At 35.2% G+C, this 119710-nt stretch overlaps 11 protein-coding genes across 21 annotated transcripts; 7 read left to right on the top strand and 4 right to left on the bottom strand.

Annotated features, from left to right (window-relative positions):
• The first annotated feature begins 2805 nt into the window (after window positions 1-2805).
• On the top strand, window positions 2806-5875 carry LOC122303234 (transcription factor LAF1-like). The gene is made up of 3 exons (XM_043114899.1): window positions 2806-3091; window positions 4607-4736; window positions 4943-5875. Exons 1-3 carry the CDS (start codon window positions 2953-2955, stop codon window positions 5562-5564), a joined length of 891 nt encoding a protein of 296 aa, XP_042970833.1. The 5' UTR covers window positions 2806-2952; the 3' UTR covers window positions 5565-5875.
• A 4424-nt stretch (window positions 5876-10299) lies between these two features.
• LOC122303235 (transcription factor MYB17-like) lies at window positions 10300-13047 on the top strand. The gene is made up of 3 exons (XM_043114900.1): window positions 10300-10745; window positions 11320-11449; window positions 12124-13047. The coding sequence occupies exons 1-3, from the start codon at window positions 10613-10615 to the stop codon at window positions 12716-12718; spliced, it is 858 nt and encodes a 285-aa protein (XP_042970834.1). The 5' UTR covers window positions 10300-10612; the 3' UTR covers window positions 12719-13047.
• A 279-nt stretch (window positions 13048-13326) lies between these two features.
• LOC122303236 (remorin-like) lies at window positions 13327-16602 on the bottom strand. The gene is made up of 5 exons (XM_043114902.1): window positions 16292-16602; window positions 15227-15277; window positions 15046-15133; window positions 14236-14317; window positions 13327-13729 (listed from the first exon to the last, which is right to left on the bottom strand). Exons 1-5 carry the CDS (start codon window positions 16491-16493, stop codon window positions 13529-13531), a joined length of 624 nt encoding a protein of 207 aa, XP_042970836.1. The 5' UTR covers window positions 16494-16602; the 3' UTR covers window positions 13327-13528.
• Window positions 16603-22761: 6159 nt separating this feature from the next.
• LOC122304470 (E3 ubiquitin-protein ligase RDUF1-like) lies at window positions 22762-27559 on the top strand (the record flags this gene model as incomplete). The annotated part of the gene is made up of 4 exons (XM_043116743.1): window positions 22762-24431; window positions 26081-26290; window positions 26496-26589; window positions 26948-27559. A coding segment is annotated over one exon (765 nt), but the record flags the coding sequence as incomplete, so codon positions are not given.
• Window positions 27560-30211: 2652 nt separating this feature from the next.
• Window positions 30212-33592, bottom strand: LOC122303237 (transmembrane ascorbate ferrireductase 1). The gene is made up of 4 exons (XM_043114903.1): window positions 33316-33592; window positions 31612-31660; window positions 31287-31486; window positions 30212-30656 (listed from the first exon to the last, which is right to left on the bottom strand). Exons 1-4 carry the CDS (start codon window positions 33457-33459, stop codon window positions 30357-30359), a joined length of 693 nt encoding a protein of 230 aa, XP_042970837.1. The 5' UTR covers window positions 33460-33592; the 3' UTR covers window positions 30212-30356.
• Window positions 33593-38681: 5089 nt separating this feature from the next.
• LOC122303238 (interaptin-like) lies at window positions 38682-43320 on the top strand. Of its 2 annotated transcripts, none has more exons than XM_043114904.1 (7): window positions 38682-39167; window positions 39383-39583; window positions 39661-39783; window positions 39907-39944; window positions 40093-40195; window positions 40369-42521; window positions 42683-43320. In XM_043114904.1, the coding sequence occupies exons 1-7, from the start codon at window positions 39099-39101 to the stop codon at window positions 42924-42926; spliced, it is 2931 nt and encodes a 976-aa protein (XP_042970838.1). In that variant the 5' UTR covers window positions 38682-39098; the 3' UTR covers window positions 42927-43320. The 2 variants fall into 2 exon arrangements, with proteins under 2 accessions (XP_042970838.1, XP_042970839.1); XM_043114905.1 differs by having other exon boundaries at window positions 38683-39167; window positions 40399-42521.
• Window positions 43321-44201: 881 nt separating this feature from the next.
• On the top strand, window positions 44202-48559 carry LOC122303239 (low-temperature-induced 65 kDa protein). Of its 3 annotated transcripts, XM_043114906.1 has the most exons (9): window positions 44203-44379; window positions 44471-44689; window positions 45071-45517; window positions 45708-45947; window positions 46142-46381; window positions 46577-46816; window positions 47006-47245; window positions 47441-48103; window positions 48316-48559. In XM_043114906.1, exons 1-9 carry the CDS (start codon window positions 44307-44309, stop codon window positions 48402-48404), a joined length of 2451 nt encoding a protein of 816 aa, XP_042970840.1. In that variant the 5' UTR covers window positions 44203-44306; the 3' UTR covers window positions 48405-48559. The 3 variants fall into 3 exon arrangements, with proteins under 3 accessions (XP_042970842.1, XP_042970841.1, XP_042970840.1); XM_043114908.1 differs by lacking the exon at window positions 46142-46381 and having other exon boundaries at window positions 44202-44379; XM_043114907.1 differs by lacking the exon at window positions 45708-45947 and having other exon boundaries at window positions 44202-44379.
• Window positions 48560-49613: 1054 nt separating this feature from the next.
• LOC122303240 (pentatricopeptide repeat-containing protein At1g55630-like) lies at window positions 49614-54396 on the top strand. Of its 7 annotated transcripts, none has more exons than XM_043114916.1 (4): window positions 49614-50848; window positions 51008-51662; window positions 52669-52774; window positions 53392-54396. In XM_043114916.1, the coding sequence occupies exons 1-2, from the start codon at window positions 50074-50076 to the stop codon at window positions 51532-51534; spliced, it is 1302 nt and encodes a 433-aa protein (XP_042970850.1). In that variant the 5' UTR covers window positions 49614-50073; the 3' UTR covers window positions 51535-51662; window positions 52669-52774; window positions 53392-54396. The 7 variants fall into 7 exon arrangements, with proteins under 7 accessions (XP_042970850.1, XP_042970849.1, XP_042970846.1 ...); XM_043114915.1 differs by having other exon boundaries at window positions 49615-51662; window positions 52669-52853; window positions 53392-53460; window positions 53984-54396; XM_043114912.1 differs by having other exon boundaries at window positions 49615-51662; window positions 52669-52853; window positions 53392-53460; window positions 54010-54396.
• Window positions 54397-55812: 1416 nt separating this feature from the next.
• On the bottom strand, window positions 55813-56969 carry LOC122303242 (heavy metal-associated isoprenylated plant protein 39-like). 2 transcript variants are annotated; one of them, XM_043114918.1, is made up of 3 exons: window positions 56827-56969; window positions 56622-56700; window positions 55813-56288 (listed from the first exon to the last, which is right to left on the bottom strand). In XM_043114918.1, the coding sequence occupies exons 1-3, from the start codon at window positions 56833-56835 to the stop codon at window positions 56047-56049; spliced, it is 330 nt and encodes a 109-aa protein (XP_042970852.1). In that variant the 5' UTR covers window positions 56836-56969; the 3' UTR covers window positions 55813-56046. The 2 variants fall into 2 exon arrangements, with proteins under 2 accessions (XP_042970852.1, XP_042970851.1); XM_043114917.1 differs by having other exon boundaries at window positions 56622-56703; window positions 56827-56914.
• A 7246-nt stretch (window positions 56970-64215) lies between these two features.
• On the bottom strand, window positions 64216-65960 carry LOC122305548 (heavy metal-associated isoprenylated plant protein 31). Its single transcript, XM_043118144.1, has 3 exons — window positions 65801-65960; window positions 65630-65708; window positions 64216-64850 (listed from the first exon to the last, which is right to left on the bottom strand). The coding sequence occupies exons 1-3, from the start codon at window positions 65804-65806 to the stop codon at window positions 64522-64524; spliced, it is 414 nt and encodes a 137-aa protein (XP_042974078.1). The 5' UTR covers window positions 65807-65960; the 3' UTR covers window positions 64216-64521.
• A 9044-nt stretch (window positions 65961-75004) lies between these two features.
• Window positions 75005-80643, top strand: LOC122305567 (O-glucosyltransferase rumi homolog). The gene is made up of 6 exons (XM_043118161.1): window positions 75005-75617; window positions 76572-77170; window positions 78523-78715; window positions 79147-79211; window positions 79578-79788; window positions 80105-80643. Exons 1-6 carry the CDS (start codon window positions 75438-75440, stop codon window positions 80465-80467), a joined length of 1611 nt encoding a protein of 536 aa, XP_042974095.1. The 5' UTR covers window positions 75005-75437; the 3' UTR covers window positions 80468-80643.
• Window positions 80644-119710: the final 39067 nt, after the last annotated feature.

Below are 119710 nucleotides of genomic sequence, written 5' to 3' on the forward strand. Positions count from 1 at the left end.
TTTATAGAATTTATAATTTGTTGCTGTAACACTTCTCAAAATATGAATGCCATACTATTCCTAACCCAAATAAAAATATCTAGTAGCTTTTCATAACTTTGGCTGTTATGAGATTTCATTTTGTTCCGAGCTTTGGCTCGACTACTTTGGAAAGGTATATAATTCATTTATTTGGTCACTCCATTTAGAGGGCAAAGAAGAAGACCCCGGCCAGCTTCATTATTCTTCATAGATAAATGAGAGATAGGGTTGAAAAAATAAGGATTTGGTAGTGAGTTGAGATGATGAATGAAAGTTGAAAGTTAATTAAAATATTGTTAGAATATAATTTTTTAATATAATTTTTGTTTTAAGATTTGAAAAAAGTTGAATTATTTATTATATTTCATAGTGTGTGAGTTTGAGAAAATTATAATGATGGGATAAGATTAATGAAAAAGTTCTCTCAATCCAAACAATGCCAGAAAATATATTTTATTGACGGAGAAGTTTCCTTCGTATGATCCCTACTCTTTTGGATGATCCATGCCCAGAATTTTTTTATTTTTATTTTGTCAAGGAATAATAATCTGCCAATCGAGACTATTTTGTCAAGGAATAATAATCTGCCAATCGAGACAGTCTGTCAAAGAACTTTAAAACGCATATGATATCTTGTTTGTCATACCTCTTTATTAATCCAATACTTAATGAATTAGCGAACCAAAACGCTGATTCCCTTTAATGATTGAAGATGATTACTTGCAGGTATACACATCGCATAAGATCAATATTGATCACAATCAGAATAAGGGGATTTGTTTTTTTTTTTTTAAGTCGATATTAACACGACTTTGCAGCTAGCATGTTCCACTTTGAATTTCCCACGTTCCATCATCGCAAGCCATTAATTCGAAATATAAACTAAAAGAAAAACTGTAGTCAAATTTTGGGTGGTTGGAATAATTGCGAATAGAATAGGAATCGAGCTGATGCATTTGCTTGGGACATCAACTCGTCGGTGGGGCGGGAATAAGATGACGCCAACAACTAGCGCGAGCTAGCTAGCTAGGTTTTTCTTGGATTTCTAGGTTTTCAAGAAAAGTTAGACAGACAATCAGAGATCGATCGTACGTCCATCCGAATTCTACATACATTTTAAAGAGATTATAATACCCCATGGTAAATATATACATCATGAATTTAATGATGGAGATTGTAATACAGGCCGGTAAATGCTGTAGGATATGTCACTTTTAAAAAAATAAAATAAAATAAAATCATGGTTCTAAATTAACCCCAACGGGTGGAATAGTGGTTGATGAGGGACAAGGTGTATAAATCAGACATGCTGGGTTTGAGACTCTGCATTCATACTCTTGTACGTACCATCTCATGACTAGGGAAATTGTTTCTTGGAGGTGCTACTTGAGGTACTTAGTTGATTACAACACCAGCCAATCACAACTTCTTAAAAAAGAGCAACGCCAGTACTACTCTAATTTATGTCATGACACATAATGTATATGTCATGAATTTATTAATGATGGAGATTGTAATACCCTAGCGGGTAAAAGTTGTAGGATATGTCAATTTTTATTTTTATTTTTTATTTTTTAAATCTTAGTTCTAAATTAACCCCAACGGGTGGAATAGTGTTTCTGGGACAAGCTGGTGTATAAATCAGAGAGACTGCAAAATTCACACTCTTGTACGTAAGTACCAGCGGCCTTAACAAGCTTTTCCATCTTTCACCCTCTTCTTGATGGTAAGACAGGATTGGAGGTTCTTCGGGTTGGTCTGGCATTGCTGGAGCTAGCATATGATGCTTGCCAGGCATATCCGATCAAAATCATACTCTATATCTAACATTGATCAAAACGTGAATTTACAGATAATTATTGAGTATCCCAAACAAGTTGACAGAACTAAATTCTAATTGTATTTATGTGGCATGCGGGCAATTGTATTGTCAAAGTTGCATTTGTGTTTATGGTACCATTATATCCCATTTAAACAATAAAAGACAAGATACTTTCAAACTTTTTCAAAATTTAGTGTCATACCCAAGAGAATTACAATTTTTAAAGAAAATATTTTCTATTGAAGCCTAAATAAACAGCCCATAAATTCCCAAAACTTTAAGGCACTACAAGAGAAGCGGACTTTTGTGATCAAAATTTAGTGACCAAAATGACTATTTCCTACAAAAACCGTTGGAAATAATCTTTTTGGTCACTAAATTTGAGTTACAAAAGCCCACTTATCTTGTAGTAAGGACAGCTAGTCTAAAAAAATTAGTCCTAAAGTGGTACAGAAAAGTCTTGCTACCCAATCTAATAGAGTGATCCCATTGTACATAAGAGTAATGATATCTATACAATATATTTCAATACGCATGTTATAAAATAAAGATATTTTTATAAAATGATGTTAGTTTTATAGGGTATTTTGTAAAAATATCCCTCATTTTAAAATATTATTGTATAAAGTGTTGTAAAAAGTGACGTGTATTTATTACTTTTCTAAACGTTTACGTATGATTGCGTAGAATTTTTTTTTCAAAAAGAAAAAAAAAAAAAAACTTAGAACTTTTTATATGTAGGTTAAAGTTAAACAGAGAAGAACAAAACAAAAACAATTCAAGATTCTTTAACGCTTTGTTAATTCCTATGATTTTTGGAAAGAAGTAGACTTCAACTAATCATTGCTTTAAATGCCAAAGTCTTTCTGGTCAGCTGGCCAATACTGTTCTGCTACCAATCAGCCCATCACATATAGAATCTCTCTCTCTCTCTCTCTCTCTCTCTCTCTCTCTCTCTGTCTGTCTCTCTCTCTGTGAGACACATGATACAAACAGATCATGTGTCATAGATCAGGCACATATCATATATAGAACAGATACAGATACAGATCATAGATCAGGCACATATCATACAGCTAGCTAGCCGTTGTTAAAACTCAATTTGGAAAATGGGGTGCAAGTCATCAGAGAAGCCAATAAAGCCGAAACACAGAAGGGGCCTGTGGTCACCCGAAGAAGATCAAAGGCTTCGAAACTACGTTCTCAAACATGGGCATGGCTGCTGGAGCTCCGTCCCCATAAACGCTGGTGAGTTCGCTATACTCCTTACAAAGTCGTGATCTATTAATGCATTGCGATCCATGGTACGTACCGTATGTCTTGCTTATGGGTGCTAATTAAACTTCTTAATGTGTATTGTAATTTCCTTCTTCTTTTTTAAAATATTCTCCCAGCTTTATCATCCTTTTACAGAAATATATCGACGAATGATTGTTTCAAACTTGTCAATAGGCCTATAATTACTGTTACATTGTTTGGTAGGAATCTGTCATGGGTTTTTGCTTGATAAAAGGGCCGACTGGAATTCGTTGACTTCATTAGGATCTAGCCTCATTGATCCACCCCAACTAAGCAATAATTTAGATCTTTAAACTCGAATTAGTGCCTACTTTTAACATCGATATATAAATATAAATCCATCCGAAAAATAAACTCAGCCAGTGCTAGTTAATAAATATTCGATCAACGTGGGTATCATGTATAATTTGACGTGGGCTACTGCATGATGAAAAAGGAATTCATGTCTGCGGCTTAATTGGGTTAGAATAATTAAAACAGAATTGTTAAGTGGTGAGGAAAATATCAAAGGAATAAATAACGATGAATCAATATATAGCATAAACTCATTTATAAGTTTTTTTCTTTATTGGAAAAGTAATAGGAAAATGATATATAGAAGAGTACTTAAGTGTAGGAAATTCAAAAAGACAAATAATGGGAGATCAATAACCACTCTAACATCAAAGTCATTTTTTTTCCTCTCTATTGAATTGGTAATCATGTATGGTAGGAAACCTGTCGTCTTCAAACATCTATTTAATGATCTTAATGTCAAAAAATCGAATGACTTTATTGGGGAAAACAATGCAATGAAATGTCTTTTTAGTGCGAATTAAGGTTTGGGTTATACATATAGGTTAATATATAAGCTAAAAAGAAAAATAAGATAATTATAAAATAAAATGATGAGGTGTCTGATCTATACATATAGGTTACAAAGGGAATGTTTCCGAAATTGTACAGATAATATAAGATTACAAATTCTTTTTTCTCTCATGGAGGAGACACCGATCGAAACGTAGCTTGTTTGTTTAAACTACTTGTTTTACTATTTTGTGAAAGTGATTCTAGTTCATGATATGTATACACATACACATGACATACATACATACATATATATATATATATATATAAAATAAGAGACACGCTTGCTATTTTTGGGTGTTTTACTACTAGAACTTGTACGTTTACTTTACGAATTTTACAGTACTGTCATTAGTTGATAATTTATTTATTTATTTTTAGGGAGATAATAGGATAGATCTCAAGCCAACAGCCAGAAATTAAATTCGTGGTAAATGTGAAACTAATATTGTTGGCTCTAGAAAGATTGATGATGACTGCTAGTTTTTTTCACCTTTCTGAAAAGACAAAAGAAAACTCAACTTTTTGCTTGAGCCGACCAAAATTATGTTGGATACATCCTCATCAATTGACCTTTTTTTTTTTTTTTATCCCTCATCCTACAAATTTTACACTCAGGCTTGCAGAGGAACGGAAAGAGCTGCAGATTAAGGTGGATTAACTACTTAAGGCCAGGACTGAAGCGAGGTATGTTTTGCGAGGAAGAGGAGGACACAATCTTAACCTTGCATCGCATGTTAGGCAACAAGTAAGCAATTACGAAGGGTGCATGCGGTACTTCCCTTATGTTTTAAAATTATGTTTTTAATTAGTGCCTCAAATTCTAGTACATTAATGTTCTCAATTCCATGGTCAAAGGTGAAAACAAAGGAAGTAATTTTGGTCCATGATGCAAATACGTACTTAAAAGCTCTCCAAAAACCAATCACGTACGTACTGTTGTTCAATGAGCAGGTGGTCTCAGATAGCGCAGCATTTACCTGGAAGAACAGATAACGAGATAAAGAACTACTGGCATTCTTATCTGAAGAAGAAAGTGGCCAAGGCTGAAGAAATGAAAGCTCACATCAAAACTCAGTATACAAGTTCAAGCTCAGACATTAATATGGATTCTTCATCCTCTCCCAAAAGGTCGGCAATCGGAGTTCCAATTTACGATTCAGTACTTGGACATGTGGGAAAATCACTAAAGTGTACTGATCAGGAATCCGTTCCACAGACTTCATGTGACTTCCCTGGGGATCAGGCTAACTGTAGCAGCTTCTTACCAAAGGTTTTATTTGCTGAGTGGCTTTCCCTAGATCATGTCCATGGTTGGAACAATATTGCAGATTCAGGTGAGGGACTAATCTCCAGATCAGATGCTCCTAATTCTCATAATCCAAACTTCCAGTTCACTCCCATGCATGGCTTTTCATCAAATGATGGAGCATATGGTGGCCAGTTTCACAACATGCAAAGCCATGCTTCGGCCACTGAGATGTTTAATTCACAGTTTAAGTTTGAGGATCAATTTATCTCCGGGGATGATGTATGTCGTGATCTCAACATGAACAATGATGTGATGTATATATAACTAGGGAAGGTTTCAAAGGCGACATCATGCATGGAAGAATAACCACTAATTATTCTTTAATAATAATAATAATATATATCGGCACTGATAAAGAAACGTACCTCTAAAAATTATTGAAAGTAATTTACTCCTTTGACTATGAAACTAGCCGTTGGAGATGAGATAAGTTTAATTAGAAGCTATTCTTCTATTGGAGTGCTTTTGGAGAAACCCTTGTCATTTATTTCATAAAATCAAAGTGCCCAATACTTTTTGTCCTCTATCTTCTCTTCATGTGCTGCTCTTGATGTGGTCCTTGATGTGATGATCTTTCTGTAATATTACGGTTTGTTAAAGCTTGATCAGCATGGATCTAGAACTGAAATTCAAAGAAGAATGACTGTATATATGACTCCACAGATTTTCATAATTCCCATTAGCTTAAATATTATATATGTTCACCAATATTAGTGCAAAGTTTTTTAAAGCTAGCTTATACGTACTGCGATGATTCTTGCAAGAGGTTAGGGTACGTCCACCTATATATAAGGTGGAAGAGAAATATATAATAGCATTACAACTTGGGTTTCCTTTCACCATGATGATCTTAACCAGTCCTCGAAGGCCCTCAAATTATACAAACCAATTACAAATAGGTTTTAAGGCTAATTTAGTAATTGACTCTCACTTACAAAAAAAAAAAAGCATTTATAATGAGTTATTTGTGACAAGAACGATTATTTGTGATGAGAATTGACTTGTTTAGATAGAAAATAATCATTTTTGCAGCAAATAATTAACCATAAATAAACATTTTTCTTGTAGTTGTGTCTCAAGCTAGGTCACGTAGTACTATGGCTAGCTGATTATGCAACAATCAGCTTGTAATATTCATTTTGGGAGACACACTACAAGAAAATTGGTTGTTAATAGTCTTTTCGCCGCTATAAATTGGCCGCAAAATGCCGTTTTCCTTGTAGTGACATTAGAAGCCATTCACTTGCAACCCAAAAAATAGAAAGCAGAAACTATATATAGGCAAATTAATCAGTATATATGTGGGAATCTCGAGTACGTTTACCCCTCTTCTCTCTGTTCAACATCAATCATGAGTCTATGACTATTGCCTTAACGTACATGACTCAGTACTGGACACAAGAATATCTCGAGAGATATATTGATCTAGTTTGATTGAGTTTCTAATACTAGCATAATTATCGTTTTGACCATATCACATGTAAATCTTGCCAATCTTCTCTAACTCCGGCCTGTTGCGAGTCTTGTAGATGATGAAAAGCTAGCTTTCTTAGATACGAAGAATCGTACAATGTGATGGAGAACATACCATTCTCCACCAAGTATCTTAACAGCAAAAGATAAATTGAGTAAAATAGAGAAATACCATCATCGATCACTGCTTGCTTATGATATTTGGTGATTAATGCAGTATGCTATGGCTTATGGTGATCAGCTTCTTTAGTTTTTGGTTACATTGTTAGATATTAGTTTCTGCAAAATGCCAATCCAAACTCTAACACCTCCTTCCTCTAAGAGCACATTAACCAGATTGTGCACAATTAATAAATTGAAATACTACCAATATTAACAAAAACATGACTGCATGTGATCATGGCTTTCTAGAAATCCATAAAGATGATATTATTGCAATATGGTGCTTATTAACCAGGCCGCAAATGCCTAGATATGGGGAGGAACAATTATGAATATTAAATGCAGATGAAAAATTCTACCCAGCATATGTGGTGTAAGGTTGTGGTAAATGAGTATTAAACTCTACACCACACATTTATTTTCATTTTTTATCCTTTTCATTTTCTTCCCTCAACAAACGTGTGGTGTAACTGTGTAGGACCTACGTGGCCCCCTCGAAATTTTTTTAAAAATTCAAAATATACCCTATATTTTATTTATAATTATATAAGTATATTATATAATTACCCCCCCCCCCCCAAAAAAAATCTACAATCCCCACATGTTCTCTAACTTTTTTTAAAATTTCAATATATCTAGAAATTTCTTTCTCCAATTTCTTTTTTCTATAGTTTCGGAATTCTGTATAATTTCTATATATTATTTATTTTTAAAGATGTGGCCTCATCAAAATTAAATTAAAACTAAGTTTAGAAAAAATAATAAACTTATTAATCTGGATCTCAAAATTTTTTGTTATACTATATTAGACTTCTTAATATGGAATCTAAAGTAAAAATAAATTAAAAAATCATTTAAGGTTAAAGATTTACATGAAAAATAATTGAGAGATTTTATCCACTAGACTTCATTGAATAAAAAAAAAATATGTAAGATGTCAATTATAGTACGTTATATACTTAATATGACATGAAAATATCTAGATTTTTTGTAAAACTTGATAAACTAACTTACGTATATATTAGAATGAAAGATAACCTTCTAAAAGACCACTTGATAGTTTCTATGAAGAAAATAAATTTTAAATATTTCATTACAAAAATAATAATGAATTAATATTATTCCATTAAACATTATCGTAAGAAATTTGAAACATTTATTAATTTGTGTTTTTTATAATTTTATTTATATGTATAGGTAGCAAATTATTGAGATTTAGTTTTATATATAATCATATTTTTATAATTTTTGAGTTTCTTTTTATTTTATATAAATGTGTCGCACAGTAGAAAAGTTGAATCCCTCATAAAATTAGTTCATAGTTCTGTCACTGGGTGTATGACTGGAAGTAGAAGAACTATTTGCAATACTTTGGAGAACTTTTAACTAAAAGAAATGATTTGTACAAGTTTCAAATAGGCAAATTTCATATGAGCCTTTATAAAAAAGTAAAGACCACTTAAAAATGTATAAAAAAATTATTTTTTATTAGTATGATTCACTTTTTTACAAATAATTTATATAAAAATTATCGACTTAAATTTGTACATAATATTACTAAAAAAAAAACAACTGAAAAGAAAGAGGGATACTAATTAAAGCAGTGATAATCAACGAGGATGGTCATCTTGAAAGGTATCAAGGCTCCTCTAGCTGGAGATTTCTCTGAGTAGTCTGCCTGCTGCTCAAAATATGATCAGAAGTTGTAATTTTCTTCACTCATATACCTGCATGGGTCCTAGCCTGTGGGAGAGGCAACCCTTGCATCCCTCACCCTTCCAACTATGGTTAGCTTAACCATAATCCGAAGAGATTATGGATTGGATCTCCTAAATTAAAGTTATAGGGTTGGTAAATGTTCCGAGACAAAAAGCTCTGAGTACGTACGGTAAGAACATTCATTTCCTTGTTTCTTCCGCAGATTTTTTCTCCCTTTTTTATCTTTCGCGAGCTCCTGTACTTTCCCTTTCACATACATGTTTTTCTACGCTAAACTATCTAGTTGGCAAATTCATAACATCATCAGATTTATACCATTTGAGTTGCATTCAATGTAGATGAGTTGGGATTTGGCTGAAAGTTTACGTTGAAACATTTTGAGATTGTAAAGTTTATGGGAAAGAAGCTGACACTTCCCGTTTGTAATTGGAATATAAAAAATGAACAGAAGCGGTATTATTCAATGCAAGCTAATGAAGTTCACGGTAAGTCAGCGGAGAAGCATTAATGCCGTACGTACAAGTCGGTTCCAAAATCTGGCGAAAAAGTTTGAACTGAACTCAATGAACAGATCGATACAGAGTGTCTGTCTAGTCGTAATTCATTATTTTATTTACGAACTCCGATGAATGAATTGCTCTCAGTCACACTTTATTTCATGCACCCCGATCCTTCTGAACTTTGTTTTTGGTTTAATTAATCAATGTAGATTCGCTTTCAACTGCAATGCTTGCAAATGCTGAGTCGAAGCCACGTACATTGACAATTATTTGACAGACGCACTCTGAACCACAAAATTTCTTCTGCGGTTCTGCCCGGCCTACTCGATCCATCTCGGTCGTTACTTTCCAGAAAAAGGACATTAATGCATGCAAGTTGAATGATCACCTGATCAACAAGACAAAACAATTTCATTTCAAGAAGCTGAGTTTGGGCGTGATTTAGCTAGAAATATTGCATCAGGACATGATCAGCAACCTTTATTTACACAACGTATGTTTTCATCTACAGTATCATGACCTCTCTGGTACTATTTTTTTTTTCCTAACCATCTCTCTGCTAGTATAAAGAACATCTAGCAAGTGGTCGAACGTCGATCACAACTTTCATATTAACTCAATTTCAATTTCAACAGTAGTACAGCTCTCGTGGATAAATCTGCCATCATTGCTCCAGCCTGTCATGGTACCAATAATTGCCTAACAGAAACTGATGTAGGACAAGTTAGATTGAGAAGATTTTTTTTTTTTTTCCTCGGCAAGCAAGATATATGTTAATTACAACACATAGAGGGGTGGGAATTCTCAATAATTTTTCATCGTTAAATTCTATCAAGTTATAAAAAAGGAAAATAACTTTTGAAAATAGAAAATAAAATTTCTATCAATTTCATTTTCTTTTTCAAATGGCATGGTCTGCATGAAACTATAAACCATACACTTGCACAAATCATTTTTCATGTATGAGTGACATGAGATCCCTAAATCTTTTGGTGTCCCATGTATTTATTATGTCAATATACCGTCATTAATAGGCCTGCCGGCCCCTTTGATGTGTGGTCCTTTGATTAAATTTAAAGTTTTTTTCATTTAGATACGGTACTCACTATTCACTGGACACTGGTGCGTTCTGCTTCTTTTGGGCCCTGGTAATAAACTTCAATATTTTCTATGAAAATGGCTCATCAACCAAGCAGTTCATGCTGGGAAAGTACAAATAAATGCAACGCTGGGTCCAGAAAGCCTGCCGATTTTCCACCACATAGGATCAACATAATACACCAGCATTTATGGCCGTCAGGTCCAGGTGAAAAATCCCGTCACCCCGATTCTGTCTCCCGGCCTTGCTCTTAAACATGGGAGTAACATCTCTCTGTGGGCTAAAAGTATATCAAAGTCGCAAAGGGAGGTTCGACATTGTGTAAATGAGCTAGGTAGCTAGCTAGCTAGGTGGTAAGGATGGGAAGGGCACCGTGTTGTGACAAGGAGGGAGTAAAGAAAGGGGCCTGGACTCCTGAAGAGGACCAAATCTTGGTGCAGTACATCAACAACCACGGCCATGGTAGCTGGCGTTCCCTCCCCAAGCATGCTGGTAATTCTTCTTCTTCTTTTTTATTTTTTTTTTCTTCTGGAATTGCGTTGCTAAGCGCAATTGGAAGTAAAAGCTCTCTTTTTTATTTTTTTTGTTGGGCTGCTAATATATCTGATGATTTAAGGCGGTCGTCTTAGCATCTATAAGATGCCGTTACCTGTTGTTGGAAGACATATTTTGCTGGGTAAAAGGTGACGCGCATTCTTCTTCATGATCATGACTTTTCTTTCCTTTACTCTTTAACGTGTGGAGAGAGAGAGAGAGAGAGAGAGAGAGAGAGAGAGAGAGAGAGAGAGATTTCTAGATTATTATCTTTTTTTTCCTGTTGAGTAGCATACGGTTGGATATTCTGCCATTTTGACACGTTTAAGATGATTCATAATATTTCCATTGTTTTATATTTTCATGGTGCATCTTCGACTTCAAGCACATGCAAGCACATAATGTGGCTGTCCACTTTTGGATTACGAGTAGATTGTGCTTCACCGAGCTAGCTTTGAATGCCTGCGTTAATTAACCCTCTCAATTGTCAGAATTTTTAAGTAATGAACTAATTAATATGGCTTTGACTTAGGTCTCCTTCGATGTGGAAAGAGTTGTCGGCTTAGGTGGATAAACTATCTTCGTCCTGACATAAAACGTGGTCCCTTTTCTCCAGAGGAAGAGGATGCTGTCATTCAGCTCCATGGAATGCTCGGTAACAGGTACGAGTTAGCGGTCATTCTTTGCTTCTCTTGCTAGCTCTCGCTTGGGGGTTTAGTGTATATTTGTAGAATAACGTTATGCTCTCCTCAAACTCCTAGGCAATTATATTTCTGCACTCTCTCCGTCTCAGATATGAGTGATGTTACCTTGATGCATAAATCACCTTGTAGATTTGATAGCTTGTTCCTTGTATGTATATAAAGGTGGATTCGGCAATGTACTCAACTTGAGCTTCGAATTTGTGATAAATCAAGTTTTGATACATTTGGAGGGTTAATTCAGACATGCATTTTACCAAACAATGGCACAATGCTCGTGGGTCTACATTGGATTACCTTATATGCAAAGCACCTGGACATTATTATTACTAGGCGGTATTGTATTAGATGGCAATATAAAATAATTCAATTATTTGGGCTCTCCTGATTTTCCAAATATAATTGTCTCAAACAGACATCAGAACCAGGTTGCCCTGGCTTGCAATACTTCTGTATAAATTTTGATATCTTCCACCTTATCTTTGGAATATTAAAGAAAAATCAATTGACTTTAATTCCAGGCTTGTAAATCTTGAAATCAGTATTGATAAGAATGTTTCTGTTTATTTGTTCTAAATTTTTTCCATGGATTGTGTTACCAATAAATGGACCTTGTGTTTTTAATTTCCCTGTAGGTGGGCTGCCATAGCATCACAAATGCCCGGAAGAACAGACAATGAGATTAAGAACTTTTGGAACACTCATTTGAAGAAGCGTCAGCTTTGCACCGTCCAGAGACCATGGATGCACAAGCCCTCATCCAAACTGGAGCTAAGCAACGTCGAATCTGAATCTCCTTCCACCCGCCACATAGTACAATGGGAGAGTGCCAGAGTCGAGGCAGAGGCTCGCTTGTCAATGGAAACGTTACTGCACAAGCCATCATCGATGGGCAGGACAGATTCTGATTACTTCCTCCGTCTATGGAATACTGAAGTTGGAGAATCATTTCGGAAGATGAATGGGAAAGATGGGGAAGCTTGCCAAAGCCCCGTCTCTCAAGCATCTTCACCTGTAAAATGTGGTTCAGGTTCTCAAGCAAAAAACACCAGGACCTGGGGCGCCACGAACATGACTCCAGAACAAGAAGACAGCTATAGACCAATGATAGAAGACGCAATGGCCAGCCCGAATTCTCTCAGCTCTAACAATCACATCGATTCTTCCAATACTGCAGCATTCAACTTACTGCTAGATTTCCCAGATGGTGATGATGTCTTCCAAGTATAGACAATTTGGCTCGACACTAAAATGTGAACACAAGATGCCTCTTTCCGGTCTTGCATTGCGCGAGTTTTTAGCTAGGCAGATGGTCTGGCACCTTCTGTTTTGCCATATGTGTATCTTCTTTTGAGTCCAATTGGTTTCCTAAATTTTCTCGCCAAATGTTCCTCTTGATTACAGCTTCATTGTAATCAATCATATGGGCCTAGAAGTACAGTAGAAGTTTTTGGTATATTCACTTTCAGGTTCCACCACAGGAAGTGTGTGAATTTGTGGGGAAAGGTGTATTTTGACGCCGGCAACATTTTAGAGTGAATGTCTCTTTATTTCTATTAGGAGAATTTTTAAGGGCACGATACCAAAATTAGTTTTTTATGATTTGAAACGAGTGACCATGTTTAGGGGCGACAGCGACTTTCAATTACTCAGTCTACCTAAAAATATATGATGGATTATTCCAGAGATAAATATAGCTGGAAAAACGTCGTGTCGAAGTCGATGGTAAACTTTCAACGTCCAATTTGTATTTATTTCCCTCTATCCTTCGTATATATAAAAGGTATTGACTCAAATTTATTTTAAAAAAATAAATGCAAACAAATCTTACAACATGGTTTCAGAAAACTCCCTGATTCCATCCAATACTATACATGTTTTTTTTTTTTTTTTTACAAACTAATAAGTTAGGTTTTCTTCAAAATTCAGATGCAATATACACACACATAAATCACTGTGACACACAACAGCAACGTATTGATCTCCAAACGAATAATGACTACAAATAATTCAAACACATTTCAACCAGACCTGAAATTTCTAGGCTGAAAAACAACCAAGGAGCTTCTTTGGACCAGTTCCAGTGGCCCGGTATTTTGCAGCCATTTCCTCTGCCTTGAGAATATCTTCCCCACGTCTAGCTTCAGTCATTGCCCTCTTTTCTTCTGCCGCCTTGTGTATCATAGCTACTTTGTTTTTCATTTTTTCCACATATTCAGCCTTCTGCTTCTCCAACCTTTCCTGCTCACAATAGAAATGTGTTATGTCATTACAACATGAAGCAAGTTCATAATCATTGTTGTCTCCTATGCTGGAGATTCTGATTTTACCTAGACTCCTTTTCTTTGGCAGAGAATAATCAGTACTTAAGCCACCAACTCAGTTTGGAGGTAACACATGATTTGCTTTCACTTTCTTATTTAGTTTTAATCAATTTATAAAACCTAAATCATAGAATTACAATGTAGTTCTAGCTTACAGGATCCAATTGACAGCATGGTAGTGGTAAATTAAAATACCTTACTAGGTTGATCAAATAGCACGTGGAACAAGTACACTTTGAAGTAGTTTTTCTTTTTCCTTTGGGTGGGGGGGATGGAGATTGGCTCGAAGTAATAGAGTAGGACTTTTGGTACAATACCCCTGATGCCTCCTATGGTTTGATGCAATTCTATTGGCATCCTCGGGTTTCCACTTAATTGCAGCACATTATGTTCTAAGAACACCTTGAAAGGAAGACTCGTTACCTCAATCTTTTTCAACTCAGCCTCTATAGATGCTTTCCTGCTGTTCTCCCACGCTCCAATGGCAGATAACTTTTTATGAGCCCTTTTCAATAATTTCAACATAGTTTTAGTATGCAAAATTTAGATCGAAATATGTCAAAAACGGAAGTTATTAACTGCAATCTCATGTTATTTTCTAACATAGAAGTAACGAGCCATGATAACCAATCAGCAGAAAAACAAAAACAATTCGATACAACTCCAAATCAGTTGTGCAATTATCTGATTTGTTTTTGGTTAAACTTCGTGTTATGTAAATATTAACAAAGTAGCTTTCAGATTTCATAAATTGTACCCGTTTGTACCTAGGTAACAAATATTGGACGGGCACTGAATCTTCTGAAACATGAATGATGAATTTTCTGAAAACGATATTATTAAGATATAGGCACATTACACACACTTTTTTAGCTGAACCGAGAATTAGGTTAGATGAATGCAGTAAGAGACAAACTCTTGAGAAGTGAGAATTTCCATTCAATTGGTTCATTAAAACAACTCACCAATTTCATTCTAATTCTTTTTCTATGGTGTAAATCTATTTTTGAAAAGTATTCACAAGATCAATATCTTCACAAAAAATGGCACCATAGCACAGTAGACTCGAATAACTATGCTAAAACACAGGGTCAAGTTTGCTGGTGTGCTAGGTTTTGGTCAAAGCTTGTTTCTCATGTTCTTTGCTTAGCTCCTCAGTAACAATTAGACAGTAATACAGATAGGACCTTCCCATAAATACTCAAAAGAGCAAGTGCTCAAGAAAGTGCATACTTGTTCTCTGCTTTGGATTTTTCACTTTCTTCCCATGCCTTGATTAGTGATATCTTCTTCTCTGTTGCAACTCTTGCAAGCACAGTGTCTGAGATAATTTTGAGTTAATTAGCTAATCCTAGTATAATATATACATTGGAGGTACAAGGACAAGGAAGGTAACATTAAGATTTGAGATTACCTCGGTTGATAGAACCCTCAGTACTTTTCTGTTCGGCATGCTCTGGAGCCTCTGGCAAAATTGATTCGTTTTAGAAAAATAGGCAAATTACAAACATTGCTAAAGCCTAAGAGCTTCATCCACACACTGATAATAGTCTAATAGAGAAACTGCAGATAAAGAGTGAATAACCTATATATGAGAAGACAATCGGAACACCGTGAACACCATGGATTATGATTTTACAAAGGGATGTGCTGGGTCTACATAACGATCTTGCAAAGGAAATTTACAAATTGTTATGGCTTAAGGCGATACATCAGATCTACTTTTGAATTAAAACAACTTTATAATTTGACGTATCACACCTCGTCAATTTGTAAACTTATTTTTGTAAGATGTCTTGTAAACCAAGCATTTCTCTTTCACATAATAGCATCGGTTATACTAGGGATTTGATATAGTATTTGATTATAAAGGTTACAATTATTGTTTGTACTGATAAAATAAAGGTGAAAATTATTGTTTATATAAATGGATGAGGAAGACACCATCTGAAGCTGATAAAGTAGTTGTTTGGATCCAAATAACAAAAGATTTTCCATCTCAAAGTTTTTACAAATCAGAGAAATTGAAACAACGAAGAATCCATATAAACACAAAGACGTGCTCCATTTGGCTGTCTAGAAAGAGTAGGACACCGAAAGATTCAAATTCAAAATTATCAGATTAAGATTCCAGGGTATTAAAAACACACTCTCAAAACAAATTAAGACAATAAGATACGTATAAATAAAAAAAAGATACGTATCAACCTCAGTTCGAATAAAAAGAAACGACATAAAAAGATGAGCCCGTACTTTTACTTTTTTTCATCAACCAAACACATGTCAAGGTCCAGCTAAAAGCAGTCGTCAAAAAGTAGGCAGAGACATAACGCTCAAATAAGATCAAAGAGACATGAACTTTTATCTTATTTTCTCATCAACCTAACGGACGTTGAAGTTTAAGCTAACCTTTTTTTTTTTTTTTTTTGGGGGGGGGAGAGAAAAATTGGTAAAACGAGAGAGAGAGAGAGAGAGTTACTTTCAACGACGGCAATTGCTTTGTTGTCATCGGGCTTGTGTTCAGGAGGAGGAGCTGGAATTACGGATTTCTCCTCGGTGACATCTTTGGGAGGTTGTTCGAGGTGTTCTGTTGCCGGAGGGGGAGGCGCAGGCGCAGGCTCAGGCTCAGGATCCAAGGGGGCTTCGGGCTCGACCTTGACGGCGGGTTCTTGCTCTGCCATGTCTCTGCTAAAATCGGTAACGAAGACAAGACAGGGAAAGAGAGAGGGAGAGAGCTAGAGTGAATTTGAGAGAGTGAATAACAGGTTGGTTGGGCTAATAAAATAATAAGAATAAAGTTGGAGGAGTTTTGGGTGGGATGTCATTATAAGGTACAGATGTCCTATTATGAGTTGGCAAAATGGCACTCCGGTTCTGCCTCCCAACCCCCAAAGTCTCAGATAAAAGTTCTATTTTAATGGGATCGGATTCTACCAAGAGAATTCTTTTCTTATCATTTTTTTAATATTTTTTTAACATTCTTAACCATTAAAAACAATTTTAAAAATATATAATTTTACTAATATTCACTTTATTAACTATTAAATAAAATTAAAAATTAAAAAAAATAAATACAAAATTAATAATAAATAAATAATAAAATAATAATAATTCTATCATTTTCCTTTTATCAACCCACAGATATGACGAATTTTTTAAAATATAAAAAATATGCCGAATTTTCTTTTATCTATATTTACATGTCCGTTATTTAAGTACAAATCCGTTGTCAACTTCTTGTTCTCTGTACGTATAATACTTCTTAAAAATCTATATTCTTTCCATTAATATTTTTAAAAAAAATTATTATAATTATAAAAAAATATATACTTTTACTTTTTGAGAAGAATATATATATATATATATGTTAAAAGGGTACGAACGTTAATAATTATAGTTTTTTCAGTTTTTCTCAAATTATTAATAAGTATCATTTAGTACCTTTTCATCATAATAATAAATTATCTTAATTGGAAGTGTAAATGAAAACATATTGAAAATTTAATATTTTTTGATCAGTTAGAAAGGACGTTAATATTCAAGTTATTCGTCGCATGCTGAGGAGCTTTCAACATGTTCAGATTTTACATGTCAGCAGGCTAGGCAACGTGGCAGCATCAGTTAACAAGGAATGCATGGAATGTTAAGGGTATTGATATGTGGTGGGAATGTTGTCCAATTCTTTTGTATCACAAGCTGTATGGCTTGATAGAAACAATATCTTGTAATGATTTTTATTATTAAAATGAATGATTCATTGGCTATACTTATAAAAATATATATAAAAAAAAAGGAGGTTATTAATTTCGATTTCTCACAAATTAAGAAAATGAAAAATCCGAAGAATGGCGACCCATTGGGCGCTGCGTACGTACCATTTTCTCCGAACGATCAGCGTCGACCGTGAATCATCTCGCTAGCTTTTATACGAAAATGATGGTGTTGTAATTTTACGAATACGAGGAGTACGCTATAGAAGACACTCCCTATATACCTATTTTCACATTAACTGGAAAAACAAAATATTGTCTTCATGCGTGCGTGGTTGAGATATATATGTGCAAGTAACATCGGCGCCCATGTGGCTGCCGCCGGCCCCCGATACCGATGGATTCAATAATTAATAGCACAGTACAATATATAAAAAATTCTTTAATTCCGTGTCTTGTTAATGACGGAATCTTTGTGGGCCATGTCGTAAAGTGGCCCTATTCCTCTTTTATCGTTATCAATCCAGATCCACCATATCGATCGGCCTGTTCAACGGCTGCTAAACCCCACTTTCCTTTTATTATTAATAGAGTTTTATTACCTATAAATACAGTTGCGTATTAATTTATATATTAATATTAATTTATTTATATTTAAAATTTAAATTAATATTATTTTTAATAAAATTTATTTTTTATCAATCACATCATATTAGTGCACAGATTAATACACAATTATGCTTGTAATTATATTTTTCCTTATTAATATTTTTTGATCTCTCTTTCTTCAAGTCAAGGACAGGATGGGGCGAGGAGTTGAAATTAGATGAAATAAAAATTAAAAATAAAATAAAATATAAATTTTTAATATTATTTTTATTTTAAAATTTTAAAAAATTAAATTATTTATTATAATCATTAGATGAAATGAATTGAAATAAGTTTCGTATCCAAACAAATCAAAATTCTTCTTCAAACTTTGTGCATTTCGTTTTCGCTAAATGAGATTACATTAAGATCATGATTATTATATTAGACGAATGATTTGGGCATTCTTTTTTAGGAACATTCATGCATGGATCATGGTTATACATAGATACATACATACAAACATGATCAGCTGACGTGTCCGTGTGGACCATGTCTTTCATTATAAGTAAAGAGGAGGCAAATAATGTATCATGATTCATGATCCTATAAATTACAAGTACTGGTATTAATAAGACATATTTTGAAAGCGATCATGTAAATATTGTGGAGGAACAATCCTGTTCCAATCGAGTAACAGATGAAAATATTGGAAAAGCAGTAAACCGAATTAGATTTCCACACGCATGACATCATGCTTGCGTTATAGACTTATAGTACTGTACATGTTGCACTTATCTCTTACTGTTACTGTCTCTCTCTCGTAGGCTGGGCCTCACAAAGTAAACACTAGATGTTATGTGCCGCATTTTCTTGGCCACCAACCAATCTACCACTGCCGCCATGTGTAATGTGTATGTGGTCACGACCTCTCACAATCTCAATTCCGAGGACTGGATATTTATAATTTTAAAATGGATAAATATAATGTATTCTTTTTTATAAAATTAAGTAAATTTAAGAATCACGTAAAAGTAAAAAAAATTTAAATAGTAGGTCTCATATATTTTTTTTAAATAGAATATGCAAGTTTTGAAATTAAGAAAAAAAAAAGTTTCACTTCATACATCTTCTTGCAATATTAATTTTTAAAAAAATATATATTTACAATCATAAAATATATATATATATATATATATATATTAAAAAGTGAATATATATAAAATTTATATTAAAAATTAAAATTTTAATAATAAATTCTACTCTTCTTTAAACGAAATAGGCAGTACTTGCCCAACCAACATCTATCTAACGTTACTCTAATCTTAATCCTTAGGATCTATCAGGCCTCTTGCACACTCTTGGCGCGTGCACATAGTAGATTCAGGACTACAAATTAGAGGTATCAATTGTGTTAATGAGTCGTATTCGTATCGTATCAAAATATATATTATATTATATAAGTCAACTCTAACCTAATCCGTTAAATTTATCGTGTCAAAATCTCAAATCTTAATACGAACCATTAGCATAACGAATCGTGTCGTGTTAATCTATTTTGACCTATTAGTAAATATAATGAAATAGGTTAATACGATATAATACGATCCGTTTCAAACTGTTTATGTGAATGTGTTGAATATACTCAAAATTAACCCGTTTGACTTGATTAAATTTAGTAAAATTTTATATATATATTAAAATCACAATATCTATAAAAATTATAAAACTAATTACCAATTTAAAATTATAATCTAAATAATAAAAATATCAAAATTAAAATTCTAACAATTTTACTTTTATATATAAGAGTATAATTATGATTTTTATTTTGTTAACGTGTTATAACGGGTTATAACGTGTTTATAACGGGTTATAATGTGTTAAAATGAATTGACTTATTATTAATCTATTAAATAATTATGTCTTAATAAGTCAGTCTATTTTAATTTAAATCCGTTAAAATTAAATTATATTTTATTATTATTATATCATATTTATATTAAATTAACGAATCGTGTAACACGTTATTACCTTAATACATGCTCATTTCTTATACATACGTAGGAGTAAAACTCGGCCGACAAGGACGTGGAGCAGTGTCGGCGGTTGTAGGATGTTAAGCAGCAGCTGCCACGTTGTGGCCCTCGGATACTTCCAGATTTAGTATGCGAAATATGACGTGTCATTATGCAAGTTTTGAAACGTGGTCCACTCATACGATTTGATTGCTGCCTTCATTATCTTGTTTTCTTTCAATTTTCATTCCAACGTTATTTCAACTCCTAAAAAACGTTGCACACATATATGATTTTTATTATTAATGGACCGTACAAAGTATCTTTATAGTTATCTAATCCCTGTATAAATATATTTATGCACATTCTGTAAAAATAAATAAATAAATTTGAATATAAATTTTCCAAATATTTTCTTATATATATATATATAGATATTTAACGAATGGCTGATAATTGAATCTTTTTTAATAATAACTTGGCTTGTTAATCTGACAAAACCATTTATAAAAAGAGATTCACATGAAGCTTTAGATATTAGGGTACTAAGCAAATTAAAGTGTTTAGTTTAATAATAGAGAGTCAATACTTTCTTTGTTTGCACACTAACATCATTTTCTTTCACTTTCGCCTTCTTATCAAGTAAGCTTAATTTCTTTGGAAACTCTTGCACCAACAGTCCAAAATTAAGAAAAGTATGACTAAAAAAATATAGGGCCGGCCATTCATGATGATATCATTAAATTAATTGAATCTGTATTAATGGATCAATTCGGATGGTTTCAAACAAAAATCTGAAAGATTTATGTGGCTATATATGCATGCTTTGCTTAACGAGGCGGACGTCGTTAAATATGTGATAATCTTGAGATAGCTAATTAGAAAAAAGGGCCTAAAATTATATGTTAAGCATTCATAAGATAAACTAACTATTAAGTCTATATATAATATTTATAACTTTAAAAAAATATATAAAACCAAGAGCGATCAAACGAATTTAAATTAAAATTAAACGTGGCCCTTCATGATCACTTCAAAAGTCATGTCATGTCACTTGTGTAATGGAGCGATTCGTGTATTATATTTTTTTAACGGATTTTATATTAATAAATTTTTTATCACCTTCATCGACCACTCATCACAATGGTGATGAAGGCCACATTAATAATTTAGCAGAAATTGACCTCATGAAAACATACATGCATGTTTATATATTTATCGAAAAAGATATCGATCATTAATTGACATTGATTTTGGTGTCCAATTCAGCGATGGAGATGGCCGGTTACCTCAAGATGCTGCTTCTTGAATCTAGATCTAGTCCATGACTTCTAGATCAGATGCTTTCATCTTCTTCGATCTGCATTGCCTCAGCCATGCATGGTTAGCTCTTTCTCAGCTCGGGGCAATGAAATATTATTCATGTCAATCTTAAGAAACGCAAAAAGTTATACACACGATGATCATGAGTAGGAGGTATAATATATATATATATATATATGTACAATCTTTACAAAGTTTCTAATCAGGATTTTAGGTCTAGTAAGATTTAAGATTTGATGTAATTTCGAATATATATTCTGGTCAGTACTTAAACCCAGATCGAACTACCATTTGATTTTGGATACAAGTCATTTATGGCAAGAAAGCAAACTGCTTTTTCCCCACCTTCATGGACCTGCCTTATAATATATAGTCCTTATCATGTTCCAGGGCAGCCATGCACTCCTTCTCCCTTCCGGCATTTACATTTTGGATCTGGATACAATGCATTTATGGCAAGAAATCGAGTTGCCTTTCACCCCTTTATGCAGAATCCCTTAGTCCTTGTCATCTTCCCAACCGATATTTTTCTCCCTTCCCTTTCCCTTCAAGAATAAAAGGTTACTTTTAACCAATTTCAAAAGTTGAAGCAAACAAATAAAGAAAATCCAAATGAAACCTCTATAAATATATTGCATGTCATGAACTCAACAATTTCTTTTTTATTTTTTATAAAAAGAACAAGGTTTGATTAAACATCAAATAAGGGACGAAAGACCTTCAAAAATTTACCTGACGGATCTCGTAGAAGTGGGGTCGTAAGATTTTAGCCTCGCACTCATACTAGAATGCTTCAAGACCATGCATATTGCATGATCACGATAAACCTAAAACACTACTACAAATTGTCTTCTTAAATTAATTTTACACAAATTAAAATATGTTTCACATGGAAAACAAAGCAAAACATCAAATTCAAGATGATATACCTTTAGAGTTTAGACACTACAACAAATACCATCTTTTGCTGCGATTTTTTTTTTTTTTTTATTTGTCTTGCGATGGCCTTCAATCGGTAAGAACCAGCTATTTGCCTTCCATTAGAGTATTCCCATCCGGTTCCCTATCTCATCCCCATCCCTATATTTTGAAGAAAATTTTAGGGTTTTATGTAAAAAGTGACCTCCATCCGGATCTCCAAATTGCGGTGTAATTTTTTGGGCGCTACAGTAGATCCCCATATATGGGGATCCACTGTACATCCCATCCCAGAATCGCCCCAACGATTTTGTTGCTCCACCCGCGATATCTTCTCCCTCCCCTCCCCGCAACGCAGCACCTGCACCTCTTTTCGCCTAAATCGAAGGTGAATTGTTGATGGAAATTCGACATTATTTTCTTTCTGCATATGGATCTTTGGTGCTGGGTCCGGGCTTCATCCACTGCCGGCGACCATGTCGGAGTTCTTGATGGGCTCGGGCTTCGATCGTTTGCTGGAGCAGCTTGCCCAGATCGAAGTAACCGGATTCGGGCGTCCCAAGAATCCGCCTGCATCGAAGGCAGCGATAGAGTCTTTACCCACGATCGATCTTGGCGTGGAGGCTCGCGAGATGCCGTGCAAGCACATATACCACTCAGATTGTATCCTTCACTGGGTTTCTCTAAGAAACACGTGCCCGGTTTGCCGGCACGAGTTGCCGAGTGAGCGTAACGAGGGTGATAACTCGGAGGAGAAGACGGTGGGGTTAACCATATGGAGGCTACCGGGAGGTGGGTTTGCGCTGGGGAGGTTTTCTGGGGGAAGAAGAGCAGCCGTGAAGAGAGAACTACCGGTTGTGTACACGGAAATGGATGGTGGCTTCGGGGCAAGTGGGGCTCCGAGAAGGGTTTCGTGGGTTTCGAGACGGAGTAGAGGAAGAGAGAGTGGTGGATTTCGCAGGGCTTTCCGCAATTTCTTCTCCTTCCTGAGGTTTAGACCTAATTCTTCATCTTCGAACTCTGGGTCTGAATCTCGGTCTATGAGCAGAAGCCATAGTCATTCGGGTTCGGTGTTCAGTAGGTATTTGAAAAAAAAGGATAATAAGAAAGAAGAGTTAGTAATTAAGATTGTAAATAGAAGAGAGAGAAAAAAGTAATAAAAAGATTTTTAGAAATAGGGATAAAGAAAGGAATGTAGGAAGTTTTTAAAAGATAAATAAATTTTAAGGAATAATTTGATAAAATGAGTATTTAAGTTAAATTATAAGGATGGAGATGAAGAACCGAATGAGATGCTCTTATAATGCTTTGCGTCAGTTAATTCCATTGCAGTCAATAACTTACCTTTTGCTGCGAACTTAGGTCGCAGCAAAGGAAAACGCAGGAAAGATCTATGTTCACTGCGGTGCTTAATGGAACCGCAATGCTTAGATGTATTTGCTATGGCACGGGCTCGCCACAATATTGATCATCACCCCTTCGAGCGATTGAGTCCATTAAAACCGCAGTAACTATATGATTTCTGCGATTGTTTTTACGGCAAGTGCAAACTGTCGTTACATATTCAGGAAACAGCTTCGGCCGGGGTGGAATGCGGGGACACTTTGTAGCAGCGACTTAAACCCCCCGCAATATATCAATGGAGTGTCGTGATTTTGGATTACAACTTGTAGGGTCGAGTGACGGACGCCGTTTTAACTCTTGGTATATAATGGATTTGATTTTGATACCTGCGTTTTGAAGTTCTTTTGCTCTGTGCCTCACTGCTCTGTTCCCCGATCTCTCCCTTCCTTGAGCATATGGTTGTCGCCGCTGCTGTCACCGCAATCTTGCATGCCCTGCCGTCGCGTCGTTGCCGGTTAATCAACAAATCATGGCCGCATTTCTCTAGATCCATAATTCTCACCAAGGCCCTCTCTCTCTCTCTCTCTCTCTCTCTCTCTCTCTCTCTCTCTCTCTCTCGGGTTGCCCTAGCCTCTCCCTGCGAGAGCTCCCTCAATAGATTTTTTCCTCCGTCTTGCCGTGCCAACCCAGCATTTCACCGCGCCGACCACCTCCTACAGTAAGATCTCTCCCTTTTTAGAAAAGAATCTCTGCTTAGTTAGATATAAGCATATATAAATATATATATATATAATTTGTACCTAGGAGGCAACCAAATTCTGGAATATGTTGTGTATGTAATTAGACTACAATCCAAATTGAAACTGTTGTAATTCTCTACGAAATTACAACAAATAGCTAGGTACGTATAGACCGAATTGTTCCTTCTCAATTGTTGTCCAATATGTTCCTATAGTCCAATTTTATGAATTAGAAAAAAAAAAACCATTGGAATAACCGTAGTGCTCTTACTTTATAAACAATGGTTTTAAAGCAATTTCCCTTACTTTAATTTTGAGTCTCTGTGTTTGAAAGTTATGATGTAACTTACAAAGTGGGATATTGCATCTGAACATTTACAATTATTACCACCAATTTTCCAACTTGTAGTTAGCTTCACAGCTAGGAAAACATATTACATCACTAGACTGACAATTATGGCTCCCATTAGCAAGAGCCAATGACTGAAAATAAGTAAACACTGCAGTCCTTCCCCTTTTCTTTTCATGAAAATGCTCTTTTGCCAAGTGTACGTTTGATTCTCATCCATATTTTATATATTTTGAAGGGCCCATATTATATATGATTTATATGTTTGATAAAAGGATTCTAAAAGAATATTGTCAAATCAGTTTCTCAAAAGTGATTTGCACCAGGATTTATTCTACATTCAAATATTATTCTAAATTTAGCATGTATAGTAAGTATCTAAATTTATTTTTACCCTAGGTAAGATACTTAAAATTTAGTAAGTATCTTTGAATGGATGCATGCATAGCACGTCGATTAATTGGTGGTTTTTGAAGGCTTGATCCAATCCCAGACCTCTATTATATTATATATTAAATAACCTTATAATATATAATAGATTTTGAGTATTATATATTAAATAACCTTATAATATATAATAGATTTTGAGTATGTAAATTACTCTGTGTGTGTATCTGTAAATTTGTTATGCATTGCATGCTATACTGCTTGCATTCTTTCAGTATATGTATAGGCATGCAATGAGCATTCTTTGAGTATTGAGATCTGTAAGACTTGGCCGTAACATAGTGGGCCATCCCACGACGTTAGTTTTAGAAGCTTCCATATCAAGCTCTGCTTATTCAAGTGCCACGAAATTAATAAGTAGATTTCAAACTGCTCTATAGGAAAATGCTGAGTTGTAAAGACAAATCGGATTTTAACACAAACTTAGGAGGTGATGGATTATGGTTTCTTAGTGAATGTTCCAGGTGCATGTTAGAGTACTAATAGATTTTCCAGAACCAGCTATTTCACTCCAATTTAGCAAGAGTCAAGCTGATATTTTTAAAGGCTGACACAGTTAAGTTTGAATTTGTTGCATTTGAAGCATACTGACAAATTATATTTGTACGTGGATGTGACACTAAAGTTAGAGACATTGTATGCATTTTACATGCATTAGTTATTTCTGATAATCTATGGGATGGATAATTCAATACTCAAGGCTGAGATGTTAAGCTTAATGTTGTGCATGTTGAGTTTTAGTACATGCATTGGATTTCTATCAGCACTATCTTAGGAAATACTGGATGTTTTATAATGGGCCATGAGTTTTTAACACAATGGCATTGATAGGCTAACTTTGTCTTGGATTAGACAAAGAAAAATCATCGTCGGACAGTCACAAGTCAGCTATCTCGTGCATATAACGCGTTTCATTACAAGCTACATCTTAAATACAAGAGTTATGGATCTCATCAGGAGGCCCTAGCTAATGGAGGTGGGTTAGTAGAGAAGCCAGTTTGGGAGTGGTTGTACAATCGGTGGACAAGTGATGATTTCAAGGTAAGCATATGTCAGTGTTTTTTTTTTTCTATGAATTCACATGTCAAACAGCTAAATTAAAGGTTGTACATCCAGATATTATATAAACTATTTTGTATAATTTTGTACCACATCCTTATCACTGCCCCTTGGTTAAACTTCTACATGCTATTACCAATTATCCCTATGGTTGAATATGAGCTAAAAAATTTATGTTTTGTTGCAGAAAATGTCCAGCCAAAACAAAGAAAATAGGCGTAAACAAAAAGATCAACCACACAAGCAGAAGGAATTGGTTTGTTGTACTAATGGAAATAAAGGTATAACTAATTATTTGGACATGCTGGAAGTTGCGGTTGAATATATATAATTTTAATTAGTAATTATTCTGAAGTGATTGGTGTGCCTATATGTTCATGTAGAAGAAGAAGAATCTAATTGATTTCTACAAAGATGTGCATTGGTCGAATAAAAAAGAGAGATTTATCACACCAACCACATAAGATAATTATGTGAGCAGACACTTGTTTATACAAATCTCGTTGGTGGTTGTAACTGTCATATTTGTTTACAATTGACATTTGGCAAGTTCACTATTTAGCATTAGCACATAAGTGTGAAACTTAGTGACTATGCAGCTGGTTGTATTTATTAATGTTTAAGTTGTTTTGGCCACAGAATTAGATGGTTCAATTGATGAATTCCAAAGAGCCAAAGGCTTGCACTGATGAAGCAGGAGCAAGGATATTTAGAGAGGTATTGGGGCATAGGTCAGGGTATTCCAGAGGGATGGGCCACTCTGTTATGCCTGAGTCTACTAAAGTGTCTGGAGTATCTTGTGAGGAGTATGAACGGCTTGTAGAAGAAAATGAAGCAAATAGGAAAAATGCAGCATATTACCAAGGATGGCTTGAGGATATTGAAGGTGCTTTTGCTGCTATGAGGGAGCATATGCGGGATTATGAGGAACATGTAAGCATGCGAATGTCAGAAGTGGAGACCAATCAATTAGAGTCTCAAAGAGAAACTGAAACTGCAATTCCTTAGGAATTTTTGTGCGTGCCAACAGTTTTATTACATTTTTTTATACTTAATTATGACCTACACCTTAGTAGTACTTTTGATGAAGGTGTGTTGGGGCAGCTGATTTACTAGTAAGAATTTTGAAATGGATCTAGTACATTTTGAAAATGCATAGAAAGGGTCAAGGATCATGGGAGGTAAATTGGTTTCTGGACTGATGTATTGACTGCATGCTATATTTTGATGCTTTTGGGCAAAGTTCATCTATGATAGATTCAATGACCTTTTCATATTATTTTAATTAATATGACATGTGAAGATAATATGAGGCTTTTGGGGTGGTTCAATATAGAGTTTACGAACAAAGCATGATTTACCTACTGCTTGCCTATTCATAAATGAGTCAATTGCTTAGAATAAGTTGGTGTTTAATCATATTCTGGTGATAGTTTTAATTGGGTTAGGGGGAAATTTCAGTTATACCCTACTGCCCTGTGAAGAGGTTTTTAGGCATTATACATGCTTTCATTTGTAGAGTAGATGAAAAACAAAAGCACAACTGTTATAGTGCTCTAGAGATACTTATAATTCCATAGCTACAACTAATTATGTTTAATCACTTATTTACTAACCAGGGTATTTGTTGTTGTATATACATGACAGGATTATTGTAAAGGAAAGCTTCACAGTTTAGATTCTTCCTGCCCTAGTAAGGTACCAAAAATACAAATCCATCAAATTCCATAAAAAAAAAAAAAAAAGGATTATGAAAAACGTGTCTCAGTTTAACATGCTTCTATATGATACACATGCATGCAGTATATGAATTGCAAAACTATCTTAAAGGTTGTACCACATTCAAATGAGCTATGCTTATTCGTGGTGATGGAGCAGTCATTTTGTAGAGTAATGTTTTAGGGTGCCCAACACACAAGTGTGCAGATTATTCCTACTTGTTTATTACATATTGAAAGTACTGCTAACTAATGAAGGTGTGATTTTAATAACGGTATAGTTATAACTGAAAGCATTTTCCATTCAGTGATTTTTCTGCATTGTTGTGTACTAGAATAGGTCAATATTTTTCCAAGATCAGTGTAGTGATCTAGATGTGCTACCCAAGACCCCAAAGAACTATAATCAGTTTGAGTTATCCTCAGTACGTGGGGTATGTACTTGTACTGCTGGCATGCATGTTGAAATTCTTTTGTAAGGATGAGAATGTTGAGATCATTGCTAAACTAAGTTATGGACAAAGTTGAATGAAAAAGTAATCTCTAGTTGAGATATTTGACATACTGCTTTCAGTAATAGTGTATTGGATATCTTCAAAGGCATCAGGAGGTAAGAGTTATAATTGCATGGTTGATGAATTTAGATATATATATATATATATATACCCTCTGTGTAACATATATACACACTGATATATATATATATATAGGCCTATATGTGCTGATTTCAATCCCTGTGCAAAATCAGATTCAAGTTTATAAATATATATACACATGAAAATCCAATAAATTCATGTGATATAAAACAGTTTGTGTGTGAAAATTAACCCTATATTGTGCAAACCCAATGTGAGAAAACAGAGTTGATCAGTTCCAGAGTGGTCAAAGCTTCAATATAGCTACAGTTTTAATATGGTGCGCTCAAAAAGTATCAAAATTTGTAAAACTCCATCCAGCCCTAGCTCTGGTAATGTTTCAAACAACAGCCTCTAATTTGCAGCTGTCGATTGGGAGGACCAATATCTCATCCAATCCCAGCAATTTAATTATTGACAAATTAGGTCCATTAATTTTTGAGTTCTGAGAACTTTCAAAATTTAAATGATTGTCCTATACTATTATTGAGAAGGTAAATTTACACCCACATTTGATGAGGCCGGGTATGCGAGAAAATAAATTTTGGGAAAAAATGGATTGCCAGAAACATCATACATAGCCCCGAATAAACTGCATGCATGGAAATCGTCCATGATTCATACCGCGGCGAGAAGTGGAGTGCCATAAATTGAATTGATTGGCTGTCGAATACCAAATTCTTCTATGGCGAGTATTTTGCTACAGAATAGTTGGGTGGAGCTAAAGATGCGGCGATATGGTAAGCCGCCGTATATAGGCGTCTTGAATTCCGTGGCAAAAGACTAGAAGGTCGGCAAGAATTGTAGTGCCGCTAAATATTTAGGTGGATCTGGAATCGCCGAACAGACAATCACTTCCCGACGAACAAACACTCGCAGGCAGTAAGTAAGACCTTATTGGCGGAGAAATCGGATTGGATGGAAAGTAACAGCGGCGGGTTTGTGAAAGCTTTTCTCGTCAGGTAGATCGCCGGGAGGAGCTGCAATTTCATCGGCGGTAGACTTGTGGTGACAAACAGAGCAGATGTCACGCTTAAATTATGGCATTTTATCTGCAATATATAAACCGTGGCTTCTTGATGTTTGCCATGGTTTTGTGACTTACAACGGCGATGGTTATCCGCCGCAAAAAGTGGTTAATGTTGTAGTGAGACCACCTTTTAATTGATATATATCCTTCGAGGAAGATCGAAACCAGTGGCTTAAGTTTTTCTTCTCTTTCCACTACCCAAGCAACCATTAGCCTGAGTAATAGTACGCGAAAAAAGGTGAAATAGCGATCTATTTATTGACACCTCCCTAAACAAAAGTCATAATTAAAATAGCTTATCACTCTCTTCCGGCTTGATGCTTGTAATTACGCTAAATATATATTTATCAATGCACACCTTAAACATTTTATGTGTATTTATTTCAAGGGCGCATGGAAAGGTTGAGATTGTATTACTGGGCTTATGATCGTGACACATGTGCATTGCACAGTTTTAAAATTGACGATTCTGTATGTTGCCAAGGGTCAATGCATTAATCTACAATCCACAAGACAATCATGAACAATAATCACTTTATTTATTAGAGGTCGCAAGTTATGTCCAGAGAATACAGATAGTACACATCATTTTAGCGAATAATCAAACCACATAGAAAATCCATGCATCCATCGGTCAAGACTAAAAAACATGACACATGCACTAATTAAATAGCCGAATAGCTATGGTCTTCTTCTGCTGGAGCGTGAGAAAGCACAGATAACACAACAAACGCACCAAACAATACCGTGATAACGGCGGTGAAGTTGACAAGGAAGGCCTCGGAGCCATACTTGGCGAGCCCAGAATTTTCCAGGAAAGTAAGCTTCTCCAATAACCCTAATGAAGCATTGCCGACGGCCAACACGTACACGAAAAGTCCAAATACGACATGCCAAGGCATAGAGAAGCTCCTAAGCTCACCAGGTCCTCCTGGGTAGAAGAAGATCAGGAACCCATATATCCACTGCAATTTACATATCCAAGTGAGTTCAGCCCGGTAGGTGTACTCATGATAAAAATCCATGATATTCACAAGAAACGTACAGACTATTTGAATGAGTTCTTACTTCAGTTCACAACAAAAACTGTCCAGGCCCATGACTAAAACGTGGCCCAGTGGTTTGAGAATGGAGTCCACACTATTAGGCCCAATTAGCAATCCAGAAAGCTACTTGTGCAAGTTACATTAGAGCTCCGTTCCATTTTATAATTTGATTTGGATTTTCATAATTATCAAATTAAAAATTTTGATTTTTATAATGGTTAAGACATTTATCTTATATTATCTTCATATAATTTCGTATAAAAAAAGACTCATATAATTCCTTTCAATCGTTCTCTCTCTCACTCATTTCCTTCTTTCAATTTCTATTTTATTTTATATTTTCTATCATTCCCCATTTCCAAATCCATAACAAAACACTCAGGCCCACCAAAAAGTATCACATGCAATATGATTATGCCAATTGTATTGAGCACTACAAGAAACGGCCTGGCCCAGCACCTTTGCATGATCAGCCGGCGCTATCTTTTGAAGAAGAAAAGTAATAAAAGATAAACGAGAGTAAGGATTGAGCAGTAGTAGTTTAATTACCTGAAGGGCGTAGAGGACAATAATACCAATTCCAAGCCAGGAATGCAAGCTGTAAAGATTAGCGATGCCGCTCTCGTTATGATATTTGAAAGCAGTATAAACTCCGATGATACCGAGTATCAGAGCAATAGCATGGAGCACCAGATGTACCAACTTCTTCACATCTTTACTGAAAGGAAGTGATTTATAACTGACTATGGCTGCAATTAATCATGTTTACATGAAAAATTAGTTAATTTTGTGTTTACATACGTAGCAAATATATTATTGGTCAGAAATTAAGGAACCTCCATTTTATTAATATTGCCATAATTTAATTAATTACCTTCACCCCCTATGATGATTAAGCCTACCAACATAAGCACAGGATGGATCTGTAAAAAGAAATGGACATGTGATCAGACCTTTTTCTATTCATGTTAGGTATAAATAAATAAAATCTTATTTTTAGTGACACTTTTTCTACCTCCAAACTTATGTTATTATTTTAAATAAAATAATGTAAACCGAAGATTTATATAATGCTTTCAAAAATATTGAAGAATGTGAAAAAAAATACTCTAGGCATAAAAAAAAAAATTCTCATACAAATAAAATAAATAATTCAACTTTTTCAAATTTCAATACAACTTTTTCAAATTCCAATACAAAAATAATATATTCTAATAATATTTTATTCAATTTATTTTATCTCATCTCATCTATGAAAACAAATGAAGTAGACATACTAGCATTTTTCATATATATATAACATATCGACAAGGAAAAAATGATAATCTATTTTATAACTGCATAAAATAGTGTAGTTTTATCATATTAAAATTTATTTTTAATGGAAGGATTTCATGAAATATTTGAAGATGAATTATAAAATAATTATAGAAATAGAAGCTGTATCATTCCTATATGGAAAAGCATTATCCAAAGGCTAACATGGTTGATAGTACCACCATCTGGTCAATCGTGAAGAAATCTGACACCTCGTTAATTAACGTCCATGCATGAATAAGAAGGTTAGGTTGCAACGTGCTCCAACAATTTAACAACACGTACAATTATAAAGACAAGAAACTCTATCTTAAAAGTCTAACTATTATTTGACCGGTAGCTAGATTTTTGTTTGAAGGTTAGGAGGGATGACGGGGAATTTTGCGAGTAATTGCAAACAGAACAGAGTGGACGATGACTCGTGTTGCCTCGAACAGGTAAATATTACCCTGGCAAATTAAACATTTAATTTAATTTAATTTTTTTTTAAGTTTTAACATAAAGAAAAAGAAAAATGCTACCGACTTTAAAACAAAAAAAATTCTTTTTAAGCAGGTACTAGTGTTAGGTTAAGAATCAGCGAATGATAATTTGTTTAAGTGCGAACCACTTTAAGCCTAAATTTCCAAATCTTTGACATTAAGGGAAATGAAAATTAATAGCTAGAAGGCCGGACGCACGTTGATCTCCAACAAAAGAATATATGCGATTCAAAGTTTGAAACAGTACAAGCCAGTTAGAGCACTGCTATCCATTAAAATACCATTCTCAACAATGAGAGAGAATCCATTAAAATTCCATTAAGGATGGGGAATAAAACCTACGGCACCCAAACGGCAGATAGAAAAAGGCCAAAATTCTCCTTCATGGGCCATTTCTATAAAGTAAAAGTGAATATTACTTATTAGGGCGATTTCTTGTGTTCGTTCTACAGAAAGGTCCAAATGATTGAAGTAAGGGGTACCCAAAGCCCTGAACCAAAAACCATTACGATCCCAATCTCTACACGCAAACTGCAAACAAACAGATAAACACCAAACCTACTCGATAGAGATGACCTACCTCTCGGGAAAACGCCCAAAATTCCAACAAAATTTACAACACCGGCACCCGCCCACACAAACACTCACACACAGACCTTCTACCAAACACAAGATACTGGAAACCAGAACAAGAAAGATAAGAACCATTTCCGAGAGTATATACTTTAGAAATCAGACAGCCATGAAGCGCAGAGAGAGAGAGAGAGAGTTGGACTTACATTGAATATGAGGCTCTTGTTGGTAGATTCCCATGCTAAACCGCCTCTGAAATCTATGGTCCAAACCAACACTAAAATCAGACCTGCAATTCCCAGCACGTGTACCACAAAGGTGAATGGAAGAGCCTTCACACCCAGTGCCATCGTTTCTCTTCCCAAAACTCTTCTCTGTCACTCTCTCTCTCTCTCGTCTTCTCCTCCAATATTGAAAGAAATAAATATGGATGGCACTCAAAACTGATACCAATATAAATTTGAAGCCTTTAGTGCAGTCTGTCGTTTATCCGGCCAGTTACTGCAACTGATTTGACCTTAAGATCAAAATCTTTATCACTAACAGGTGCCACGTTCGTCACTCTGATTGGAGATTTTCGGGACCCACGTGTTTCCCTTCTTCGTCTCTTTTCGTCTACCCTTCGTTATCTACTTACCAGTTAGAGCATTGGTAACAGATTGTTTATTTTCCGTATAATTATATTTTTTGAAAATTGATTTTGAATATAAAGAAAAGTTTTTATATTAAATTATGTATTTTTTTATTAAATAATAATAAAATAATTAAAAAAAAATAAAAAAAATAAAAAAGAGAAAGTTGAAAGGAAAGAGAAAAAATAATAAAATATAATTTTAAAAAGAAAATGAAGGTTTTTATTTTTAAATAAGAACTATATATAATTATTATGAATAAATTAATACAAACCATTTTAAGAGTATATTTTTTAAATTTAAAAATAAAAATAAAGATAAATAATCTATTATTAATACTTCATTGCATTTCAAATTTTAACGTCTAATAAATATATTTTTGTGGATTAATAATAATAATAATAATAATAATAAAATATACGACACGTTAACTAATTTTATAATTAATTAATTAGATTTTTATGCTAATTAATTAGATTATTTTTTTCGTTAAAATGTTAAATTTTTTTTATTTTAAATCTTCTAATTATGCATAATTAATTTTGCTTTTTATTATCTCTTAAAATATTGCACAATTTGAACTTTCTAAGTTGTTGGAATCGCATCTGAATAAATAATATAAATCGTTCAGTAAAAATAAACAAATAATATAGTTTTGTTTATATATATCGAACAAATAAATAAAATTATCGAATTTAACTCCATTTTATCATTTTTTTTTTGTATGTCCTAAGATTCGACACCAGGTGAATGATTATGAACCTGGACAACTTGACCGCAAAGAGGACTGCGGCTTTGGTCATCTATGACGTTACGAGCTTTATTTGGTGAGTTGGGGCCTTATCAAATCCCAAGTGACAGACATCCTGCGGTCCTTAGCATCGCTGTGAGGACGATGATGCGTGCGACCTTTATCCACAAATTGTTTGGGCTTTCTCATGTTCTGGGTCAATATTGAGGAAAAATCTAATTTTAAGAATAACTGTGTATTAATACATATATTAATTTAATATGATAGGTTAAAAGATTAATTTAAAAAAATATATTATTAATTTAAATTTTAAATATAAAAAAATTAATATTGATATATAAATTAGTAGCAACTTTATTTATATGTAATAAAACTTCAATATTAATTGATAAATTTAGCCCCTCATCTCTTTTGTGCATTTGGACATGAATTGATAGGATAGTTAAATAAAATATTATTTTTTAATATTATTATATTATAAAAATTATATTTTATGTAAAAATTTAAAAAAAATTATAAATAATATGATAAGATGAGATAAAATAAAACATTTTTATTATCTAAATAGGCTTAGATTCTCCTTTCCAATCTATTCCAAGCTTTCAAGTGTTGATACTAATCATTCTCATATATTATATACTATATTTATTTTTATTTTATATCATTTTATTATTTTTAAATTAATTAAATTATTCTACTTATTATTTATATACCACATATTTAATATGAAAAAATAATTAAAAAATTAAAATGATTAAAAATTAAAAAATTATGTGTAATATGTGATGTTAAGATGATGAAAAAAAATTTTCCTAATAAAAAGAGAGATTTTTTTTCCTAAGCAAATGATATTATATATATAAAACTATGCGGTTACAAGATACATAATTTCAGAGAGTTGGGAGTCCCCAACAATTATTTCAAAATAAATAAAAGTAACATCAAATAAAAAAAAAAAAGGGTTTTAGAGTCAAAAACTTGGCTTCCACCCAATCCCACTAAGGATATTATTTTAATAGAATAGTAATAGAGAAATATTATTTTAATAGAATAGATAAATTATAAGGAATGAGATGTAAATTTTTTTTTAAAAGATGAGCAAAATTTAAGAAATTTGTTTAAAAAATGTCAATTATAACTAAATTATAAATTGTTTTTTATGAAAAACCCAATATTAATGCTTTTACACAGGATGGCCTTGTTTCTGACTGCATGGCTTTTTCTTCCGTGAATTCTTTTAATTTTAAAGCTTTAACCCATCCCATGAGACAGGATGGCCTTGTTTCTAATTTGAAATTCAGGTTAAAATATGTTTTTATTTTTTAATTTTTTTTTCCTCTTATATGTTTATTTAAGGCTGATTTAAAAAAAAAAAAAAAAAGCCTCAGCAAAATATGTTACATTTTTTTTTCTTTAAAAATAAAGAAACATTGGTTGTAGTATTCTAATAGAAGGTCTAAGCGATATGACTTATGTTCCAAAAAGATTAATTAATAATATGATTGGAATCCAATTAGAACATTATAAATAGCACAAACTTTTCATTTTTAAATAATGTGCAATCTCATATACTTCATAGAGTTTTCATTTTTAAATAATGTGCAATCTCATATACTTCATAGAGTTTTGCTACATACAAGAAAGTCGCGTATTAATCTACGTACCAATACTGATTCTTTCATACTTAAAATTTAAATTAATACTGTTTTCAATAAAATCTACTTTTTGACCAATTACAATAAATTAGTATATATATTAGTACACAAGTGTGCTTGTAACTAGACTTTTCCTACTTCATAACCCTATCACTTATCAGAATGGGTATCACAATCTTTCCTTTTATATTTCTTGCATCCTCTTTAGGCCAATTCATCGTAAATAGTACAGTTCAAGTTCTACATTTTTAATTGGGATAAGTTTTGATACCATTTGTAACATCTAAATAGAAAGCCCTAACTTCATGACCTATATTTTAAAAAAATTTTGCTACGTACAAGCAAACTTGGGTACTAATTTGCGTACTAATACTGATTCCTTCATACTCAAAATTTAAATTAGTATTATTTTCGATAAAATCTACTTTTTAATGAATTACATTACATTGGTGTATATATTAGTACATAATTATATTTGCAACTAAATTTTTCCATTCTAAAAGAGTATTCAATGATACAATTTGAAACTTATTGAAACATTATAAAGAAAGAAATGATATTTACAATCGTGAAATGTACAAACACCGTATAATTCATTTGAAAAAAGTAAATAAATACGGATTCACATAAAAAAAATTAATTTTTTAATAATAGACTCACTATTTTAAAAAGAGATTATATGACATTTATACACTTCATAATTATATATGATATTATTCTTATAAAGAATAAGAATATATTATTTCTAAATAATATAGGATCTTATATATAGTCTATTCTTACCACTAATGAAATAAGGTATCACAGTGACTGTTGTTCTAACATAGATGACTAAGGCCAGCCAAGAAAACTTTGATTCATTATTTTTTGTATTTATTTTTTGGAGGGATTTTGCTATCACTCATGGTTAGTTCACAATTTTATCTGACAGCGATGTAGTGTTCTTTCTCTGACCACATTTTATTAATTTTACTTTTCTGAGTGACAGCTGTCTCTGTGGAGGGGAGGTTGTCGATGAAGGAATCCCTATTAATATTTTAGAGAAATGATATTTATAATTGTAATTGTATAAGCAGCGTATAATTATTTTAAAAAAAATAAATTAATTTAAGACTCACATGAAAAAAAATTAATTTTTTAATTATAAACTTTATTTTTTTTTAATTGTACAATATTTATAATTTTATGACTATATGTAATATTATTCAATATTTTATAGTCACTTGGGATGAATTGATCGCTGAACTGAGATGCAATTAAAAGGTCAAACTAATCAGCTGTGCTCTACCCTTACTCATTAATTACACGACGTTGATTCTTATGTTAGTTTGTGGTTTTTCGCTTTAAGAGGACTTCTAATCTCTAATTAAGACAACTAGTAGCTTAAATACTCCGAACATGTTTTTTTTTCCTCCTTACAATATGTTCGGTAACAAGAGGGGAAAAGAAGACAGGATTTTGCTCACAATTTATACTAGAAGATTTTCTTGTTTTTATGACTTTCCTTTTATTCTTTTTCTTCTTCTTCTTCTTCTTCCTTTTTTTTTTTTTTTTTTTTTTTGGTGGGGAGGGGGAAGGGTGACGATTGAGTGGAGGTTGTTGGCAGGCCCGGGAAAATATACGAAGCTAATGAATCGAAAAGGTTGCTCTCAAACAAACCACAGATTTGGCTTTCCAATAATAATAAGAATGGACCTCACTCCCTCTGAAAGCCCCAAATACAGCCACAGAAAGCACCAAACAAAAACGTTTATGACGAGCCGGAAAAGCACTAACCACCGTTCATGACCCATCCATGGTACCAATAAGTTTTAGTGATGGTAATCAAGGTGTGGTCCAACATTGCACCGACACTGATAAAAGGGAAGCACAAGCTACATATATATATATATATATATATTTATGTCACATACGCTGCAGAGAATTTTCTTACAAGAAGGTTGTGTATATGTTTTCAAAAATCAAAGGCATTCTGGTTCTTTATGTACCTGAAGAAAGGAACAAGGTTATCTTTTGGGTACTTCCGATTGAAGTCAAGAATGGATCCCAGATCAAAGATATGCTTTCATGCTTGTTTACTCAAGTCAACTTAAAGCACAGATCAGTAAAGGTTAAAAGACTGACAAGGATGCGTGTAAAACATGTAGCTGGTAGATTATATATGAATTTAATCTCACTATATACGAATTTTAAGTGAAAAACGAATTTCAGCAAAAAAAAAAAAAAAAAAAAAGGAATCTTGTCCAGTTGTAGAGGAAGAGAGGGTGAAAGACACAGCACATGTTCCCCAAATGAGAGTGAGACAGAGCACATGTTGTCATGTTCACACTCATTACAGAGCAATTTGAAGTGGTGGTTGACCCCCAAATGAAGCACCAAATAATATTACATAAAAGAGTTATTCTACATATATACAGTCCCCATTTGGGCATTAACACCCTAACTAACAGCTGTAACAAGATGGCTTTCTTAGCAAGTGATGATGACGCGCCATCGAAATACAGGGTTATTTATGCAAATTAATATCTCCCAAGACTTGCTGCTTTCCTATGCAGGAAATAAAGTAAACCATGAAGTAATTCAGTCATGTCCCCTTTACCTTAGAAATTTGAAATAATGGTTTGATTGACATATTATAACGAGAAGTCTCCTACTCCATTCCCTTATTGCAACGCTATATTGCCACCATTTCATTTTCCAGACCATCTTCATCTTCTCACTTTCAGACATTCTGACTAAATCTTGTACTGTTTTGGGCTGCAAATAGGCTTTAACAGGACCACCGCCTTTTGTTTGCTTTCATGATATTCTTGTATTGCGCAGGAGGAGAAGACCAGACATTCTTTGGTTATAACCTTAGCAAAGCATATTTCCCTAAATCCCACAGAGGTGAGGGAGATTTGCGGTAAATATTTTCTGAGATCTGAGTGTACTTTTTTATAACCAAAAACATGTTCAAGTCATGGAGCAAGAAGAAGAAGGTCAAAGTTGTGTTCAAATTGGAGTTTCAGGCAACTCAGGTATCAATTTCAGGAAGTAAAAAGAAAACAATGTTTCTTCCTGCTACCATATGTTCGGATGGGTTTTTTTAAGGTTGCATTTTGATTGGTTTTACTTGATCCCTGATATATATGCCTAAATGTGGAAAACGTATATAGTGTAGAGAATTTGATGGAGCAATTAGCAATATTATGTTGGGACAGCATCTTACCTTGTTTTGTATCTCCATTTTCAGGTGCCAAAGTTGAAAAAATCTACATTGATGATTTCTTTGGTGCCAGAGGATGTTGGAAAACCGACGGTGAGACTAGAGAAAGCTGCAGTTCTGGACGGAACGTGTTCGTGGGAGAATCCTATCTACGAGAAAGTGAAGCTCATCAGGGATACCAAAACAGGAAAACTCCACGAGAAGATTTACCATTTCATTGTTTCAACAGTATGGAGTGGACGCAGCTTTTCTGTTTTTCTATAATTTCTCTGCGAGTTTTCATAGAAATTCATGTGTTATTGCAGGGATCATCGAAATCTGGTTATCTCGGAGAAAGCTCCATTGATTTCTCAGATTTTGCTGCAGAGTCCACACCATCGACTGTTTCTCTGCCCCTTAAGTTCGCGAACTCTGGCGCTGTTCTCCATGTAACTCTCTCTCTCTCTCTCTCTCTCTCTCTCTCTCTCTCTCTCTCTCTCTCTCTCGTATGAACTCTGATATGAAAATCAAAATTATGCGGCTCCTCCAATTTGAATTTATCGTTGACGCAGGTGACAATTCAGAAGATGGAGGAACCTACTGATCAAAAGTAAGTAGGAAATAACATCAACATTCAACAGAGAACTTAATTTAGTGAACGTAACTTTCTTTTTCTGCTTCCCTTCTTTTGTTGTTTGCTTGCCGTTCCCCTACTCTAGGAAGGAAAATTTACATAAATTTTACACTTCCAAACTCAGAGATGGTGATGAGTATGGAGCTGCATCGCTTTTCCACGATGAAAACTTGAAGAACCAACCGGACGATTGCAGTGCAGACGAAAACAATTACAATTTTGCCGAGGTAAGGTTTCATACCGTATATATATCCTTAGTATTTTCCTTGTTAACATAGTTCAGGGGTAGAAAGAACAATTTCAATAAGCTTAAATATCACAATATCAAAATAGTATAAATGAATGGCATCACCGGAATGGCCACTATTGAATTGTCATTTTGTTGATAATTGCTGTACAGCATAAGCATCTGACTGAAACCACATCTCAGATTGCTGAACAAAATGGCATTTTCCGAGCATCTACTGGCTCTAGTGCTACATTAGCATCATGCTGGGATATCAGCCCTATACAAAGTACGCAACAAGATCTTGCATTCAGAAGTAATCGCGTCCATAAGGAGCCTGCCTCACATTTCAGACAAAATTCGATGCATCAGAAGGGAATTATTGATTCAATCACCACTAAAGACCATGCACATCGAAGATGGAACACGTATTGTTCAGTGGATTCAGCTTCAGATGGAAGTTTAGTCGACTCAATAAACAGCCTTGAGGACAACCTTCCAAGAGAAAAGTTGCAGGAGGCTTCAGATCATGATTCCATAAAAAAACTCGAAGATGAAATTGCAACTCTGATGAGGCAAGCAGAATTATCTGAAATTGAAGTGCAATCGCTTCGGAGACAAGTTGTGAAAGAGAGGAAGCAAGGAGAGAATCTATCAAGAAACATGATTAGTCTTAAAGAGGAGAAAGATGCTCTCAAAATAGAATGTGAACAACTCAAGTCAGTGCAGAAACGTAGTAATGAGGCAGAAGCTCCAAAAGCATCAGAGTCGATAATAAATGCAAGAGCTCGATTGGAAGTAATGAGACAAGAGCTTAATCATGAAAAGAACATAAGCAAGGATCTTCAGTTACAGCTGCAGAAGACACAAGACTCGAACTCTCAGTTAATTCAAGCAGTGAGAGATCTCGAAGAAATGCTGGAGAGCAAAAATAGGGAAATTACTGATATTTCCACTTCCAAATTGAATGGGGATAAAAATCCAACACTGGAAGAAGTGGCTAAAGAGTACAATAACTCGGAGGAAGTAGACCTGTTGAAGCAGAATATCACGGACCTGAATGGTGAAATAGACTTCTACAAGAAACACAAGGAAGAGCTAGACATGCACATGAAACAGCTCATCTGGGACTATGAGCTTTTGGAGCAGGAAAACCATGACATCTCATTGAATTTAGAGCAGACCCAAATAAAACAACAGATGACGCAGAGTGAATGTGCGGTGTCTTTGGCTACAATAAAAGAACTTGAATCCAAGATAGCGAGATTAGAAGGAAAAATCAAGCAGCAGGAAGAGGAATTCTCAGAATCTTTGATCTCCATAAATGAACTCGAAGGTCAGGTTGAGAGTTTAGAGAAAGAACTGGAGAAGCAGGCTCAGAGATTCGAAGAAGATCTAAATGCCATGACATGTGCCAAAACTGAGCAGGAACACAGAGCCATCCGAGCAGAGGAGGCCTCGAGCAAGACAAGGTGGAACAGTGCTGTTATGGTTGAGCGTCTCCAGGAGGAGTTGAGAAGTATTTCTGTGGAAATGGCATCTAAGCTTGATGAGCAAGAGAAGCAGGCCATGAAAGCATTGAAAGAAACCAATGAGTTGCGTCTGCAGAAAAGAACTCTGGAAGAAATGCTCCAGAAGGCTAATGAAGAGCTTGAACTGATCAAAGATCAGAATGAAGCAAAACAGCAAAAGCTTCTGAACCAAATACATCTAAATGAAAAGGAAATAGAGAAGAAATCATTGGAACTAGACCAAAAGTGCATGCAACTTGAATTTGCACAACATCATGAGAGAGAAAACCATGAGGCTATCTCGTTGGAGAACCAAATGCTTAGAGCAGAAGTTGAAAGGCTCACCAAAGAAAAGTATAACTTCTCCGATCAGCCACCTGATGACAAAGAGATGCACATGCAAATTTGGAACAAACAAAAGGATAATTTGGAGAAAAAAATAGCTTTAGCAAAGAAGGATGCAGAAAAAATGCATGAAGAATTAATTACCATGAGGTCCTCAAAAGATGAGAAGGAAGCGGTGAATAATAATTTGCTGTCAGAAGTGGAAAAGCTGAAAGCCCGACATGATGAGTTAAAACATGGCCTGGACACAGAAGAATTGGAGAAAGAAAACTTAAGGAAACAGATAGTTCAACTGAAGTATCAGCTACAGAAGAAGGAAGAAGAAATCGCCAGTATCGAGAAGAAGCTTATGAATTGCAATGGACAGTCTGAAGAAAAGGAAAATGTCAAAGAAAAGTTACTGCTTTCTAAAATGAGCACTACAGAAGGCATGTCATTGCAGAAAGGGATAAATGTAGCATCACATGAAAGGTACAAGCACTGAAACTGTTACCAATATCTTCAGCCTTTAAGCGCTCGCACATTAAACTTGTACTAGGTGCCCCTTTGTCATAGGTGACAAAGTTGTGTCTGTAGATTATTTTCCTGTAATTATTTTTTTCATTTTTTTGTTTTTAATTGTGTTGCAACAGGATTATAGAAATTCACCCTGAGAAAGAGCTGAAAGTCTGCACCTATACCAAGGATGACTGTAACTCTGCCACCATGTTTTCTGAAATGGCATTACTGAAGAAAAGGAACAAATATATGGAAAAAGAGCTGAAAGAAATGGAAGAGAGATATTCAGAAATAAGTCTTAAATTTGCAGAGGTAGAGGGTGAAAGGCAACAACTAGTGATGACTGTACGCAACCTCAAGAATGGTACGAGGAATTAGCATTCTATTCTATAATGGATATCAGGGCCATGCACGGAGCTAATCATTGGTGAAGCAGCAGGACATGGTCAAGAAAACAATAATATCAAGTACATAAAGTAACATTTCCTCGTGCATCTATTGCGCATCCCACCGTTCAGGGACAGGACAAGATTACCAGGAATTCAATGAATTGTCATGATATGCTCAGCAGAGGATCAAGGATCCGTAATCCAGTTGATGTGGTCAAAGAGAAATATATTTAGTCTATATTATTATCAACAAATTGCTTGCATTGCACAGCCTCTACTCACTCATTTGTGATAACCATTTAGCGAAGGGGACACACTAAAATTTTGGGAATTTGAGACTGGAAAATGTTTATATAGCTGAAATATCATTGATGCGCATAAAATCCTGCTATTCGAACACAAACTCTAAATTGATTATCACTTCATCTGCCATCATATCCTCGTTAAGGCGTTATGTACTTTGAAATTAATCTCTTGTGAAAAGATATTTTTGCCGACATTATCACGAAGTCTCGTCTCCTTGGTAGTTGGTCGACTTGGTAATTTTGTTTCTGAATTTCAAGTTGGCTTAGAATTTAATTATTGGAATATTATAATAACATTCTTAGAACAGAGTATTTAATAATTAAGTATAAATTGTATTTTCTTATTACAATCATGTTCAACAATAAATAAGCATTTTCCTTGTTATGTAAATTTTAAAGTCACTTTTGAAAATATTTATTTACCCTCACAAATATTATTATTCTCTTCCTACAATAATTAAAGAGATATATTATACAGTAACTTTACATTATCAAAATTTTTAAAATGTAAAATAAAAGATGATAAAAGAATAAAATCATATATTTAAATAGTAAAAAAGCGTAGGGCTTACGTTCAGAATTTTTCATAATTAAAATTTAAACCAACAAATACCGACAGTTGACGAAGTGATAATATCTACTGATTGGCGTATGATTCGTTGACGCTTGGTCCACTCAGAAGCCTAAACGTACAACTCCGTATGGGACCCATTGATTGCCAATTCGCGGCCTAATCGCTCGACTGTCTTAAGGTATCCGATGCGATTTTATAAGATCATCCAAAAAAAAAAATTCCCCCACAACTTTCTGACACGTTTACTAATATTCATGTCATACGTGTCACAGACGTGTCGGTGGTAACACGTGTCATCACATGTAAAGCGCCACATCCATGCGAAGGTGGCAAGCTGCTGTGTCTTGGCTCCCTTCTATAAACCTTCCGACCTTATTTTTTTTTGAAATATCTCCTTACTTGCGCTCTCTGTTTCTTGTGACGTTCAGCATAACGACCAAGCATTTCATCTTCTCTAGATATTGCAGTTTTTTTTATTCTTTTTTGCATTATGGATTCACGAATAGAACATCCTCAAGGCACCATGCACGCCGATGACTCCCAAAATGCCGGCCTGCTTCCCCGTAAGTTCTTTCTTTTCTGGGAAGTAAACATGCATGTAACATCTGTGTGCTAGGTTTTTGTGCGCGTGACTGTGTGTGTTCGGTTTTGCAGTGGCGGAAGGTCGTGAAGATGAGCAGTCCAATGAGAAGACGTCGGTGTTGACGAAGGTAAAGGCAAAGGCGAAGAAAATAAAGGATACGCTCAAGAAGTATGGCCATGGTCACGACCATGATGATGAACATCATCCTGACGAGCGCTATATTCCTGATGATCATGATCTAGATGAGGAAAAGAAAATGGTTGAGGATCCCGAAGTTCATGCCGGAACAGGTATATTTCTTTTGCATACTTAATTAGATGCAATTAACTTACCAGTTGATCGACTTGATTTGTCTTGTGGTTTCTTGCCGATCTTTGTTATAGATCGTTTCATTTGATATATGGAATTTGGATGGTATAAATATAGGATTTTGTATGAACCTTGCATGAATTGACGCAACTAGTCTTCTCAATTCTCATCATCATGATTATCGGAGTGATCCTTGGTGTCTGATATATAGTATCCCATTTTTGTGATCTGCATGACCTTTTTTTTCGAAAAAAAATAAAAATAAATAAAAAACAGCTTGAAGAATAGGCTTTCAAGTGTTTTTTTGCTGCGTCAATTTGAGTTTTTCAGAATCTGAGTAATTTTCTTTTGAATATTTGCAGAATCTAAGTTTGTTCCTGTTAGGAGTGCTTTCCCTGTAGAGACTGAGAATGCAGGGAAATCCAAGCTCGATTTTGGGAGGTCAGCAGCCACGAGGGAAGACGCTCCATCCCCAGGAGAGAGACACGAGAGCAAAATAATCAAGCCAATTAAGGGCATTGAGCCAAATACAGGTCAACCCATGTTCAAATTTGGAAACCCAATGGTCAGTGGGGAAAATCCTCACGCGCCGCAAAATACACCTATATCACCTCCACTTGGAGATTATGGGACTAAAGCCACTGACCCAACTAAAACCCTTCTTCCCGGCGAAGAAGGTACGGGACAACCTAAAGTCAATTTGGAAAGACCAATGGGCTTGGAGGAGGATCCTCACATGTCTAAGGATAGATCTGAACCCCACACTCCTTCAATTTATCAGACCAAAGTCATTGATTCCACGGGTACAGGTTAGGCCACTTTTTCTATATTTCAATAGTTGCATTAACAGGTTTGCATGTTTATTTGATTGAATATGATATGGTGGGAGTGTTCTCTCTACAAATTTGTCTTAAAATTTCATAAGTATTTATGTACTATAGTCTTAGGAACTCGATCGAGTTTAGTTCTCATCTCAATGAATTATGCAAAATGCACCAGGTGGTGAAGAGGTAGGAATTGCCCCAAATTTTCAGTCATTTGACAAAATGAAAGTACATGATGAATCGAAGCCAAAACAAACTAAAACCCTTCTTCCAGATGAAGAAGGCACTAGACAACCTAAAGTCAATTTGGAAAGACCAACGAGCTTGGAGGAGGATCCTCCCGAGCCTAAGGATAGTTCTAAACCCCACAATCCTGCAATTTATCAGACCAAAGTCACTGATCCCACGGGCACAGGTCAGTCCACTTTTTCTATACTGCAATAGTTGCATTAACAGGTTTGTACATTTATTTGATTGATATGATATGATATGGTGGGAGTGTTCTCTCCACATATTTGTCTTAGAATTTTGAAAGTATTTATGTTCTATAGTCTTAGGAACTCGATCGAGTTTAATTCTCATCTCATAGAATTATGCAAAATGCAACAGGCGGTGAAGAGGCAAGAATCGCCCCAATTCTTCAGTCGTTTGACAAAATGAAAATACATGATGAACCGAAGCCAAAACCAACTAAAACCTTTGTTCCTGGCGAAGAAGGTATTGGACAACCTAAAGTCAATTTGGAAAGACCAATGAGCTTGGAGGAGGATCCTCCCGAGCCTAAGGATAGATCTGAACCCCACAATCCTGAAATTTATCAGACACCAGTAACTGATCCCACGGGCACAGGTCAGGCCACTTTTTCTATATTGCAATAGTTGCATTAACAGGTTTGCACGTTTATTTGATTGAATATGATATGATATGGTGGGAGTGTTCTCTCCACATATTTGTCTTAAAATTTTGAAATTATTTATATTCTATAGTCTTAGGAACTCGATCGAGTTTAATTCGTATCTCATAGCATTATGCAAAATGCAATAGGCGGTGAAGAGGCAGGAATCGCCCCAATTCTTCAATCGTTTGACAAAATGAAAATACATGATGAACCGAAGCCGAAACCAACTAAAACTTTTGTTCCTGGCGAAGAAGGTACTGAACAACCTAAAGTCAATTTGGAAAGACCGATGGGCATGGAAGAGGATTCTCCCGCGCCTAAGGATAGATCAGAACCCCACACACCTGCAATTTATCAAAAAAAAGTCATGGATCCCTTGGGCACAGGTCAGGTCACTTTCTCTATACTGCAATAGTTACGTTAACAGATTTGCACGTTTATTCGATTGATATGATATGTTGGGAGTGTTTTCTCCATAGATTTGTCTTAAAATTTTTAAAGTATTTATATTCTATAGTTTTAGGAACTCGATCGAGTTTATTTCTCATCTCACTAAGTTATGAAAAACGCAACAGGAGGTGAGGAGGCAGGAATCGCCCCAATTCTTCAATCGTTTGACAAAATGAAAGTACATGATGAACCGAAGCCAAAACCAACTAAAGCCTTTGTTCCTAGCGAAGAAGGTACGGGAAAACCTAAAGTCAATTTGGAAAAACCGATGGGCTTAGAAGAGGATCCTCGCTCGCGTAAGGACATATCTGAACTCCACACGCATGCAATTTATCAGACAAAAGTCACTGATCCCACGGGCACAGGTTAGGTCACTTTTTTTATACAGCAATAATTACATTAACAGGTTTGCACGTTTATTTGATTGATATGATATGGTGGGAGTGTTCTCTCCACAGATTTGTTTTAAAATTTCGAAAGTATTTATGTTCTATATCTATAGTCTTAGGAACTCCATCGAGTTTAGTTTTCATCTCACTGAATTATGCAAAATGCACCAGGTAGTGAGGAGGCAGGAATCGCCCCAATTCCTCAATCGTTTGACAAAATGGAAGTACATGATGAATTGAAGCCAAAACCAACTGGAGCAGATGATAACTCACCTACTTCAATAAGAAAGCAGTTTCCCAAATCACCTACCGGGAGACATGACCAGTTCTCTCCAGAGCCAGTTCCTTCGGAGGCCAAAATTGTCCGAGATAAATCTAAACACTCAGAAAGCTTTGATGCCACCAAACTGCCGGATGACACTCATGATATATCTGAGGAGCCAATGAACGAGAAGAGTTCCACTGAGAAAACCTCATATGCCACATCTGCCATTGCTGACAAAGCAATCTCTGTGAAGAATGCTGTTGCTTCAAAGCTAGGATATGGAGAGAAGGATATGACATCCGAGACTGAAGTCCGCCAGAGATTGGATACGAACGAAAAGCCAGAGAAAGGAGAGATGCAGCCTACGGGCAAGGGGACCGAAGCGGAGGTGGCAAGGCAGTTGGGCACTAAGGAAGACAATTATAACCAAGGAATGCAATCGAGCGATGTAAATAATAGCCCCGGGAAGGGTATGGTGAATACGCTTAAAGGTGCTGTTGGTTCATGGTTTGGACTAGGGGGAGAGTCTCAGCCCCAAGTTTCTGCACAACCCCATGGTTCCTCGTATGGTAATTTTCTAAGCTTTCTTTTATGGTTATTTTAGGCTTGGTAACAAAGTACTGCATCTGCAGTCGTGAAGATTTAGCCCATCGAAGTCTTAATGCCTTTTGTGTCTTGTCAAAATTGAAGTCATAAAACAGAAAAATTTCAAGCGTTTAGTAACATTCTGAGTGTGTCCAATCTAGGAATAATTAGATTTTCTCGTCCTGTGTCTTTACAGGCAATGAGGGTATTTCCCCTTCTGCCAATGAAGATGGAGGAAACAGTAGCCGCACAACAGATGAGGGAAGAAGACTTCAAGAGAAGTGAGAAAGAGTTAAATTGTTTTTCAAGTCTCTTTTAGATTCAAATGCGTGGTTTGATATTGTGTGAATAAAACAGTAAGCATGACACTTTCAGCTGCTGGTGTGTGTAATATGGAGTACTTCAGTTCATGGAAGATGCAATAAATTGGTCATTTTATATATCAAATCTCCAAGCAAAATTAGCCCTTCCACACAATTTAGAATCGTAGAGAAACCAGTCTCAAGAGTCCATTTCAGAGAAGCCTAATGTAACCTTTTCAACTTTGACAGAGAAATAAAAAATTAACATGCAAATTACTAGTTGTCAATCTCATTACTTGCAACTATATTTCCACATCTATGCAAATATAAATTGATCTAAGGTACTTTGTGTAATTCTAAATCAAGTTCCTCGTCAGCTAGTTATTGGTTTATTCAGTTTAGGCAAGTATGAATTCTCAAGACGCTAGTTCCTCACTTTTGTTCATTCTCGACACTTGTTATACTGATATTACCATTTTTAATAGCAAGTTTGTCTTGATACTACTATTTATAAAATTATTTTTATTAAAATTTACATCTAATTGATCGTAGGAAATGATATCAAACTACAGTTTGTGAATTTATTTTTATATAAATTCTTTATATATGTAAGCACTGCACGATAATAAAACTTAATACATAGCCTATTATATCTTTGATCGAGAAAAAAACAAAGCATTCAATAAAACTATTTTTATTCTATTAAATCTCATAAACGTTCACAACCATCATGTATAATAATGAAAATTACTATATAATACACCTGACGACCTCCTTAATGCATATATACCGGAGGTTAAAGAGTTTTATTATTTATAGTCATTTTTACGTATTTTTTATATGTGATTGATTAAATTAATTATTTTATATTTTTTAAAAAATGATATAACAAATTATATTAATAGAATATAAAAAATATATAAAAGTGACTGTATATTAAATTTTTAATTTTTTTTAAAATTTATTTTTCTATAGATTCAACTTGGATTTGTTGTGTTTAAATATTGAGCTGAGTTGAATTAAAGATGAAAGTTAAAAGTTGAATAAAATATTATTAAAATATATTTTTAATATTATTATTATTTTAAAATTTAAAAAAAATTAAATTATTTATAATATTTTATGTTAAAATTAAAAAAATTATTATGATTAAATAGAATGAAAGGAGATAAAGTTAATATTTTTAACGACATGACTTGCCCCGATTGCGAACTCCTCCTGCTGGAAATACCAAAATGTCCTTCCCGTTTACCCTCGCACGGAGGGCAGCTGCTCTCTCTCTCTCCCAAATAGCGGCCTCCGCTTCCTCTTTTACAGCAGCCGAACCTCACGCGGTACTAGCTCAGAAAGACTGATATCGCCCTACCAACCAGCTCAATCGCAGGTAAATTCCTTGTTTCCTTCACTAGCTCCAATCCTTTTCCCCGATCGGACTCTAGTCTATACTTCACAAGCGAGTTCCTTGCTCAATGAGCATTTCTTGTTCGGGTCAACCCATTTTATGTATCTGGGCCTTTTCGTTTTTAATTGGTATCCCGAAATTTGATTGTACAAACCTTTTGGATCTGTATATGCTAAGAATTCTCGATCTTTTAGTGGGCTTCTTCAGTTTGGTGGGTACTGTAGAGTTCCAGATATAATGGGTATTAGAAATGAACTCTATTTATCTATTCGGTCCCAGAGTTTTTCGCAAAATATCCTACTTTTTGTTCATTTCTCGAGAGTTCTGCGACCGCAGCTTTTATGGTGATAAGGTTGATAATGGGTTTCGAGTAATTGAGGAACCCTTGAAAAGAGCGTGGAGATATTCAGATTTTGATCCTATTTCGGAAGAAAAACCGAGCACCAATGTAGATGAAACGCATGTCCGGGGACTCTCAGCGAGGCGGGTTTTCTTTGATAATGTCAAGATTGATGCTAGAAGGGTTCTTGATGTTCTCGAGCAAGATGGCCCAGGATTTGATACGAAATTGGCTCTAGACGAGTTGTATGTAAGGCTTTCGGGGCTTCTCGTCAGGGAAGTTCTATTGGGGATTTTGCGGAATGTAAATCATTCTAATAAGTTGCGGTGTGCGAAATTAGCGTATAAGTTTTTCGTGTGGTCTGATCAGCAGGAGAATTACAGGCACACGTTGAATTCTTACCATTTAATAATGAAGATATTTGCAGATTGTGAGGAGTTTAGGGCAATGTGGAGGCTAGTTGATGAGATGACTGAAAATGGGTTTCCAACTACCGCACGAACATTTAACATATTGATATGTACTTGTGGTGGGGCAGGATTGGCAAGGAAAGTTGTGGAGAGGTTCATCAAATCAAAGACATTTAATTATCGGCCGTTCAAACATTCATACAATGCAATTCTAGTTTCCCTTCTCACGGTAAACCAATACAAGTTGATTGACTGGGTGTATCAACATATGTTAGGTGAGGGTCATTCTCCAGATATCCTAACTTATAATGTTGTCATGTGTGCGAAGTATAGGTTGGGGAAGTTGGATCAGTTCCATAGACTGCTTGATGAAATGGGTAGAAGTGGATATTCTCCAGACTTTCATACGTATAATATTCTTCTTCATGTTCTAGGTAAAGGAGACAAACCGCTTGCAGCACTTAATCTTTTGAATCACATGAAGGAAGTGGGTTTTGACCCAAGCGTTCTTCACTTCACTACATTGATAGACGGACTTAGCCGGGCTGGAAATTTGGATGCCTGCATCTATTTTTTCACTGAAATGATAAAGAATGGTTGTACACCAGATGTGGTTTGTTACACTGTGATGATCACGGGATATATTGTGGCTGGGGAGTTTGAAAAAGCTCAGGAAATGTTTGATGGGATGATAATCCAGGGACATCTTCCCAATGTATTCACATACAATTCCATGATTCGTGGGTTTTGTATGGTGGGAAAATTTGAGGAGGCATGTTCAATGCTTAAGGAAATGGAATCTAGAGGTTGTAATCCAAATTTCCTTGTGTACAGCACACTAGTGAGTAATTTGAGAAATGCTGGAAAACTTTCTGAAGCTCATGATGTAATAAGACATATGGTGGAAAAGGGGCAGTATGTTCATCTTCTCTCGAAGTTCAAGAAATATAGGAGATGCTGAAGCAGCAGAATATTTATTGGGAGATTATTCTCTTGTAACCTCATAGGATCATGACTTGTTCAATTCATCCAGCTCAGTTGACACGATGTACTCTCAGCTGTTGTTATCATAGAAGTAAAAAGAGTAAAGTATGCACAACCTCTTGAAATATAGAAAAGAGCCAGTTTGTCCATTTTTTTTAATGAGTTTTTCTTTTTGGTTTCACTTATAAAAAAAAAAAAAGGTTTTTCTTTTTGGTTTCATATGGTGTATTGGATCAATTCGGTTGAGTTTTCATTCTTCTTATGCTTCATTGTTTTTGAAAATCTGCAATTGCCTCAAGCTCCGTACATACTGTAGATGTACTTTCATTTGTTACCATTCCTTGTCACTTACCTTTTCTGATATTACCAATGACAATGCAATTCTTATGTATTGATATCTATTCATGTATCTATCCATCTATCTGAGAAACTACACACAAGAAAAACTATGTAACCAAAAATAAAAAATAAAAAGGAACTACATACTTGTCTTAAGTCTGCTCTCCTGAAAAAGGTGAAAATGCCCTCATGAGAACTATTTCATCTTCAATTTGGCTGCAGGGGTTACTCATAAACTACACGAGTGTATATATATGTCTGTTTTTGTTGAATTCAGTAATTGTTTAATTTGCTTATAGTTGTGCTGGTGATGTTGTAAGCATTGCTAACTCTAGTTTGTGAACCTTGTCTGTCTTTTTCGTTACGATTACTTAATAGGGTCACATCCCAACAATCATCTAGTCTCCAATACTTATCTAGTAGTTAGCAAGAAATATTGCCCTTTTTTTACAGTGTTAAAAGTCTCGTTTCACAAAGATGCTGGTAATGGAAACTGCATTACTCATGCAACACAATTTACATTATGACCTTGGGTAAGTAATACTGTTTATTAAGAAAAAGTTTCCAGCCTTAGCAGAGAGAAAGGGAGAACCAACTAATTGCTGAGGTTTATGTGTATGGCATTGAAAATTTCTGAAGATTTCTCTCTTACATTAGCATGGAGTTTATTTCAAGATCTGATACATTCATTTGTTTAATTGCTCTAGTTTATATGACCATAATAAAACTTGGATATTATTAAATGAGCTGAGATTCCATTTCTTGCATGCAGTTATCCCATGTATTCCGCTTGAAGTGACAGCAATAATTTCCAGGCAATGCTGAATTAGCCATTGGCATCAACCCAGTCATCATCGGTTGACTCCTGCAATCCTGAAGTGAGCATCTGTCTGCAATGAATTTTAAAATTTATGTCTGGAAGTTTGGGAAGGAGTTACCTTTTGGCTATTGCTTTGCGTAAGCATTTTTACTAACATTTTACCCAATCATTGCGTATATTCCAAATGATCACTTAACTGCTACCACTCTTCAGTCAATTGCCTGATTGAGTTCTCATAGAATGTTCTGTTATTTGAATGGTATCTCTAGTCCAAAGATACTAAATGGCTACACAGTGTGGGGTGGCCCTCCCCTTACCCCTAAAGCATCTGTGAGGTTGATATATCTTCCTATGAGCATTGTCCCGATATCATTTGAATCATAATTGGTCTTATAGAGCCGGACCCTGACTCCTTCCTTGAAAAGCATAGGATATTGTATTCAATTAAAAAGAAAACTCCCTCTGCAATATGCATCTTTTCTCACTTTTTAGTTTGTAGACATGTAATAAACACTCATGACTGATTTCCCGACTAGTTTTTAACTTCCAATGTTGAGATCTCTTTGTTCATTCACACAATAACCCAATGGAGTAGACTATGAACGTACATGCGTATCTATGTGCGATCTTACTGCTTACCTATGTAGTGTCTAACCATTGCTTACCCACATATAGGAGCTTGGAGCAAAACGCCCAGGCAGCTACCTGTGGAGCATCATGTCAGAGCCATATTGTGGTTTCAAGGTCAGGATTTAGTTGTCTTATAAAACCGCGTGGGTTTAGTAACTAAGAATCAGGATTGATTTGGAAGACGCCGAAGAGTTAGATGGCATCATTTTAAGAGAGCATATTTACATTCATTTTACATATATTTTAGTCGAAAAAGAGGACAACAGCTTGAATCAGTCCTGAAGAGCATTAATTACAATAAGTTATGGTCGTTGCTTCCCTGCCACTCTTTCAACTTAAACTGCTTAAAGCGAGAAGATGTTTAGTGGGAAATTCTTTTCGATGGGGAATGCAGAAGTAAACCATCACTTTAATGATGTGAGATAATAATATTTGAAAAGGAGCATTGGAAGAAGGTTGACGTGTAATTTAAGTTCAACATCGTTATTAAATGGCTCTAGAAATTTGTTGAGTTTTGGCTGTAGGGGCTGCTGATGATGACACCAGGGTAAGGAATTAGTATAGGAATTATTGGTCAACTTATAGGGATATGCACTGGATAATCCTTGTCTTTGAAAATGCACTTATTGGATAGCAGAAATTTTACACGGGCATATGTGGCAGCTTCTCGCACATAGCCTTGAAAGTTGAACTTGGGTTCGCCTGGATGTGCAACAACCGCTTCACTGAGAACTTGGGTTGGCCGAGGCTATCTTTCCTGCTCCAACAGCCACGATGACGGTGAGTTTCAGCCGGCTTCCCTTCTACTCAGTGTGCCGAGAAGGGTTACTGTTCCATGACTTTTGGGTCATTTTCTGTCTATGGGCCGTTCGTCCATAGTTATCTCATTTAAATTGGGTAGTATGTATGCCTAACCCCATGTGCTACTTGTGGCCTTATATATTAAATTTTTTGTAAAAATAAAAACCCTAATTGTTTAACGTTTGCTCTAAATGCTAATAATGGTATATACTATATTTTTACTCTTGAAGGACCAAGTTATTTGATAAACTCCAAGCTTTGTTTTTGCTGCTTTTTTAATTTTTTCTTTAGTTGATGTTGAGTGTGTTGTGACATAGCAAAGGCGGTGGCGGTTATTATTATTACGAGTGAGATTGTTATTTTGTTTGGTTTTTAAATTTGATTATGATTAGATGGGGAATCTAAAGCGTGCATGCTTTGTCCGGTCAGAAACCATGCTGGCCAAGAGCTGTGGTCTTTGGAAGAGGCTGTATTACATAACTCATCACATTACGCATTTCTATTTTGAGTCGTTCCCAGCTAAGCAAGCTGTCAACAAGTTGCTTGATTTTCTAATGTGCCCCTCGAGCATGTCATGGCATTGGCATCTTATCTCGGGCCTGTGACGTAACTTCGACGGCTGACTAGAAAAGATTACATACGACTTTGTTTGTTGATCTCCTCCGTCTCCCCCTTCCTCTTTAGATAATCTATTTTGAGTGTGTTCATTTCCACTCTTGTGGTACCAACTGGTAGTTGATTACTCCCTGTCATCTCCTGTTTTAGCTTCTCACGTATGAGGATGGACCTACCCATCTGATCTGAGAACTGTTCATTTTGAGAAGACCGGCGAGGATTCGGCTTAGATCCCGTCTCCCATCAATAATTTCGACGGTGATAATTCAATTTCATATGAACGATGTCGTTGTAAACATGACGAGATGCCACGGTTATTTTTACCGAAGCAAAAGGACTTCGTAGTTGAGAGCAGATTAGCTCCGCAAATCAGGATATTGTGAAACAGAACTCAGGGGCCACATGACAAAGGTTTTTTCAAACATTCTTCTAGACAAAGGGCCACCCTCCATGGGCGATGGCTGCTTTGCGAATCAGAGGCTGCCAAACCAAACTTAATGCAATGACATATCAGTGTGATAAACAAAGCCTGTCTAAATCTGTCACAAAACTAGTGGAATCTAGCTCTCGTGATCTTGAGTAATTTATTTATTCAGCAATCAACGTCAATAACGCAAAATGGGTGATTGTCCTGAGTATATATGCTTTCACATCGGATCCATGTCCCGATGGTTGTCAAATCATCGCTTCCTCTTGAAGAAGAATGATTTTACAACTAGTTTTGTATTTAATTTGATTCAATTCCTTTCCGGCCGAGGATCTCTTCGGCGCGTTTGTCTTCAGTGTGCTTTCAACTCGGACAGAAAATGACCCACAAACAAATAGAGGAGGAAACTCGCGAACCCAAAATTCCTCCTGCATTTATTTATTATTATATTCTTTCATCCGACGTTTGCACAACCTCAAGAGCTGTCAGCGTTAGTTGCATTTTCAAGTTTTCAATACGTCTAGAAAACCCAGAATTGGAAAAACTGCTCAAGAAAAATATGACCCATAAAAAATAAATATAAAAAAATTTAAAAAAAAAATTGTTGAACAATGAACAAAAAATATCCAAAACAAAATCATGAATGTTATTTCATTTATACAAACTCTAAAGCTGCATCATAAACCGCTTATACCTTGGATTAAGAGATTGTTCAGTGGGCTCCGGAAATAGAAGTAGTGCTTCTCCGTGAGAAAGTTTTCAGCAGAGCTTATTACAAGCAAACCTCTCACATACTGAAAATAGGAGGGGAGTAAATAGAACTAACCAAAGAAAAAAAAAAAGCTGTAGCTTTCTACTTATTTCTTCTCCTCTTTCTTTTCTTCTTTCTTCTCTTCTTTCTTCTCTTCTTTCTTTTGCTCTTTCTTTTCCTCTTTCTTCTCTTCCTTCTTTTCTTCTTTCTTCTCTTCTTTGGCTGGCCCAACTGACAATATGTCCACTTTCCCTACTTTCTTCAACTTCTTTACTATTGCCACTGTATCCATTTGCCCTATGACTGTTAACTTCTGATCCTTCAGATCTGCCGCTATAGAATCAATCCCTGTTTATCAAAATACCAGGTCGATTGCCAAATCAATGAATCGATTAATAAAAATTAAAACAATCAATAATGATACATGGCATGCCATCTCTTTTATTATAATTTTTACGAGGGTAAGATGTACAAAGTTCTTATAGGTTCAAGAATTGTCTTTTCCAACTTGAGAAATCAGATCTTCTCTCTCTCTCTCTCTCTCTCTCTCTCTCTCTCTCTCTCTCTCTCTCTCTCTCTCTCTCTATATATATATATATATATATATAACCCATTGATTTGGATTTCTCAATCATAAAAGTGACCAAAGAATTGTGTAAGCAAAGCATGTAAGATAAATACCATATACATCGGCTGCAGCTTCTATTGCTTTCTGCTTGCTTTTATCATCAGTCATGGTCAGGACCTTCAACACCACTTTCTGCTACAAATTCCAAAGTTAAAACATGTAAAAAGCACGTAAATTGGAAGCCATTAGCATTATCCGGGATAGTGAAAATGGAAGGAGAAAATAAAATGCTAATGGAAGGAGAAAAAAAAATGGTACCTGGGCCATTTGGAAAGGGAGAAATTAAGACCAGAGAGGAGAATGAAAGCTCGCCAATTTCTGGGTTTTTATAAAGGAAAGAGGTACGAGGCTCTGAGTTTTCGTATACGTTTTCACTTTTATATACATGCTGGCCCCATGCCACATCAGCAGATATGACAAAATATTTGGCTTGGTGCTCTACTTTATTCCAGCTTATTGTTACCATATTTATTATTATTGTTATTATTATTATTCATCATTATTATCATTAATTATTTTTAAAGGAAAAAACAAGTTTTCCCTCCTGAAATATTCAGGGGTGTGTTCAACCGCACGTATCCTCAAAAAAATAATAAATAATTACTTGGTTGGACTCAATTTAGATCAATAATTTAAAGAGTATAATATAATATAAATACAATACTTATATAAAAAAATTAATTTTTAAATAATAGATTTTTTTTAAGTGATTGTACGATACTTATACACTTGACGACTGTATATAATATTACTCTTTTATCACTTTATCTTCACAAATTATTATTAATTTTTAATAAAAAAAATTAAATTAGTAAAATCCTAACTATTTACTCATTCTACAATTTGTAATTTTGCTTTCAAAATTCGTGACGCGTCGTCTTGCCTATTCTACAATTTATAAGAAGAAAAGGTTAGCGTAAGACATAAAGTGAGAATTTAGATAATTTGATGATTTTGAAATAACATAATATGATATTTTGTAAAGAGGAAAGTCAGATTCTCTAGCAAAAGGTGAGGTGACGAATGATGGAGCCTCTCACAGCGAATCTGAAGACAAAAGACGCATGAAACAGAAATGATTGTAATGCAGCTAATATGCGTAAGGAATTCAAATAAGGTTAAGTATAAATTAGATGGCTAGATAACCAAAAATGTTTTCCAAAACGACAGTTGAGCTGCCAAAACGTAAATCCTCTCATTAATCCATTTATCATTGTCTTATTTTCTCATCATGGCATGGAATAATGCTGTTCATCTCGCATGTCGTCTTCTTAGCAATTGCCACATGAGAATAAAATTTAAGATAATAAAAATATTATATTTTAAAAACTCAATATGCAACCTGATGTGATGTAAATGTTTTTAGAAAAACTATTAATCATCTTCATATTATATACTGCACATAATTTTTAAATTTTTAATTTTTTTTTTATCAAATGTATGGTATATAGATGATAAATAGAAAAATTCAATTAATTTAAGAAGAATAAAATTAAAATTTTTAAAAAAAGTAATATGTGATGTGTGAGGATAATTAGTAAAATTCTTAAAAGTTATTGTTTGATATTCATTAAACTATTTTACGGCTAATCAATATAATAGTATTATTTAAAGACTCCCTTCTCTCTAGGGAACAAGCACGGCGAATCTGCTAGAGGGAGGTGGGAGCCTCGGCTCCTCCCTCCCTCCCCTCTCTTTTACAGTTTGTATTTTTAGCTTTCCTTTTCCGGTGTCTGTTTCGTTTGTTTAGCTTGTTAATAAAAGCTGTTGGCCACTTCTTTGTGCGGATGGATGGCTACCACCAGTCTGGTTTCCTGAGTTTCTCAGCCATATTTCACGCATATGGTTATACACGATGGAGTTTTTACACGACGGAGGTAGAGGAACTCGGATACGTATGGCTGTGGTTTTGGATGGTTGAAAACCAAAGATCCTATCCGGTGTTCTTGACTGTTTCGGCTGGAAGAACGGTCTGCTGAGGGGATGCGTTGGAGGGTCTACTGTGAGAGCGGGGCAGGGTGGCTTGTTCTGGGAAGGCGAAGGTTTGCTTGTGGCGTTGGGGTGAGCTTCCGCGGGATTAAGGCCTCTGTTTTATCCATGAAAAACAGAGGATTTTTTGGATGCATGCCAATGTACATGAGGGGGTTAAGGTGTCCTTTCTGGGGCGGAGCTCAGCCGCTTTTCATGGTGGATTTCTTCAGGGATGGTGGTCGGAGAAGGGGGTCGGCAACAGTGTTTAGTTGTTTCAATTTTTTGTTTTTTAAGTTCTTTCGTTTTTTTTCAGTCTTGTTCCTTTTTGTGGGTTTGTGTTTTCGTCTGTTCCCTTTCAGTTTGTAATAAGAGGTCCGGTGGCTGAGCTCTTCCGTTTGGCCGGTTTCGAGATTTTTGGTTGGTTTTGTCCGTGTTTAGGGTCTTCGGTGGCTATATGCTTCCTGTAGCTATTTGTTTTGGAGGAGTTTAGTCCGTTGAGGTGTACGTTTGCTCTGGCATGCTTGCTGCATGTTTGTTGGCTGCAGGTTTTGGCAGGTTGTTGAGGGTTGCGGCCATTATGGGTTGCAGTGATAGTGGGCGACAATGGTGGGAAGCTGCGTGGGCATTATAGTGCAGTTAGTGGATGTTGAGGGCAGTATTAGTGGGCGACAATGGTGGGAAGCTGCGTGGGCATTATAGTGCAATTTGTCCTTTTCAGTTGTGTTTGTTTTTTTTGTTTTGTGTAGTAGGTTTTTTATGAGAATAATTTGAAATAGGCTATTCCCTTTCCTCTTTTGGAGGAGGAGGGTAGTGAGTCCCTGTTCTTTTTTAGAGGACGAGGGTGGAAAATCCTCCCATTCTTTGGAGGGTGGGGGTGGTATGAGTTGTTTTTCTCACAGACAAACCGAGATGAACATCTCTGTTTTTACAAAGTCTCGCATCTCAGGAGAGCTGTGTCTTTGGAGAGTTTTCTGAAGTTTTTTAGACAGTGTCCAGCACAAGGAAAGTTGTGTATGTGGGAGCGTATAACTGATGAGTAGTTGGTTTGTAATCAGAGCTTGTTCCTGGACTTATTGGTCACAACTGTAACTTTTTTCATTCATGAATTGAATTGAAATCTATTTCAAATATATATATATATATATATAATAGTATTATTTCATCAATACTATTATTTTTATATAGATTTTAAATTTTATATAATCTCTCTCCATTTAAAACAAGTGAGAGGCTGGGCAAACATCAAAATGAGATAGTGCAAGCGGGGAAAGGGGAGGGAGGGAGAATAAAGAGAGAGTGGAATATATTAGTCGTCTGCTGTTTTATTTTTCTCTTTATAATGCTTTTGTGTCAAAATTTTATTGAAAGCTCCTCTATTTTAAGTTAAAAAATTGTCACATACATAAATAAATTATATAAAATAAGTCTATAAATTAATATGATTTCATGAAATTTATTTAATTTATTTTATAATAAAAATAACTTTACAATCTGACATATTATATTAAATCATATTAATATATGAGTTTATTTTTATATAATTTTTTTTTATTAAAATATTTTTCTTTTAAATCTCATTTGGTTATACAGTTCAAATTAAATGAGATGAGATGAGATGTTTTATTGAAAGTTAAATAAAATATTATTATAATATAATTATTTTAATAATAATTCTGTTTTGATATTAAAAAAGGTTGAATTATTTATTATATTTCATATAAAGATTTAAAAAAATTATAATAATATGATGAGTTGAGATAATTTAAATTTAAATAAATAAAAGAGGCATTAATGTCGTTTTATTTCTCTATCAAATGTATTGCATGTAGGGATGTGAAAAAATCAATATATTAGTAAACCGGACCAAACCGAACCGGATCAAATTAGTGGAATTTGTTTAGTCAGGTATTGATTTTATTTTTTTTTTAAATTGGTCAAAATCAGTTTGATTTCGATTTTTTTTTTTCTAAAACTGAATTGGACTTATTTATATATATTTTAATTTTTTATATTATATATAATATTTATATATAATATATAACTATATATGAAATTGATAAGTACCGATTCAATCTAAATTTTATTTAAAATCAGATCAAACCGAAGCAATTACGCACCTAATTATGTGGATCTTTTTTCCGTCCTTTATATTCGTCCCGTCGGGGATAAGGTACGGAGTAACTGGGACGTTGAACTTTTTTGACTTTCTCTTACGCGTGGTTGGGTTAGGGCCTTCTCGATTTTTCAAGATTCTCTTTGACGCATTATGAGGATAATGCTACTACGTACAAAGAGGATTTCGGTGGAAATCCTCCACCGATCAGTTCAAATCTGGATTTTTAAAAATATATACATATATATACCATTTTAAAAAACGATTTAAATATTTTTTAAAAATAAAAAAATTATTTATTCATTTAAAAATACTTATTTAATTATCAAATAAATTTTTTATTTTAAAAATTTTTGGTAGAAATTATCTATGGCACTAGTATTTTTTTTATGACTCATAATACTATATATAATCCTAAAGTGTATAAATGTCGTGCATTAATATTATTAAAAAATTAATTTCTTTTATACAAATATCATATTTATTTATTTTCTTCAAAATAATTAAATAATACTTATACACTTATAATTATAAATATTATTTATCTTTTAATTTATATCTCAAACTAATAATATTTTTCAAAAGGTCAATATTATGTCAATTCACAATTTCACACCATCCATGGTCAATAACACCTGAAGTTTTTTGCGCAAAATGCCTGAAACGCCCAAATAGATGTGAAGTGATTACTTTACCCACACTAAAAAACAAAAGTACCAAAATACTTTTTAGCTATATAAAAAGAATAAAAAAATACTGGGATAAATAATTGACAGTAGTTGAAAGGGTCATGATTTGTGTCGAAATGAAGAATAATTCCGGCTTTTTGCAGGTAATAATTAAAGCTATGACCTGGCACTTCTGAATTTTGTATACAATTTTACCGCAGACTAGTCTGATAAATTCAGATCAAACTCGTAAGGGATTTTTTTATTTATTTTTAATAAATTGATATGAGTTAGAAATTTCAAAACATTAATAAAAGAATAAAAATTTTATAAACAGTCATTTTTATGTATTTTTTTTATACTCTAATAATATGATTGATTAAATATTAAAAAAAAATTAATTTAGTCAATTATATCAATAAAATATATAAAAAATACATAAAAATAACTGTATATATTCTAATAATATGATTGATTAGATATTAAAAAAAATTAATTTAGTTAATTATATCAATAAAATATATAAAAAATACGTAAAAATGACTGTACGTAATATTATTCATAAAAAAAAGTCGAATTTAAATATTTTGGTTGGAGTTATATAGATGGCAGATGGATGGGGCCCAGTGCCGAGCCATGGGCATTGGTCGAAATGTGATAATTAAAGGGAGCCAGGCGGTATAGTGGTACCATGGGAAAGAAAGGCAACAGTAAAGAATAATGAGTTTGGTTGGGCAGCAAGTAACATGCTTTCATCCTCGCCTGTACATGCCGGACGCTATTGAAGTAAGTAATGTCTGCAAGAACATTAATTATATGTATTGAAGTTTTGTTCCGAGTGGTAGAGTGTGACAGCCACCTATTTAGATCTTAAATGGGTTGCAACCGACTTAAAAGAATGAGAGAAGACTGATAGAGACTTAAAATAAAATGAGCCTCAGAATTTTACGGTCAGAAGCGCTTCATAAACATAGAGTAACGGAGGCCAATCACAGTTTGTCATGTAAGAGGTACATTTTAAACTTTATACTGCACGATGTAGGGAATAAACCGACTCATTTTCATAAATTCGTGTTGAGTTGAAAGCCTGAAACTAGATACCTCTCTCTCTCTTCTCTCTCTCTCTCTCTCTCTTAGAAACCCTAACATTAAATCTGAAGCTAAATCTGAAGCTCAATCGAAAGCAAGCAAATAAGAAAAATCAATTTATCTCAAGTTCATCAAGGTTTTTGTTTTTACTATTCTCGCGTGCGTCTATCATTTTCCAGTTGGTGTTAGTTTATGCGTTACTTTCTTCATTGATGCGTTTCTGTTTTTAGTATTCTCGAGCCAAGTTTTTCAAGATCCACCCTTTGATGTTTGCAAAAGTGTTTCTGTTAAAATTTATGTAGAAACATGCACAAATTACTTTCTTTTAAATTAATGTGAGAATGACAGGACTTTTTTAATAGACTAATGAGCTTCTCAAATATATTATTATTTTGTATAATACATTAAAATTAATGGATAACTGAAGCTGGACCCAATTCTTCTATATTAATAATTATGGGATATTTTTATACAGATCGTGAGGGAGGGGGAGGGTTAGGGGTTAGGGTAAAACTACTTTTATGGGAAATCATTTCATGGATGGGTTTCGGTGGCCAGAAAGACGTGTACTGCAAAGTAGAAAAAGCAAAGAAAAATAGAAGTTGCATGCAAAGTTGAAACCGGAACTTGTCTTCGATCAAACATAGAAGCTAAATCGAAAGTGAGAAGACTGGGTTGGAAGGGAGAGAGAAGGGGGACTTGTTTCGGAAGAGAGAAGGGTTCATGCGTTTCAGACTGATGGCAGCTGAAGGCTGATGGCAGAGCAGACTGATGGCAGAGCAGACTGATGGCATCACGTGAAGAGAGAGGTTGAGAAGGGGGACTTATTTCCCTGCATCGCGGCAGACAGAACTTGTTTCTGTTTCACCGACGTGTCTATCACCTATTGGCCTCCGTTAAATACGAGTTGTAGGTGTTGGACTTTTTGCTCCTTTGGTTAGTCCCACATGGGTGAGAAATGAGAAGGAGCAAGCTCTCAAGGCTTATAAATAAGAGGTTTAGCCTCTTAGTTTAAGTGCACCAGTTAAAAGCTTAGCTAGTAAACTTTGACTCTAGTTAAATTCCTCTGTTGTCTATTTTTGTAAAATGCAAAGAGGTGTGAGTTAAAGTTTTTCTAGTTGGTAAAGCTTTTGTGGGTGTGTTTGGGGTGAGGAGAGAAATTATGTGATTGTAATAATTTTTCACATAGTATATTTTCTTCTCTGGGTCTGATAATTTTTTCCCTGTTTAGGAGTTTCCACGTAAAATCTTGTATTGTTATTATTTTTCTATTTTTCTTGTTATGCCTGCAAAGGATATTAGGAAGGATAAATTTGAAAGATTCAAATTTCCAACAATAAGATTGTCCGGTTTTAAGTTATTCCCTTTTACGGATAGTATTATACACTTCTGTCCCTTTTTTACCCTAAATTTTAAAGTTAAATCCAGAACTCGTTCTAAATCCGACAAAAGCAACTGTTGTCACGTTTGCTCTTGGGGCTTATGCCTGGTATGTGATTGGGCTTTTATGCACAAAAATAGTTGCTTTTCATATTTAAAGTGCTGCAGCCTTTGTGTGCGAGTGTGATGTTATGGTCTCATGCCATCCAAGTTGCTGATCTCAACATTAATAATTAAAAAATTTAAAAATAAAAGTTGCTAAAAACTTTGTACATACCTCACTTCTCTTCCATTCTCTATACAGAGGTACAAACACACCGATAGATTATCTTATGCTCGAGAAAAACTCCTTGAAAAACGCGCGAGCACCTAATTTTTGACCAGCCAAGAACACAAAAAATGTACTAGTACGTACAGTCACATGAAGATTTGAAGCAGATCATAACGAGGCCCCCGTTATGAAAATGAACTCTATTCCCTTGGATAACCGACGATCCATTTGTCATAGATTTACAAATTATCAAAATTGTCACTTAATCCCCTAATATAAGATGTAAGTTGCAACTTTTATATATCCTCTATCAAAATTCGACGATTAAGTGACATGTTTAATATATATAATTTGAAAATCATACAGCAAAATGAGTGACAAATTAAAGGAATAAAGCATTATTTTCTCCGAAAGAAAAGCATGAATTTGTGAAAAACCCAGAGCAGGGAAAAAACGCGTGTTCACATGATTGTGCAAGCATGCGGGTTGTCATCGCTGAAGAGTGAAGCAATGGCCTCATCGGATGCCACCGCGACTGAATAAACAGCAGGTGTATGGAAGAAAGTATGGACGCCCGTGGAGGCTCCATTTGTGTGGGTGTCGTAATAATGGTTGACAATGTAAGTTGGGTACTTGTAAAATGAGGCAAAATGAGAGTATCCAGGAAATGGCCATGGCTCCGCTGCTTTTCCAGTTCGCTTGATTGCTTTGAGCACCTTCTTCTCCTCCAAGGCATAGCCTCTCACTGTTATCTTCTGTGTCTCCATTTCTATTTCCACCTCTTCTACTCCTGAGAATCAACGTAGATCAAAGTTTATATTTTGGAAATTCACCTTGTTTCAACTTTCTTCCTGTGCATGTTTTCGAGTCCATCAATGGTTCTCTTGGGCTGACATGTCTAGACAATAATGGGCTGCTAAAGCACATTAACTAGCCCCCACCTTTTTCAGAAATTGGTCTTTTTTTTTCTGAACCGCAGTAAACCTATAGAAAAGATGAAAAGAAACAGAACTTCCTAGCTATACGCAATTATCGCAAGTCCCAATTTGTGCTATATTGGATCGGGTAGCTTATTCAATACTCTGCAGCGGGCATGAAAAAGAATCATCATTTATGGATTGGGCTACCAAGAATGCATGATATGAATCCTATCGGTTTTTATTTTTATTTTTTATTGATATATCAAATACATTAATAATGTGAAAACTTATCATAGTACAAAAAAAATTTATTGATGTTTTAAAAATAAAGTAAACGGTGTGTCCACGCTTTTATCTTTTTTCCCTAAGACAGTACAAAGAAACATATCATGCATGAGAAATAGCATTTCGACCGAGACAAAGGCATTGAACTTTCATGTCCGAATGACTTGTTTGTAACTGTAAACTTATTCTTCTTCGTAAATATCAATACTACCAAATTAGTTAGCAAGTCTCAGTCGTAAAGCCTGGTAGTGGTACCCCACTTTCCCTCCTTTGCATTCCCTCCTCTTCCGGGGAAGAAATGAATTTGAAAAGAAGATAAAAGGAAAACGCTCCTACCTATTGCTAAGAAGTACAGAAAACGTACCTTTGAGTTTGAAGAGAGCTTTCTTTAACTTACTAGCACATCCCTCACAGTCAAGGTTAGGGACTCTAACCTCCACCATCTGCAAAACCCAGTTTTGTCAAATTGTCATTTCCACATTGAGAGAGAGAGAGAGAGAGAGAGAGAGAGAGAGAGAGAGAGAATGCAACTCACAGACATAGTTTGTTGAGAATACAAAGAAAACTAGAAAAGTGCAAGGATCACTCTACTAAAGTGAACGGAATAGAGGGCACTGGCCTTCTCGGTACTCTGGGTATATAACACTAGTTAATGAGTGGCGAAGGGTGTTTTAAATAGGCGCCTTGGGTTTTGAAAATATATACAAAGAAAACATGCGAAATTCCATTCACGCGTGGAATGGAAAAGCGTGACTTTTCGCCCACTCCAAAGCTAGTGTTCTCTCTTCTCTGTAATCAGCATGCCACGCTCTCTGTGGAATGATGATGGAGGTCACTCCACTCCACATGATATCCGAGCCCCAAAACAATAACAATGGCCTGCAGTTATTTGTACATGTAGGACCCTTCACACTTATTATGCACCCACTTAATTGAATTCCCAAAGCTTCAGTACCTCACCAAAACTTGGAGAGGAGAAACCGAGAAACTTTTGAATCCATTATCCCAGGAGTTTCTTGTATAAATTATGGTATTGATTCATTCTATATTCACATCACATTCCATTGGCTTATTTAATGATTTCTTGAGGAAAAATTCGTCTCGTACGCTCTCTGAAAGAAAGTAGTCTTCACCTCGCGATACTCATGTCCCTCTCCGCATACAAAAGAACTGGCATCAGCCTTAAAGCTAGATTGTAGACTGTAGAGTATTTTTCAGGACAAAAGGACTGTATCTACAGTCACTGAATCAGCTTTTCTACAGTACTCGTAGAACAGGATAGTTGGTTTTAATTAACAAGATCATGCCAATTGGACGAGCTAAGCTAAGATTGGTCCAACTAATTTCCTTTCAAGTTTCAACGGTGCCGTGCCTTGATCTAAGATTGGTCAACATATTGGAATCTGAAATTTGAAACTGAAAATTAATATTATTTGTAATTTCTGTGTCCATTAATATTTGATGGTATTTTAACTTCTCAACGGCTCGAATAATGAAATTGGACTTGATGAGATATTGGAACACACAAATACAAGCACCCTACCTACCATGGACTTAAGTAATTAATTAGAAGCAACACTAGTAACGAGGATGATGAAGCAACACGTCATGCTCTTCTTAGAAATTAATGGCTATAGCCTATTTTAATATATCCATCCTCTCTCACATTTGTATTCTGAAATTTGGGTTAGGGAATTTGGTCATGATTTGCAATTCTTCTTTTAGGAGCATAATGATCGATCATTGTTATAATATTTCTGTTTTTGTTTTTTTACCCAAATCATAATTTTTCCTTTTGGCGTGGCTTTCTTTGTTCTGTTGCACCTAATTAATTTTGATTGAAATTCCTTTTCTTTTCTTTTTATAAGGTTTATTCGAGAGGCACGTAGCAATCATGCAGTACTGGAAGGCAGTGCATGTCTTCGGCTATCTCGTCATCAACAACTCATCGACATAAATATTTTGTGGGTTTATATTTAATTAATTAGTCTCATTTGTTAATTATTCATAGTGTGTATATTCTGACAATTATTGACCAACATACTTTTCGCGCATAATTTCACTCAATGAGGCAGTACTAATTAAGAATACAATATTGATAATTAAATCTATTTTTTTCATTAATTTAAATTGTTTAGAGAAATGATGATTTTACGTAGTATCGGAGTAGATATTTTGAATTCAAAGCCTAACTTTATATTTTATCATATTTAATTAAATATTTCATATATTAGACCTACTCATTGAGAGGGAGTTGGGCTCACACTTGAAAAAAAGTATTAAGAATATAATATAAATAAGTAAATATATATTTTCTCATCAACTTTAACTTTTGGGATAATTAGTGTTTTCATTGCTCATAAATGATATAGAGCAAAAACTCGTCATTTTTCTTCTTCTTCTTCTTCTTCTTCTTCTTCTTCTTCTCTAAACAAGCTCGATGTATTATAATTCAAGGATATAGAAATACATTAATAAGGGATAGGGATAGGAAATCACACATGATCTAGTGTCAATTAGCTCTATCCTACACTTGAATTTAGAGAGTTTATTCAATGTCATCATGCTCTTAGAGATAGGAAAATTCATTGTCAACTCCAAGTACATCTCATTGAGCACTTATGACAATAATATAGTGCCGCATAATACTTTATGATTATATTAAAGTTTCTGATTGTATTAATGTTTGTTGTTGTATTACTGTTTTATGGTTGTATTGGTATATTAATGTTTTATGGCGTATGATTGTATTAAAGTTATAAGGTTGTATTAATGTTTATTGTTGTATTCCTGTTTTATGGTTGTATTAAAGAAGCCAACAAACATAAATCTCTCATAACATATTAAATAAATATTACTTCATAAATAATAAAAAACGTTGGAGTTAAAGAAGCCAACAAACATAAAGGCTCCTAAAATGTCAAATACAATCCAAAGTTCAAAACATCAAATAAATGTTACTCCATAAGATCAAAATAGCCAACAAATTACAAATAAAACATTACTCCACAAAATACATGATAGCTAGTTTTTCCTAGTACGTCTTGCAAGTATTTCCATTTGTCGTTGAAGATAGTATTGTTGTAGCATTGGAGGCATAGTATTTGTATTTATCATCATAATTCTGTCTCTTCTTTCTTTTATTCATTCCGTGCTTTCTCTTGTTCAAGTAACACATTCTCTTTCTAAATATGCATTTAGTCTTGGCTAAGACTCATTCCCTCTTGCCTAAGACTCACTACCTTTTGCCTAAGACACAACATCTTATTATCAAGATCACGTGCTTCTTGCATAAGCACAAATTTACTTTTTCTAATTCCCTTCATCTCATTTAGTACCATGAGAAAATTAGAGTCCATAATTTCTTTTCTCTTTTTCTGCTTTATGGCGCATTGGTCGATCCAATTTTGAAGATGCTGTATGAAAATCCTAATCTTCGCCTAAATTTACTGAATTTGTTGTTGAACCATTTGAACTTGTTTTTTCTTTGACTTCACTATTTCCGTATGTTTCACTCACTTTGGATGGAATCTCAACACACGTCGACAATTATCAAAGTTTAAAGTTTTCTTCTCTAACTCTAATAACATAACCTTTGCCTTATCAATCTACATGCATAAAGCACCATGATAGAAGCTCACAAATATAAAACTTAGTTTCGAACAATTAAGTAAATATATTCATGTTGTTTGGGGGTATTTTCATTAGGACCTAAAACCCATAACACCGCCCCAGACCCATTACTTCGCCGGACCCCATGTGTCGTGGGAATGCCAGCTCGAGGCCGAAAAGGCCCCCCTGGGTAGCCCACGGTAGGTCCCAACCTGTGCTAGTCGGGCAAGCTCCAAACCCGAGCGAGTCGAGAGTAATCATCAACATTGAGATGAGATGTTGTAGAGGAATTTGTAAAACCATGATCAGAGAAAAGGGAAAGAGACAACATTAGGCAACTCTGCCAGAAACACATACCACATTAAATGACTAACACCAAGAACATTACGCTGCATTAAATGCAGCATGGTGGAGGAGACTTCGGGAAGAGGCGTCCATCTGCCCCAGAACATAGGGCATGACCCACCTGACCTAAAAGGCCAAGTATAAAGGCTACCCAGAATTGCAAGGTAAGGGGGAGGAATTCAAGTCTGTTGTGAATTATACTCCACTGTTGTCTTTTTCTTAAAATATTTTGATCTCCATTTCTATACTAACTTTGGCATTATAGGTTCCCTAGGCTACCGCAGGCCACCTCTCTCTTGTCTCAGGATCCGACTCAAGTGAAGATCCAGATCGGCTGAGCGACCTAGCCTAAGAGCGTACGAAACATGACGTTAACACATGTTATTCAACTACTGCAATGCATGGTGCAAAATAAGTAGCATGTTTAAAAAAAAAAAATAAATTAAAAATTAAAAGGTGGAAAACATATATTATCTTGCTCGTTAAAACCACTTGGATGCATTTCTTCAACTTGGGCCAAGTAATTACAAAAATTATTTACCGCTTGTTGAATCATTGACTATTGATTCATTATAGATGTGTAGTTGCGTAAAGAGTCAAATTTCTTATTTTCCTCAAAATATTTATGAATTCTTTTCCATAACATCATGTGCTTTTGATCTTTTCCTTGAACATCATCTAAGGAAACTTCAAGCCATCCCTCCACAAGTATCAAATCTTCCTCGTTACTAAAATTATTACCTCATTGTGTTTTTCGTCCACTCGGTTCAACTCCAATAACCTCAACTCGGGATGGAGAGAGGTGCTGTTCATGAATCTCATTTGTGGCACCCATAAAAAAGTCATTGTTATTTAAAAGATTTATGAAGTAGGTATCACGGTGAGTCGATGGATCCATTCCTAACAAGAGATGTGAGAATTTTAAATAAATGATTTAAACCATAAAGGTGGAAGATATTTATAAGAATGCTCATTAAAAATATAAGTTAGTCTATGCTATTTAACATACTCAGAGCTACTTATCTCAGATAGAGTAAAGAAACCATAGTACTGATCATTAGGGGAAAAGTTTAAACTTAAAAGCTGGCTTGGATCGGTTTGGAATCAGTTTCTATATTTTAAAAACTGGCCAAATTTAGTCCGATTTTGGTTATGTGCTTTTTGGAACTGGACCAGTTTGAAAATATATATAAGTTAAATTTTTAATATTATATAAAATATTTTTATATATGATTTTTATATATAATATATACTTATATATGAAAATTTCATATATAATTATATATCATATAATTTTATATTATAATTTATAACATAAAGTTTTAATCTTAAATATGAACACTTATAATTTGTTTGATCATATGTTATAAGAGTTATAGCATTATATAGTTAACTTAATATGTTAGTATTAATACTATGATATTAGCATAATATTATAATTTATAGTAGTAACACTATAATACTATGATCTATTAATAAATAATATATAATACAAATTGACACTTGATTAAAGTCAGAAAACGGGACCGGACCAGAGTTGATAAAACCAAAAGTACCGGTTTACAAAGATAATTGGTGCGGAATCGGTTCTTGAAAATGCAAAATTGGTATAATCAGTTTGGTTCAAAAATTCTACAAAACCAGACCAAAGCAGACCAGTTACACCCCTACTGATCATGTCATTCGAAAAGCAATTAGTAATGAGGGGGAATTACGTTTTCACCGATAAACTACCATATGTTTTCATTCTGTACCAACTACTAAAAGTTTGAATTTGCACCATCTACAAAGAATTAACAAACAAAAAAGAATGGGAAGTTAAAAATTAACAAAGGAAAAAGAATGGGAAGTCAATAATTAAAGCTGAGAAACTGCATGATCCTTTAGATTCTAGTGAATATGAGATGTTGTTGGAACAACTGGATGATTTTTTAACTGGGATAAAATTCAGCTCAGAACTGTTAACAATAAACTCACAACAGACTTAATTCGTAGAGAGAGAGTTTGAGGAAATGAACAGAAGATGCCTTGATGCATAAACTGTCCATAAGTTAGTAGATGATGTGGAAAGTGTGCTAAAACTGGGTGAAGATGAGATTAACTTGGATAAAACTCCTGCTTCTCATTAGGAGTCGGTGGTGTCTCTCTTCTTGTTCGGAAATTTAAGGAGCTTGATGCGCAGGTTGGCTTGTCTAGAGAAGAGTTTGGGTTCCAAGATGATTCAACTGACTGAATTGCAGGATAAGATACATCAGTTAAAATCCTTGTGCTTTGAGCACGAAAATGAGATCTTTATTCTTAGGGATTGTTGAGTAGGACTACTCAATGGCTGGGAAGTTACTAATTAAAGCTGGGAACTTAAGGGATAACACCAGGTGGGGGAAAAAAGAAGAAGAAGAAGCAAACAGATCCTTGAGAGCAGCCTCTTGATGCAAAGTTGCTCAAGGTAAGGTCCATATCTACAAGTTACTTTTCATGGAAGACACATCCACCTTCATCATGGATTGTATCATAGTTGAAGGCTGGAAACCACATTCCAGAATTGGAGTGGTTTTTTTAGAGCATCTCTTCGCAATTTCAATTCTTTTACCAGACACTACTAATATAGGTCTGCAGAAGGGAATGATTCATGCCTTCCAATGTATATATTGATTTGAATACTAAATATATAGTTTTAGAAATCAAAAAACAAACTACGATACCACTATAAACTTCAAGTGGAGACTAATTTGATATTAGTCCAGCCCCTGCACATAATTCAAACTAGAATTACCATATTCTTCACCATGCATGTATGATTAGCACACAGTAGAAGCCTGACAACTTCAATTGGACTTGCAGCACGATTTCTTCAGCATTAAACCCAGATCGCCACATAACTTAAGGTTCCCAAACTGTAATTATATAATCTAATACTGGTATTTTGAATAAATCCTACAAATTGATTGCACAAATTACCTCAAACAATTCAATTCGCGTACTAGTGCAAGATCATATAAGAAATTCCAAACCATAAACATTCAAATTGAAGTAATTCAAAGCCATACGTTAGTTGAAAACTCTACGCACAACATCTTCCCCATTTAATAAAGCAAACCTCACAAAACTCTTCTAGTTATTCCCACGGTTATTCCCGCCACATAAACTTCGCTAAACAACATCCCAAATTGATTTAGAAATACGAAAAGAACTTTGAAGTCATAATCTACCACTTATTGAGGCTATTCCATCCAATCAGCTCCAATGGTTTCACAAAAAGCAAAGAAACTCAATAGTTAAATAATATCTAAAAAATCAGTGCCATAAATCAGAGTTCACAAACCGACAACGCCTAAACAGCACGAATAGAAACAACTCTTAGATTCAAAGTACCGAAGAAATACGACATCTTTGGAATATATTCTAAAACTAATTAATGGAACATCGTCATCCATATTCCAGAATTCCATTTTCTGGATTAAAATAAAAAAATAAAAATAAAAATAAAAAAAATAAAAAAAAACAGAGAAAGAGAAAAAAAAATAAAAATAAAAAGGCGACGACGGTGAGAGAAGACGCCATCAGAAGATGACGGCATCGCTTTCAAGTAGATGTTCCATTATAATGAATTTTTATGCAATCTAATTAAATTTTGACCTAGTTAAGTTGATTTCACTTTTAACTAACTTTGTAGATAAAATAGATAAATGGGAAAAGAGAAGAGAAAGCAAGGCTGCCTCTCCTCTCTCTGGCCAAAAAGTCAGATTTGGTCTTAGAGAGAGAGAGAGAGAGAGAGAGAGATATGTTGACCTTAAAAAACAAAACTTGTCATGTACGTTGATGGTAGAACGTACTATTACCTTCTTTCTAATTCTAGACCAATATCTTCTTGACCTCGAAGCATGACAAAAATAGTAGTTCGCTAGCTCTGCTGATAGCAGTAGCAGGTCATTCTCATTCTTTCACTTTTAATCCGATTGGTTTCTGACAAAAAATCCTTTTGAATCCAATGACACCGCCTGTATCTTGGGATGAAATTTGCGAGCCAAATATTTCCTCCCTGTTATCTAGAGAACGAACTAAAAAAAAACCCTCGCCTGGCCTTCGGCTACCTGAAAAGAAAAATAAACATCTTCATCACACCATATATAAACACGTAGTACTCTAGGTCAAGTATACTCCCAACTTATATGGGCCTAAGAAATGGGTTTAAGATTTAGGGTTTCGATGAGCCTTGACCTAAGGAATTATTCCAACAAGATATAGATACACCATAATTTGATTGGGCGAGTAATCCCAGATGGGAGATTACTCTTAACACCAAAGAAATCCATGTCAAATGGCTAAAACAACCAAGGCTTGTCACTCCAAAAACACGATGTCTATATGCACGTTGACCAATATCATTTTCTTTTGACTCGGATGTATGTCATGTGTTTCAACTTGGTCCGTATCAACTCGATCGGTACAAAAGCAATATTGAGTTTGAGGAGGATCAACTAGACTCTAGCTCCAAACAAATCCATGTCAAACAATGGCAAAGAACCAATTAAGGCTTGTCACTCACAAAACACGATGCCTTTGATGCACGTTTACACAATTTTCGTGACTCGCATGCATGTGTGTTTCAGCTTGGTCTGAATCGTTTGACTTACGCGTCAACGATATAAAACTTGTCAACTTGCCATGATATGATTAATTTGAATTATGGATTAATACACATACAATTATTTCACAATAAAAAATATGATTACATCACTATATTAAAATAAATTTTAATTTTACATAATTAGCTTTCATTGAAGATCATAGATCAGTTATATTAATAAAATATTTTTAAAAGGAATATTATCAGTTTATCATTTTTCTTGAAACATAAATAGCTAGGTGTGATTAAGGCCGAGTAGTTATACCGTGATAGAAAGAAATAAGATATTAATGCCCATTGAATTGTCCCGGATTAATTATTTTCCTATTAAATTTGATATGGTACTTTAATATACATAGACAGAGAAAAGAATTAAATTATCAAAAGATCATGACTTGCACCATTGCACGATAGCTAGGGAAAATGGGGAAAAAAAAAATAAATAAATAAAATGACAACTTACACAATAAACTGATCATAATGGGCGTAGACGTTAGTCTTCCAGCACATTTCTCCACCAAACAAAACTCATTTGACCCTCGTGATCAATTTTATTTATTTATTTATTTATTTAAATCAATCCTCAATATATTAATGAATGTGGAAAGTCGGACATTTTAATCTTCCACAAGCTCGTGTACAATTAAAATATATATTTAACGATGGAGAGGAAACAATTAATTAATTCTTCTTTAAGAGGAAGATAATATTATTAATAAAACTAAAGATACGAAAGAGGAATATTGAGGGCATCAAAATTTCAACAAACATCGATACCAATAATTATAAGGTAGAGAGTAGATCAAATAGATAAAGAAGAAGGGATTCAAACCAACCCAAAAAAGATAAACAAGTCAAGATTAAATATTAGATGATCCCATGATCCCATTCCATTTTTTATGAGTATTACTACATGATCTACAAATAAATTATACAAAAATATCTCAGAAACTGACATGATTTCATTTGAGTTATTAGATCTATTTTTATAATAAAGTAATTTTATAATATAACAAATCATATAGAGACAAGTCAATTTATGAAATGATTTTTATATAATCTTTTTATCACTAAAGTATTTCCCATTTTTTATTGGCTGAACTACTATATATATTCCCCACCTCTCAATTGGGCCTCACGCACGTTTCTTTCTCTTCTGTCAATTTCCATACCTGTCTCCGCCATTTTCTTTTTCTTGCGTTTCCGAGTGTAACCCGCAGACTGTTTTGTGTCCTTTCCATTTTCTGTGTATTCTCGAATCTCTCTCGATCTTATTGCTAATTCATCCACCATCTTGTAATTTTCTCCATCAAGTCCATTTTCCTACTCGGCCTGCACAAGAACTGCAACCGAAGTCTTCAAGCCAGAGCTAAATTGTATCTCATCTTTGTCCACATATATCTTCCTACACAATTTCATGTAATTCAGCAAAACCCAAGTTAACAAGATTCATTGGGCTTCCGAGACCAACTCAAAACTTCTCGTTGGAAAGCTCTAATCAACCAAAGGGTAGGTCAGAATATAGTCGAGGAAGCTAGGCCTGACGTGTTTTGTGTGTGGTGTTTCTTTTGTCCTGCCCCAATATTGTATGAAGAGGTTTCAGAGTAAGCCATGGCAGGAGTACTTGGGGCATGATACTGGTTTCAAAAGCATGAACTGGCGATCGTATATGAGGTCAGCTGCTGCTGGGTCCTCCGGTATCTTACTCTCCTTTGTCTTCCTCTTGGGGTTTTCATTTGTCTTCACCCGCCTCTCTGACGTCGCTCATGTAAGTTTGACTATTCCCGGCCTCTTATTCTTAGATTCATCGGTCTACGAATCTTATTTTTTTGTCAATATCAATATATATATGCCATGATGCCTGCCAAACTCGACAATTGGAATCCTCGGTTATTTGTTTTGCAAATATTATAACGTATGGAGCAAATCGAATGACTCAATCCCAATTATATATTCATATAATAATCACTAAAGTTGGGGGACCCCGAATCCAAACTCAACTGCTCAGAATGTAACAATGGATAGACTGTTTTTTCTGTTTCTCAGAAAGAAATTAACAATGGGGTTGGTAGGGGCACTCGTAGACACATAAAGTTAAAAGGGGTGGTTGGTCCGACCACTTTGGTTGAGGATGTTCCAAGCCATCTTCGCTTCCATTGGGAGGTTGCCTTAGTGCGCACCCCCTATCGAAGGTAGACAATTAAGCACTTCATTACCTCTGGGGGGAGACAATTATGTATCTATAGAAACACTTATTAGCTAGGCGACTTCAATGGTAGATTATACGTAGCTATCACTCTTATATTATTATAATATATCATATAATTAAAATTATTTATTTTAACTGAAATAGTATTCTATGATTGGTTATATTTATACATGACCATACTGCATATAATAATAATTTTTTCAACTAAAGACACTGTTTGTGTAATATGGCCTGGGCCTTAAATATTTTACTTGTCTTTGGGACGTTATTCATAATTATTGAGAGGAAGACACTAATAAATCTTAATCTCGAATAATAGATTTAGGTGCGTACGTAATGTAAGGATCGTAATTTGTTATTGATTATCCACTTTTTTTGATGAATTAACTACTTCGTTGGAACATTTTTTTTTTTGGGACCATTTGTTACGAATTTGAATTTTCATAGACATCAATATGTTAGTTATGAATTAATTAGAATATGGTACTAAAGACTTTGTGTTCCTTGTCACAGAGTGTAACAAGAGGTACTTCAGCTTCAAAGCCTACACTATCCAAGACAGCATCCTACTTATACCCGCAAAAAAACCTTGATATCCCTAAAAATGCCTCGAAACAAATTGAGATCCCACTCGATTGCCCAGCCTACAACCACACACAAACTTGTCCTAATTCAAACTACCCAAACATCCTCGACCCCGAAGAATATCGCGACCATTCATCAGCCCTCACGTGTCCAGACTACTTCCGTTGGATCCACGAAGATCTACGGCCCTGGGCCCACACAGGGATCACAAGGGAGACGTTGGAGAGAGCTAAAACGACGTCGACTTTTAGGCTGATAATAGTGGAGGGGAAGGTTTACGTGGAGAAATATCGTAAGGCGTTTCAGACAAGAGATGTTTTTACGCTGTGGGGGATCATACAGATGCTACGGAGGTATCCAGGGAAAGTGCCAAACTTGGAGCTTATTTTTGATTGTGGCGATCGGCCGAATATCAGGAAAAGCAATTATCAAGGGCACAATGCCACATGCCCACCGCCCCTCTTTCGTTATTGTGGGGCTGATGATGCACTGGATATTCCTTTCCCAGATTGGTCCTTTTGGGGATGGTAAGATTATCATAAATCTCTTTCTTTTTCTTCTTCTTCTACTTCTTTTGGTGTTCTTTCTCCTTTTACTTTTAAACAATGTAAATCACATATTAATAATAGGGTAATACTACGTACAATTACTTTTACGTATTTTTTACATACTCCACTGATATAATTGGTTAGATTAATTTCTTTTAGTATACAACCAATCATATCAGTTGAATGCATAAAAGAGTATGTAAAAGTAACTGTATATAGAATTTTTGTTAATAATAACATTAACGATACTTGATAAATAAGATAAGATGAAAATTTTGTGAATAGTTATAAGATGGTTTAATTTATGAATAGTAATATGATAGTTTGAGTTAATTATTTATTAGGTTTTGAGAAAAGAGAGAGAAAGTTAAATAAAAAATATTATAAAATTAAAATATTGTTAGATTATAATTTTTTAATATTATTTTTATTTTGAGATTTAAAAATGCTGAATTGTTTTTATTATTTATTTATTTGAAAGTGGAAAAGTTATAATAATTAGTTTGAAAGTATTTGTGTTTGAATAATATTTGACAAAAATGAGATGAGATAGGATGAAAAACTTTTCCAAATATACCTAAAGGTTAAACAGCAGAAAATTGGAATGAAATTTAGGCCCCGTTTAAAATTTAGACTAAATTGAGATTTTAATTTTAAACTGAGTTTAACATTCAAATACTTAATTTTAAAATCATTAAACTTATCTCAACTCAAAACTTCTTTACATGTGGAACCTATAATATTTTTCAATTTAACATCTTTTTACAAGCAGAACCAACAACCTTTTTTAATTTCTCATAAATATATTTAAACACATTAAAATTCATTTTAAATAAACATTACAAAATTTACTCTACTGTCTTAAAATATTACTATTTATAACAAATTTAGATCTACATCCAAACGAGATGGTCGGGCAGTAGCTCCAAAAGTAGAGCCACCGCCCTGAGCCCACGTTCCTAAAATGTTACGTGGTATATATGTGTTTTTTTTTTTTTAATTAACTTTTTTTTTTCCAGAAAATTTCAGGACTTAGGTTTTTAAGAAAAATGCAGGGGCTAACTTTTAAGTTTCAGCAGAAATATAAATGTAGAAAACTTCAAACTTTATATAAAAGTAAAATAGGGTAAATATAGATTTTTGGGGAGTCAAGAAATGATTTAAAAAATTATAATGAAAATAGATTATTTTCTTTAAAATAGGGAAATACAGTGGATAATCTTAGCTATAGGAGGAAGTGAATTAAATATCTAGATATAAAGTTTTTATTTGGTGACATTTAATTCCCTCAAAATTCCTTAATTAAATGGCATATATGCACCGCTGTGTAGGCCTGAGGTCAATATAAAGCCTTGGGAAATATTGTTGAAGGACATAGAAGAAGGAAACAAGAAGAAACGATGGATGGATAGGGAACCATATGCTTACTGGAAGGGTAATCCGTTAGTTTCTCTATCGAGGCATCAGCTCCTCAAATGTAATGTTTCGGACACTCAGGATTGGAATGCTCGCATATATGTCCAGGTAACTTTCTATATATATTTTTTTCCTACTTTTATTTGTGAGGTGAATACGAACCGAAGGAACAAACAAAAGAAAAGAACAGCATTTTGGGCCTAATTTATAAGAGTTTACACACCAAATTCTCACCTTCAATCTCATTTTGGGTATTTTTTATACACCAAAACATATTTTACACGTCAAAATAATTCTTTTTTTTTTATCTCTTAGAATAATTTTCATAAAATAATTTATATTTAGATTTAAAAAATAAAAAATACAAGAAATTTGACCGGAAAATCCCGACAATAAATAAGAGTAAAGGGATGTACACATCATTTTCCCTTAGGAAAAGAGAGCAACAATAAAGAAGAGCAAAGATGTGTTGTCACTCGTGACTAGTAACAGAAATTAGGTGGCAACTTTCTCCTTATATATTACAAACCCATTTGCAGGACTGGAAGCGAGAATCACGGGAAGGGTACAAGCAATCAGACTTGGCTAGCCAATGCACTCATAGGTACTGAAAAAAATAAAGAAATTTCCCCTACCTTTCTGCTATTGTGGGTGGCAAGAGTTTTTATTTTATTTTTTATTTTTTTTCTTCTAAGTAACGTTAGATATACTTTTAGCATGTATAATTTCTCTATACTCACTTTAAAAAAAAGTAGTATATAATATTAAAAATAGAATTTTTTCATATAAGTTTTAGAATTATTCACTTTTTTTCAAAAAGAGTATGCGAGAGGTACACATTTCGAAACTGCAAATATCATTTATCTTGTTTACAATATTTCATGCACGCTCACTTTATCATCCATGCCGTTTCACTTTTACGATTTATCTTCGTTTCTTCCTGTCATACATATATACTACATATATGCAGGTATAAGATCTATATGGAGGGCATTGCCTGGTCTGTGAGTGAAAAGTACATTCTTGCCTGCGATTCTGTTAGCTTACTGGTAAAACCCCACTATCATGATTTCTTCACGAGAAGTTTGATGCCATTGCACCACTACTGGCCTACAAGGGATGATGACAAATGCAGATCTATTGCGTTTGCTGTCGACTGGGGCAACACCCATAAACAAAAGGTATGTATGTATTCTTATTATTCTTATTATTATTATTATTATTACTACTTGAGCTTGACGTTGATGAGCAGATCATGTCAAATTATGCGATCATTTTATAAGTTCTTTAATTCGCAATGTTATAATTCTTAAAGTGAAAGCTTTGTTTCAGTTTTACGTTAGCCCTCGGGTACGTACATAGGAATCATGGTGCATGTAAAGGATACAACCCAGGAAGAATTGAATTTTCAGCCCAATTTTGGGTCAACTTTGATTGCATGTTTCATACTTCTCTTATTAATAATAACTTCCGCTTGATTATTCTTGGATTATTCAGGCGCAAGGAATTGGGAAGGCAGCCACTAAATTCGTTCAAGAGGAGTTGAAGATGGAATATGTCTATGATTACATGTTTCATCTTTTGAATGAGTATGCTAAGCTATTAACATTCAAGCCCATTAGACCTACAAATGCTGTTGAACTCTGTGCAGAGACAATAGCTTGCCCAGCACAAGGATTGCAGAAGAAATTCCTTATGGAATCAATGGTAAAAGGCCCCACATACTCAAGCCCATGCACTATGCCTCCTCCATATGATGCCTCGTCTCTTCATGCCTTCTTGAAGAGAAAGGAAAGCTCCATAAAACAAGTGGAATTATGGGAGAATAATTTTTGGGTAAATCGAACCAAGCAGTCTTAGAAGGTTTCTTCTTGAGTTTATAGGCATTATGCTCGTGAGGATTCAGAATTCCTAGAAATGTTAGACAGGCAACATTAAATCATAAATGAGTCCATGTTGGTATTTTTTAATAGACAGAAATAATTTTAATCTTTCTTGGCATGACCATTGCTTTTGTAGATTTTTTGTTGAGGAAGATTTATACGTTTCATTAATTCTTTCCGCATTCAAAGTGAATAACAGTAAAATCTTTATACATTTACCAGCTTACTCTCAACCGATAGGGAAAAAGAATATAGCCTCACTACAAGAAATATTGTATTTTTCTATGAATGTTCAAAAAACATTCTTTTTGTGGAAAAAACTATGTTCTCACAAATTTTATTAATGAAAGACTCGTGGAATATAAGTCGTTACAAAAATATTTTATCCCACAAAAGGTCCAAGTCGTGGGAAATACTTGGGTGTTCCCATGACAAATCCAATGACAATAGCCTACTAATCAACTCAAGATTATGTTTAATTACTTTTATTATTGCTCATGGGAATATGACAAATTATCGCGAGAGGTACTAGTGAGTATTAGTATTACCCACTAGAACATTTGGTGGAAAAACCTTCTTTTGGAAAAACAGGTAATTGCCACAAGATTTATTTGCAGCAAATGCTAAAAGAATTTAGAAAAATTAAAATTGTAAAAGCCGAGAGAGAGAGAGAGAGAGAGAGAGAGAGAGAGAGAGAGAGAGAGAGAGAGAGAGAGTGGGCCAAAAATAATCATAAAAAATTGTCTTATGTAAGCTAAAAAACTATATTCAAACCCTGGAGATTCAAATTAATACTAACAACAATTTAAAAAAAAAAACAAAAAACTAAATTTTTGTTAACATGTTTACAAGAAAAACTCCTAATGAGAATCCAAGAGTAAGAAAGAGTTTAGTGCTTTTGCACTAATGAGAACATTCAAGTGGAAACACTTTGTGAAAATGAAAATTTTATAAAAAAAAAATACTGGACAGGGCAGTTGCTAATTCGAAGTGGTATGAACTCTTCAAAGAAAAATGTGTGAAAGTGCTGGCAGCAAGGAGATCTGACCACAGACCTATTTTATTCTCTATGAGTCAGAGTGGTAGTAGAGACTGGAGAGTGAGGAAAACCGTCAGATTTAAAGCAAGTTGGGCCCTCAAGGAAGAATGTGAAGGGGGCATGACAAAATCCAATAGAGAGAAGAAAAGCTATGCACAAATTACAAAATTTGATGGAGGGGTGTAGAGGGGCTCTAGTAAGGTGGAGCAAACTACTTGTTGTAGAGAGGGAGAAAGAATTAAAAGAAAAAACAGAAGCCTTGAAATAGTTACAATCAGAAGAGGATAGGTATAATTCGGAGGAGATCAAAAGGGTTCAAAAGGAGATTCTAGTTATGCTTGACAAGGAGGATATGAAATGGAGACAACGGACCAAGAGGAATTGGTATCAACATCCACCAGATCATACATGTGCTAATCAAAGGAGAAAAAAGAATACGAGTAAGCGAATTGTTGATGACCAAAACAGAAGTCTCTCAAGCTCTGAGAAGATTAAAGGGGCATTCAAGTCCTACTTTGAAAAGTTATTTACTACTACACTGCCAAGCACAACTTATATTGAAAAATGTCTAAAGCACCTGAAGCCTCATGTTTCAAGAGAGATGAATGAGAGTATATCAAACATTTATACCAGAAGGGAGGTAGAAAAAGCTATAAACCATATGGATCCAATCAAGTCACTTGGCCCTGATGGATTTAGAGCATGTTTCTACGAAAATCATTGAAGCATAATTGGAGATGAGGCGAGCACAGTAGTCTTATCATGCCTAAATGGTAAGGTACTAAACCCTCTGTGAATTTTACTCATATTGCTCTCATTCCAAGAACAAAATGTCCCATGTTCACTAGTGAGTATAGGACTATTAATCTTTGTAATGTCCTCTATAAAATTATGTCAGAAGTGTTGGCTAATAGGCTGAAAAAAGTGTCGACTACTAAGTTGAAAAAAGTGTTGACAGATATCGTATCTCCCAATCAAAGTGCTTTTATATCAGAGAGATTGATAACTAACAATATTATGATGGCCTGTGAAGTTATACACTCAATGAAGGCAAGAAAAAAACAAAACAAGGGAAGCATGTCCATCAGCTCGACATGTCAAAAACTTATAACAGAATAGAGTGACCATACTTGGAAGCAATCTTGGGAAAGCTAGGTTTCTGCGATAAGTGGATTGAAATGATTATGCTATGTGTTTTTCAATAATGTATTTTGTGTTGATAAATGGAAAGCCAGTCACAAAAAACTTTCCTTCAAGAGGCTTAAGACAGGAAGACCCCTTGTCACCATATTTATTCATATTATGTACAGAAGGATTAAGTTCAATGCTTAATCATTCTAACTTCACAAGAGATACAAAAGGAGTAACAATGGCAAGGAAATGAATAAGAATAAACCATCTTCTCTTTGCTGATGATTGTCTATTATTTGGAAGGGCCAGAGTTGAACAATGGTTAAAAATACAAAACATGCTCCTAAGGTATGAGAAAGCTCCTAGACAATTTTTGAACAAAGAAAAAACTACCATCTCCTTTGGTACCAACACAAGTGATGAAGATAAAAGGGAGATCCTTGCAGCAAGGGGACAACAGTGAGTGGAAGTTATAAGAAATACCTTGGACTACCAACCATGGTAGGTAAATCGAAATATAACACATTAAAAGGCATAAAGGAGAGAGTATGGCAAAAAATAAACAATTGGAAGAACACTTTCCTTTCTTCAACAGGCAAGGAAGTTATGATAAAGGTTGTGCTCCAGGCAATACCCACCTACACTATGAGCGTGTTCAAACTCTCTAAAAAAATGTGTAAAGATTTATGTGATATTTGCAAAGTTTTGGTGGAGAAATCAACAAAAGATAGCAATGTGCAGTAGAGAAGCTGGGAGAAGATTGGAAAATAAAAAGGGAAATGAGACTTGGGTTTTAGGGACTTAGAGAGTTTTGATTTAGCTTTACTAGCCAAGCAAGGTTGGAGATTTATTGAGAACCCCAATATCTTGGTGGTAGTATCTTAGAGAGAAGTATTTCAGTAAGACATCCCTGCTGGAAGCAAAATTGGGTAACAAACCATCTATGATTTGGCGAAGTGTGTGGGGGCAATGGGGTTGTGAAACGAGGGTTTGAGATGGAGAATTGGAAATGGCAACAACATCAAGATTTGGGGGATTTAAATGGTTATCCTCCCCAGTCTCCTTTAGGGTACAATCTCCTATATCGATTCTGAATGAAGATGCAAGAGTAAAGAAGCTTATTATTAAGCAAAAAGGTTTTTGGAATTGAGAACTGATAAGGAGCATCTTTAAGAATGAGGAGGTAGATCAAATCTATAGTATTCCTTTAAGTAACTCTAATGCATAAGACAAACTGATCTGGAGTCCCTCAGAGAAGCGTTGATTATAAGTTAAAAGTGCATAATATGTAGAGATTGAAAGGAAAAAATCCATACAAGGTGAATCCTCAGGAGAGTGTGAGATGAATAGTGTGAGATGGATAGTACATAGAAGAACCTTTGGGGTTTGAATGTTTCTAGGAAAGTGAAGATTTTTTTATGGAAAGCGGGGAATGACCTATTTGCTACAAGAAGGAATTTGCTCAGTAAACAAATTATTGAAAATCTCCACTATCCTTTCTGCCTCAAAGAAGATGAGTCTGTGATGCATGTCTTATGGCAATGTCTTGTAGTAAATGATGTATGGGCAATGGCCATGAATCTAGTTCAAAAAATGAAAAACTATATAAGAAGACTTGCTTAATCTATTGGAGAAGCTAAATAATTCAGAACTGGAAGAAACAACTACAATAATGAGGGGTTTGTGGATTAAAAGGAATGAGTTTATTTTTAAAAAAAAGTTCTAGAGTCCGAGTAGATTGATCAAATTAGTAACGATATGACTACAAGAGTTTCAGTTAGGCCAACAATCCTTGAAAAGCCCCAAAAGACCAGCAAACACATGGAGGAATGATCAACAAAGGAGAAAGCCAACGGAGAATTTCAATAAGGCTAATTGGGATGCAATTTTGGATAAAAAAACTAGAAAGATGGGAATAAGGATCATCATCAGAGTTGAGAAAAGGGAAGGAATGGCTACAACGTGTGACCAAAGAAGAAGTTCATCAACCAGCCATAGTAGAAAGCTATGTTTTATGGAGAACAACAGAATTATGCTGAGATTTGAACTTTACTAACGTGATATTAGAAGGGAATGCACAGGTTATTATCAATGTAGTTAATAATGATAACAAAGACCTTTCATACACAAGAACATTATACAAGAAATGAAGAATTTCCTTTATGGAAAAACTTATTTGCATGTGAGGTTTGTACATTGAGAGAAAAACACAGTAGCACACACCTTAGCAAAAGCAGCTCTATACTTGGACTCAAAGAGAGTGTGGATAGAAAAGGTTCCAGAATTTATGACTAGTTGCTTAGAGAAAGACAACATTTGTAATGAATGATTTTTTAGTATGAATACAGGTGCTTTCTTCAAAAATTTTAAAAAAGAATGTGGAAACACTCCATTTAAAAAAAGAAAAATACTAGCACCACTTGGGGATAATAATAAATCTTTGATCAGAGAATTATGGAAGGCTAGGCTACATTCTTACTTCAAACAAGTTACCATAAGCTGCATGAGATAAAGGCTGTAGGGCACAATGGTTCATTTGAAGTGATAGATGTTGTCATACACTAATTATATCACAAATCTATCCCACCAAGTGTTCATTAATTCCATCCATGTTGATGCCATGTAAAACTACTAAATGAGATGTAAAACCTTCTACAATCAACTTGGGTACATGGACACAATAATTGAACACAAATCAGAGAAGCTAGATTTAAGAAAACCTTCATGTCACTCCACTAATTTTTATTCCAAAATATTTGAAAACAAATCAGAGGAGCAATATGTAAAGTATCGGAACAATGTGCAAACATTTGAGATATGACTCGATCTTACTTTTTCGACTTGTTGGATTCACTTGCAAACAACAAGAACACTTCAAAGTCACTAGCATGAACAAATAACCAAATAAATATACTTAGTTGTTTCAATTGTACAAGTTCAGACATGTGGGTTTGAAAAAATATATTTAGATATAAACACCTTTTAAGTTATATAAAGACGATAAGTTGTCTATTTTTCATTTTATGATCTCAAAGTTTCAAAAAGCAAAAAAAGAGAAGTGCATGACTGTAGTGCGCAAAGCCTGTAATCATCCTTTCTAGATATCAGAAAACTTTCTAATCTTTGATGTTATATATCCTCCAATTTTAAACTTTTTAACCTTTGATGCTATATATTCCTCCAATTTTAAACTTTTTAATCTTTGATGCTATATATATATATTCTAGATATTAGAAAAAGTTCATCTTTGATGCATAATGTACCCTTAAAATAAGAAATTAGACTAAAATAATCTCAAAATTTGAAGTACATATCACCATTAAATCCTTTGCTATAGTTGAAGTATTGTTCTTATCGTGCATGAGGCACTTCTTGCAGGAGTACTTCGCAGACTTCAAATGCCTTCCCTCAATTAGGACTGTTCATCCGGGTCGGACATTTTTCCATCTTGATCCAATAACCAGGTTCCTGTTATGAGTTTCGGCCTAGATAAGATCTGGGCCAGAAATTGGATTGAGCTATCCAGACCTATTTGGTCTGAGTACTAGGTTTTAAATTGGTACCTGGTTTCCATTTAAAAAAAAAAATGCAACTCTCTCTCTCTCTCTCTCTAGTTGTCTAAACACTACCCTTACTCCAATCGAAACCCTCCTCCCCCTCTCAATCTTCTTTTTCTAGTACTCTTGCTTCCTCTTGACCAGTGAAAGATCTCCAAAGGTAGTGATCTTTTAGGGGTTGTTTGAAGATTTTGGTGCCATAGTTTGGCTTCTGGTGATTTAAATTTACATGAAGATACTAGCCCAAAAACGAGAGGCAGAGATCTTACCGATGACAAAAACAAGTTGTTTTTGTTTTTTTGTTCTAAATATACTTTTAGATCTGATCGATCCCAAAATTTATTTTTTATTTTCTATTTATTTGTAGATCGTAGAATCCTTGGCCTTCTGTCTCTCTGTGAGATCCTTTATGGGTGGCCCTTCAAGAACCACCATGGCCGCATCAAGATGTGGCTTTGAATTGTTTTTTCTTTTTTGTTGTAGATCTACTTTTAGATTTGATCTCATAATTCGCATTTTATTTTTTATTTATTTGTAGATTTTAGAATCCTTGATGTACTCTAATATTTGGGTATTATTTATTTTCTTGAAATTTATTGTAGATTCTTTTCAAACAAGCAAGACACTTGGTTTTTGAACAAGTAAGCGAAGCCGTTGACTGTTTATTTTCACATTAATTAGAGCATATGGTTTTTTTTTGTGTATTTGACTGAGTTTGCTTCGGCCAGAATTTTACAGATTATCTGTTATATTTTCCACTCTTGAATTCCTTTGAGCCGAGGACCAATAAAAGAATATAATTCCTTAGTGGAATTATTTCATTCCACCAAATGATCTGAATTTGTCTCAATGCTATAATTTCTAAAAAACTCAAAATAAATAATGTGCTCTACTTGGAAAAGCATGCAATTTCTATTTATTGGTGTGTGGTTGTTGAATCCTCTCTCCCTCTCTGTCTCTCTCTCATGTACATAATAGTGTGCACACTTTGATTTCAAACATGGCAATATGCTCTTAGATTATAGTTAGGTACCCACGAACCCAGCCCCTTTCACCTTTTGTAAATGGGTGGCATTATGCAGTATTGTTACTGTTAGTGGCTGGTTGTCAAGTCTCTTCTCTCTCTCTCTAAAAAAAATATATTTTCATTGACTAATATAATATTTCCAATCAAGTAGTTTAGTGGATTACGCCTTAAATACTTTTTTTTTTTTTTTTTTTTTTCAGGAGGCCCTTCTCATATATTTTCTTTGAGAGAAAGATGATTCCCCATTATTTGGTACATGCAGTATGACCCAGTTGAATGATTGGCTTGGCCCCCCATGCATCATGATAAATCATTAGCGTTGGGCATGCGTCAGATAGTGGGATTTTTCCTGATGACGCTCATTTAATTTTCTTCCTCTCACATGAGATGATGTCAAGTATATGCCACAAAAATAATATTTGAGGGTTTTTGGTGGTAGTATTTTTCTTTTCAAAAATTTTAAAATTGATATTTTTAATTTATTATTTGAGTGTCTTCCTTTTGTTACCTACTATTTTTGATGAAGTGCTGGGACTTGTTGACTTGTCATTCTTTTTGAGTTTTTGTTATGAGCTATGAACAACATAGCTTGAAAATATAATTTATCTTGTTGTTCTATAAATAGAAGAATTGTGTTTTCTCCTTCAATAACCTTTTTCTCAAATCTATAATTGAGCTAAAGTCTCTGGAATCAGTTGAGTGGTCTACAGATATTGTAAGTTGCTAATTCTGTTTGCCTCTTAGACATTGCTAGTACTATGAGAGAAGATTATGCTGTAACACGTTTGATCATTGACGTACACTTACTTTTGTAGTTTCACTTTGGCTCAAAGTTTAAGGCTAAACGACAGTATGGACAAAAAATGTAGGAATTCAGCCTTAGCATTACGGCATGCTTCTCCAGTCAAATTTCCAAATATTTGATTTGGTTACAATTCAAAACAGTTTATTTTCATATTTTCATATATTAGCTTTTGCTGGCTATGGTTTATCAACCTTTATGCTTCATTCCCTTGTTCCTTTTGTTCTTAAGATGAGTTTTGTTCTCATCAATAATTTTGACATTACAATTTTGATGTGAGATGACTACATAACTTTTCCAAGTATTCAAAAATTTTTATTTTTTACAGGATCTCTTTTAGTTAGGTTACTTGGAGTTCTACTTGGTGCGAAATTAAATCACTGATAGAAGACCATGCTAAAGATTTTGTAATTCATATATTGTAATTTTATATTTTGTAATGTAATGTATAAATAACAAATAGTGTAATATGTAGTGAATTGCATACCACATTGTACGAATATGGCCTCCCCAAAAATTTTTGAAATAATATAATAATCCCAAGATGTTATGCATAATTCTATAAATATAGAAAACGACCCTTCTAAAAAAAATTATAATCTCCACATGCTCTTTATTTTTCTCTTAATTTCAAGATACCTCGAAATGCCTCTCTCCAGATTTTTTTTATAGTCCCAAAATTTTGTTTAATTTCTATATATTATCTACTTTCAAATATGTGATTTTTCTAAAATTAAAATTAAATTTAAGAGAAATAATAAACTTATTAATATGAATCCTAAAGTTTTTTGTTATACAATATTAGATTTTTTAATATGGAATCTAAAGTAAAAATATAAGAAAAATTATTTAATGTCGATGATCTATATGAAAAATAGTTTGTAGTTATGTTTTTATAATTTCTCAATTTTTTTTTTAATTCATATAAGAGAATTGATGTTTGCAGTACTACGACCATGTGTAAGTCCCGCCCACTCCTTTTGAAAAAACTAGATAAATCTAGGATGCACATAAAAAAAATTATTTTTTAATGGTGGACTTCACTTTTTTTTTTTTTTTCAAATGAAGTGCATAGAGCTTGCATATCCTATATTTATCATTACTTTTTACATAAATGTGTCATACAATAGAAAAGTTGGCCCCTTCAACACAATTGCTGGTTCTGCTACTGATTGCATACATTTTAGTTTTTTATTTTTATATATTTTTATTATTTTGGACAATGGTAGTATTATGATTTTTAACATGACTTAGAAAGTTTTTTCATAAAATATAGGCTTTTATAAAAAAATTATGATTTTTAAAATTTTTTAAAATAAATATAGACTTTTACATAAAGGAAATTATGATTTTTCTTGAAAAGTATTTAATATAACATAGGCTTTTGTTAAAAAAAAAAAAAAGAAAAAAAGAAAAAAAAAAGGCTTTTAAATTGAAATATGGACTTTTATATAAAATTAAAAAAAAAAAAAAAAAACCAGCTACAATCCGATATCCAAATTTTTGGATTTTTGAAACCCGGGTGACCAGTATACCCGAGTGAACAGTCCTACGAGCCGCAATGCACAGAATTTCATGGCAAAATATCAAAACAAGCAGAAAGTGGCACAAGCATCAATATTGAACTTAGATTTTGGCATCATGTAGAACATGCCTTCCAAGCACTAAAGTACCATGAAGAAAGCAAGAAATTGGTATCATACATTCATGCATAGATGTTCAATATATTAGAGGAAAAATAAATTTCACAGTTAAATAATTTCAGAAGAAAATGACAGAATAGGAAAATATCATCATTCTTAAATCTAAAGTTTCTGAATTGACCCCTCCCCCTCCAAGTTTGATTACTCTAAAACGCTTGCAAATGACCTCCTTAACTGTCCTTCTATATATTTTTACGCCCTCCAATATTGTACAGGTAAGAGCATTCACAAGATGCAAGCAAATAAATTCTTGCATTTGGCTCGCTCTCTCTTTTTAGAGATGAGTTCTCTCTGCAACTCCTAATAGTGTAACCTTTCCACCTCCACTCTATTCCCCTCACAAATTCATTCAAAATTCCCCTAGATAACTCATGATCTCCAGAATACTCCTTTCCTTATATGGATATGGAGAGGTTGATCCACCAGACAGAAGCTCTTTCTTGAAAAGGATTAAATCTTTTGCCAGAAGATGAACCTGCAATAGGATATCCTAAGCTAGCCCTCATTGGTAGAATAGTTGCAACACGCACTCTGAATAGAATCTCCTTGCATGCTTCTTTCAGAGCAACTTGGAGCTTCATTCGCAAGTTCCAAATTGAAAACTTAGATGTTAATCTTTTCCTATTCACTTTTCAAAATGTTGTGGATAAACAGAGAATTCTGAACCAAGTTCCTTGGAACTTCAAGGGGCATCTTCTCATTCTCAAAAATTGTCCTACAAATTCTACGTAGCTAGAGATTAGTCTCAACTCATGCCCTTTCCACATTCAAATCCACGGCTTAACAAGAAATCACATGACGGAAAAAAATACTGCTAAAATTAGGAGAGCCCTTGGCAACTATCTTGAAGTGGATGTTGGTCCACTGTTTGGGTTAGCTTGTAAGAAATTTATTAGAATAAAGGTGGAGATTGACATCACCAAACCTCTGAAACAAGGACTTTCAAAATCAAGTGATTTCAATTTTGACACATGGGTTTTGTTTACATATGAACGTTTCTCTAATTTCTGATATGCTTGTGGTAGGATTGGACACTCCCAAATTTTTTGCAACTACTTAAACTCTGTCCCAAAACACATGCCGTTTGGACCATGGCTTCGTTCGAAATCTCCAATCTTCATGACGGTCAACCCATCTCAGCAAGCACAAGTAAGAACTCCTAGGCTCTTTATGGATCACTACACTGAGGATGATATAAGTCATGGAAACTCTCAACCAATTACCAAATCGGATTAGAATCGGTGGTTTGGAACCTTGGCTTTGATCTTTCCTATATCTCCTATGAATGCTAAAGGGAAAGGTTCACAATCGGAAGTTTTAATTGGAAAAAGAAATGCGGTAATGGAAGATGAAAATCTCTCAATAGTAGAAAACCCATTCCGTAGGAATGACTTGGTAAAAATTTGGAAACTCCTGCAGGGTCCGATCAGAGTAAACTCCCCTGAGGATCTCATCACATGCTCAAATCAAAATGAATTTAGCCTCAAGCCTAATACAAAGGAAAGCTTAAGAAAGGATTATCAAGATCTTACCTCTAGGAGTTCGGCATGGCAGAGGAAAACAAAACCCAATCCGACGTCAAAGGAGAACCCATCTGTCCTCTGTGGTGGTGCACCAGGGATCCAAGCTCCTACAGATTGGAAGGTGGAGAGCTCTCACCCACTGTAGAGCACAGTAGCACATTGTAAAACTTTAATGTTCCTTCAACAAACGGGAAAGCTTCATTCACTCAGTGCGTTAACTCTCTTCCACCAAACCTAATCCCATCAATCACGAAAGATTTTCAAGTCTTTCCATCACTCATACCACAGTCTATTTGTAGCAATCTCATAGAACCAGAAAATCCGTACCAAGCTCTCCCATCAGTGTTGAATGCAGAAGAATGGGTCTCTCGTTGGTTGAAGACTAGCGCTCATGCATTATTGCAAACTCAGTTGAATGGTTCCCCTTGTAACCAGATGAAGACAAGAGCCTCACAGTAGTTGGCTAGGCCATCAATGATTGGCCCAGTAAGGGAACAGACACCCCAATCATCAAGTAATTCCCTTCGTAATAACTGGAGGCTTGGGCCCCACTTTAATGCTCATAATCTGTTGGGGAAAAACCGAAGGACTTAAAATTAAAGCTCACCATCACTTATTATCCTGTTCTTTTGAAGCCTGGGCCCCCTTTGAATGCTCATAATCGTGGATCTCCTACTCACGATTTTTTTCATCTTCACTCGGAAAGCTCAGTAACTTTAGTCCCTATAACTAAGACCGAAGCTTCACAGAAAAGGGCAGCCTCTCCCTGTGTTCAAGATACAATTCCATTAAGATAAAAAAAAAAAATGCAAAAAGTCATAGAGGAAGGAAATCTGAAAGCAAATGTTAGTATCAAAGAAATTGGCGATGAAGAAAAAGAAGCGGCAACAATGCTTTTTATCTATTAAATCAAAGCCCTTAGGGTAAGTTAAAAAATCTAAGGAAGCTACGAGATCCAAGCCTTATAGCAGGACTATCAAAAGACACATTTTTCTGGAATTTCAAAGAAAGCTGACAAGACGAGCTTTACCATACCTCCGACCCCCCCATGAAGTCCTTGGTATGGAATTGTAGGGACTAGCCCGTCCCAGAGCAATCAGAAGTATAAGGGCTTTTATAAATAACTTTAATTTGGATATTATCTTTCTGTTGAAAACCATGGTGCCTACTGATAGCACCTCTAGTATTGTAAATAGACTACGTTTTCACCATTTTGTACATGTCCCCGCCTCGAAAAAAAAAGAAGGAGGCCTTTTGTTATTTTGGCACCGGGTGTGGATATTGAACTGGTTCATACCAATGCTAATGCTATTTCTATTTTGGTTTATTCTGAGCCCCCCAATAATCCTTGGTTAGCAATTTTTGTTTATACCCCATCACAATGGTAACAAAAAACAAATTTTTGGACTCATTTGGACTCAACTCACAACTCCTTTACTAGTCCTTGGCTCTGCATAGGTAATTTCAACGACTTACTAGGCCAACAAGATAAATATGGAGGTAGGCCAGTAATGTCCTCATCCATAGGCGGCTTACAATGCTCAATGGATTCGGGTGGCCTCATTGACATTGGTTTCTTGTGACCCATTTTTACTTGGACAAATAATAAGATTGGAAAATCGATGCTTAGAGAACGGTTGGACCTTGGTATTGCAAATGCAAAATGACGCCTACTCTTCCCGTATGCCACTATCGAGTACATAATTTCCTCAGCTTTAGACCATAATCCTCTCTTACTAAACACTCTGAAGATAAAGATGAAACTCTCTCCCTTTAAGTTTGAGGAATTCTGAACTCGAGAACCACTCTGCAATGTAACAATTCGAGGAGCATGGCGCCAACAATTCTATGGGAATCCAGCTTTTATTCTTTGCAATAAAATCAAGGGTACTAAGAAGGCTCTCAAGCATTAGTCAACGATTGAGAGAAAAATTCTTCAGAGTCCCACCGAACCCATGGAGCTTACAGAGAGAAAAATTCCTTCACCTCAAGCTTCAAGAACAAATGAAAAATAAAGAAATTCTTTGGAGACAGAAGTCAAGAATTAACTGGCTCACCACAACTGATCTGAACACAAAGTTATATCATTTGTCAACGATAATCCGTAGAAGAAGAAACGAGATCGATTCAATTAAGATGAGCCCAGGTAACTGGACAATGGATCAAGAAATTATCAAATCTACTTTCATAGATTATTTTAAATCCATTTATACCTCTACGAATTCAATATTCTCGGAACATCTTGAAGATCTTTTTGAAAAACAGATTTCAGATAATGAAAATATATTCGTAACTGCTTTGCGTTCAGAAACTGAGATTTATGGAGCTCTTAAGCAAATACCAAATCATAAAACTTCAGGACCAGATGGGATGACAACCATTTTCTACAAACATTACTAGCATATCATCAAAAGTGACATGGTTGTGGCTGTTCAAAATTTTCTTAGAAGCGGGAAATTTCTGAAACAAATGAACCACACCCACATAGCTCTCATTTCAAAAATTGTAAGCCCAATTTCTCCTCAACACTTTCGACCAATAAGCTTAACCAATATCATTTATAAAGTCATGCAAAAATACTTGCAAAGCGTCTAAAAATCCCTCACAGCCATGATTTCCCTTTTACAAACAGCCTTTGTACCTGGTCATAATATAAAGGAAAACTCCATAAATGCTCATGAAATGTTTGATCATCTAAAGCATCACAAGGGGAAAAATGTTAGATGGCTTTAAAGCTTGACATGGAAAATTTTTTTGATTTAATTGAATGGAACTTTCTTTTTACTATTATGAAAGTTTTGGGATTTAAGACGATCTGGATAAATCTCATTAAAGAATGCATTTCGATAGCCACTTTCTCTACTCTCATCAATGGATCCCCAAAAGGTTTTTTCAATGCACAAAGAGGCTTTCGGCAAGGTGACCCCATCTCACCTTTCCTCTTTATCCTGTGTACAAAGGTGCTTTCAAGATTATTGGCTAGATCAGAAGCTTTGCAGAAGCTAGAATGTATTAAAATTAGTAGAGATTGCTCTCCAATATCTCACATTCTTTTTGCAGATGATTTAATTTTTTTTGCAAAAAAACAAAAGTCAATCCAGGCGATCAACAATGCTCTAGAGAAAAATCAAGCATGGTCAGGCCAACGCATCAATCAAAGCAAATCCTCTATTTTCATCACCCAAAATACTAGTCAACCACAAGAAGGGTAATCTTAGAGAACTTGCCATACAAAGAGTCGACCTCAAAAATAAAATAATTGGGAATGTTGATAACATTTAGTCGATCCAGACAAGAAGACTACAAAGAAATGATGGGAAAAATAAACAAAAGATTGGATGGTTGGAAATCAAAAATGCTTTCTCAGAATTGTAGCAAGTGACATCCCCACATACCCAATGTCAACGCATATGCTTCCAAAATCAATCTGCAAGAAACTGAACACTAGCTTCAAAAAATTCTGGTGGGGAAAATCAAAAGATCAAAATCACAAGCTATGTCTAAAATCATGAAAACTATCTGCCAACCAAAAGAAGATGAAGGATTGGGATTACGACTGATGAAAAATATGAATGTAGCCATGTTAGCAAAAGCAAGATGGGAAATGAGCCAACCAAATAATAGTATTTGGCACAAGCAATTATCGGAAAAATATCTAAAATCAAGTATCTTTGAATTAGTAACCCTAAAGGCTACTGACTCGAATCTCTAGAAAGGAATTCTAAAGACTAGATCATTGCTGGAAAATTGTACATGTTTCAAAATTGAAAAATGGCTTGTCTGTGAGAGCTTAGCTTGACCTTTAGATTCCGATCCTGGAAAATTTCAAGCCTATTCCTCTGACCCATACAGCTGACCATTCGATTACTCTCAAGGTCTCAGATCTAATTATTCAGAGTAATAGATCTTGGAATCTTCCAATATTAACATCTCTCTTCCAACAATAAAATATCAATGAAATTGTAAAATTTTTTTTGCCCAACTCCAATCAAATTTTGGATTGCCCCATCTGGATCAAAATCCAAAAGGGGAGATTCTCAGTTAAAAGTGTTCATTCCCTTGCATCAAATATTGCAAACTTTAGCAGAGAAGCAATCCTGGATATCCCATGGAAGAAAATCTGGATCTCAAAATCCATGATCTCCACAAACTCCTTTTATGGAAAATACTTTGGGATATCCTACCAATAAGAGAGCGCCTTAAAAGCTTTATCCTAAGCATCTCATCCATAAATTGCCCACATGAAAAAAAAAAAAAAAAAAAAAAACCCTCCTTCACCTATTCATTGAACATTGAATGTCCCATAACTAAAATTCTCTGGAGTCAGAGTAGATGGCCTTTAAGCATCTCTTCTTTGGCAGTAAACTCAATGAATGATTGGTTTCAGTTCATTTTATACCCCAAGCAAAAACTCGGCCTTACCTCCCAGGAAGACCATCCTTTCAAAATTTTTGCAAATTTGATTCTTGATTTTATATGGAGGCTTTGAAATGATCAAGTTCATAATCGAAAGGAGCTCTCTCTCTACAAAATCTCACAACAACTGAAATTCTCATATCAAGAAAATCTACAGGCATTGAAAGAAAAGACAAACTCCAAAGTGGAAAAAGAATAGCAAAAACCTCTCACAAATCAAATTTGTATATCTTTTGATACAATAATTAGAAACTCGTCCTCATTGGCCTTAGCAGTGAGCAGAAACTCAAAAGGTGAAGTCATCGAAATCTGGATTGAGAAAAACTTTACTACAATCTCAGCGATTGCAGAGGCATTAGCGACAAAATTAGTTTTTAAAATGGCAGAACATCTCAACTATCCCTTCATCTCTCTAGTTGGAGACTCTTAGTTGGTGATTTCTTCCATTTATAAAGAGGAAGTGATCTAGCAAATATTCCCAATTTCAAACGACATTGCAAACTCATTGAAACCTCACAATGGCTGGAGTTTAAACAAGATAGATTGATTCCAAAATCGATTTACACATTCAGTTACACAATGGGTAGCTACAAATTCTTATTTTAATAGTATTCTATTAGATATTATTCCTATTAATATTTTGTACATTAACAGTAAGAAAAACCCTCTTTAGATGTTTGTAACATTCTTTTATTACATGCAAGCTTGCTTAGAAGAGAGAGAGAGAAAATAAAATAAAATAAAATAAAAAAATAAGACCTTCTTAACTGACTCACCTACCCACCATCCTGTCTTAACTTTCTACTCATTATTATTACTTTTTTTTAATTTAGTTTGTCTTACCCATTTTAAGATTCTCACCTTTACCGGAACACCCTGAAGCCTTGATAACAAGCATCTCCCATACCATTTTAATAACTCTAAATTTCAATTGACTTAAAAGGAAAAATGAAGAAAAATGTTAATATAATAAGGAAAATGCTAGTATTCACTTGAGTTTATTCCCTCATTTTAATGATTCGTGTATTTAATTTTTTTATTTAATAATTAAAAAAATGATTTTTAGTATATTGTATAGTTTTTTATTTTTTAAAAATATTTAAATATATAAAAATATGAAAAGAAAAAAAAGAAAAAATAAAAAAAAAAATAAATTTGTTCTAGGCCGTGCCCAATGGTCATTGACAGCCTAGCATCACTCATATAACAACGAGTCACAATGGAAGGATAATATGCTATAATTGGACATCCTGTATTGCTGATAAAAGACTTTCTCAAACTTTTCTTAATTTAAAAAAAAAAAAAAAAAACTGTTTGGTTGAAAATAAAAAAATTTTCATTTTAATGGTTAATGATGTTTAAAAAATATTTAAAATAAATAAATAAAAAAATAAAAACTCATTTATACTAGTGTGGACATTTGGTGGGAATACTTGGTAAGCACCCTAGCATTGTCCTATGTGTATGGAATAGAGGGATGAATACATTTTCAAACTAGCACGGTTTTTGCACTTTGCACCACAAACTATCAAAACTAACACACTGCCCTCTTAAACTAAAACTATAAACATCAACCAATAAAACATTATAAAAACTTGACATTTTGAATCCTCTTAAAACTACATGGCTCATCCCGACACTTCACATGACATCCAACCACATCACAACTGCACAATGATCCTCGTGACTTCAGAACTTCATATAAACCAATCATAGACCTACATATTCGATACATAAATTAAATCTATCCATATATGAATATATTCATATAAACCAATCACAAACTAGCATCCTCGTGACCGATACTGGAGAGTTATCAGGTACCCACTTGATCGCGATCCACGTTCCAAGCCACGCCCCTCTCTTCTTGGCAAACCGCCACCTGGCTTGGCTTCAGTAGCAAATTAGGCATCTTTCTTCTCAGACACGTCGCCAGTACCTAGACTGACGCCAGAGCTCTACCAAAAATTGTTGGACTTGCTCACTCCGACACCTCTTTCCTCCAATTTCATCGGTAATGCCACTTCTATTTCCCCCTCATTTCTCTCTTTCTACTTCTCTTCACCCTAGTCTCACTACTACTCAACCAACCTACCTCCAGGATTATGTTTGTCTGACTCTGCACTCAGGGCCCACGACATCATCTCTTGCTGCATCGACCTCAGGTACTGCTCATCCTTTATCTACTTTTCTTTCATATCCTCAATTTTTACATTCTCATCTTGCATTTTTACATGCTCTCACCACTTATGTTGAACTTTCTTGTTATTCCATTGCCCTTCACCATTCCCATTGGCGTGAAGCAATGTCTAATGAGCTCCATGCCCTTGAAGCCAATTCCACTTGGACACTTGAACCACTCCCTCTTGAAAAAAATCCATCGGTTGCAAATGGGTCTTTAAAACCAAGCTCAAAGCAAATGGTTCAATTGAAAGATATAAAACTTGCCTGGTTGTAAAAGGCTACACTCAAGTTGAAGGTCTCGATTATCATGAGACTTTTGCATTTGTTGCCAAAAAAATGACCATTGTCTGGTGTTTGTTAGTTATAGCCACCACTCAGCAATGGATCATTCACCAACTTGATGTCAACAATGTCTTCTTACATAGTAATCTTGATGAAGAAGTGTATATGACACCCCTTCCCAGATATTGTCCTAAGGGGGAGACCCATGTCTGTCATTTTCGCAAATCCCTCTACGGCCTCAAACAAACATCTGGCAACTAGTTTTTTAAACTAACCACTATGCTTCTCGATGCAGGTTTTACTCAATCTCAAGCAGATCACTCTTTATTCACCTTGGTCAAAACCACGAGTGTCATCATTGTGCTTGTCTATGTTGATGATATTCTAGTTGTTGGCAATGATCTCTCCTAAATTGACGTCTTCAAATGTGTTCTTTCCACCAATTTCAAAACAAAGGATCTCGCCCCCCTCAAATATTTTCTTGGTTTTAAAGTTGCTCGTTCACAAAAATGCATCTTTCTTAATCAATGAAAATATGCCCTTGATATTCTAAATGACAGTGGCCAACTTGGCGCTCAGATCGCTCCCTTTCCCATGGAACAAAACTTGAAGCTCACAAATCAAGATGACGCACTTCTTCCCGACCCTAGCACTTATTGACGACTTGTGGGACGCTTTATCTACCTGACCATCACTAGTCCTGATATTGTCTTCGCAATGAATATCCTCAGTCAGTTTATGCATGCTCCCTACCTTCCTAACATGCAAGCCGCCACGCATGTTCTTCGATACATCAAAGGCAGCCCAGGTGAAGATATTTTTTCCATCCTCCAACACTTTACATGTTACTACCGATACTGATTTAGATTGGGCTAGCTGTCCCACTACTTGCTGCTCTTCCACCTGCTATTTCATTCAGCTTGGCACGAGTCCTATTTCATGGTTCACAAAAAAACAAATCGTTGCTCACTCTTCCGTTGAAACTGAATATCGTGTAATGGTCGTTAGGGGTGTACAACAAACCAGCGAACCGACCTCCACCGATCGCCGGAACTGGCAAAGAACCGGTCGGCCGGCGGTATAAATAATTAGGAACCAATCACGGTCGGTTCGGTCTTGGTTCGCCCACACAGAAAACCGGTAAATTGACCGACCGTATATATATTTTTTAAATATGAAACGGCGTCATTTTATTTTAGTGAGTAACAAAACAAATTAAGTAGGACGACGCCGTTTGGTCTCAACCAAACGGCGTCGTTTGGTTGGGAACGGGTTAGGGTTATTACCCTTCCCGTTCCCAGTTCCCCCATTCCCTCTCCCTATTCTCTTCTGCCACCCCCCTCCTGATTCTCTCTCTCTCTCTCTCTCTCTCTCTCTCTCTCTCTCTCTCTCTCTCTCTCCTGCCGCAGGCTCAACCAGTGAACCGCCGCAGCACTCCGTGACCGGTGACTCCCTCGCAAGCCGGCCTCTGTGACTGTGAGTATTTCTTACATATTTATTATTTATATAATCTGTTATATATGATTATAATTATAAATTTTAATCTGTAGAATGTTATATATATTATATATTATATCTGTTTTATAGATATAAGTGTATATAAATTTTCATATCTTATATATATTATATATATAATGTATATATATTATTATATTATATATATAAATCCGTTATATTGAATCTATTATAATGTATATATATATATATATATCGTATAATGTATATATATAATCTGTTATATATAATCTGTTTTATATATATATTTGATTATAAATTTTAATCTGTTATATATATTATATATATAATGTATATATATTATATATATAAATCGTATCTATTTATATATATATACTTTGTTATATATTAACTTATATAACTTATACAGATTATATATATAATCTGTATTCTATTTTATAGATGTTGATTATAAATTTTAATATGTTATATATATATATTATATATAATGTATATATATTATATATATAAATCGTATCTATGTGTATATATATAGCTTGTTAATTATTTATATAAATTGAGAGAAGATGAGTGAACAAATTAGATTAGAGTCTTAGACTTGTGACGTTTGCCGTGTTGCAAACTAGCTGCTGGGATATTGAGTGTTATGTTTGCCTAACATTTATATTTTGTTTTATAATTTAGATGGATTCTTCTTCGTCTCCTATTGATGTTGATACAAATGAAACTCAACCAACCATTAATTTGGAAGAAGATGTGAGAGAGACCAATGTCCCAAAACCCCTTAGTGCCCATACTAGTAGTACTTGTCCATTACCTAAGAAACGGAAAGGGACGGACAAGTCGATTGTATAGGATCATTTTACGAAGGTGGATGGTTGTCCTGTAGATGATCCAAAACCTAAATGTAATTATTGTGGCAAGATGTATGCTTGCCACTCAAAGAGGAATGGAACTTCAACGATGCAAAATCATTTGCCTTCTTGTCGTAAAAATCCTCATAAACGTGGACCTTTGGATAGGTATCAAAAAACATTGACAGGTGAGGCATCACCTGAGGAGGGGGTTGGAGAGAGTGATGGTAGTACATTAAGGACTCTTGTAACCCACAAATTTAGTGAAGAGATTGCGAGGTTGGCTATTGCAGAAATGATAATTGTTGATGAAATGCCATTTAGAGTTGTTGAAGGACAGGGATTTAGAAAATTTGCTTGGTCTCTTGAACCCCAATTTAAAGTTCCATGTCGTGTCACAGTTGCAAAAGACTGTATGAAGTTGTATGAAGTAGAAAAGGGGAAGCTTAAAAAAGTGTTTAGAGATGGTGGCATGAGGATTTCCTTGACGACAGATACATGGACATTAGTGCGAAATTTGAATTATATGTATCTGACTGCACATTTCATTGATAAGAATTGGAAATTGCAAAAAAAAAAAATTAATTTTTGTTTAATCCCTAATCATCGAGGGTATACCATTGAAAGATATGTTGAGTCGTGCTTGATTGATTGGGGTATTGATAGAATATTTACTGTAACTGTTGATAATGCAAGTTCGAATGATACTGCAATTTCCTATTTGAAACAGTTTTTGACAGGGAATTTGTTGGGGGGTAAGTATATGTGTGACGCCCCCAAATTCCGTTTGGGATAGGACGGACATTTGAAGTGTCGAGACATGCAACACAAGGTTACCTGCCCCCGTTCATGACATATAAGATGCAATAATCCTAACATGCATCTAACATTATGCAATATTCGCAGCGGATAATTTTTTTTCTTTAGCAATACTATGCACCAAACTGGAAATATCCCAATACTTAAAACATACTTCATACATAAAGATCCATTGAATAACTAAGATCACAGCACTATTCCAAAATAGTTATGATCCAATAGTACTGGAGATGCAACTCAATCGTACAAGTAGTAATTTAACTACTATATTAACATTAACGACGCACCGTCGTTCAGTCGACTGTGTCTAGTTGGTCAGCTCCTGATCCTCCTTCAGGTCCTGTAACAAGATCTACCATTCGAGTATGACAGTAAAAACATAAATGCATAATCAAATTCAAAAGTAATTAAAGCATAACTTGACATACAACATAGCATAATTGACATAACTTAAATTGAAACATGAACTGAACTTGACTTGCAACTTGACTTAGCATGAACTTGCTCTGAAACTTGAATTAACATGAAAATACATACTCCACAGTTGTTGTGGCCCCATGTATTCTACACAAACTTGACTTAACATGAAAAATACATACTCCACAGTTGTTGTGGCCCCATGTATTCTATACAAACTTGACTTAACATGAAAAATACATACTCCACAGTTGTTGTGGCCCCATGTATTCTACGTGTAAATACATACTCCACAGTTGTTGTGGCCCCATGTATTCTACATAAACTTGACTTAACATGAAAAATACATACTCCACAGTTGTTGTGGCCCCATGTATTCTACGTGTAAATACATACTCCACAGTTGTTGTGGCCCCATGTATTCTACATAAACTTGACTTAACATGAAAAATACATACTCCACAGTTCTTGTGGCCCCATGTATTCTACGTGTAAATACATACTCCACAGTTGTTGTGGCCCCATGTATTCTACACAAACTCAATGCAGTTAAATACATACTCCACAGTTGTTGTGGCCCCATGTATTCTACATAAAGTTGACTTGAACATAACTTGAAATACATGACCAACTTGAGAGAGAAACATTTCGTAACATGGCATAACATATAATAAACAACATATTTAACATGACATACTTGCAACAATGAATATTACATGACTTGACATACATGTAATAGATGGCATACTTAGCATGACGTACTTGTAACGTACAATAATACATGACAGAATATATTATGTAACAGATAAAAACTGATGACAGAATAAATTCTGTATAACAGACAATTACGTGATAACTTAGCATGGCATGACATATATAATAACACATATACATATACTGTAGTTCCTTTACTTAGCACACATACACAGTAGACTGCTAGTAAGTTAAAAGCTAACTTACCTCGATCTCCGCATTTCTTATAAAACCTCAAGCGCGATCACGAGGAACTGTAATTAGTGATTCTAAAAGTTAGTACTAAATCACTAATAATTTGAAATATGAAAAAATACTAACTTAAAGAGTAAAATTTCCATTTTACTTTCTACATGTAGGAAAATGACCGTTTTACCCATAACTTAAGAATTTTGCATACTAACTCCAAAAGTCACCAAAATTTACATGCCTCATGTAAATTTTATCCTCAACTCAAATATCAATTTAGAAAAATTTAAAACTAATCACAACTATTAAAACTCCATAGGGCCGAAATTCTCATATGCTATTTCTATTGATTTTTGTTTCCAACTTGTTTTGATCAACCTTTTGATCTATGACTTATAAATATGTGATCTTCAAACCAAACCATCACATGGTTTAAAAAGATGTCCTAAAACATATATAAGCTTCTAATTCAAGATCACATGGTTAAAAATTAACCAAAACATAAATTTAGCCAAGAACATTCACACTTTGGCTTATCTGAATATCTCTTTGCATAAAATTTCATATCTTTGAAACTAACATCAAATATCTTCAAAATAATAATATAACATGTATATAAGATGCTTAGGATCCTCCAATAAAATTATCAAAGTCATTAGAATAGGTTTAGACCACCAAAGAGTTAAACTTTCTCAAAATGGAAACTGTTTTTCTTCTTCCAGTTTCTAAGTTTCTAAATCTAAGCAAATATTTCATCAAAACCTTCAATCATGCAAAAACCCTCAACCAATAGTCATATATACATGTTAACAATACTCCATAAAAATTTCGGACCAATATCTATCCATTAGCTTGGTCAAAAACTCCAAACTATAACATATTCTCCAGTTTATCTCCCAGAATGACCTTTCTATAGTTTACATAATATTTGACTGGTCAAATGATCTTCAAATGGGGCAAATAAGATATCCATGTAAACTAGACTCAAAAAGGAACAACTTATATGAAGGAGACTTTATGATAAAACACTTACAACAGCTTCGAAATGGGCATGCAAAAGAACTCCTAAAAGCTGTCCGAGAGAGAATGTTTGATATTCTTTTAAAGAAACGTGTAAATGAAGATAAGTTCGTGGGTGATGGCTGGAGATGCTTATGGAAGAGATAAGGGAGATGATAAGGCTGGAGTTGAGAGTTGAGTGTGGTTTTCTCCTACCCAAAATATCTATAAAATATTATCTCAAAATATTCTATCCAATAATATCTATAAAAATCAGCTCAATATATTTTCCAAATGTGGAGTAGACTTGGAAGAGTAAGGTGGCTAAAATCTTTCTATGTGTATTTTAAATCTCTATTCTTAAGATATTTTTCAAATGTGTATTTTGCTTAGGTGTCATGATCTCACACCTTGATTTCCTTCACAATTCCATCTAATGGTTTCTCTTTGTGCCAAGTATCTAATACTATTCATTATGTGTGGTTAAGATCTTGCCAAGTGTCCAAATAAAATATCGCTATCCTAATTTGGACATTTCACACTATGATTTTGAAAATACTGCGCTCAGTACATTTACCGAGGTTACTATTCACTCCAAAAATAAACGTAATAAACTTATTACTGAAAAATTCTAAATATTCAATTAAGCCTAGTGGTGTAGACTATAATGTATTCTGACACTTTTAACTATCTCAAATAATTAAAATCACATTTCTGGCACCATAGTGAGTGATAACACTAACTATGTTGACAGGCTAAAATTTATGCGATTAGTCGATTCGTGTAAACTTACAGAGTTTTCACGAGATTCCTAAAGTCAATAGAAATTCCTTAATTGAATTTCTAGCGGGCTGTTACAATATGCACATGAGATGTTGTGCTCACATATTGAATCTTATTGTGAGTGAGGGTTTGAAGGAGTGCAATGATGCAATTACAATGGTTAGAAATGCAGTGAGATATGTGCGTTCATCCCCAGCAAGATTAGAGAAGTTTAAAAGATGTGCAGAAAAAGAAAAAATTGATTGTAAGAAAATGTTGTGTCTTGATGTACAGACACGATGGAACTCAATCTATTTGATGTTGGAGGCAGCTGAGAAGTTTGAGAAGGCTTTCTGACGGATAGAGAGTGAGGATTATAATTTCCTCTCTTACTTTGATGATGGGCACATGAGACCTCCTAAAGTTACAGAATGGGAGACAGTGCGGGTGTTTGTCAAGTTTTTTGAAATGTTTTATGAAGCCACTACTAGATTTTCTGGATCTTTATATGTGACAGCTAACACCAGTTTTTTAGAGATTTGCGATCTCCAAACAGAATTGATTATGCTGAGTGAGAGTACTAATACTTGTTTGAGGAGTATGACCATAAACATGAGAACCAAATATGATAAGTATTGGGGGTTATTAGATAGGATGAACTTGTTCATGTTAATTGCTGTTGTGCTTGATCCACGAAGCAAGTTAGGACTTCTTTCTTTTCATTTGAAGAAAATCCATGATGAGTTTCGTGCTGAGGAGTTGGTTTCGAATGTGAAACAGGTATTAGCAGATTTGTATGCAGAGTATAATGCTACATTTGGTTCCACCACGAGTAGTCCAGTTTCTCAACCCCCTCCAATATCTAGATCCATGAATGTTAGTGATGGCAAACATGAGACCAAATGGTTTAAGGAGTGGTATAGGGCATCTTCCGCCATGGGATCTAATATTACCAAAACTGAAGTAGATCGATATTTTTCAGATGGTTGTGAGGCACTCAGCGAATCATTTGACTTGTTGACTTGGTGAAAAATAAATGAGGTTAACTATCCTATACTTGCGAGGATTGCACGAGACTTGTTAGCCATGTCTGTTTCCACAGTTGCATCCGAGTCAGGATTTAGCACGGGAGGTCGTGTGTTTGATCCTTTTCGGAGTTCGTTAGCTCCGAGAACTGTTGAGGCACTTATTTGCACTCAAAATTGGTTAAGGCATCCAGCAACACACATTGATATCCGAGAGGCTATGGATAATGTCGAGAGTTTTGTAGTAGAATCGGGTAAAGTTTTCAAATTTTCATTGTAATTTAATTTTGCATATTTTTCATAATATGAATTCACTAACATTTGATATTTTATTCTTATTTATTCTTATAGAGTTGACCGCACAATCGAACGTGACAAGTATTGAAGATTGAAGACTTGAAGCAATATTTTTCATTTATTTATGTTATTTGTTCATGTTGTGCTTGTATTTTTGCTATGCTTAAGACAATTTGGTTTGTTTTTTAAATTTGTAATATGTAATACTAAATATCTATTGAAGTTGTTTTTATTTATTTTTAATTATGTAGTAAGTAACATAGTAATTAGTTAGTTAATATGATGAATGCTTTGGTTATTTATTATTTTTATTTATTTATAATATGAATTATGATGAATGATGAATTATTAGTTAACAACAAAAAATTACAAAAATGTTGGATGATGAATTCAGAAAAAATATATATATAACAAAAAAAAAAAAGCCCAAACATATTGGATAAAAGGGCCAAAACAGGGTCTAAAATCGGGCCCAAAACACACGGCCCAAACAGTGGGAACCGACCGGAACCGGCCGGTTTTCTTCCCCCAACACGGTCGGTTTCGGCCGGTTGATGTATTGTTTTTTTAAGGACCGGTCGGTTTTGGTTTAGGCCTAAAACCGAAACCGACCGGTCGGTTTTTAGCCCTAAATTGGTCGTCACCACTTGCGAGCTTACCTGGTTGAAACAACTCCTCATTGACTTTGGTATTCCTCATCCTGAACCCTTTAGCTTACATGTTGATAATCAATATGCTCTACACAATGCCCATAATCCTGTGTTCCATGAACGCATCAAGCATATTGAGATTGATTGTCATATTATTCGAGATAAGATCCGGTCTGGTCTTCTTATTGCGGTACATACGTCATCCCATGAGCAAATTGCAGACATCTTCACTAAAGTATTAGACCAAGAACTTTTCCATCATTTTTTACGCACGTTGAGCATTACGGATCTTCATGCGCCAACTTGAGAGGGAGTATTGACACAATCAAATCAGCTCAATCACAAGATTCTAATTTGCACGAAATCAGCTAAGGAATCATCGTCATTATTTTAGAAATAGTCATTGATTTATAAATATCAATTCTTTCCCTACATTTGTTTCTTTCCATACTAAGTCCAGCTCCTTGTATCTATTTAACTAGCAATGTATCATTGTAATTGATGAGTGACTGAAATAAAAATTATTCAGTTTTCACATTCTTGACACTATTTTTATTCAAGCAGTCTAAATGTTTGGTTCATTTAACCTTGTCTCTTTTCAACATTTGTTGCACTAGTTAGGGGTGTAAAAACAAACTAGAAAACTAGCCCAACTCGGACTGGACTAGTTGGTTTGGTCCGATTTTCGATCGGTTTAGTCTGGAATCGGTTCTATCATTTTTAAAACCGATCAAATTCAATCTGGAATTAGTTTTACGTTTTCCAACACCGAACCGGACCGGTTCATATATTATATATATTTTATTAATTTTTAATATTATATATATAATATATTTAAGATAATATATTTAATATATAATATATAATTATGTATGAAATAATATATTAGAATTTATAATATAACATTTTAATTTTAAACATGAATATTTATTTGATCATATGTTTTAAATATAATATATATATTAAATACATTTTATTACCTAATAAATTTTCAATATATTTCTTTTGATAAATATATTAGTAATATAATTAATATATTAAAACCGGACCAAACCAAACCGAAATTGGTAAAACCGGATATACAGGTTTAGGGAGATAACCGATGCATAATTGATTTTAAAAAATGTAAAACTAGTACATATTAGTTCGGTTCTAAATTTTGTCCAAAACCGGACCGATTACACCCTTGGCACTAGTGTTACATGGGTACTTGGAGGCGATGGTGCTTTTGTTATAGCTCATACTATCTAGAAATTTGTATGTGTATAACTTATAAGAAGGCAAGCCTTGGACTTTCATGATTCAATGTGTTGTAGATAGTGAGTTAAGCCTGTTGTATATAGTGAGTAAAGCATGTTTTAATGAAACTTTGTACTACTTCTTAATTTGCGAGGTTTATTTTTTTATGTGAAAGATTCGGACTATGCGCAGAGAGAAGCAAACTGTGAATTCTTTGTATGAGCGGATATCCTTTAACTGATAGAGGAGAACATTCTAACAAAAGAGAACCAAGATTGGAAGAGGGAGGATAATGTATTTCGTATGGGTGGATATACTTTAACTAATAGAGGAGAACATTTTGACAAGAGAGAACCATGATTAGAAAAGGGAAGATAATGTATTGTTGTGCGAGTATGAAGTTCAGAAAAATAAAAATGATAAACTAAGAGAGAGACAAATGTTCACGAGATTGAGTCGAACTTGAAAAGTAGAGGGTCGTGTACACGAATTTTGTTGTGTTTGTATTAGGTTGTATCTATTATAATTTTTTCTTGTTGGTTTGGATCAAATATGTAAATAGTTGGAAGCATTGTGTCAAAATCAAATATGTAACTTTTCTATTTGTTTCGGATCAACAGATAGAAGCATCGTGTCAAAATCACTTTAACATTTATATTAAAAAAGCCTTTGGTCTTTATGTGAATTTTTGCCTGAATTTAGCTTGCTCAAAATATTAATACTTTTCCATCTAAATAAATGGTTACCATTTAGCTAAAAAATCAGCCAGCATAACTGTATTATAAGATGATAATATTTTTATTAAAATTTATTGTTGAATACTGTTGTTGATAATGTATATTAAAATATAAGATGATAATATGTTTCAATCTTCTCTCTTGTGGAATATTGTGGCCTGCAAAAGCAACTGCTGTGAAAAGTCTATTGGAAGGGTGGCCTTCTTTGTCTTTAAGCTATTTTATCGTTAGTGAAAATATTGTGAAACATCTTAGTGATTTGAAAACAACCGTTTGGATTCATATGTATTTTACCGTACAAGCAGAGATTGACGAATCCAAACCAAGTCTAAGTTTCATCATTTACTTGGTTTCATCATTCAATCTGGATAACGAATTGGAGAGAATTTCATTTCATAGTGTAAACATTATACATTATGTAATATTCAGATATAGCTACATTATGCATATCCTAATATATATATACACTATTGGAAAACCCTAGGCACCTCCTTCCACCCCCCCATCTCTCTCTCTCTCTCTCTCAATCAAAAACTCTAGGCCTCCTCCTCCTCTCTCTCGTTCCCTCATTCTTCTATTCACCCACATTGATATTTAGTTTTATTTTACTTTTTTTAAAGTTGAAAAAGACAGATTTATAGATTTCCAACACCTCCCAAAAGACACATGCGGCATAAGTAAATCTATATGTTGAAAATCATTTGAAAGAAAGTGATAGTTTTGTGAAAATTATTATGCGTAGTTCGCACACACTGTCCGCATCTCCACGTGGTCCCCATGCACCACCCATTCCGACAGTTCTTCTCGACACACACTGAATTACTGGACTCGCCACCACCAGACCTTTTAGATCTGACATTTATAGTTGAAAAAAGATAAGTGTATTATCTTCACGGGCAATCACAGATTCCGTAGTCTATCGAAGTTAGTTCAAATTGTAATCCGTTCTGTTTTGCATATATTTTACTATTTTCCTTTTTGGTTTCCTTATTATAAATTAAAATAAAAAAAGGGTTCGTCTCTCGGACGTTTGTCTGTAGAGCTTGAGTCTTCTTTTTTATGAAAAGTGAGGTTGAGTTTCTTTTTATGTAGATAATGTTATCTTTTGGATATTTGTCTATAAAAAGTCACAGCAATAGTGAAGACCAGACTAATCACAAATATTTTAATTTCTGATGTCATGTTTGATACGAAGACATTTCAAAATATATCTAATTATAGATGTAAGTTTTTTTCATGAATGAATAATGATAATTTCTTTTAATATATATATATATATATATACACACACACGCACTATCAAAGTTGAAGAAAAGCCCACATAATAAATGAATTACCATTATTTGAGAAGTATTTTTGAAATATATGCGCTTTCCCTTTCTAACTACATTTTGGTCCCTTATGTACTCCATTTGGTATTAGGAATCCCACTTTTGGTCCCTTGAAGTACTCCATTTGGTATTAGAATTTCATATAAATCATATTACAATCAATTAATGTAATGATCCACTTCATTAATAATACTTGAATTTCTTATTTGAAGCTCGAATTTGACATAAATGCCAACTATTTAAAATAGACTTATAAAAATAGTTTTTTAGAAAATGTAATAATATACTTATAAATTTTTTATAATTCTTTTATAACTCATTGATACAATCAATTAATGTCATTGTGTCATTTAATTTAAAATTAATTTAGGTTTTATATAACTATTTATATTAAAAATTATAATTTTAATATATCTATAAAAGAAATGGATATGGCAAAACTTACTTCTTACGTCAGCTATGAAATTAGGGTTCGGATTTAATTTATTGACGCTTACCATCGCATAAAATTTTGGTAAAGATCTCCACCTCATTCTTTTATTTATTTTAATGTCTTCATTGATTACGAAGAAATAAAATACAGCCAGAAGTTGCTACCGAGAAGCTAGAACCAGGTTTTTCGCTGCTGTATTAAAAAAAATAAAAAAACCGGTAGCGTGCCGTAACGGGAAAGATAGTTGACAAAAACTACGGGCCTATACAATTTCCTCTGCCAGCTTTTATTTTATATGGTTAAAACTATGTACAATTTTTTTTATTTTTTTTGGAAGCATTGAGTCATTGACTATCGTTAATGTACTGCAGCTTCGATTTATTTATTTATTATCAAAATCATCGAATTAATTTTTTTAAAATTTTTTTTGAAATAAACCTCGTTATATTACATATAGAAAAATTTAGTTATAAATATAATTACACACTTATATATACATCAATCTAATATAATTAGTTAAAAAATAAATTTTATTAAAAATAATATTAATTTAAATTTTAAATATAAAATAATTAGTATTAATACGTAAATTAATATGTAATTTTGCTTGTACGTAACAACGTAACAAAACTTTATTCATATTTAACTTGTATCAAATAGAGTGTACATTTTGCCTATAACCAACTTATTAGTAATAAAATATGGACCATCTTCTACCCAATACAAGTCATCCTCACAATATAAAGCCATCTTAGCCAATTGATGAACTACATAATTACCCTTTCGATGAGTAAAACCCACCAATTAAAATTGCTCAGTTTCTATTGTAAACCTTCTTCCACTTGACCAAATATGGAATCATCGTCATACTTTTTCATAACAGCATCAATGACTCCCTTTACATCCCCTTCAAACATAACATCCCCTAATCCAAATTCTTCATACAGTACCATTGCTTCACACATTATGCAATAAAAGCAAAACTACTATATCTCCTTTTAGCACACTTTACAGCAATCACCTCTCCATTGCAGTCTCTAATTACAACCCTAATTCCCATACTCTGAGTGGACTCATTTAGAGCAGCATCGAAATTGGTTTTTTCCATCCCTTCCCTCCACCATAATTAGTACCAGTAGGCCTCTTTCTACTCCCCCCCCCCCCCCCCCCCCCCCAACCCATCTTCCCTTGAGCTAACTTAAAATCCTCATACCCTGCCAATGATGTTTGTATAGCACTAGTAGGATCTAAGAATTTATTATCAAACACAATTTTATTTCTTCTATGCCAGATGTATCTCATAATCATGACCATTTTCTCAATGGTATCAATAGTAAGTTTGCTGTACATTTCATCCCAAAGCTGAAAAAAGCCTTCCTCCATCACCCTCCATTTCTATACAGGACTCCCCACCTTTGCGCAGACATCATAAGCTGTTGGACACCACCAAATAACATGCATCACAGACTCCTCTTCTAACAAGCATATAGGAAAATTAGCTTCCTTTACAATCCTCCTCTAACATAAGTTCATCTTTGTAGAGAAAATGTCATTAGCTAATTTTCAAAGAAAATGTTTGATAGCCCTTGGAACCCCCAACCTCCATATCTGCTTCCATCTTACTTCATCTCTCCCTTCCCTAGAAGTCTCCCCACTCCCTTGCCTCTTAGCCTTCAACTCCATATGATAAGCACTCACAATCGAGTACTTTCCATTTTTTTCAAATTCCCAAATCAAATTAGCTTTATCATCAACAAATTTATGTCTCACCAATTCCACCTTCCATCCTTTTACAAACTCATCAAGCATCTTCATGAAGCTCTTTCACTTGAGTTGGCACACTCCCTGTAATAGGTTTTGGTAGCTATTCTTGTAACCATATTTTGATAGACTCCCCATTGCCCTCCATCCACAACAATCCTCTTCTTAACAACCCCAAAGCAGACCACACACTTCTCCAAAGAAAGGAGTTGGACTTACCCAATGAACCTTCATGGAGCTTGGAATTTTTGAAATATTTTTTTTTTTAAATTTCTGGCAAAAATGGAGTTAGGATCTTTCAACATTCTCCACCCCTGCTTGGCTAGCATAGCCATGTTGAAATCTTCAACCTGCCTGAAACCCAACCCTGTACTTATTTTATTTTGTCCCATTCTATCCCACCTCTACCAATGAATCCCATTTTCTTTTTTTTTTTTTTTCTTTTTTTTTGTTGAGACTACTAGAATTTAGCAAAAAGCTGTTTAATTTTAACACACAGTCTTTGAGGTAGCTTGAATATACTCATTGTGCATGTGGGAATGACTTATAATATAGCCTTGACCATCACTTCCTTTCCAGCTTTAGAGAGAACCATTTTTTCAATTTTGGATCATGTTCCACACCCTCTCTTTCAGGCCCCTTAGTGCATTATACTTGGACCTACCTATAATGGCAAGCAATCCAAGATATTTTTCATAACTATCACATATAAAGGACCCAGCCTCCTCGAAGATTTCCCTCCTCACATTCTCTTTAGTATTAGTACTAAAGAAAATAGAGGTCTTATGCTTATTTAGCTTTCGCCCTTAGGCATGCTCATAACATTCAATAATGGAATAAATGCTTCTCCATTAATCATTAGTGTCCCTCCCAAAGATCACACAATCATCTGCAAAATGATTTAAGCTCAAATCTCTCCTCATAGCTGCAACTTCCCTTATTACACCTTACCTCCTAGCTTTAAAAAATAGTTGGCATAACCCTCTACACAAATAAAAAAACAAATAAGGAAACAACGAGTCTCCTTGTCTCAAACCCCTATAAGGTATGATTCTCTTATCGAGCTTACCATCCACCAACACTGAATAACTAAAAGTTTTAGCACACTCCATTATCAATCTAGTTAGCCTTTCTCCAAACCCCAATGTGATGACCCGCTTTTAAGTGTATTTTCGCTTAAATGGTTGTTTTTATTTTAATTAATATATTAGCTTATTATTTTAATTTATTTGTGTTTTAAAATTGGTTTTTAATTTAATTTAATTTATTTGATGTTGTGTTTTATTTCTTTAAGTTGTTTTGTGGTTTTTAATCTTTTTGGCGGTTTAGTTTCGTTTCTCGGAATGAGGATTGGACCTCATTTCTTTTTACATCTTTTTCCTTTTTCTCTTTTTCCTTTTTTCTTTTTCCTTCTTTTCTTTTTCCTTCCTTTTTCTTTTTTTTCTTTTTCTTTTTTTCTCTTTTCTCTCTCCCTGATCGGTCCCCCCCGGAGCTCTCTCTCTCTCTCCTCCCTCTCCCTCACGCCGAACCCCTTCTCTCTACCAGCCCGTCGCCGTCCGGCCACCACTCGGCCTCCCACCGGTCCCATTCTCTTCCCCTCCCTCCGGCGCACCACCCCACCCAAGCTCACCCCCAACCGGCCGGCCATTTGGCCGGAAAAAGCCCAACAAAGTCGCACGGTTTTGGCTCCGATCCGCCGCCGTCGCTCCACCTCCGGCCACCATTTCTTCACCACTTCATCACCGGTCCTTTGCCGTCCTAACCCACCCATTTCCGGCCTCCAACGACCACCGGAGCAGCTCCTACGAGCTTGCTTTCCGATTTGGATATTTTGGCCATTTTCCGGCGATTCCGCCGCCACCCACGGCCGTTCATCACTTCCAATAGCTTCACAACCATCCCTTGACCACCCCCTATCAATCTCGTGTCCTAGTTTGTCCCCGTTCAAAAGTGAGTTTTTTAGACCCACGGCCACAGTGAATTTTCACTGTGACGTTGCTGTTTTTCCGTCGTTTGCATCGCCTCGTGTTTTCTAAAATTGCCATATAGTGCTGTAAGTATTTTTCAAACCCTATTTTCAGATTTTAATATACATTGCTCATTCAATTATTTACTGTTGTTGGTTGTTGATTCCGGACTGAGTCTGAGGAGTTTCGGGGGTCGGATGGATGGAGGACGGAGTTGGCTGTTTATTTGATTTATGATTGTTGGTTTACTTTATTATGCATTGTTATGGTATTTCATGGTGCATGCACGTGTGTTTGTGGAATTGTGTGAAAAGCCTGTGTATTGGCGTGAGTGGTTTTACGGGTGCGTGTGTATCACGAGCCCAAGTCGGGATGGTTATTATCTCAGTGGAGCTCCTCTGGTCACTCGGGAGCGGAATAAACTGAGTGATGTCCCCTGAGTTGTCGAGAGCGATGACAGGAGCGGGGCTAGGGGATGCTTGGCTTCGAACGCGTCGGGCGCGGAACCGGGCATCGCCCTACTCACCGACTCCGTGGCCCTTCGCTGGCGAGGGCTAGAGGATGCTTGGCTACGCACGCGCGGGGCGCGGAACTGGGCATCGCTTGTTAGGTGTCACACGCGCCGTGGTACTCTGCGGTGTGGCACTGGAGCCAGGGTGTGCGGATGACCCCTAGGGGAGGTCATGGTGCACGCGGTTAAAATTGGATAATGGTTTGTGAGGCCAAATGGGACTTTTGGCGTGGGCCAGATGGACTTCTGGCGAGATATTGGGCCGGATGGACTTCTGGCGAGATATTGGGCCAAATGGACTTTTGGCGGCCAAATGTGACTTTTGGCGTGTTTTTCGGAAAGGATGTGTTTTTGGGCCAAATGGGTTTTTGGCGTGTGTGGAAAACTTGTGTTTTATGGGCTTTGTGCATTGGGCATGTATCATGCATCTTGGTTGAGTTTTATGTGTTTTTATCTGGTAATGTTTGGGTTTTACTTACCTGCGGTACCATTTTTGGTTCCGTAGCCTTTGGTGCAGAGTTAGAGGACGAAGAGGAGGAGACTGAGCCCGAGGATGCGGCTCCGCCGGGCTGCTGATGTGGTGTTTTATATTTGTCAAAACTGTATTTGTGTTTTGTAATATTTTATCTATGTATATTTTAAACAGCTTGTATTACGTTAAGAAAAATTCTGGTACTTAGTTACGACTTTCGTTATCCGTTGCGTGTTTCTCTGTACACATATGTTGCCTTGCACACACTCGGCACCCGTCGATGGGATGGTGACCCGGGTTGTCACCATTCGGACGTCTCAATTTCCCTGTGTTCGGGCGTGGGGATTTGGGGGCGTCACAGGTGGTATCAGAGCGGTTTGGCTCTGGGTAAAACCACATGTCCCGTAGGTAGTACTAGAATGTTTTTAAAGTTGTGTTTTGAAAATTATGTTGAGTATAGTTGTTTTATTTGTTTTATTTGTGTGAGCTTGGTTGTTTGTTTTTATTTATTTAGTTATGTTTTGGCATGCGGGTTTCTTTTGTTTTTTGCTGTGTAGTGCTGTTCTGTTTTTATTGGTTTTATGATGGTTTTATTTGTTTTCTTAAAGGAGGGTCAAGAGTGGTGTTGTGACAGAAATATGGGGAGAGCAGGGAGACCAAGGAAAAATACTCAGGAGTCACGGGACAATACCTCCAGGGATGACTCCATAGCTGAAGCAATTCGGCAGATGACGGAGTTTATACAACAGAGTGCGAGGTCTCAACAGGCAGGGCCTTGGCCACCACAAGGACCTTGGCCACCACAAGGGGGTCCTTGGCCACCATCAGGAGGGCCTTGTCCACCATCAGGAGGGCCTTATCCACCGTCATGAGAGCCTTGTCCGCAACAAGGAGGGTATTGGCCACAACCAGGAGGTCTCTGGCCATATCAGGGAGGGTCTTGGATGTATACAGGAGGGTCCAGTAGCATGGTGCAAGCCGGATGCACCTATAAGCGCTTCCTGGCGCATAGAACTCCACACTTCACTGGAAATGAGGATCCACTTCAGGCTGGAAAATGGATCAAAGATCTGGAGAAGACTTTTGAGGTGTGTGGGTGCACTGAGGCACAGCAAGTACTTTACGCCAGCTATCTCTTGCAAGGTACCGCTTTTGATTGGTGGGATACCAAGAGAGTGCTGTTGGAATCTGAACTGGGATCTTTCGCTGCGGTGACCTGGCAACGTTTCAAGAAGGAGTTCAATGACCGCTTCTTTCCTGCATCGGTAAGGAAGCAAAAGGCAAGAGAGTTCTCCAATCTGGTCCAAGGGGGCGCGACAGTGGAGCTGTACGCCCGGAGGTTCATAGAACTTGAGCGGTTTGGTCCTCACCTTGTCGCCACTGAGGAGATGCGAGCAGATCGTTTCCAGGAGGGGCTGCGTCATGACATACGCCGTATGGTAGTCAGCCATCGGATATCCACTTTTCAGGAGTTAGTGGATGTGGCCACCCTTATAGAGCGGGAAAATAATCTGAGTATGGGCTCCCCTCCAGGGCAAAAGAGGCGGAGTTTATCTGGTGAAGGAAGCAGCTCGGGTTCGCCTCAGAAGTTTGTTCAGCGGACCGGGGCTCGACCTCAAGCATCCTCAAGTGTTCGCATGGGAGGATGTATGCCTGTTTGTGGAGCTTGTAATAGAGCTTATGAGGGTGAGTGTCGGACGAGTAGCGGACCCCAATGTTATCGGTGCGGCCAAGTGGGACATATTGCTCGGGATTGCCCCGTCAGAGTTCAAGGAAGCCGTGGAGGTAGACACGGTGGTAGAACCAACCCGAGACAAGCAGTGCAAGTCCGGGTTTATGCTGTCACACCCGGAGAGGTGGATGATGAGGCACCAGCGACCCATGATGCTGGAGTAATCACAGGTATGGATTAATTTAATTTTTTTTTAAGTTGGATTTAATTTTTGGTGCATTTGGTTTCTTCGTTGTTTTTTGGATTTCATGGGTTGTGTGTTTGGTTCAGGAAGAGTCCGTTTGTATGAGTTTTATGCTTGTACTTTGTTTGATTCCGGTGCTTCACGATCGTTTGTGTCTTCCACGTTTGCTCGGGTGTGTAACTTGGTCACGGAACCGTTGCCGAAGGCTATGGTAGTGGCTCTACCCGATGGTGAGATGGTGTGGTGTTCCAAGGTTGCTTTGGGATGCCCGTTAAATTTTGAAGGAAGATTCTTGGATGCTGATTTGGTGGTGTTCAAGCTGTTGGGTTTTGATATCATCCTCGGGATGGATTGGCTATACCGATATTCTGCGAGTATTAATTGCAGAAGTCGGATAATTAGCTTTCAGCTTCCAGATGGTGATTTTCTGGAATTTGTGGGGAGTAGATTAAAAGAGAAACCGATAATTATATCGGCGATTCAGGCAAGACGAGAGATTGCATGGGGAGCGGATGCATTCTTGGTGCAGATGGTGTCCACGCCGTCTGAGAAGAAGTCTTTGGCAGACATTCCAGTTGTGGAAGAATTTCCCGATGTGTTTGTGGATGACTTGCCCGGACTACCTCCTGTTCGGGAGATGGAGTTTGTTATAGACTTGGAACCTGGAGCGGCTCCTGTGCATAAAGCTCCTTATCGCATGGCACCGGCTGAATTGAAAGAGTTGAAGACTCAGTTGCAAGAACTGGTAGAGAAGGGATTTATTCAGCCTAGTACGTCGCCGTGGGGTGCACCAGTTTTATTTGTTAAGAAGAAAGATGGAACCCTCCGTATGTGCATTGACTATCGGGAATTGAATAAGGTGACCATCAAAAATAAATACCCTCTCCCGCGGATTGATGATTTGTTTGACCAGCTTCAAGGAGCAGCCGTGTTCTCTAAGATTGATCTGAGGTCGGGATACTACCAGCTGAGAATCAGAGACCAGGATGTGCCTAAAACTGCTTTCAGGTCGAGGTATGGGCATTATGAATTTAAGGTGATGCCGTTTGGGTTAGCTAATACCCCTGCTGCCTTCATGGATTTAATGAATAGGGTGTTTCAACCTTACCTGGATTCCTTTGTGGTAGTATTTATTGATGATATACTGATTTATTCCCGAGATGTTGAAGAGCATGTGTATCATCTTAGTCTGGTACTTGAGAGATTGAGAGAACACCAGCTATACGCCAAGCTCAGCAAGTGTGAGTTCTGGTTGGAAGAGGTTAAATTTCTTGGGCATGTAATTTCCCGGGGCGGAGTGGCAGTTGATCCTAGTAAGGTAGAAGCCATATTGTCATGGCAGCACCCGACTACAGTGCGTGAGATCCGGAGTTTCTTGGGGCTCGCCGGTTATTACCGAAGATTTGTAGAGGGTTTTGCTCGCCTATCCGGACCTCTCACAGCTTTGACTCGGAAGAATACAGAATTTGTTTGGTCAGAGAAATGTGAGAGAAGCTTCCAGGAATTGAAGAACAGGTTGACAACGGCACCAGTGTTAGCACTCCCAGAATCGCATAAGCCATTCGTAGTCTTCAGTGATGCGTCTAAGTTTGGTTTGGGTTGTGTCCTTATGCAGGAAGGACGGGTTGTAGCCTATGCATCTCGTCAGCTAAAGGACCATGAAAAGAATTATCCGACGCATGATCTAGAATTGGCTGCGATTGTTTTTGCCCTTAAGATCTGGCGGCATTTCTTGTATGGGGAAGCTTGCGAGGTATTTACTGATCATAAGAGCTTGAAGCATTTGTTTTCCCAGAAAAATCTGAATATGAGGCAAAGGCGTTGGTTGGAGCTAATCAGTGACTATCAGTGTGAGATCAAGTACCACCCGGGGAAGGCTAATATAGTTGCTGATGCTTTGAGCCGGAAGTCTCATTTGGAAGATGAAGCCGAGTCGTCAGAATTGGAATCGTTGCTTTGTGGGATGAGAAGGCTCCTTATAGAGAGTTCGCAGCAAGTGGAGATTTTATCTTCAGTTCTTGATATTCGGGTAACTGATTTTGAAGAATTGAAGACTCTCCAAAGAAAGGATCCGAAGCTGCTGATCATCAGAAAAAGAGTCAGAAAATCTCGAGGACCGTTGCATTATAGCATGGACAATGATGGGATACTTCGGTTCCGAGATCGCAGAGTGGTCCCCAAGGACTCTGAATTCAAAGAGCGGATCATGGCGGAAGCTCATGCGGCCCCTTATTCAGTTCATCCCAGCAGTACAAAGATGTATCGGGACCTGAAGAAAAATTTCTGGTGGGATGGAATGAAGAAGGACATTGCCTTATATGTTGAGAAATGCCACACATGCCGACAGGTAAAGGCCGAGCATCAGAGACCTGCAGGCATGCTCCAACCCCTCCCTATTCCTGAGTGGAAATGGGATGATATCACGATGGACTTCGTGGTGGGTTTGCCGAGAACGCCTAGTGGGAAGAATTCTGTTTGGGTGATTGTGGACCGGTTAACGAAGAGTGCTCATTTTCTGCCTGTTAATAACACCGACTCTTTGTGTAAGTTGACCCGTTTGTATGTCAAAGAGATAGTGCGACTACACGGCGTACCAAAGAGTATAGTGTCGGATCGAGACCCGAGGTTTACGTCGCAGTTCTGGAAGAGTTTGCAGGCAGCTTTGGGTACTAAGTTGAAGTTCAGTACTGCTTATCACCCGCAGACAGACGGCCAGTCAGAGCGTACCATTCAGACCCTGGAAGACATGTTGCGAGCATGTGTCCTGGAATTCCAAGGGAGTTGGGAAAATCATTTGCTGCTCATTGAGTTTGCCTACAATAACAGCTACCATGCGACCATTCAGATGGCTCCCTATGAAGCCCTTTATGGGAGAAAGTGTAGGTCGCCCTTGTGTTGGGATGAAGTTGGGGAGAGTAGGGTAATTGGACCTGAAATAATTCAAGAAA

The sequence above is a fragment of the Carya illinoinensis genome, chromosome 3 (assembly GCF_018687715.1).
Source record: "Carya illinoinensis cultivar Pawnee chromosome 3, C.illinoinensisPawnee_v1, whole genome shotgun sequence".
Taxonomy (NCBI): domain Eukaryota; kingdom Viridiplantae; phylum Streptophyta; class Magnoliopsida; order Fagales; family Juglandaceae; genus Carya; species Carya illinoinensis.

Bases quoted from the DNA above. Each gene is read 5' to 3' on its own strand.
- LOC122303234 (XM_043114899.1), top strand. From the start codon at position 2,953: ATGGGGTGCAAGTCATCAGAGAAGCCAATAAAGCCGAAACACAGAAGG. The intron at 3,092-4,606 runs GTGAGTTCGCTA...TTTTACACTCAG, and splicing joins CTCCGTCCCCATAAACGCTG to GCTTGCAGAGGAACGGAAAG. The intron at 4,737-4,942 runs GTAAGCAATTAC...TTCAATGAGCAG, and splicing joins CATCGCATGTTAGGCAACAA to GTGGTCTCAGATAGCGCAGC.
- LOC122303235 (XM_043114900.1), top strand. From the start codon at position 10,613: ATGGGAAGGGCACCGTGTTGTGACAAGGAGGGAGTAAAGAAAGGGGCC. The intron at 10,746-11,319 runs GTAATTCTTCTT...GCTTTGACTTAG, and splicing joins TTCCCTCCCCAAGCATGCTG to GTCTCCTTCGATGTGGAAAG. The intron at 11,450-12,123 runs GTACGAGTTAGC...ATTTCCCTGTAG, and splicing joins CATGGAATGCTCGGTAACAG to GTGGGCTGCCATAGCATCAC.
- LOC122303236 (XM_043114902.1), bottom strand. From the start codon at position 16,493: ATGGCAGAGCAAGAACCCGCCGTCAAGGTCGAGCCCGAAGCCCCCTTG. The intron at 15,134-15,226 runs GTAATCTCAAAT...AAATTATCTCAG, and splicing joins TGAGGGTTCTATCAACCGAG to ACACTGTGCTTGCAAGAGTT. The intron at 14,318-15,045 runs GTATGCACTTTC...ATTATTGAAAAG, and splicing joins AAATCCAAAGCAGAGAACAA to GGCTCATAAAAAGTTATCTG.
- LOC122303237 (XM_043114903.1), bottom strand. From the start codon at position 33,459: ATGGCACTGGGTGTGAAGGCTCTTCCATTCACCTTTGTGGTACACGTG. The intron at 31,487-31,611 runs GTAATTAATTAA...GATTAATTGCAG, and splicing joins AATCATCATAGGGGGTGAAG to CCATAGTCAGTTATAAATCA. The intron at 30,657-31,286 runs GTAATTAAACTA...TGTAAATTGCAG, and splicing joins TTGTCCTCTACGCCCTTCAG to TGGATATATGGGTTCCTGAT.
- LOC122303238 (XM_043114904.1), top strand. From the start codon at position 39,099: ATGTTCAAGTCATGGAGCAAGAAGAAGAAGGTCAAAGTTGTGTTCAAA. The intron at 39,945-40,092 runs GTAAGTAGGAAA...TTCCAAACTCAG, and splicing joins GAGGAACCTACTGATCAAAA to AGATGGTGATGAGTATGGAG. The intron at 42,522-42,682 runs GTACAAGCACTG...GTGTTGCAACAG, and splicing joins AATGTAGCATCACATGAAAG to GATTATAGAAATTCACCCTG.
- LOC122303239 (XM_043114906.1), top strand. From the start codon at position 44,307: ATGGATTCACGAATAGAACATCCTCAAGGCACCATGCACGCCGATGAC. The intron at 44,380-44,470 runs GTAAGTTCTTTC...TCGGTTTTGCAG, and splicing joins AAATGCCGGCCTGCTTCCCC to TGGCGGAAGGTCGTGAAGAT. The intron at 48,104-48,315 runs GTAATTTTCTAA...GTGTCTTTACAG, and splicing joins ACCCCATGGTTCCTCGTATG to GCAATGAGGGTATTTCCCCT.
- LOC122303240 (XM_043114911.1), top strand. From the start codon at position 50,074: ATGAACTCTATTTATCTATTCGGTCCCAGAGTTTTTCGCAAAATATCC.
- LOC122303242 (XM_043114917.1), bottom strand. The intron at 56,289-56,621 runs GTATTTATCTTA...TTTGATAAACAG, and splicing joins AGCTGCAGCCGATGTATATG to GGATTGATTCTATAGCGGCA.
- LOC122305548 (XM_043118144.1), bottom strand. The intron at 64,851-65,629 runs GTACGTTTTCTG...GTTGATTCTCAG, and splicing joins AGCTCTCTTCAAACTCAAAG to GAGTAGAAGAGGTGGAAATA.
- LOC122305567 (XM_043118161.1), top strand. From the start codon at position 75,438: ATGAAGAGGTTTCAGAGTAAGCCATGGCAGGAGTACTTGGGGCATGAT. The intron at 75,618-76,571 runs GTAAGTTTGACT...TCCTTGTCACAG, and splicing joins GCCTCTCTGACGTCGCTCAT to AGTGTAACAAGAGGTACTTC. The intron at 79,212-79,577 runs GTACTGAAAAAA...ACATATATGCAG, and splicing joins GCTAGCCAATGCACTCATAG to GTATAAGATCTATATGGAGG.